The sequence below is a fragment of the Poecile atricapillus genome, chromosome 1 (assembly GCF_030490865.1).
Source record: "Poecile atricapillus isolate bPoeAtr1 chromosome 1, bPoeAtr1.hap1, whole genome shotgun sequence".
Taxonomy (NCBI): domain Eukaryota; kingdom Metazoa; phylum Chordata; class Aves; order Passeriformes; family Paridae; genus Poecile; species Poecile atricapillus.
This window is the reverse complement of record NC_081249.1, coordinates 146,635,868-146,750,843: the sequence shown is the minus strand read 5'-3', so window position 1 is coordinate 146,750,843 and position 114,976 is coordinate 146,635,868. Positions and strand designations below refer to the sequence as shown.

Below are 114,976 nucleotides of genomic sequence, written 5' to 3'. Positions count from 1 at the left end.
TTTCAGAGGATATACCACAGATGTGTTCCTTGTCTGTATCCCCAGATATAGCCATATATGCCACTCTGGAGATGAATCTCACTCCAGTAGCCAGGTTTGATCAATTGCTGATAATTTCTGCTCAAACAACGTAAGCTTTACTGACAAATGGATTCTTTTATCATTAAAAATTGCCTCTCTACATGGCTGTAAAGCTGGACTGGCTTTTTTTCCCCCACTTTAGAACAGTACTGCTTTGACAACATCACTTTAGTGTAGGTTTGTTCTTGATGAGGGGGAGAGGGGTAAGCCACTGGCAACAGAAGCTTTATGAACTGTGCTGTGCTAGCTAGGAGGCAGGCTGCAAATCTGGGTCTTCAGCATCTGAGTCAGTAAAGAGAGAGCTCTACTCTGCTTCATAAAATATATATGCTAATCTCCCAGATGGTTATATGTTCTTTCTCCATAAAACAGATGACCTGGAAAAATAAAAGCCTAAAAACACTGAAGAGTGAGAATTCTGGGCCAAAATCTGGAAGCTTGCAGTAGATTTTAGCAGACAGGCTTGGATTTTAAATTTAGTATGGATCTGGTTTCATAACAAAATATAGCAATGGCTATTATTATAGGTCACAGCATAATTTCACATGCAACATGAATAATTCATACATCTGCATCCCTCTAAGAAAAATATTACAAAGGAACACTTTCAAGTGAGATTTCTGTCTGTACTAAAAGATTACACACCTAACAGAAATAATGGTTAACTTTGGCTTAGTAATGATTAACGTTTGCACACTGTGTATTACCTCAATCCAAGCCACACATACAGCTCTTGTTTGATTAGTCATAGACTGAGTTGCTGCTCCTGTAAGGGAATATCAGAGCTATGCTGCCACACTGGCAACATAGTGCCACAGTTTCGCAAATGTGCGGAACAAATATTTAACTTATTTGCAGAACTGTGATTAGTGCAATGCAAATGCTCTCACCAGGGTTCAGCAAAGACGCTACAGAAAACTTTGCAGGTTTCTGAAATCTTTATAGGTGCTGATAGCCTTGATCTTTGTTTTCATGGTTCCTGTGAAAAATAAAGCAGCAGCAGACTACCCTGCAGTGTCATGGCCAGCATATGGTGCAGCACTCACTCAAAGCACTCTGCACTGCCCCCGGCACCTCGTCTCCCATTCAAGGCCTTCTCTGCCCGTGGAACGACAAAGTCTCCCTTCTTTTTAAGGGCAAATGAGATTTTGTTTGGAAATAGCAAAACCAAGAAGGAAAACAATGTATTTTGTTTAGGTTTTGAGTTTGTCAAACAAAGCCTTTGGGTCAGTTTTCAGATCACCAAAGCCACCCTTGAATATCTTCAGAAAGACAACACAAAAAACTAAGAATCCTGCATCTGAGTTCAAACCATATGGAAGCAAACTCCATTTTTAAACATACAGAGACACAACATGCGTTAGATAACAGCATTCATGTGCAAATCATGGCCTCATACCCAAATCATCGCTCTGCTAAATCTGTCATTATAAAGTTATGGACATAGAATAGATAACCTTTTCATCCGGAGTAGCAAAATCCTTTTGTCAATTGAGGCTGATGTCTTTTTTCCCCTAATTTGTATTTACTGAGTTAAGTTACTATTCAGAATAATAAAATTAATCTAAAATAAGACCAACTAGGTCAGTGCAGTAGTAATTATCATAGAATTATATAATGGCTTGGGTTGGAAGAGACTTTAAAGATCATTTTGTTCCAATTCCCCTGCCTTGTTCCAATGCCCCTGTCCCCTGTCCCCAGGGTAGGGACATCTTTCACTAGACCAGATGACTCAGGGCCCTATCCAACCTGGTGCTGAACACTTCCAGGGAGGGGGCAGCCACAGCTTCCCTGAGCAACCTGTTCCAGTGTCTTACCACCCTTACCACCTTCCTAGTCAATTACTACTAAAGAATTTCTTCCTCATATCTAATTTAGACATACCCTTTGTCAGTTTAAAGCCATTACCCCTTGTCTTATCACTATTTGCCCGTGTCAATTGTCCCTCTACAGCTCTCCTGGAGCCCCCCTTATGGACTAGAAGGCTGCAACAAGGTCCATCCACAGCCTTTTCTTCTCTCTCAGTTTTCATTGTAATTGTATTTTGACACATTGTCTTGAGAGAACAGGTGACATTTCCCTGCTGTTTCCTTTTATTTACAATCCCAGTTTAAAACCTTAGCATAATTAGTTAGAGAAGCCTCTTAAAAAACGGATGAGTGCTGGAAATATTTTTCTTGATTTCCTCTAACAGTGTCTACTCTATGCCTGGTGACTAAGCTCAGATATGATACTGTATCCATTCTACATTTCATAAGAAAACTAGGAGATTTCCTCATACTTACATTGAAGTAGACCTAAGTCTGTTTTGATCTTTTAGTTAAGTGTGGGTAGAGAGACACATCATGTTTTTATTGTGATGCTATCTCTCAGTACTGGCAGCACCAGATCCACAGACAGCCAGAGACATGCACTGAGCAGGGATTTCACATCACAGGGTTGAAGCCTTGTCAAGAACTCTGCCTTTACAATCCCTTTACATTATTTTCTTTCTCAAATTGGTGGGCTTAATTAGTGGGCTTGGTCCTGCCCACAATCAAGGATACAGTTCACTGTACAGCCGAAGTTTTTGTAGGACAAGGGAAATGTGATTCATGGAGTGAACCTAGACAATTAAGTCCCAGGCTACATCTTGGTCAGTGTCATTGGGTCTAATTGGTACGTGAGCAGTTTCCAAAAGGTACCATTAAACATAACTAACTTATGAAGGACACATGACTTCTTCTTTCTCGTGGTGTCGTATTTTTCCTCCGAATTCTGCTGCTAAAAGAGCCGGTAAGAATAAGATTGGTTAGTGTATGAATGACAGAATTTTTGCACGTATATATTTCTTGACCATAACTCTCCCTGCTCCACTGCTGCTAGGACCTAAAATTTGGCCCGGTCCGGCGGCCGTGGAGCCCCTGGAGCCCTGCGGGGGGCGCCGGGAGCCCGCGGTCCCGCCCCGCAGCGGCTCCGGCCGCTCCGCGCTTCAAAACCAAGGGATTCTCGTCCGGGCTATTTTTGTCCCTGCTGGAGCCTTGCGCTGTTTCCTCAGGGCTCAGAGCTCATTGTTTTTGTTCACTTAGATGAACCAATTGTAGTCTACATAGGACGTATTTGTTCTCCAGTTCCTCAAACCATTATTACCTTTTTCCTGTTCCTCTTGAGAAAATAGACTTTTGACACTCTGCCAGGTTGCATTACTGAATTCCTTTGCCTGTTTCAGGGTGAAATCATGATAAAGGCAGGCGCTTTTAGTGAAAGGGAAAAAAAAAAAAAAAAAAAAAAGAGAGAGAGAAAAAAATGTGGAAGAAAACCTTACTGTGGGAAAAAAAGCAAGTTGCGTAATAATGAAGAAATGAGGTAGTGTGAGTCATCCCGCTCATGAGCACTTCATCTGGTGAAGTTAGCACCATCCAGAAGGGAACTTGCCAGGCCCTGCTTACATCCCACAACCAGTAAGCCTAGCCAGAGTTAGAGCACTGAAAATAGAACTGCATCAAGTAATTCCCTATCATAAACGAGAAACTATATCACAGTTGTCTTCAGTAGAAGCATTGACTCTCCTTACCTTCATTTCATTATGAATAACACCACCAGCCTCATCTAGGTCCACCAGGTAGTCTGGAAGGTTTGGGTCCACAGGCTCCCCTAAACACCCATTTTTTCCTTGGAAGACCCCTTTTTTATGGTCTTACCATACTCTTCTCCAGCTTCACCCTCAAACAAGGTCTTTTATGCTCAGAAAATGGGGTTGATTTCAGTTCTTTCCTGTTCTCCAGTTTATCGCTTTTAACCTTCTGTGGATCTTAGGGCTGCCATTACAAATCTCAAGCGTAATGTAAGAGTGAGAGGAAAGAAAGAAACACATGCGTTTTGGATGTAATCTTGTTTCTTTTTCTTAAAAACTCTGCAGGAGGTAAGCCAGGTTAACTAACTTTCACTTGAGCTTTGAATAGTCTTAATTCAATTGTAACTGTACATGCACATCTAGGACTTCCATCTAGACCTTTTCCTCAGCTCTGCTACTGATGGATTCAGAGAATGTGACAGGTGTTCAGGTTTGTACACTCAAAGCCTGACTAACTCTCTGCTCACTTCTACCCATTATATTGTATAGAGAGTGCTAGAAAGAAAGATGGGTCACAAACACAACGGCCATTGCTATCGCATTGGCAGGGGAAAGAAGAGGTGGTACAATAAAGGACAAGATTTCAGTAATGAAATCTCTCCTTTTCCTTAAGACCACACAAGGCCACACATGCAGACTGTGCAGCCACTTCTTACTGAATTTCCTTGAAGGTCACTCTAGCTAATTGAATTTGATGGATTTTCTGGAGACATCAGTCCCCCTCCTTCTAAACATTTCTAGCCTGGAGCTGATATTCATCCATCACTCCATTAAACTCAGTCCCTCATAATTTCTCTGTTGCATTTATGAGCAAATCTGACAATTTAAGCACTTGTCTCAAAGTTTGTGATATGATGAAGGTACACAGAACCAGGAGATTAATTTAGCTAGTGAAAATATTCTGACAGAAGCTCCTACCAGGCCTGCCAGCCATAGAGAAGTCTTTTTGAGGAAGTATATGCTGTTTAGATCAGTTCTAAGAAGTAAGGCAGAAGGGAGGCCAGTGAAAAGCTGGATAATTGTAAGTTCTGAACTGTTTACTTGTAAGATTCAGATCCTAGACACTTTCTGCATTAAAAGAAAAGCAGAGATATGCATAGTGTTCCTCATGTCAGTAGAAGTAATAGTTGTGGATAAAGATGCTTTTCAATCTGGAGTTTTCAAAATTACACCTGAAGCTTTGACTTAAAAATATTCCAAAATGTTTTCCTTGTTTTCCACAATATGTCATTTAAAGATTTACAGGAAAGCATTTAGTTGCATTGCTACAAGCTAACTGTGAAAAAATTCAAAATGCAGTCCAAGAGTCAAATTACTTTAGCTACCTGTACTTAATTCTGTTGTTACCACAGTGAACTGTTTCTCCTATGATTTATGTCTCACTCAATAGTGAATTAAATCTTGGGAACACTTGTTCTATTGCAAAATATCTTTTTGTGGTGAAAGTATTTTTTGCAACAAAACTTCCTCTTTTCATGTCACAGCACATGATGAAACAATGGCAAAAAGATAAATTACTCCCAAACTAATTTTAACTGCTGTAAATTTTGTAACACGATCCCTAATTTCTGTAACATTTAGAACATTGTACATAACAGCTACAGGCATATGGCTTACAGATTTCTGACACAACCTTCACTGGCATTTCTGGGTTCTGTAAGCAGCACAAAACAGAGTATAAGTCTCTCCAAAAGGGTTGCTTACTCCACCCTTCCTTTGTTTCAAAGTGGTTTCTGATTTTTTTTAATTTTTTTTTTTTTTGCCTTTAGGGTTATTTTTAATGTTAGATCATTTCCATTGTTTATCTCCAGAAAAGTGTTTCCAGACCATTTTGCAGTCACCACTGTTCTGGAAAGGCCAATGAAAAACTGGAGGTTATATGTTTGCCTGGCTGATGTGGTCAGAAATATACAACTATCATCAGCATCTTCCACCTACAATTAATTCCTTTGTTTTTTAATAGTTTTCTCCCTGATCATTTTTCATTACTTAATCCATCAAACATTTCCCAAAGGATTGAATATATCTTTCCATGCTGCAGACTAATAAAGAATGCACCAAGACTAGTGCTATTAATATGGACAGCGTTCTGGAGTGAAGAACACAGCAGCTGCACAAGGCACCCATGCAAGCGGTGTTGGGAAATGCTCTCTGGATTGCCTGAGAATTCCTAAGGATGTGCCATGAGGGATTTACAGGCTGTTCCATGATGCGTGAATTCCCTCATTTCTGAGCAAAAGATCGGGAAGAAACACTTCAGAGGCTTGCACCTTCTCAGAGAGTATCCTGTGGGTTTTTCCACAGAAGGGATAGACAAATGAGCAATGTTTGTAGGAAACTGTTTAGACTGGCTGAGATGTGGAATTCATCCACTTGCAATTCTCTGGCCCATGAATTTCAGCACTTCTGTGCTGGTCATTATCTGCTCCCGATATGAGCTAAGAAACACTCTCATGGGATTAATATGTATAGGGGAAAGAATAGCCTTAGTTTCATGCCACTGCCTTGTCTCTGAACAAAGAAAAAACTCACCTTTGACTCTGCAGTCAAAATCTACCATTGACTCTGCAGAAGCTGTGACTGTTTGTGCAGATGATATGTTCATGTAAAACCTGACTCTGTTTAATGGATCAAGACTTGGGAGACTTGGTGCTGGATTTGTCAGTGATTTACATCATGGCCCAGAGCAGATCACTCTCTTTGTAACAGTTCTAACATCTGTACAAAGCAATTAAGGATACCTTCTTTGCAGGTTGCTTTCATCCAGACTAAAAAAATATATCCAACATGTATTAGTATCAGTGCCACTTAACAGATAACTTTGAGTTGCAAAGAGTTAATCTATTTCTAAGTCCACTTTTCTTGGCTACACAAAGTTCTCTAATCAATCTGGTGCTATCGTGACACTGCTCATGATGAGTATCATCAGGCTTTACTTGTGTGGCAAAGAATTCTGATGTCAGACCTCACGGACACAAAGATAAATACAAAAAGCAACACCCAGTCTGATGTGAGAAGAGGCTGAAGACTATCAGGTCATGCAGCTGAAAGAATATTTGCATGAAAAATTATGCTGTCTCAGAACCTGTGGTGTATCTATACATATGCATGAACACACAGGTCCATATATACATGTGCATGTGCTCTTTATTCACAGGGATTGCCTTATTGGGTTACAGCAGAGAGCTGGCTGAAGGCAGAGGCTGCAAGGAGAGACAAGTCGAAGTGTGCAGGTGTTTCTCTATAGCTATGGGTTTCTTTTACACTAAGAGCTTCCTCCCACATCAGTTTAACCTGGAAGGCTGTTTTTTGAGGTAGGCCAAAACCAGTTGCCCCTTGAATGGCTGTAACAAATCTATCCATCCAGCACAAGAAGAAGACTTTCGTTGCTGCTGCTGTTTCCATGATGAATACTTGTGCCATCTCCAGCTGGCTGCCAAAGACCCTGTCTTTAGAGGCCATATGTCCTCCCTAAGAAAGATCTCATCGCACCTCCTTCAGGCTTCCATCATTCTGCTGTACTTATGCTCAATTTCATTTAGTTCATGAAGTGATGCAACTAGAATGATGGCTTTCTTCAGCTTGTGCTTAGAGAAAACATGGCCTAGGGAAGAAGAAACAATTGTCTATGACAGCAAATGTAAATCACTGGGTAGCTCATCTGGGTTTTCTTTCTAAATACCTCTTTAAAGGGTTGCTGGAACACAAGTTATTTTAGATCTGCCATAAAGTGGCAGTGTTTCAGGGCACCCCCCTGATTAATAATTTTCACATTCTGAAATCTGTCAACTATATCTCCAGGCACTGCCAATTCAAGCAAATACAAAAAAGAGTATTCACAACACCTCAGGGTATGATTTCATCTGTTCTACACTAAACAGGTCTGACCTGCTCAGTATTTATCTGGGAGACCTCCAGAGAACAGAAAGAAGAGTACAGGAATGGGCAGATCTTGTGAGGCAGCTGAGATTTCTTGCCAATATAAATCATGCAACATCTCTGGGAATTTAAACTTTGGTTGTTTAAAAAATAGCACTGCTTCTTCTGTGACCGACCTATATTGGCACTGAAGCACTGTATGGCTAGAGATGCTACCTTCCAAAAGGGATTTAAAACTGAGATTCTGCAGTTCTTTTCTCAAATTCAGGTTGTTAACTATGGCCGCATTCCATCTCAAGGCAATGAATTACATACTGTTTCCAATAGTCTTGAATGTCAAAATTATTCTTCACACCTCCTACTAAAGCACACAGTCACTGCCATGTTCCACTTCAGACAAGGCTGTATTCAGTGAGGAGTCTTACATACACAGTTAGGAAAGGAGTTGAAATCAGGCAGAAATATGAAGCTACTTTTCTAATTATTCAGAATAAATTTTAAATCCAAGAAAGTTCTAGGGAAACTGCTAAGACTTGCAGGACCTGTCAACTAATTTTTCCAAGCAAATCCTTGTAAGAAATGCAATTGCATGAAATTGTGACTTATATTCACTTCAACACTCCCACCTTGCACTGCCACTAGTTATTCCACAGATTTCCACAGCTCCCTGTTGATAAGCCAGGTGTCTTAACACTATTATCCAAACTCTTCCCACGTTTCCTCCTCAAAGTTCATATTTTTGCCTCTTTCAGTACCCTGAAATTGATAGGCATTTAATGTATGTTGTAATTCTGCCTCTGGCAATGTACTTTAAATCAGAACTGTTTCCTAGGCAGGGACTGACCAATTTAAAAGGGTGAACTTTCTTAGAAAAATGGCTAAGAAGAGACATAAGAGACATAAAATTCTTCTAAATTGAGAAGATTCTCTTGGGGGCTCATTATCTTACTATGGGAGCTTTGTACTTCAGACAGGAAGTTTAACTGCAAACAAACATCTTAAATGGCAATTTATCCTAATGACATCACAAATCATTGTTTGGTAGAAATCTCTTACAGAGAGGCACCACTGTGCTGTACTTTAAAGAATGTGGTATAAATGCTGCTAAAATACTGTCAGCCAAGTGTTTGGATAGTCTAATTTTAGCCTTGTTTATTGTGTTTCATCTCCATGGCATTTTTAGGCAATTCATGTACCAGAAATGATAGCAAATTCCTCTTTTTCAGAGACCTCATGGTCACTGGGACATTGATGATGCTTCTTGTTGTGATTTCTGTATGGACACATTCACACAATTAGGTGCTTTAATGTAAAAGTGCATAATGCCCTTACAGTTTTCTTGTAAGAAGCACTGACAGAGCTATTTTTAGGAGGAAAATACATGCAAAACTCCACTCCTTCTCCAGCAATGGGACTATTAAGCCATTCTGATTGATTTTTCAACCATGATGAAGCGCCTGCAACAAGTTAGGATAGGGAGACTGTGGCCTACATAGCTGTTAAAAGTGTACAACAGAAAGATGCATAAATACAAATTCTAACATGAAATAAAAGGAATGGAAGATACTACTGTTCATGTGGCAACTTACAGAAAGCTGTTATCAACACATGGGTAAAAATTTGTTTTTATTAGCTGTCACGAGACTTCTTTGTCTATGTGGATCTATTTTAAACAGTTTTCCCCTTTCTGCTCTCCCTGTTAATAAGAAACTTATGTAAGTGCTCTTATTTGGAAAGACTCTCGCTTTGGTCTTCTTATTTTGTCTTGAGAAAACCACAGGGCTCAGACAGTGTATGAATAGAGTTTACATGCTCAAAAGGTGCAGCAGGCAGCTGAGATAAATCCTGCAAGGGCAGGATTAGTGGGACTATGGACTCCACAGTTCAGCTGTTTGCAGATGAGTAATTAGCATCCTCCTCCCAGTGACTTATCTCCTCCTCAGTAGCACTGTAAGGTAGTATGAAGGGATGCATTAGTCAGTGATAGTTGAAAAAGAAATTTTAAAAACCCCAACAAACCAAACCTAAACCTTTTTTCCTCTTTCTTCTATTGTGAGGGTAAGACCAATGGTCTCCCACACTGAGAGGGAATAGTTTGGCTTTCCTACAAGATGCTGGGAAGGGTGTATCCTGAAAGCACAGGTGGATCTGGGAGTGTGATTGGTGGTGTGGCTCTCTGCAATAAAGCAGTGTGTGGAAACTAGCCTGCTATAAAGCTGGGGCTGCTGGATATGACATCTGTGGTCTATGCTAGTACAGCACAGAGAGGATGTCTCCTGTTATGGAACCTTCTTGCTAGTAAATCCCTTTCTGGCCTCTACTAAAACACTAAAGAATAGGCATATTTTTCATGTTGTTTCTAAAGGCTATATTCTGGCTGGGAGTCAGAATAACATACAGATTTTGTGAAGTAATTTCACAGCAATCCCTTAATATGCAAGGCTCAGTCTGGTGTGGCTTCTAGAAATGAAGTGAGGTCTGTGAGAGGATCTGGTTTATGCTTAGAAGTTTGTTTAAAACCTGTGCAAAAAGCAGATAGGCTGCTATCTGCTGCTGATGTCATGGCAATATGTTAAGTAGAGTCCTGTAGTTGCTAAAAACCACTCTACTGTAATTAAAAGTTAACCTAGACCAACTTCCTGACAGGCTTTATAAGAAAATTCGCTATCTTACAGTGAAATTAGGCTAGCAAATATTATTGTAGAATGACTTTCTGCATTCTCCCACCCTTAGAAATAAGTTTCCTTTTTAATTCTCATATAAGATGAGAGAATAAAGCACATCACTGCTCTTCATGACAGTGTTTCAAATTCATATAAAACATTTGCTAATGTGGTTGCAATTATAGGGAACGGTAGGGGAAAAAAAGTCAAGATATAAAATTATACAAAGGTTTAGTTCCTTGGTAACAAGTATACATTTTACTGTTGTTTCTTCAGAAAAGCAAAAAGTAGGTGCACTTTTCTCCTAGACTGATCAGTTATGCACAAAATTGACTTTTGTTTTTTCTTGCATTTTTTTTTTTTTAAGGCAAATGTATTGCTTTGGTTACTGCATGCAATTCACAGAGCAGTCTGCGTCAGCAGGATGCAAAAAGTGGGGTTGAAATGCTGGTGTCTAACTACAAATCCTAAGTCAAGGGATCAATAGGAAGACATATAAAAGTTGGTAGTGAGCAACCAAGGCCTAGTTTGTCAGTCATCATCCGAGTATAGATACTTTATCCAGCACAGAGAGAAGTGCTATCCCTCATAACTGTGAAGTGTGTAAATCAGTGCTTTTCTTGTTTTCTGCTGATTGTTTTATTAGCTACTCACAGATTGGAATCATAGAGTGATGATTTACTGTAACAAACACTTCAAAAGTCATAAGCTTTTTTTCTGGGCATAATAAGTTTTTGTCCAATTTAGGCAAAATATTCTTTTTAACTTTCTGTTTCACCTCTTGTCCTAATTATGAGTTATGTTCTCATAAAACTTAGTAATTCTCTTGATAATTAATTTAAAAATTATAATTTTGACTATTCTGTGAACGATATCTGGAGGGAAAGTGTAGAACCTCATTCCCCTGAACGAGAGGATGAGAGACTAATGTACTTCTAATGGTGCAAAGAATGCCGCAGTATTATTCTTAGAAATAGCAATGTGTTGAAGCATTTTTGTGACAAATTTCAGTGTTTTATTACTGTTTTGATTAACTTCCTCTTCTTGCAATATCACATGTTGGTTGGTCTCAAATCACTTGATTTAATGCTCAGTCTCTTAAATATTTTATCTAATAAATTGCCATGCTGTTTTTTCTAGACCAAACTATTTTTCCTGTACCCGTCCTGAAGAAAAACTGTAAGGCTAAAGTACAGTGCAGATGATAAGCTCCTTATTCCTTTGCATGTACAGATTGAATTTACTGCTGCTGCTTTTTATCGAGGTGTCAATTGTTTTTCCCTCATGAAAGCTAATAATTTCTTTTTTCTTGCCTTGCTAATGATGCCTGCAACTGGACTTTAAATCAGTTTTACTTTTGGGCATGGATGGAGTCCAAAAATATTATTTCTCCCTCTTGTGTCCTAATGTTTTCAATCTTTCTGTATTTAAATAGCTAAACAATGAAATCTTAATTGTCCTCTCAAGCATGTGATAATCTCTTCCTTATTTTACTGGATGCAGACTAGATCCTCCTATGATGATGTGCACTTGGACAGGGCTATCTGTGTGAAGCTAGGTTATGCTGTTTTGGATCAGAGTTGAGTCTGTAATTTTATTTGTATTTTATGTAAATATATATATATATGATATTTTGGTTCCTCTGTTTATTTTTTACTTTTAACTTCCACGCTCCCATCCCTCCCCACCCCCATCCAATACCCCTCTTTGTAACCTGACTGGCCCAGTGGTCCAACAGCTTCTAGGAGTGGGGCTGGGGAAACAGCTGGATGCTTCCACAGCATTCAGCCTCTTACACAGGGGCACTGTTAAATAAGAATCATTACTAGGATGCTGAGGCTAATCTGTCCAAATTTGATCAAGGGCTCCTAAACAGGAGCATAAAGGTTTCTAAAGCATTTACCATAGCCTTCAGACATGTTATTAATGAATGTTATCCCTCTTGCTTCCCTTTGTGAAGGTGAACAGCTTTTATGTAACATTGATACAACAGCTGCTGAAAGAACTAACGCTTCATAATCCTGATCATCACAGAATCAAAGTATATGTATGGATAACACAATCTAACAAATTCATCTTTCAACAACTGTATTATAATTTTAGTTTTTAACGGTATTTTGGCAAATATTGTGGTTGAAACAGTTTTATTTTTTTCTAAGCATAGTATAAGTGGTGAGGCTCATCATGCTTGGCTTTAATGCAAAAGGATAAAAGGACTTCCCCCCTCCTCATCCATGATAATCCTCTGTAGTTTTTCACTGTTGGTTCTTTCCCTTCCCCCCATCTTTATTTCCTTTAATATCTCAATCCTGTTTGACAGAGTGAAAAAATGCTCTTTCATAAAATACTGCTCCCAGATTTGTATTTGAAAATGCACTATCCGAAAAAGGTTTATTTTTTTTATACTGGGGAGAAAGCTAATGTGGATGAGGCTTTGTGTTCATCCCTTCTCCCTACTTTCTCACTGGGAAAACAAAAAATAGATGAAATACATTTGCTTTGAGTCAGTAACTTCTGTCTTCTGGTTTTCCAAGAATAGCCAAATGCTGCCATTGGCTCACTAACTGTCAGGGAGACAGCGGAGACTGAGGAATTAATGCAGCCTCTTGAAAATACCAGCCCAAATGCATGCTCATCATGAGTCATGGCTGAGTGCTTGGGTTATTTCATTCCTGCAGATTTTCTGCAGTGGAGACCCAGAGTCACAGTATGGGTCAGGTTGGAAGAGACCCCCACAGTGAGTCATCTGGTCCAACCTCCCTGCTCAGTCAGGAACCTCCTAGAGCACATGGCAGAAGATTGCATCCAGACATATCTTGAGTGTCAGGGAGACTGCAACCTCTCTGGACAATGTGCTCCAGTGTGTGGTGACCCGCACAGGAAAGAAGCTCTTCCTCATGTTCCACTGGAACTTCCTGTGCATTTCTGCCTGCTGCTTCTTGTTCTACTGTGTGCTACCTCAGATAAAAGCCTGGCTCCTTTCTTTGACACTCTCCCTTCAGGTACTTATGGACAACGATGAAGTCCCCTCTCAGTCATCTCTTCTCGAGGCTGAACAGGCCCAGTTCCCCCAGTCTTTCCTTGTGAGGTGCTCCAGACCCCTCATGATCTTTGGAGCCCATAGTGTTTGTAGGAAAAGGATTCCTCACAACCCTTCTTGAGAGCACTGTCTAAATCCCTTCCCTAATCTGTCCCTTTCTAAATAACACGTGGCTTTTGGGATGTGCATGTCTAAGGGGAAAGCTTGAAAAGCTGGCACTTGATGAGAACTGCTGACCTCTACAGATAGGTGAATGTGGAAGTCAAAATTTAAATCTGTGAGAGACTTGTGGTGCACCCGTGGCCTGTATTGTTTCCTCTCTGTAAACTGTAATGGTTCTGGCTTTTTAGGCGTTGCAACCTACAGCAAATCCTGTGATGGGGATAGACATGCCAGGGTTTTGGTAACACTGTATTGAGAGTAAATGGGGGGATGGTGGGGGGGCTCAAAAAATGGTGATGTTATTATCTTGCTGTAAGTTTGGAGCCTTAAAAGTGTATGCTGGACAAATGTCTTCTTGTCCTCCTGCAAGGCGAGGGTGCAGCACTTTGCTAGGAGTCCAGCCCTGGGAGGGGGAAAGAAAAGGGAGGTGTGAAGGGGAAAGGACTTTAGACCGGGCTCCTCAGAGGTGAGCCTGGTGATGGCATAGCTGAAGTGCATCTGCACCAATGCCTGCATTGGTGCCCATTAGGTTGGGCATCAGGAAGAATTTCTTCACATAAAGGGCGATTGGACACTGGAATGGGGTGCCCAGGGCAGTGGTGGAGTCACCATGTCTGGAGGCCTTCAGAGAAAGGCTGGATGTGATAATGCCATGGTGTGGTTGATACGGTGGTCGTAGCTCGGACTCGATGATCTCGGAGTGTTTTCTAACCGAACTGATCGGGCAACTGTTCCACAGGAGGTCCCTTTTCTGAGGGGTGTGTCTCCACGTTCCCCAGCACCCTCAGCAGGCGGGACCCCCGCGGGCCGCTGGGGGGCGGAGGCGGGACCTACGCTCGGGGCCGTCCCGGGCCGCCAGGGGGCGCTGCGCCGGGCAGGCGGGGGCGGGGCTGCGGGCAGGCCGTGCGCAGGCGCAGCGCTGCCCCCCGGCGGCGGCGGCGCGCGTCCCCTGCCGCAAGGGCCGCCGGTCCGTCGGCGGCGCGGGGGCGGGCGGGCGGCCCGGGCCCGGACATAAGATGGCGGCAGCGTTGCTGGGGCGGCGGCGGCGGCGGTTGCGGCTGTCGCGGAGCGCGGGCGGTGCGCGGCTCTGCCCGGGCTCGCAGGGCGGATAGAGCGGGGCCGGCGCGGCGGAGCGGGGCCGCCATGGGCTCCCAGGTGCTGCAGATCCTGCGCCAGGGCGTGTGGGCGGCGCTGAGCGGCGGCTGGTACCAGGACCCGCACCAGGGCGCGGGGGTCAACGCGCTGCACCTCTACCTGTGGCTCTTCCTGCTCGGCTTCCCCTTCACCCTGTACATGGTGAGCGCAGACCCGGCCTGTGCCGGGGGTCGGCCGGGCCTTGCGGGGCCCGGAGTGGGGGGGAGGGCCGGGAGGGGCCGCCGCGCGCGCGCCCCCTGCCCGCGGCGCGGCCCCGCGAGCGGCCCCGGGCCCTGCGGCCGGGCCCCCGCTCCGCGGCGGGCGGGCCCGGACCCCGCGGTCGGGGCTGCGGCGTTCCGGGAGCGCCCACCCGTTACTGGGAACCTCTGGGTGGGCGCTCTCGGGGCGCGGCGGGGCTCTAGGCGCTGGCACTTTGCCGTCGTTATTCTGTTTACTTTCCTACAAAATTGGAAAATACCTCTGGGAGCTTCCGCTGCCGATCATCTGGTAGGTCAGTAAAAAGCAGTTTCTACAGGAGGTGTCAGATTTAACCAGTGTTTCTGGCTGGTAGCAGTATCAGTTTCTGACTTTTGAGTCTGGTGGAGGGATGTGGTTCCATAACCTAGAAGTTTTATTTGGATGTAGCGTGGTGTGCTGGCTGGCAGTGTATGTGGATAGCGTGTTAGCGACAAGAAGTTAGTCTGGTTTTTTTTGTTTGTGTTCAGATTTCAGTGTACTTGGTTTGCGAGAGTTCCTGTCCTATATATCTTTGTACATTCAATCTGAGCTGTTAAAATACTAACCTTTAAACCTGGAAACTTTCTTGACATTTGGACTTGGGAACACACAGAGGAAGGTGTGATCAGTTACAAGAAAAGGGGGCGGTTTCCTGTTGGCCAGTAGTTTTTTGCCCTGTGTAAGCTGTGTTTAACTTATGAAATGCTAATAGTTTACTTTGTTTTTTTCCGTAGAGAAGTGTGATCATAATAGTGTGTTTTGACCAGTTTTGTGCATGAGGTAGAACATCATTTGCAAGATTGCCAGATGCTGTGACAATGTAAAGTAGAAGCTGCCTTGTGAAAATTTAGTTAGTGATTGAAATGTTGGAGATAAAATCATATGCAAGTGCAGTTGCAGAAGTTGAGAGCTCTGAGGTCAGGCATTTGCTTTGTTTAAAAGCAGTTTGTATAGGGCTGCAGTATAAGCCACTTCATACTAAGAAATAGCTAATGTGGAAAAGGAGGTTACAACTCTATGGTTTTTAATTCATACTACAGTGTCTTGGAAAAGGCAGCTCTAATGCTTTTTATTTGAAAACTTCTGGGCTCCTGGTAGTGAAACTAAAAGCTGAGACAAATTGCTTTTAAAATGAAGTTACATGAGAACAGCTAGATAAAACTTAACTAAGCAGATACTTTGTATGAGAACTATGAATCTATCTATTGGAAGTTCTGCAGAATATGGGAAGAGGAGACACCTTTTGGTTTCAAATACGGCTTTACAATTTTTTTTCAAAAAGTACTGCTTTTCTTTTTTGACTGAACAGTCTATTTAATTAGTACTGCCTTGCTGAGAAGGCTGAATACACCTGTAGGAACAACTGTATCCTGCATGTACAGGAGACTTTTGAAAGGGGATTAATCTATATTGCACATAGTCTACTGACAAATGGTGAATCTGGACCAACATTTGACTCTCATGCTGCTCTTAAAGCAGTAGGTAAGCTTCAGTTACCTGTGCAATGGGGAAAACTTCAGTGTTGCTTAAGCACTTTTTCCCGTGTAAAGGGAAAAGACAGACAGCAGTAAGCTGCTTTGGGTTTTGTTGAGGTCAGGGAAATTCTCTTGCTTCATGGCTCTGGACAAGTTAAAGATGCAACAAGTGCCAACTTCCCTGAGAATAAGTAGGGAGATTAGTCACAAGTTAAAGGAGATTGAATCATATTTGGCTGTTTTCCCTCTTTCCACCCTCTACAGTTTAAGTGTTGTCTAGACATAAACTAAACAGGCAGAACTGTGTTGGTCAGCTTAGCTCTTTAGCATCTCTTAAGCTCTTTTTCAGATAAAAAGCAATAAGAGTTGCATTGCTGTTGGACATACATAAATAAGCAGAACTTGCTTAAAAAGTGTTAGGTAATTGTAATCTGAATTCTGAGCATGGCTCACTGGTGTGTAGGAGGGAGTTTCTAAGCTAGCTTCAAGTGACTTGTTGCTGGCAGACAACCCTGTGTGTTTAAAAAAATCAAAGTATATAGAAAGACAGACTACTGACAGGTTTTATGTTACTTATAAAACTTTCCTATGTAAAGAATTACAAGATCATAGCATTGCTTTTATGCATTGGATGAGCAAGAACTAGTTTTTTCTAAGTTGTTTTATGGCAACAAAGACAGAAGTATCCCCTAAGAACTTTGCTTGCAGCTGACTCTCAAGGCTGAATGCATTTAGCAGTAGGCTAATCACTTTTTCCCCCCAAATGTTATTTAGCATCCAACAGAAATACAATATGGGAATTTAGGTGCACTTACTGCTTTAAGACTTGGTTTAGTGCACCCAACATTACTACTCTTTTTTTCTGTGCATTTGTTTTGTTAATCTGGTATTTTCAGAATGGAATCTGGTAATGGTTGTGGTCAGCAAGTGATGCCATAAATATGTGTGTTCCTTTGTGTGTGTATGCCCGTGCTGTTAGGGTTGATGGATTTAATGTGTGGTACAAACCTACTAAAAAATGACCATTAGAATTCAATGACCAGCCTTTGGTCCTTGGTCCCTCATCTGCCTTCTGAGCTTAAGCACATGCAAGTGAGTGTTGTACCTGTGTGAAGATGACAGATGTATACCTAAATGTACCTATTTTGCCAATCTGGATACTTCTTGTGTATTTATACACTTAAACTGCGCTTGTTGAAAATGGGGCAAAAATAAATGTGTAGATAATGAAGGAACTGGGGTCTGGAGCAAGATATGCCTGCTTTAGGGAAGCTGCTTGAACCTCTGTTCTTGGATTTGTGGCTTGGCAGTACATGTACAAAAATTCTACTTCCTAGACTAGTTAAATCTATCCTGTTTGCGTATTTGTATTCAGTAACAGACTCAACTGTGCTTGTTGATGTGCCTTTCTGTTGCATGAGCTGATCCCTGCTTTTGCTCTAATGCAGAATTGAAATTGGGAGAAGAAAGTGTGCTTTCTCTATGGGGAAGCTGTCCAATCACTTTGTAAAATCTAGTGGTAAGAGTTGAAGAAAATACCCTGAATGCAGAGGCCAGTGTTACACATCAGTGTTGCAGGGGGGAGGGGAAAGAGAGGAGGCTGCCAAAGTGCTTCCCCTAGTCGGAATGCTGTTTCAGCCCCACCACGTGCGCATGAGGGGGTGAAGTCTTGGCTCTGGCACTTGTGGAATTTTGCCAGTGAATGAAGAGGAGCCAAGACTGTACCTTGCTTGGGGTGATGGGCTCATATGTACCTACGGAACTTGACTGTCAAAGTCGAGCTCGTTTAGACAACAGTTCCTTTAATTTCCTGACTTGTATACATAGTTATAGAAGTAGGTCATATAAATGTAGCTTCACGTGGAAGTTTTTTCCACTGAAGTTTCTGAAATGTGTCCTGTTTCTTAAACTAAGATTTTAAATAACTGAAATTCAATCTGTGATAGCAATCCCTGGTATGCCATATTGTTCTAAGATGCTTCTAGTTTCTTGGCTACTCAAGTTTTGGTTGTAGGCTTGGAGATTTCAGTCAAAAGCTAGATAACTTGCAGCTGGACTTTCTTCCAGATAATGGCAGTTCTTAAGGGCTCTGTCCATAAATGAGAGCTGAGGACAAAACTATGTCTGTTGTTTCGTGGTCTTTCCTTTTTCCAGTAAAATTATTTCTATAAAATACTGGGTTCAAAACATATGTACTTCTAAGTCTTTTTACATGATGACATCTTAATGTGTAGTTGATAACACTTTTATGCTGGGGTTTGCAGTCTGGTTTGATTTTTGAAAACTTAGCTGTTAGCTGTTGGAAATACTCATAGCAATGCATTTCTTTTTTGAAAATAATCTGGAATTTTCATTATATCTGCAGGGCCTAGCTAAAGCTAGGTAATCAGGTAATTAGGTAATCAGATTAGGTAGGATCCATATAGTGTTAGTTTCCTCATAAGGGTGTTGTACAGCCTGTGATCAATGAAGTTTACTCTGGTTCCTGGCACATTCCAGTGTACTGGAAACATTTGAGATACAGTGACCTTCTGTAATTTGAATGGAAATATTTTAGTGCTGTAACTGCTGGTAAGAACTTTCTTTTCTATTTTGACCATTGGAATTTAGGAGTGCTTAAACCTTGTTCTACCTACTCCTTTAGAAAAGGTGTGTTGTGATACAAGTGAGCTAATTTAACAGCCAAGGTGTTTCAGAAGAGATAGTCCTCCTTAACTATGCATTCCTGTATCTTACCTTTGTCTGTATATATATCTTGCATTTAATAAGTTGACTTGAAAGGTTTAAATTTGGACAGTAACTTGTGGAAAAGGTGGTAGAAAATCAGTGTCCTTCCTGCTGCCCCCCATATTTGACAGGATTACTTAGTGTTCCTTTAAGACACAGGGAAATAATTTTGGGTAGGAGTTTATCTAATAGTTGGGTTTGTTCAGTCATTAGATAACTGAAGTTTTCAACAGAACATAATTAAAAGTGCACAATTTTTATACTGTTCTGTGTAGCACTTTATAATGTACAAGATTTTCAGTTGTGATGAGTGCTGTGGAGTATGTTTTCTTTTGGTGCTAATGCAAGCGAGTAGAAGTGTGCCAGTGAAAAGGCATGTTCTCTGAAATGCTGTTGAGGCTGTAGCCTTGTGGCCAATTGGTGTGTACTAACAAGCTCTATCCTGAGAGTTTGTGTGCTGGGCTCATTTAAAATGCTTTAGTATTTGAAATTATTTTGATATTGCTAAGATGTAATCTAGTGGTAAATTCATATGACTTAGATTTGTGTTCCAGTCTTGAAGGTCTTAGGTCTTAGGAAGCTGGTGAGAAGCACATCTCTCTAGAATGTGGTAAAATGCTGAGCACAGTTGGATATGGTCATCTCACTTTAACTTGCTTTGTTTTGTGGGGAGAAGACCCCAAATTTATGTTGAGTACTTCGGAGTTTGGCTAAGTAAAACAAAAGTTGCAAATGGTTTATTTTAGGCTGCAGTAAGTTTCCTCTTGAGGTGGTACTGCAGACAAATTGCTGGTACCATGGGTAGCAGTGCTGCACCACAGCATGATACTTGACATCAAGTGTGTTCATATGGCAGACTAAGCTAGCTAAAATACGTTCTAGTTCCAGAATGTATGCCCTATTCAGAGATGAGCAGCTACTACAAATATCAAGAAGGAAAGGTAGTCAGTTACCTTAGCTTTTTAAAAAAAATTCTGCAATCCTGTGAAAACAGGATGTGATGAAAAAGTTTGAATTCCTTGCTAGGTTTGCTGCAAGCTACACGAGGTGTTTTGCCTTTTTTCTCGTGTTTACTCTTAAAGCTTTCCTTTGAAAAACCGGATGTGTAGATTTTGCGAGATAAACTGGATATAATATGACCTCACTGCTGACAGAGTAGAGGGAAAAAATTGATGAGCTCTTTAGACAGAAAAGGTACAGGCATGTTTTCTAAATAGTAACGGTAGCTTTTGTTACCTGGCCTTAGTCTGACTCTTTTGGCAATGACTACTGAACACTGGGTATTGTAAAGGAGAGGAAGGTTCAAGCCATATGTGATTGGTGTAGCAGACTGCCTAGCAGGTACGGGAAGCTCGTGAGTTTTTCCAAAGTTAACAGGATGGCCCTTGCCTGCAGGGAACTGACTGTAAAGTTTTTGGAAGTAGAAGCACCTAATTTCTTGAGGAAGCTATTGTAGCTTGGCTTCAGGGATTGTAGGGATGCCATATCATTGTGGATCCCGTTTGCTTCTTGATGCTGGTTTTAAGTAGCTTGGTTTCTTCCTTAGTTGGTGCCTGGTGAGTGAATCTCTCTTTATCATGATGTTATGGAGATCAGCATGCAAAATGAAACTTAGCAAACTTAAGCGTAGTTTGCCTGGCCTACTTCAAATGTTATAGTCAGTGTTGACTTAATTTGTTTTGGAGGAAAAGGTAGGTGTTGATGGTTGTCACACTTGACTTGTTTTGGAGGAATACCTTGCTAGGTTACGAAGAGTCATCATGGTGATAAAGTTCCAGGGACATCTTGAAAAGTCAGAAGGGGAAAATGAGTAGAGAAAAAGAAAAGGAGGCCTCTCTCTTCAGCACATATGACTAGCTTAAGTCCCTTAAAATTGTTTGGCTGACTACTGTGGTTAGGTTGTGCTACTTAAAATCCTTCTAAGATTCAGGAGAATAATTTTAAATAGGACATTGTTACATTGCATAATGTTACACTATGTTGTCATCCAATCAATTTTAAATGACTCAAAATGTTTCTATGCTCTGGTTAGAGAAGAGGCATCACTGTCTTCTTCTCTGATTATTGTTTTGACTCTGCAAGATATTCCTGGGACTTTTTTATCAATGATGATTCTTCCCATGGTCTCTCTAGGGAGGTATGAAAATGAGCTGGAATTGTCCTTCAGCCATGAGGTCTAAAAAAGACAGTTCAAGCTGGATATCAGTTGTTTAATTCTGATTGTCATATGTCTGTATGTATTTTTGTATTTTGGAGGTATATCTCAAACTATACCATGAGCAGGGTAAAGGATGGTGCAGTGAAATACTTCAGAACCTAAACTTTTGTTGTTTTCATAAAAGAAATTGTCTATTTTTGGATGAATACTGAGACTTAAGATCTCATTTTGTTTAGTCACTGTCTAGGGAAATGGCAAAATTTAAAAACAGAAATAAAGTATGTTTTAGAGGGATGAAAGCATTGAAGTGAAATTTGAAGTTTAATCAGTACTTTGAACACTTCTAAATGGCTGTCAGGCTGGGCTTCATCGATACCTATTGCTGAAATGATTGATCTGTAAAAGCCTTATTTACCTTTGCAGGAGGTAACTCTTGGCAACTCTTAATTTAGACTGGAATTTCAAATGTTGAATTCAGGACTGAGGTTTTTTTATTTTATGTGGCTTATGGCTACTTTTCATGCAGATGAAAAATTTTCTTCAGAAACGTGCATTGGCTACCTTTTCATGGGCATACAATGATCTAGCACAAATCTTTGCTGCCTATGGTCTTGCAGGTTGTGTTCTACTGCGCAGTGTATGAGTCACACATGTAAGCAGCCTCTTTATGTATGCAAGTAGGAAACAGTTTGGCTTGTGTGACTGATCAGTGTCTTTTCATGCAGCAGTAGCTGTTGGAAGCTGACAAGCGAAGTCAAAACACCAGTGTTTGGTATCTAAGAGGTTTTCTCCCATCCAGCCATGCTGTCAAACTTGCATCAAGTTTTTCTGAAATGGACTTGGTGCTGTGTACTAGCCCTGAAATAAAATCTCACCCCATGCTTGGTTGGTTTTTCATGTGCTTAAAATCTTCCCATCTTTTTTTACTCATAACAGTTAATCAAAAATGTTGGGTGTCACATATGCTAATTATAAGTTTCCTAGTCTAGGTCTTGCATTTCAAAAACATGGAAGAAGAGAATGAGAGTTGAACTTGGTTCTCAAGCTTCAGTCCAACAAGTGTATTTAGCACAATGCTGTGGTGATTTAGTATCTTTGGTAGCCCAACTGTTTCTGTTTAGTGTTGCAAGACTTAACATTTTTCACACAAAGACTGTCTGTAGGTGGTGTAGCTTTGATCATCTTTTCTTTATGAAACAAACTGTTAAAATGTAGATAGTGTTCTTATGGATATTCAACCTGATGTTCATTAACTTTTTCTTACTCTTTTTTCTCTTTTTTTGAAAGGCTCTTCCTTCTTCCATGATGATAGTAGCTGTCTACTGCCCAGTGATAGCAGCTCTCTTTATCGTTTTGAAGATGGTGAATTACCGTTTGCACAGGGCACTGGATGAGGGAGAAATTGTGGAGAGGAATGCCAGTGAGCATATGGACAGAGGTGCAAAAGCAGAACAAAGCAATGTTTCAGCCAAGAGGAAAGACAGCAATGGGCCCAGGTAAGTTGTCTGCTGATGTTTGCATACTGCTTCAAATGACTAACAGTCCTGTTTTCTTCAGATGTGTAACTGGAATGGGGATTGAGATTAAACACTGAGGAATATAGATACAGATTTCTGTAGTTCTGAAAGACAATTTTTAGTCTGGTCTTGAAAAGCAGACTTATTTATATATTAGGTTTGAAATGATGGATTCACAATAATTTCCTAGTTCCTCTCCCAAAGGAGTTCAAGAACAATATTGAATATGCTGGAAACAATATAATGGAAAATGTGAGCCTATTAGGTCACTGAATGCTTAATGAACATAATTAGTACAAGTAATCTTATTTCAGTAGTAGATGTAATATTAAAAGTCTAGCTGTCAGAGACCACATACTACATGCTAGTTCTTTAATCACTGGGGGTGTGTCTGATTTGGTTTCAATTTCAGTGTTGCAAAAACAGGAGCCAGATACAATGTTTGACTCCAGTCGTAGTCTTTTTAAGGAGAATGCTGACCTGTGAATTTGGAAATTCTGGAATTGCTCTGCTCAGTAATGAAGATAATGATTCTGAAGTACTGTCAATAGGAGGTAATTCCTTTCCAGAGATCTCCTTTGTAGCCGGCGTATAAAAAACACCAGAGGTTTTCCTCCTCTGACAGACTGTTTGGAGAAAGAAGAGCAAAAGATGACTCATCAGCAAGGCCAGCTTAACCAGTTTGATCAGACTGTGGATGTGTTAGGAGCTGTAGTATCAAAGCCTGTGCCTGCCTTAGATAATTGAGGCCATCTAAAAGTTAAACTGTCTGAAATAAATCAACCTTGAGTTGTTAGCTTTTAGAGATGACCTGTCTCTTGTCTCTGAGTTTCCGGTACTAGTACCCATGAGTAGTTTTCAAAGTGAGGTGATTGGTATGCTGTCCTGACTCTTAAAAGGTTGTGTGTCTTACTGAGGAAATGTACTTGAAAGAAGCCTCTTGAGTCTGTTTATTTTGATGCTTTTAAAGAAAGGAAGTGTTAAACTGCTGCCCTTTAAAATGCTAAGCCTAGAAGTAAAAGGACTTTCCCGTGTATATATGGGGTAGCTTCTCATGTTCTAGGTTCTTGTGTGTCTTCTCTCAGCTCAGGTGTTGGCAAAAACGGTGTCTTAGATTCCTCTGAAGCTGATAGACAGTAACTTCTATCAATCTTTTATAAACCTGACCCTTTTTCCATGATGTGTTTGGCAACTGAGGCTGCTGGTTTTAATTATGACTCTGTTTAGATCACCCTATACTTTACTAAAACGGTACTCTGAGGTATTTTGGCAGATTGCTTCCCTAATTGTATCTTAGTGCTTACTCTGATTAATAAAATTCATGGAAGTAAACTAGTGGTCTGTTCTTTCTCATGCAACCTTGGTAATGCATGTTTTAGGTGTGACCTTTAGGTGTTTTGTCTGAGTGGTTTTTGGTGGGGTTTTTCTTTTTGTAGGGTATTTTTGCCATGTAGCTTTTGCTTCCAAAACAGGGGCCCAAAGTTGGTAAGGGAATTTCTGCTAGTGTTGTGAATTATTTCTGGATGTTTCAGTTCTGTTTTGTCTAGGGAGCAGATGACATGGGACGAGGTACTACATTATAAGTATTGTGAGCTCAGAAGTAGAGGTTAGTTTGATGCTGTGTGTCCTGCTTGCCAACTAAAGTTTCATTAACTTTTATATGATCCTTGTTCCCACTTTCAGGTCTCTTAACTAGAACTGGGAACAAGGTCAATGCAGAAATTACGGAGTTACTTTTTGGTAAGTGGGATGTACAGTATATACTAATCTTTGCCTGGAAGCTTACAAGAACTCTGGGGTAGCATTCAAAACAGTAGATGGGATGTAGAATGAGTGTTTAATATTGAGCTGTAACCTTCTTAGTAAGTTAAATTGGAACACTAATAAAAACCCAAACCTGTCTGGAAAGAGAACGTGTGTGTGTGTGTGTGTAGGGTTTTCTGATTTTTAAACTCTACTTCCCTAATACAAGGTGGATATAGGGGAGATCTGAGCAGAGATACTATCTTAAATATTTTCATAATCAGAATATTGGTTTTGATAGCTTAGCCTACAGCATGTGATACCAAATAAATACGCACATAGTATAGTTTACAAAGCCATCCTAGAGTTTTTACTCTGCCACATATGCACTCACAGAGACCACTTTAGATACAAATCTTAGTATATTTGCAGGATTAAGCTGTGGTTGTGTTCAGGATTCTGTTTAACTTCTAAGAACTGCTGAGGGTTTTTTTCTGAAGATGTTTATCCTCAAAGTGATGCTTCCAGGTATCTAACAAATTATGTGCTGTCATTTGTAAGCTTGCTTTAACTGCTCATTTATCTTCAGTTAACCTTTGCTTGTGGATGGGGGTTACTTTCCATGAAACTTTGGCATGTTTAAGCAAAGAACAATTTACCATTCCTTTAGAAGTGCCTTGGTTATTTTTTTTTGCTGTCCTCTTTCTAAAGCTGAAATTCTGTAGTTAATGTTTTTGAAAGAAAGTCTTAATTCAGAGAAAGGAATGTGTGTTGCTGTTTTCATACTTCAGGTGTTAGTATAGTAATGTTTGTGTGAGGTTTCATGAAAGCAAGTAGAGGGAATGTATGCTTCTGATCTTGTAGAAATACAGAAGAAGCAGTACAAGCATGATCTTTGGGTATTAGTGGACCCACATAAATAACTTAAAATGCTGAAGTCAATCCTCATTTTGGATATATGAATATGGCTTCTTGTCAGTGGCTGTTATGATTCAAAGTATCATAAGGTGTTCACCTGGTGACACTGCTGTTCCTTATCCCCATCAGCATGGGAGACCTGTAATAATGATGCTTCATAAATTTCATGTTTACTTTTACCAAGTAAAGCTAGTAGCTGGAGAATGTTGCCTCTTTGAAGTATTTACAGTCTACTTAAATATGAGCAAGAAAAATAAAATTTTAAAAAGGTGATGTCTAAAACTGTTGCCTTGCCTTTGCAATTTATTCTCCTTGCAGTTTTCTGTGGCTGGCAGTCCTGTTCTTGAGTTTAGAGTTAGTTGGTTTTTATTTTTGGCCATCATTAGTGACTCCAGTTTGGAAGAAAATTTCTCTTAATACTTGAATCTGCTCTGATAGCATTTGCAGTTCCTGCAGTGGTTCTTAGGTATTCTGAGAATGGCCTCCTGACTAGTTACCCTACTCTTTTATTGGACATTAAGGACAGATGATTATTTTCAAAGGAAAATAATAAATTCTTCCTCTGCTTTGTGCAGAAATCAACATAACTTATTCCAGATTACCGCTTGAAGTTCTGGTCTGAATGTCAGATTTCTGTAGTCAATCAGCCTAAGTCAGATTTTCAGCTTGAGTTCATGTAGACTTATGGCCTCTTTATACTTTTGGTTAGTCTTTGACATGCTGATGAGATATACCTGCAGATACTAACTTTAGTTCAGAGTTACTGATAATTAGAAATAATAGTTTTAATTTGCTTTGTGTCATCTTTGGGTGCCTCTTTCACAGAAATCTCCATTGCTGGGTGTAATTTTTTCAGTCTTCTTGATTAGTGTAGTAGCTTCACTGCAGTTATTTTGTTTGCAAACTGAAGAGTGTAACACTTGCTTTAAGGAATGAAGACAGCAAACTGTAAGAAACAGATTATAGAATTTCATATCGGGAAGGCATGGCCATAGCACTGGCATCAAGTAGGTCTCAATGTAAAGAACTCTGGATGTTGCTCAAGTCCAGGTACTTAGGCATAGAATGGTCAGTCCTAGAAATCTGTATTTCCTGCTTCTTCCTGCAGGCCATATTTGCTGATGCTTGTTACTAGCTTTTGTTCATCCATTGGTTTGTGTGTGCTATCACAGAATATAGAAGCTGTGAGTAGAGTGGCAGTGATGGATTTTGTTGTTGCTTATGCTGATATCTGATGGTTCAGTTTTAGACAAAATTGCTGTCTTCTTTGGCTAACTATCTGGTTCTATGCATGAAAGCTTATTTGCAATGAGTTATTTTTCTACTTCATAGCATGTACTTTAATCACGTGCAGTGCTTCTCAATGAATTATTCAAACAGGAAAGGAATTTCATCTTTTTGTGAAAGGCATTCTGTTAGATTTTCAGTTGTCATCATAATGTATGCTGAACTTAAACGTTGCAAGAATTTTTCAGTTTCATCTTTAAATTCATGTTATGTCTTTATATATTCTTAAAATGCTTACAGAAGGAATACTTTGGCTGAAACTGGTGCTGTATATTTTAAAATTAATTTTCCTTACCTGCCTTAGTGTGATGGATAATACTAGACCAGAGAGGGCCCTGTAAACAGCTGTCTCCAAGAGTATGGCTGTTTCATGCCGAGCTGTAACAAGATGGTGGCTTCTCACTTCTTTTTTTCATTTGCTGGAGTTGGACCATAGTTGTTCTGCTAACTAGCACCTGATTGTCTTCTAAGTTAACTTATTTTTGCTAAAATAATGTATTCCTAACTTCAAACTATCTTTTTTTTTTTTTGTCACCATGTAAGAAAAATGATGTGCTTCTTTTCTAGAGTGATTCCTGAGGTTGTGCCTTTACACCTCTCCCAGATGACAACAGCTTGATATGTCATGCTGCAGGATGAATCATGTGTCAAGTCCTTTAGTTTACAGACAATTTGTTTACAATATCCTCAAGTGATGTCCATATATTTCAAAAATTATTAGAATTACAGAATATGCTGAGATGGAAGAGGCCTATCAGGTTCATTGATTCTGATTCCTGGCTCTGTGCAGGCCGCCGTATTAAGTGTTGTTCTTACTGTGTAAGACTTTCCTAAAAGACAAATTATCTGCTAAGTAAGCCCAGCAGTGCTTTTGTCCATTTCTGTCCCCTTCTGAGGGCCTTTGTCTTTAGTGTATTTGGTCTGGCCGGAGGAGTGCTCAGCAAAATGCTGGAATTTGATTGTTGGGAAGCTGTTGTTTGTATTTGGGAAGAAGCAGAGAGGATCAGTGTCAAATTACTCTGCACTTCTGTTCGAAGTCTCCTGGATCAAGGTGCTTGAAGAGAGCTATAATGGAATAGGAAAAAGAGTGCCTCAGCTGCTTCCTCTTTGCAATTAACAATCAATGCTAGGTTGGACCCTTGTGTTCTAGTCCTCAGCTTACTTCAGACCCCACTGTCCTAATGGATGAATCTAACTTGCTTTTGTTTCATATAATATCTGCCTTTGACAAGCTGAATTCTGTTGAATTATGGTTTGATGGTGTTGCTCTAGGAAATACTTTCAAGCCAATAGTTACTGATCCTGAAAGGGTGAAATCACTAGGATGCAATGATATATATGTTGTACCTCAAAATATTTCTTGGTAGGGACTGTAAAATATCTGAAGGGAAGTTCTTTTTGAGTAGAAAGATGTGATTTGCATCCCTGGGAGAGACACCATGGCCCTGTATGTCTCTGCCTGTTCAGATTTTTTTACACATGGCTTTCTTCATTAGCCATCCTAGCTTTTGCTCCCAGATTCAATCTAAGGAAAAGACCAGGAGACCTCTCCATGCTCTGAGTTCTATGTAGTATGTTTTTCTATTGGTGAATGGGTGTTATAGTTGAACGGCTGATCCAAAAGGTACATGTCTGCACATATACACAGGGGTAATTTAATGTGTCAGCATTTTGGAATGCCTTAGAAGTGCCTAAGTTGTCACAGTTTGTGTTGGCTGGTGACAGCAGACTTGTGGCAGCAGTTTCTCTGACCGTGTATAGAGCGCTCCAGCTCAGACTGAGCTTCCTGAGTCAAACAGCCAGTGTTCATCCAATATACTGGGATATATGTGAGCCCTTGATTTTTGAGAAGGGAGAACTTGGAATATGGAATTTGGAATATGCACTCAACATAGACAAACTTTTGTTTAACTTGTGGAATAATGTGTGTTGGGTTTTTTTTAATGTTTCTCTCAGTGACCCTGGTGGAGGGATTGAGATGTCAGAGTTCATACGAGAAGCAACTCCCCCTGTTGGCTGTAGTTCACGCAATTCTTATGCTGGGATAGATCCAAACAACCAGGTAAGAATTAAAGCTACTGCAGTTGCTGCTTTAGTATTGCTAGCTTTGCAGTCTGTAGATAATGTCCTCCTATTCTTTTCCAGGGTGTTTTGGTATTTGTATTTGGTTAAACAATTTTCCTTCCTGTGTGTAACTGCTTTATTAGGAAGGCATTGCATCCTCTCAGCAGCATAGCTCTCATCCCATCTTGTACTTAAATTAGAAATGGCTAGATTTTGAAAAGGAACCTAGTGTCCTATCAGAAAGTATTCCTGTTTGCTCAGCTAGATTTCTTCTGATTTAAAAAATCAAAATGACTCAGAGTATGGTGAGCTAAGTACTAAGAACCACCCACTGTGGTGGGATTCCCTTGTTCCTTCGGGTATCTGTGAGCCATTAGATAGCTCAAGTTGTGTCTTTATCCTTATGTTCTAGCTTTGTCTTCCTCCCTTCTGTTTGTTCTGCCATTTAAAGCTTAACTGGTAAATTTCAATGCTGTATTGGAGGAGGCTTCTGTTAAGTTACCTTAGAATGCATTCACTGCTGATTATCTCTTGTAATTTGCTTTCTGCAGGTTATTATTCCTGATAGTTCAGATTTTGTGGTCAAAAAAGTTAATTTGCTAAAATATAAAGAAACATAAACTTCTAGCAACAGGAAAAGTAAAACTGTTTATTTTTTGTATGTCCTCTGCAAAATCTTCACTTTCTTGATTGTTCAGCAGGGTTGGGAAGAAAGCAATAAACAGGGATTCCTGCCAGATGGAAGTGAAGAACATGGCTTTATTACATTTTAATGTAACTTCATTATGCTCTAGTTGCCTTGAATTTCACTGGCGAAGCTGCTCTGTTTCCATATTATGTCTACTAAGTTTGTGTTCAAATTCCATAGTGTTGGATGTGCTGTTCCTTTTGTTTGGCTTGTGGCATTTAGCTAGTTGTGGCTAGTTTTTATCAATCTTTGATGAGGAAAAGTAGATTAACTGCCCAGGCTATACAGTTATGTTGATAATGAGCAGTGCAGCATCATGGTAAAGACACAGGACCTGTCTTCAAATGCCATGAAAGTCCTTGGCATGGTATTACAATATCAGGTTCTTCTAATTAGCTCTGAGCAAGCAGTAGATGACAAAGTGCAGTAGTATACTAATGTTGGTGTTTTATCTGAATCATGCTCAGTTATGCAGTATAGATACTCTTAAGAGATTTTTCTTCGTTTAAGAAAGAAGGCATTTGCTGATGTTCAAAGGAATAGGAAGCAATGGTCCGTGTAGGAAGATAGAAACATGATGCCTGGACTAGTTCTTTGACTGGTCTTTGGAAAAAATATGTTCCAAACATAAGAGTTACAATATTAAATCATGTGAAGAAGTTCAAGCTACTGTCAAAGATAGTATAGTGTTTAGAATGTATTTGTCCTAATAAAATTAGTATTCACTGGTCCCCTGTGGTTCAATGTGCAGCATCAAAAGGGAACATGAACAGTAAAGCATCTGAGTTCTGTTCAGTTTTTCTCTGTGAAGTAGCTTTTCTGTGATGATGCATTTGTGTTCAGTGACAGCATTTAGGAAAACATATTATTGAAAGGAAAAACGTTGAAGCACGACAAAATGAGTAACTAAAAGTATGTGTGACAATTGTGAAGAAAATGTTTGTTTTAAACAAACTCCTAGCTGCTTTTTTACATTACACATAAAGCCATTGTTCCTCTGTGCTGTGGCTCAATAGGATCTGCACGCATCTTCAGGTTACCTGAAATTGCTGAAAATAATTAGTAGAACTATGCTCTTTCCCCCAGAGCATACTAGGAATTTTAACTAGGAATTTTTGGAAAACATCATCCCAGTAAGTATATATGTATCAGTCAAATGGCCATCGTGTTTATGTGTTATAGATTCAGATTTTGCATTTGAGTGCTCTTCCTCTATCTCATTTTTGAGTTATTTAATTATCTGACACTTACATTGTTGTATGCTATTTATAGTTGAGAGGTTGTATTGAAAATGTTATTGAAGGAAACACCAAATTCTCTTTAGCAAGTCTGCAAAGTAATCTCCATAGGATATATTTGGAAGGGTAGATTGCAAACCTAAATAGTGAAATTTTTTGTATGAGCAGGTACCATGCCTTCTGGTTTGCCATTGAATGTGAAATTAACTGGAATAATATGTATCTTTTCACATGGGAGCAGTTTTTGGATTTAGCTTGGTGTTTACAGACAGCAAGACACTTGTTGAACAGATAAGTTTTATACTAAGATTGTGTTTTCTTTAAGCATTTTAGACAACCAAGATCACTGCATTAAATGTTCAGTTTTACAACAGCAGTTATTAGCGTAGCACTGCACTTGTACTTTCTTGCCACATTAAGTAAGGAGAATTCCTAGGTTAGAAACTTTTTAAAATCAGCATAGTAAAGTCTTCATGAGCTCTGACTTTTGAATGGAATAGTGTTGTGATGTAGTTGGGTGCTTAATTACATGACTTTTCATCTCTTTGCAGTGGAAACAGAATTTTAAGCACTATGCTGCTGGATGCTTTTGTGCCTTTAAAGACCTCTTCTACATGTATAGGCAAATGCATGTGTAGCAGTAATAGGAAATAACAATTGTTTATTTCAGGAAAGTGTACAGCTTTTTACATTATTACCTCTTTCTAGGTTGGATCTGGGTTATCTCGTCTGGGAACAGCAGCAACCATCAAAGGTGAGATTTTTAGCTACCTGAATTACCTTCCAGAAACACTTCAAGTCACTATTGCTTACTGTGTTGTTTCCAAATACTGTCTACCTTAGTCATCTTGATTATTTTTTTTTTTTTTAACCTTTTTTTGAGCAAAATACAGCATTTACTAGTTAGGGGTAGTCTTACTTGGACATGCAAATTATATGACCAGAAAATGAGGAGAGTATATTCTGGGGCTGTATTCTACTTCCCATTTAATGACAGATTTTCCCTTTGCCTACAAAACGCAGAGCCAAAGGGTTGGTTGGGATAGACTTTTTACTGTTTTGAGTTCAGTGCAACCAATTACCCTTCTGGTATTGTATATCAATGACTTTTTTGCTTCTTGTTGCTTGACATCTAGCTAAAGTATTTTTCAGCCCTTGTGAACTCCTCTAAGATGAAGAGATAACAATTTTGCATATTATGAGTATTTTCTTGCAGATTTATCCAGCCAGTGATAAGGCTAAAACAAAAATCTTATGCGAATTTTTGTCACCTTGATTTATTTTTTTTTCCCTTGCTTTCCTGATCATTACAAGTATTTTCTTAGTCTACTTCTCTTTTTTTTTTTTTTTTTAGACAACCATACAAAAAGAGATATTCCAATAGATATGCCTTGAAGTGGAAAAAAAATCTTTATTGCCATTGAGTTCTGTGGAGGATGAAATAAAGTGTAGACAATACTTTTACCTAAAAGAAATCTTGTGTTATTATGATTATGTAATTGTTAATTACCTATAGATGAAGAAATACAAGCAACAGTCTTTCATGACAACTGAGAATGTAGATGTATGTGTTAATACTTTGAGCACTAATACTCTTATTTCTTAAAATTTGCAGGTGATACTGACACGGCCAAGACCTCTGATGATATCAGTTTGAGTCTTGGCCAGAGTTCTAGCCTATGTAAAGAAGGGAGTGAAGAACAAGGTAAAATTTCTTCTCCATATTTAAACATGGTATTTTGTTACCAGAGACCCTTTGCTTAAAATGCTAAATAAATTCATGCAGTTTGTTGATACCCTTTCTTGGAGTCTATCTTGGAGTTGCCTGTTTCCTTTCTTAATTACTCAGGCTTCTGAGAAGTGTAATTTGATTGCTGATAACTTTATTCTTTGTGTGTTCCTTGTTCTGACATCTTCCATCAGGTAATAAATATTTACTGTCACCTTACTGCTGAAAGATAGGGATAGGTAACTTAACATTTCTGTGGACTGTGTCTCTTAGACTACTGGTGGCCTGGAAATAATGGACTTCATTGTAGACTAATTTGCTTTCCTTACAATTACAGACAAATGTAAATGTGGCAGGCTTTTTTAAAAAGTAAATAACACCATACAGAGCTCTATGTTCTTAGAGCTGTAGATTGCTTCCAAGATACAGGTTATCAGCTTGGTGAAATTTTTTTTTTTTTTTAAATTTTAAAAAAAATTTTTTTTTTTAATCTGTGAGGAAACTGTTAGCTTGTGTTCTGAAACAAAACAGGACAATTTTTCGTTTAGCTTCATTGCCAGGAAAAGACCTGCTCAGACTAAAACAGAGCATAAAACCAAAGGGAAATATTTGTTTGCTGATTTTCAAGTACCTGGTGATTAGGAGGAAGTTAACTCTGAGAATACCACCTTTCATTTTGCCAGTCTAATCACTAATGGGTGATTAGAGCCATTAGATGGATGATTCAATCACTACTGTGTGATTCAGTACACAAAGTGTGTTTGAAAAGGAGCATCACAGGTGGCCATGCTGTTGTAATAGGCCACAGGGTTCTGCTACTTTCAGCTGAATGATGTATAAATAAAGCTGAATAAAGCGACCGTGAAGTCTCTTAAGTTGCACGTGTTCAAATATACTCTACAGAAATTTAGCAACTGTAGAAACTTAACTTAACTTGGCCTCCAGATCTTCTATTTTTAGTGACAAAAGCAAACGGAAAAACTGACTTTTAGTACTGCCTGCAGATGGACACTCTCCGGGAGACTGCTTGTGATGGGTAACAGGAATGATTGTTTTAACCAAGTGCTAACAGTAAATCCTCAGGATTTGCTTTAACAACAAAAACCACTTCTTTTGTTTTGTTTTTTTTTTTTTTAGAGGTAGTAAAACACAGTGACTTTATAGGGAGTTTCATTATAGTACAAAAAGACCTGTGACAGTGACTGCATCCTTGCTAACTGTGAGCTTACTTGGGTAGGAAAGGTGATTTTTGTTGGGTTTTTGGTTACTTCAGTGTTAATGGGGTTTACTGTGTTTTCACTAATAGCTTTAAAGTTTGTTTACTACATGCGGGAACCAAAACAAAAGGCAGGGTACTGTTTTATAATAAAGAAACTTCGGGATATGTAAAGATACTAAGTCTGAGACACATAAGCAATAGAAGAGGTTGGGGACTTCTCAGAATTACCGTGTCTTATTATTTGCTAGGGATAAGCTGATATTGATGATTTCTTTTTTTATTTAGAAAAAAGCCTGTCAGGTTTTCCCAGGTGTTATAAAATATTTGATGAATTCATAGTACTTGCAATTGGATTTTTTAGTTCATTTACTTTGTCTGATATAAACTAACAGATTTAAAGCAAGTTGTGTAACTTACTTGAACATTCTACATGAATATTTTTAAATATATACTTATACAGATTTGGCAACTGATCGGAAGCTGTTTCGTCTGGTGTCGAACGACTCGTTTGTCTCCATCCAACCTTCATTGTCCTCTGGACAGGATTTGCCAAGGGACAGCAGTGACAAAGTGTGCCTCTCGAACAACCAGCTTGTGGACCAGTCTAAAAACAGTGCATGTGACACAGAAGTAGCTTCGCTGGTAACTCTGCATTCTCACTCCTATAGGAAGGATCATAGACCACGAGGTGTACCAAGGACTTCTAGCTCTGCTGTTGCTTTTCCAGATGCTTCACTAAATGACTTCCCCCTCTATCAGCAAAAAAGAGGACTAGATCCTGTCAGTGAGTTAGAAGCTTCCAAGCCCCCTTCTGGATCCCGAGAGTCTTTGGGTGAGAACTCTTGCATTTCAGGAGTTTTTCAATTAGATGACATTCTGAAAAGTAGCAGCCCTCAACCATTGACTAAGAGTGGGAAGAGCAAATCCTTGAAAGCAGACAAAAGTATGGACAGTCTGAGAAGCCTGAGTACTAGAAGCAGTGGTTCAACAGAAAGCTACTGCAGCGGGACTGATCGTGACACCAACAGCACCATCAGTAGCTATAAAAGTGAACATACTAGCTCAACACATATAGAAAGTGTATTATCAGAGCACGAGGAGGAGTCTCCTAGAGAAGAGAAAAAGGATGGTAAGAAAAAAGACTGTGGTGTTGACTCAGAGGATGACAGTAGTTCTACTACTGACAAAAGGACTAGTAGTGAAAGGACTGCTGTGGAAGTGAGTCCTCTGGGTGGTGTTCAAGAGGTAAAGGGTTCTAATGCGTCTGATGAGATGCACAGCCAGAAAGGTCTTGGTGCCTCTGCTTCAGAAGAGGCCAATAAGAACCCACATGCCAATGAATTGACTACACAAGCTGACAGGCCGCATGGGAAGGCTGCTGAACAAAGAGATGAGCAGAGTGAGAAAATAGCTGTGTTAGTAGATTCAAGAGCTTCTAAGGAAACTAGTGGAAAACAAAAAGAAGGAGATGTTCGACCAAAATCTTCTAGTTTAATACATCGAACAGCCTCTACACACAAGTCCAGCCGGAGAAGGACAGGAAAAAAGCGGGCTAGTAGTTTTGATTCAAGTCGGCACAGGGAATATGTTTCCTTCCGAGGTGTATCTGGTACTAAACCTCACAGTGCTGTGTTTTGTCACGATGAGGACTCCAGTGATCAAAGTGACTTGAGCAGGACATCAAGCATGCAGTCAGCTCACCAGTTCAGCAGTGATAGCTCTTCCAGCACCACCTCCCATTCATGCCAGTCTCCTGAGGGAAAATACAGTGCTTTAAAGACCAAATACATTTCTAAAGACCGTGGGGGCACGGACTCTGAAAATGCTCACAAAACCCACGTAAGCTCTGAAGGAATTAGCAAAAAAAGATCTACACGACGGACTTCTAGCACAAACAGTGCCAAGAATCGTGCCAGAGTGTTAAGCCTGGACAGTGGTACTGTAGCTTGTTTAAATGACCCAAATAGTTTAATGGCACCAGGTAACATAAAACAGTTAACCACTTCAAAATCTGATTTGGAAGCCAAAGAAGGAGAGGTGCTAGATGAGCTATCTCTGTTGGGAAGGGCTTCACACTTAGAGTCAGTCACTCGTTCTAGGAATAGCTTACCAAGCCAGGCTACATTTCCTGAAGGGGAAGAGCAAGAATCAGCAAGTGGAGGTAAGTAAATGACCTACCAGAAGTACCTTGTTGTATTTTGCTAATGAGTCTAGTATCTATGACTTAAATTAAAACTATACTTAAGCATCCTCCCTGTTTCTTCACTCTTGCCCTGAAAACTGAAAAAGTGTTTCCATCATTATCTCTTGGAAGATCTACTGAAATGGGTGTCGAATCCAAACAGCTTTTACAAAATCTATGAGTAGAGGTTCTAGGGGTTTGTTACCAGTGGTCTTCATTAATTAGAGCTGTATCTTAAAACTATTGTTTGTCATCAAATCAAACCTGCTCCATTGTACTGAGTAATATGAACTACTGCAGCCTCTCTGGCATGGCTTGAGGTGGTAACAAGAAATAAAACCAGTCCAAAACCCTTACCATGCTGTTTTAATTGTGGATTCTTACAATGGTCTTGTTACTAAGCTGAATTCTCCTAGGGAATTGATTTTTGCTGAGCCTTGCCATTGCTGGCTAGACAGTGTTATTTACTTTGGGTTTTTGGGGCTTTTTTGTCTTCATTATGTGAACACAATAACCTTCCAGCACTGGAGAGGAATGTAGTTTCCTTTTATTTTCCCTAACTATTGTTTTGCTTGGTGTAATGTGAACAATAAGCTACCTGGAGTAGCTGTTACTAATACAGATTAATAGTGGCATTTAAAACAAAATTTGGAGCTCTTAATTTTTTTTTTTTTTTTTTTTTTTTTTTGCTTGTTATAATGTTTGTTTCTTTTCTTGGTTAACTATATTGACTGCCTTAACTGGAAGGCTTTTTGTGTCAAGGTAGATAAGTGTCCTTAAAATACATTTTCAGAACAATATGGGATTGCTAATTAACTCAGTCTGACTTCTGGAATATTCAGAGGCCAATACCTGCCAGATAATCTAGATCTTTACATCTAGGTGGACAAACAGTTCATAAAATTGTATTTTAGATCAAGACAGGTATTTTTAACAAACTATAGAAAATTTGACCGTTTATATTATATAGACTGCCTAAACAGAATATAGTGGTTCATCTTGAAAAGAGGTTTCCAGCTCACAGTGAGATAATGTTTGACCAATAGTGGGGTTTTCTTTTGGTTTTCTTTGGTTTTTTTTTTTTGTGGAATTTGTTTGTGGTATGTCCCCCAATATCAACAACAGAACTGCATAAATCAGTACAATTCATTTCTAGGGAGGGAAAGAAAGTGTGCCACACTGAAATTCAGCTGTGTATGGATTATTGATCCAATTTGGCTGGTTTACAGTTAGTTCAGACCTATTTATATGCATTCACTTTACTGATGTATGCAGATTTGTTCTTTTTTTTTTACTTTTTCTATTATTCCTATTTTCAGATTTTTGCAGTAGCTTTAATAAAAGAGTCCAGGTTGCTCTTCTAGTGCTAACTCTACAAGCTAAACACTTAACACACATTCTTCCCAAGGCCCTGTTAAAGTGACAGCTCTTCATGTCTACTGAGAGTAATTTGACTAATAAAAGGTCTCCTTTATGTATTTACCATTTTGAGTCTGTGCTTTCCTTAGCACAAAATTTGATTTAATTTTGTTTTCAGTGTGTTATTACTGCTTAAATCTGTTAAGATTCCCCCTTTATGTGCAAAGGAGGATTAACATACCTTACCTTTCAGAACATGTCAGACTTTATATGTGCTTACTACTTGTCAGTAGTCTGAAAGAATTAATGGAAGACAGATGCTGAATATTATGAAATATTTTGATTGCTCTTTTGAAAAGGTTTGTCTTCCCCACCATTTCACTCAACACATTTCAAAGCAATCTTAAAGGTACGAATCTGTAGCAGCTCTAAGCAGGAAGGAAAGCAGCTTAGCTTGGTGTCATTCTGAAGATGTTAGTATTTTTAATGTGGCAAGTAGCCAAGTTCTTCTCTATGGGTTGCAGGCTGTCTTTAAGAAGCAACCTGGAATCAAGTTCTCCAGATCTCGTGACATGATATGGTGAATAACACTAGCTGTGTATTGTTTCTTCCTACCAAGAGAAAAGGAAGTATTTGCTTTATGATTGTAAGAAATGAATGTCATTCTGCTTTTTTTTTTTTCTTTTTTTAAAGCAGAACAAAATTATGACTTACTTTCCTTTAGCACTACTTAAATATTTATTCAGTCTTGTCTAGCACCAAGGCAGTAATTACATTGCATTTATCTGTTCATGATCAATCTATTCTTTCATAGTATCCTTTAGTGGTTTTTCTCTTTTGTGGGTTTGTTGGGGTTTTTCCTCCAAAATTTATAGCTTATATTACAAGTTTTGTAACATCTGTATCTTTAATTGTGGTAGTAATGAGAGAAAATGTTTTAACTCTTTAGAATCTAAGTGCTTTATGGCCAGTATTTCTTATTATGGAGATGTCTTCACCTTTTGGGCGGTTTTAAAAGACATACATGTGTAATATAAATACATGTTGTGTGTATAGATGTATAGTATTTTTGGAGAAAAATAAGAAATTATTTTATTTACTTGTTGCAGGTGATTTACAGAACAAACTTGGTTTGGATTTTCATAAGACCAGAGGATGTTGGTTGGATGTGATTTTTAGAGGTAGTCTGGTCCAGCCTCCTGCTGAAAGGATTATCTTATAACTTTATACAAATATTTTTAAATGTCTGTGATTGCTTATGATAACTTCCTGAAACAAATAATTAAAAGATGTATACAGGATAACTAAAAACTACAGGATAACTAAAAGACTGATTTTAATACCACCTCTTCTTTTCCAGTCAGAAGCTTTCAGTTCCTGTTTTCACATATGACTTAAATCAGTAATTTTAACTTCATTTTATCCTTCAGTCTGTAGAGACTAAAAGTACATCCTTGTTTGTGTAGCTGCTAAAATATATTTTGTAATGGATATGGCCTTTACTAATCTTCCCCTAAGCAGGATGTTGTACAAACTTGTGCATATTTCACTTCTGCAGATACAGCTTAGTAGTTTCATTTCTATATTATGATGCCAGGAAGTGGTGAATGACTCACTTGCTGTGAGATAGTATGTGCATTTGAATAGAAGTTGCAATTCATTAAAATGCAGAGAAACAGCATCTGAAAATGCAGAAATTAAGTGTATGTGGTCAATGTATAACAAGAAAATGGAAGATGTCTTACAGTAGTTATCCCTGTTTGACTATTCAGACTCCAAAAGTAGCTAGTGAATTGATAAGTCATGGGTTACTTGAAGTTGCTCCTCTGTCTAGTGATATTCTGGAAATACCCCCTTTGCACTGTCTTGTGCCTGGTTTCTGTCAGATGTGTGCTGTTTCTGGTTTGCTGTTTGTAACCATTTAAAGAACCACCATAATGCTGTATATAACACAGTGATGTTTTGGAAAACTTGAGCTGGCCTGAAAAGTCAAGTGTTCTCTCCAGTTCTGTATTTACTGTAAAAGATGTGCCCTTTAAGTTGCTTCTCTGTTTTACAGCTTGCTGCAATTTAAGGTTTATTTACTTTGAGTTTGTGAGATACATACCCTTTTGTAGATAAAACTGCATGTAGTGTGATGCATTTTCCCTTCTGTGCATTGCATATCAATATTGAAGTAACAGCTCATACTGTTTTCTGTGTTTTGAGGTCTGCACTACCTCTCTATAGGCAGGCAAAATAGGGTTTTGTGACTTTGGATTACTCTTGTTTCATATGACACATGGAAACCTGTTCAGCTCTTCAGTCTGTGTGTATTTGTACATAAATGCTTAGTGTGTCTGCCTGCAATTATTACAATTCAGTTCTCTGTTACTCAGCCAATGGTCATGGCAGCTGCTAGCAATACATTACTTTTTTCCTACTGTGCTGATGTTGCACATGGTCTATGTCATGACTTGATTTGCCTGTTTTGCAAAGCTGTTCCATACTTCTGATAGCTTTAGTTTTTGCTACATTTTCCAGCAGATACAATGAATGTTATGACATAAGATGGGGCTTCTGATTTTGTTTTCTGTGTCCGCCAGTTCATGCTCAAACTACTAAACCAAACAGTTTTGCATGAGAAGTTGGAGTTTAGAAATGGTAGAAACTGAAAAATGTGTAAGATTCCTGTGATTGGGTTGCATGTATGTTGGCTGTCTCCATTTATTCAGCAGAACCCCGCTGTAACTGGACCCAGGTAAGCAGATCAGCAGTAGAAAGGGCTCATAAACATCTTATTGTACAGTCACAGCTTTTGTGTGTGAAGGTTGAGTTTTACAGATTTCCCTCTGATGCTGGATATCTTGTCATCTCAGTATAGAAGTCAGATTGCTACCTTTAAACACTTAAAGATGTAGGCAGTGTTAGGAATGATATATGAAGCTGCTTGGGAATTTCTGCAGTTTTGGAACTTACCAATGAAATAACACTTGGAAAAAGTCTAGCATCTATTAATTGTTAACCACTTCCTAGTAAAGTAAGATTTCAGTACATTTTGTGGGGACTCAATCCTGTGTTTTGTCCCCTTTCTGGTATTTATGGATAATACAGAGGCTTTCATTAGATGACTTTTGCTTGATTTGGGAAGAATGGTTCTATTTTGTTGACATGTGTTGTTCATGTATTTGCTAAGTATTCATCTCAAACAGGAGTTGAATAGGAATTTTTGGTATTGGATAAAAATTAAGCTGCATCTTCATGCTGGCTTGTAGATGTACCTGGGTTTATTGGTATGCAAATAAGCAAGGAAGTTCTAAAAACTCTTATCAGCTGTGATGGAATTGCTCACATTGCTGCATAGTGTAGCTGTGAGATAAAATTCATATATTGAAGTTGGCCACTAACTAACGATTGTTGTTTTAGTCAAGGCTGTGTAGTGCAACCATGACTTGCTGTGTATGATACACTAACACAGTATGCCACATATGCTGGAAATGCTTGTTCTGAAGATTTACAGCATCTTTTCCTTAGGGTGAATAAATCTAAACACAAAGTCAGAACTAACTTCATTAATGTCCATTATGAACATTTGTCAGCTACATGAACGTAATACTAGTTATTTGTACCCAAACCCTGGGATATAGGGTCTGTATTGGGCAGGGGATCAGATGGTATTTAGCTTTAGGTCTTTGACCTGAAGTACATCAGTATTATATTCAAGAGGTCTATGTGAGCAGCCTAATGTTTTTAGAAGTGCAATAATTCAAGTAGGAAGTACAATGAAGTAGAATAAGACTTCTAGTTTTACCTTTGGCCTTAGTATAAAAATTTTACTGTCAAGCTGGTCTGTTTGAACCAAAAATGTTTGGTTCAGAATTCAAACCAGATGGTTTTATTGTTCTGCTTTGTTTCCTCCTTGATTGTCTTTTGCTTTTCAGGTTGTTGTAGTGACTGTTTTCACATAATTGTAGATATTTCTTCAGGCTAGTTTCAGACTTACTTTTTTTCTTTTTTATAAATGCAACCACAATGTTGAAGTCCTGGGCTTTACTTTCTTTCCAGAACTGTGTGTTGTTTTCTTCTGCACTATTTTTTAGCAGAAGTTTGTAACTTGGAGATATCGCTCTGTTCTTCATTATTTCTCCTTTGATGCCCACATCTCTTTTCTTCAGAAATAGTCACTAGTGATATTTTTTATTAAATATCCACAGTAAGTTATAATACACTGAGCCAATATTTTGAGGTTTTTTTTTATCAGAGAAGTAGAAGTAATCCCTGCAGCTGTAGGTTTTAGTAAGGTGATTAACAACTGCATACTGAAGGTATGGACTGAACAGACTGCTTCTTTCTACTCGGGTAGCTTTCAAGTATGGTTTTTAATATAGTGTTAGGGCATGTGAAAATAAACTATAAATGTCTCAGCTGTGAGGAGAATGGTACTGCTAACTCATAAATGCATGTGAAGTAGCTCTCAGGTTTCAAACACAAATGAGATATAGATGCTCAATACAGAGGAGCAACATTTCAGCTGTTTGGTTTGGCAAAGTACATTCTGTCTTCGAAGAATTTAATTGCTTATTTACATTTGCAGATTTCATTGCTTATATGAGTACATGAGCTATAAACTATTAATTCCAGCTCTTGCTGAGAATGTGTAGGCTTAGTAATTAGTGATTTAAAATAGATCAGTTTCCCATTTGATAGGGTGAGAAAGGGCATGTCCAAGCATTGCTCAGGGTCCATGTACACCTTTAACCATGCTTAACCTGACTAATTTTCAAAACCATCTAGGCTTTAAAGGATGGGGGGGGGAGTGGTGTTGGGGTTTTTGGCTGTGGTTTTTTTTTCCTTTTTTCCTGGGAAGAATGTGGGAGACTTTCTGCTGTGGTAGGTTTTTCTTGCTTGCTTTCTAGTTAGACTGATTGCAGTTTTTATCCTAAGAACTTTATGGTTTTCCACATGGATACTTCACCTTTGCATTAGTTTCATACTACATCTCTCCAGGAATCTTCTTAGGAAGAATTTTTCTGTGTTTCAGAATTTATCTAAGGCACTGGATTTAGCATTTGTCTGCAGCAAAATGAAACAGTCTTACTGATCCAATAAAATTTTGACAGTTCTGCTTTTTCATGTTGTGCTTCTTAAGCTTCGATCTTCTAAGTTTTGGTTAAAGGAAGTGTTAAATAGGTGCAGGGAGATGTTTTGGCTTATTTTTATATAAACGTTCCTGTTCAGAGGAAAATATTTGCACTTTGTTTCTTAAAACTGTGAAGACTCACAGTTTTACACTACAACAACAGTTATATGGTTGTAGTGTAAAACTGTGAGTTTTCAGTTACGTTTAAAACTAGTAAAACTATAGAGGTGAGCATAAAAAGGTTCAATGTAAAGTATAATTCCAAGTGTCTGATGACAAAATTATATCCTCATGATGTTTTAAGCATCTAACTGCTAATTTGGCTCTTTTTCTAATCAGAAGTGTTAAACAAGTTAATTTTAATGCAACTGTGCATGCAAACACATACTCATTAACAGATACAAGTGTCATTATTTCTTTGAAAATAGTTGTATTGTATTTGGGAATAGGTGTGTGAGGGGTTAAGTGTGCTGCAAGGTTGTCACTAGGTCTCTACTTATTTTATTGGTTTCTGGGGTGTAGGTTCGTATTTGTAATTTGTGCACCTTGAAGTTCAAATAAGATTGTTGTGTTCTTGAGAATAAATAATGCTGGGGACTCACATTAATATGACAACATGCAGAGGAAATACTTGAATTTCTTGATATTAAGTATAGTGATTCAGCATAGGAGTACAGAATAAAAAAAAACAGAGCGCCTTTCAACAAACATTCTATGCGTTGAAAAGCTTGTCTTCCTCTCCTGGTTAAACTGAAGCAAGCAGGAACTGTAGAAGTATTACCTGTGTTATCCTTTCCTGCTACATCTGGATTTTATACATTACTGTAGATGTTGGATCTTATGTTTGTGGAGACTAGGATAAGTTGTTGTAAGCAGCAGTATTGGAGAAGTGTATGCAACATCATAAATATTACAGGAAGCTTATTTATATTGAAACATGATAAAATTGCTTTCAGATCATGGTAGAGGGTAAGTTAGGAACTTTGTCTTACTTCCTACTGGTGAACTCACAAGCAGTTGCACTGTTCGTTCTCATTAAAGGCAAGTAGAAACACAAATAATACAAATTAACATAAAGAGCTTTCCATACTGGTATGTATGTATTTTAAATTGCTTGTCTTCTGTGAAATGATAAAACACAAAAACCCACCAAAAAGCCCTCCCCAATATTGAGCAAACCCAAGGGGCTCAATACAATAAACAAAACCAAACCACAACCCCTCTGGTGTTCCTTCACAACCAAAAACAAACTTTGCCCTGTTTGGATTTCCACACTTTATCATAATCTTCTCTGTTCAGCTATCTTTTTTTTTTTTTTTTTTTAACTACTTTAGTCATGTTTTCTACATGTACTTTCTTGTCAATGTTATGTAATGTTAGCAGACTTGGAACTTGCTGGTCTGAAAAGCCCTGCAGCCTTTTCAAAAGAACTTGTAGATTGGTTTAGTGACCCTGAATGTCACCACCTGCGTTCAGGAGGAATGTGTATAAAATATGTGAATTGAACAAAAGTTTCAAGATGATAAATCAACACTCTTGTGGTAAAACAGGTAGAAAGCTACACCAAAATATGCTTTTAGAAGTTGAAATGAAATAATAAAAGACTAGAAAATGCCAAAGCTGTTTGCCTGTACAGCTTTGAATTGAATCCCCAGGTACATATTATTTTTTTTTAATTTTCTTTGTTATCTTCAAGCATTCTTGTATATCTAGTTTCCTCACAGGACAGGCCTGTTAGTTCTCGAGACTTGCTTTAGTGATAAATTTGAGCTATATAGGGAGGACCCATCATGTTTTCATAGTCTCTGCTTCAATTATTGAAGAAGATGAGGTTTGCTAAAGAAAAGCAGATATCTGTCAGTGTTGAGTATGCTACCTTAAAAAATTGCACTAGAATTCTGCTTTTGTTAAGTAGTTGCAAGTAGTAATTAAGAAGCAGTGTTGATGTTTACCATCTTAATGGTAATTCAGATATTTGCATTTCAGTTAAGACTAGTCACTGTTCCTTATTTCATAGTGTTTAAATATATGGTCTGATTACCAGAATTGCTTTTGCGTCTGAACTCAGTTGAAGCTATGTTGTAAATATGAATTTTTTTATGCTGATGTCTATCCTAGAAAAAAATGAGCTTTAGAAATTGTCATCCAAAATTAATGGGTAGTTTTTACCTCGTGTGTCAGGATTCAGTCTGTCTTGTTTAGTGGTTCACTTGCTTTGTTCTTCAAGTATGAGAGCTGCAAAGAAATGCTTAAAGAAACTAGGCAGTGTATTAAAATAAAGCTGTATATTGAACCACAGGAGAAGCTTACTGAATTCCTGCTGTAATACCCTGAAAAGGTAGTATAATCTATTGATGCTTAGAGTTGTAAAAACACTTGTGGAGGAATGAGGAGAGAACAAGCAAACTCCTGGTTTTCCTGAAAATAGAGGAAAGAACTGAATTAGGGTTGCCCTTCTGTAGTTCTGGTAATGAAATTACCAAGCATGTAGCTTGAGTGTTGGTGTTAAAGTATATCTCTTTATGTAGCTTGTTTTGTTTTAAATCAAGCTATAAATTGAAGCTTCAGATACAGAATTCATTTGATAACCCGTAGTTCATGAGTGAATTAAACTCTTCTTTCAGCCTTTATTGCTTGAGCTATGACAGTAGTACACAACAGTAGTAGGTTGCAATAGGTTGCTGTTCCCTGTAGACCAGCGTTAGAATCTTTGCTGTAAGTGTTGAAAGCTTAATGGCAGCAGTGTTGTAACTTCAAGTGTGCTGAAGTGCATACAGGCTGCTCTGCCTGTAGTATTCCTGCCACTGCTCTCTGTGGGGGGTTTTTTATAGGGGGAGAGAGGAGGTGTTTGTTTTTTGTTTGTTTGACACAGTTCTTGTTTTTTTCACTCTAGTAACAGGCTTCTTGGCCACAAAGCTGTGACTTCCCTGTCAAGATTATGATTCTCCTCTTGCACTGACTTCATGTCTTTTTTTTTTTTTTTTTGTCCTCTACTTGCCTGCTGAAACTATTTTCTCTGTGGCCCATTCATTTGAGCTCTTTAGTGCTCTGCATTCAGATTGGCTAGGAGCTCGCTTGGCCCAGGAGGAAGATTTCTCAGATTATAGACACACCATGAAGCAGTCCAAATCTGAAACTGTTCGGACTGTAGAGTTTAGGGACGCCAGGTGGATTTCGGGGGATAATGTGTAGATGAATATTTTAATCCCTTGAGTACATACAAACTGTTTTTTACAGTGTTGCTTTATAAATGAGCCAAACCTTTTGTTTGGGGAGTTGAAATAACAAAACCATCGGTCCTTAAAAAGAAGTTATTCTCTCACTTATTCTCAATCTCCTACCTCTGTAAATTATATTGTAACTAGTCTAGAAGGAGCAACATGTATCCCTTGATGCTTATGAGAAAAAAAAAAAAAGCTATTCTTATTTGTCCCCTGAAAGAGTTGTGATGAGGTTAACCTCAACCCTACCTATTTGGCAGAAGTTATAAAATTGAGAAGACTATGGTGAGAAGTGATAGACAACTTTGCTAGGTTGTCCTTCAGGCTACTTAATTATTTGTGTAATGAAATAAAGAGTGAGATCAGATGTCTCTTCCTGCCACGTGTAAACGGAAAAGATTTGGGATATCCAACTTCTTTTGCAACCTGGCTGTTTGGATCTGTGGGGTAAAAAAAAGTAAGCTGTATATTCAAGAACACTCCCCCAGCCACAAAGATTTTTGCTAATAATTGTGTGTTGTGATCCTGTGTTGAGGCAGTCTGTTTGAACCGTTAGGGCATAAGCTACTTTTGTTGTTGTGAGTCAAGTTCATTAACTTGGGGAGGGTCAGAGGGAAGAAAGGAGACTTAAGTTACTGTGTACGTAACTAGGATGGGTTCTTATTTGACCTAAAGTCTGTCTTGATGCAGCAGCACAAGCCAGCGAGGAGACTGTCACATTTCGCCGTGAACGCAGCACATTTAGGCGTCAGGCAGTACGACGCCGGCACAATGCAGGGAGTAACCCTACCCCTCCTACATTGCTCATCGGATCACCCCTCAGGTAGGGTATCTAAATGTTCCACCATATTTAGCATGCATGCAGCAGACCACTTCCCCACACCCACCAGTGTTGCCAGAAAAGCACTTTTTACTTCCTTCCCCACCATAACCTTGAGCTGTCACTGCATGTCACTGTGGGCTTGTTGAATTGTGCATGTATATGTGGCACTATTTTAAAAATGGACAGGATAGTCAGTCTCTAACATGTTGCAGATGTTTTCAGATTGATATAAAAATTAACTACTGCTAACAAACTTAGCCTCAGTGGTTTTTATCAAAAATTTTAGAAACTTTTACTTCCAATCAACAAGAGAAACCCAAGAAAATAGTATCAGCACTCCCCATTTTGGTTTTCTTTTCCTGAAGAATGTAAGTATTAGGGACTAGTACTGTGATCACTTCGCATTTGTAGATTGTGGGAGATAAGCAAAATGACAGACATTTATAAAGAGCTAATACATACATAGGCTACAAATCTAAAATGCAGGTAAACCTTTATGAAGATCGTGCAGCTTTTTACAGCAAAAGAGAAATAATGAAGTGAGTAAAATGCCCAGTATTTCTTAGTATTAAATCTAATTGTGTGGCACTTTGCATGCCTTGGCAATGTTTAAAATGTACTGTATATGTCTATCTCAGGAGTCCCCCAGCTAGTTGAAAACTAGCCCCTTTGTTTTCAATGCTGAGCCTAGTGATTTACATGCAGCAGGTCTGTTTGATCTATCAGCCTGAACAGTAGAAACAGCAGCCACAATAAGTTTTTAGACTTGTGTTTTAAGTCCTTCAGTTTCTTGGTTGCTTATGGTATTGGCGAATCTGTGAGGAAAACATGGCCTGTAGAAGAAGGAACAGTCCCGTGTCAGTATTGAAGTAATTCTTCCTTCAGTTACATGATAAATACGTAGGAGTAACTGCATATATTATACATTCTCAATGACCATCCTTTGTATGTTAAACTGTTTTTGTGTTTTGGGAATATTTATGTAATTTTTTGAACTAGGAAAAGCTGTAGAAACTGAACAAATAAAATACTTTACAGTAGAGAATGGCAGAGGAATTGTCATCTTTGTCACACCACTAAAATATTTGAGGACTATGTTTGCAAATTCTCCTCAGGCAGGGGGAGTGCAAGAATGGTACCTAGAAATCTAACAGATGAGGAACTGACATCTGTCATACCAAGGACTGAAACTAGTTAGGTGTGTTTTTAGTGACTAGTACAGTATGAAGTAGTAATTATGTAATTTCAGATTTTTCTTTTTTAAGCTTTTGGTCTTGCTGAACATAGGGTGTTAAACTTGAAGCTAGTGATTTGCTTCATAGTGAAGGATGGTAAAACTTTGCATTCTTTCAGATCACTTTTGCTTTACCTGATTGCCTTCACTTGCCTCTGAGTTTTTGTTTTCCTTTTTTTTTTTATAAAGGAGGGTAGTGCAGCTTTGTGTATTGCAGCATAAGAGGTTGTGCAGACTAATGAAAGCTTATTAACTGTGTATTAGTTAGAAAACAGTGTTTTCTTTCATGTAGGTATAAAGTAAGGAAAGTAAAGGACCCTGTTTTAAACTGGTTGACAGCTGCCGCATTTCCACACGCTAGTGCAGTCATTAAGGTTCCCATGGCTTAAGCTTGACTTCAGTGACAGACTTTGAAGTAACTTCGTGAACTTTGTGCATCATGAATTTCACTTTGTGAAGTGGGAGTAACTCTTTAATCAGGCAAGATGTTCAAGGGTAAAAAAGCAGATTAAATATTCTAGCCTTGGATTTCCCCTAAGCATCTTTGTTATCTAAATTTGTTCTGTTCTAAATTAGAAAAAACAACTAAAATGGCTTGCTTTACTTCTCTAACATAATGATATACATTATCAAAAATACTTTATAATATAAATGTATTCAGAATTGAATACTTAGTGAGGTTAATTTACTCGAAGTACTTTTCATGATGCTAAATGACTGTCCCTTGGAGTGGAGTTATATTGCTGTAGTCCAACCAAACAGCTAAGTGTTTCATATTTGTTTGACACAGATTCAATTTGAGCTATCAACTGTAGAATGTATCTGAAAAAAATATATGTATTAGTATTTTAATTTCTAGGTGAACAGTCTAAAAACCCCCTTTCCTTTATGGGTATCTTAATTTTAATGTAAATTCTGTTTTACTGGAAGAAGGAAACCCTTAAGAAAGATATTAAAGAAATCATGCCTAAGGAGCAAATGTGATGAAATATAGAGACATTTTTAGCCAGTTACCACTAAGAAGTTTTCAAAATATCACTACAATTGTACTGACATCACTCCTGTATGCTGTTGGTAAGCTGCCCCAGTCTAGTTTCTGATATTGCTAATCTATGACTTCAGATATTAAACTTCTAAGAATACTAGATTTACTAATCTTTAGTTGCCCTGATGTTATGCGTTTCTTATTTTTGCCAGCAAAACTTTAATTTCTAATTTTGTAACTCTGTCATAAAACAGGATGTTGGGGGAACATTCCCTAGGACCTGTTGAGTTAAACCTGATATCATTTATAATTTTCTATCCATGATTGCAATTACTTTTCACTTCATCTCTGAAATATTTAGCAAATAGGCAGTGGCATTATGACATTATATATGTGTGTCTTTGGCAGTGGTAGAAAAGTCAAACCTGGTCTAGTAAATTCTGCTGTTTTGATGCTAAATTAGACACAAGATTATTTTGCTTGGTAACCTAAAAAGCAAACCCAAAATGCACCATAAAACACCGTCCACCCCTGCTTTTGTCCTGTCTAAATGTCAGTAGTGTTTTGGGCACTTGAAAAATAAGTGTTCATTGGCATCCCATGTAGTCAATGGTGTATGCATGTGTGTAAGTGAATGTATGAAGTAGAGTTTTATTCTTATAATAATCAGGCAGAGAATAAACATATTTTTTGCATATTTTACAATTGGTTGACATGGATATTTTGGTGGAATTTTTTAGTTGTGACAGATGAGGATAACTATTCAAAGGGCAGCTGTGTAATAACCTCTTGGTTACTGGTAGTTGGTTCGGTGTTGCTTAAGGAAGACAGTGAAAGTTGGCACATCTGTGAACTTCCCTAGGGCTTTTGTTGCTGCATAGCTCACTGAAAACCTTGTATACTGCAGCAAAATACTGAATTTAGATCTCAGATTAAAATGTTAGAACACAATAAATAATGAATTGCAGTTCTTTTCTTCCTGAGCTGTGTGCATGTCTGCATTAGTTTGCATGAGCTTTTCTTAACACCTATTCTTATATCCATATTTTGTTTTCCAGTGATGCTCTAACAAAAGAACTGAAAAGTAGATGATGTAGAAAATACTGTTAAAAGCAAGTACATCAGATATAACCCTTCAACTCTTAGTAAGATCTTGTTTTTTTAGTTGCCTCATTTGCCAACTCTAGCATTATGCTGTAAACAGTGAAATGTTAAAAGCAACAGGTGATACATACTGTTTTTCAAAACAGTGTTTAAGCTGTTTTCCAGTCTTTAAAATACAAAATCTTTTACCTAAGATAATGCCTCAGCTAATGACTGTACAATGTAATTTCTTTAAATACACAAAATGAAGGACTTGCTCTTGCAAAGATGGTATGATATCAGCTGTGAACATCATGTACTCTGACACTGTCATACCTGACGTTAAACAAGCTATTTAAAAAATCTTACCTTTGGTAAATAGCTTTATAAAGTAAGTTTGCATTGGAAGTTTGTGAAGAGGAGAATTAACATTTTTGAAACATTATCTACTCATGCCTATAAATGTACAAATTTCTCTGAAAGCCAGGTTGACTTTTAAAACCTGTGTTTTGGTGAGTAATAAAGTTTTTTCTGTATCTTCAAAGTAGCTTCAGAATCAACTTTTGCCAGTTAATGACTTTCTAAAGAGAGTCTTAATATGTTCAAAGTAATTCTGAATCCAAATGTATTACTTCAGTTATCTACAAGGTCTGTGGTATTATATGGCTATCAACAAAGCCTAAAGATATTTCCTAGTTAGTGTGGATTAATAATAAGAAAGGTGATGTCTGTGACTAACAAAAAAGCCCTAAACAGCTGATCAGGTCATACTTGAATAAGCAAAAAGAATCCCAGCTATTGTGAGAAGACTGGAATAGTCAGTGTAAATATAGGTGATACCTCAGGTTAGTCTGTACTTAAACTAAGCATCAGTAATTTGCTTTTGCACCTACAAATTAAGACTCAGAAGAATATACCTGTTGGGTGAGGTGGGGAGATCTTTGAAAGCAGTACTACTTCTAAGAAGTTGATAGGAACAGTATCTCTAGATTACTGATGTAACTAGGGCCTAAACACTGTTACACAAAATTTAGGGGTTACTTTAACCCTAGGTGTTGGCTGCTTAATGCTACTATACACTTTCTTTTTTTAAAAAAAAATAATTTCCTCTTTAAACTGAAAAATCTTGTTTTACTTCACTTCTGGCTCTTTTTCACTTCTTCCTGGTAATGTCTGCCCAATGCGTGTTTTCTCGTAGCCTTCAAGATGGTCAGCAAGGCCAGCAGTGCTCCTCCCAGGTCAGAGTGCAGTCCCGCCCCCCTTCCCAGGCAGCTGTGCCCGGCGCTAGCGCCTCCTTGCTGGTGAGAAATGGGAGTGTCCACTTAGAAGCATCACATGCCACTGCATCTGCTGTAGGCGGTAGCAGTTTGCACGATGAACTTGGTATGCAGGCCTTATGTAACCTTGGTGACATGGAAGTTTTAATACGGCAGATTTATTGGAAATGCAATATGCAGTGAAAATCAGCTAACCTGAGTTTTTGTTTCTAAATCTTGTAGCTGTGTTTCTAGGAAGGCCATATTGCTCATCCAGTTGTTGCCTTTTTCGATCACATTTCCAGGCACTTTCTGTAACAAATGAGTGATGGGAAATATGGAGGCATAGATGCAAGTAATGATGGTGTGAGAACTTTCTTGATTTGAACAATGTAACACAAGTAATAAATCTTTCCTGTGGTCCTGCAGGCAGTTGAGCAGACTACAGGCATCTTCTGGTTCTTGAAAGAAACCAGAATGTTATGGCTCCTAGGAATTCTTGATCTTACCTTTTTTAGATGAGTTGTTTAGCTGTTGTTCAAAAAAGAAATACTTACATAAATGAATGCTTTGCTTTTAATGTACACCTTAATTTAGGAGCTTGGTATTGGAAGTAAATCTGGACTCTTTGGTATGTCAAACGTCATCATTTTACAGAGCTTTATAGTGCCTTCTTCATTCTTCATGGTCCATTTTATGTAATATTCCCCATTATTAAGTTCTTAATTAACTCCTATGCAGCTAATAAAATTGCTAGGAAGAAGTTAACATAAATGACTGATCTGCCACATGGTGCAGGGGGCAGGTTTGGAAAAATTCCTGTCAGGGATCTTTGCAGCTATCTATACATGGCCCTAATTACTTATGACTTCATTATTAATATATAACTCTTCCTTGAATTATTAAAATGGGCATCTTGAGCGCTGACAATTATTAGTGATGGAATTTTGAGCAGCTGTTGGCTGTAATAACCTGAAAGTACAAGTTTGATCAGAACACTGACAAAACATTTGTTTTCAGACTTTTCTGTAAACCAGTACTAAAAGATAAATGAGTTGTCTTCTTACCTCACTAGAGGGGAAGATTCTGTGAGTTGCCAGTCTGTGGTAACCCTGTAAATGTGAGTTTGACTGAGTCTTCAATCTTCTGCATCGTCTAGCTGCAGTATAAGGAAAAATGGAATATAACCAAAGCTGACAACTACCTTGACCTACTCTGAGATGTTTTATAAAACTTAACTACAAATGTAGATAATACACATGATCTAGTTATCTAATAATTTTTGTTGCAGATTCTGTTGCTTTACTTTTTTCTAGATAGAAGTGTTATTATTTCAATTTCAGTGCCTGTATGTTTCAACTATAAAAGCTTGTCACACAAAACCCATTTTCTTTATTTAATTTGGACTTCTACTTGGAAAAAATATATTTCAAATGTAACTCTGAAACTGTTATACAGGTTATATCTGTCCAAGGTTAATGTTGAGCTATATTCTGCCATTATTTATTTGAAGGATTTGGTTCATCTTACCTGAAATAACACAGCTGAATTCTGTAGAATTTGTCATTTAATATGCAGTCTAGGTCTATGTTATTTAAGAGTTTATGTTATTTGCTCTAGCAGAAATCAAAGTAGATCATATATAAAATTCAGCATGGCATTCAGGCTCTTGAAAAAGGCATATTCATTGCATTTTTTGTACATTAGAGTCTTCAAATATTCATATGAATCAACTTTTCTGTAACTTTGCCTGTACTGTGTTTACAGTTATATGGGACATCATGTTGTCTTTGGGAAGCACAAAACTTCCAGGATTTGCTAGATAGAAACCTGATGTATAATAGGGATTTGTTTCCCATTTTGAAACTCTGAGCATCTAGTTTAGAATCCTTTGAGAGAAAGGAGCTATTACAGGCAGGATCTTCTTGGGTTATTTTAGGAAAATCAAATTTTTCAATTTGTGTAGCAGGTTTTGTGGAACAGGTGGTATTGTTTGTTAAGAGTAAAATAGTTGGCAAAATGGTGCAAGCTTTTGTGTGTGTGATTCCTTAACCAGGCCTGACAAGACAGTATCTTTCAAGTATCTTTCAAGTGGTACATGGTTAGTTTGTTTGGGGTATTTTTGTTGTTTGTTTTGTTTTGTTTTTTTTAAACCCTCAGGGATATGAAGTAACACTATTTTTCTCTTTTCATTGAGTCTAAGGCTCTTGGTTTTGCTAGGTTATCCCAAGATATCTTACTGTGAAATATGACCATGTTACCATGATTGTGGTTTGGGTTGGGAGGAGGTAGTAGTTTGTTTTTTTCTTGATCAGCATCAGAATAAAAATCAAAGCAATGAAGGAGATATGACCATTTTAGCTGTGGAAATCATTGTGACTGCCCAGGGGAAAAAAAAAAAAAAAAAAAAATCTTGAAAATAGTGGCTAGGGAAATATATGGAAACAAAACCTCATTTTCACCAACTCAAAATACCAATGACAAACATAGATGGGGTTGTATATCTCTGTTCAGTGCATATAAGAGTTAATTTCCTTAATTCAGTTCCTCTTGGAAAGGCAGGCAGGGCACGCATTCATTTACTTCAAAAGCCCTCACTTATAGCGCTCATATTTTCCTTTACCAGTGCACTATCTGCTTCTACATTTTTTTCTTTTCATGCTGATATCAAGTTGCAGCACTTAACAAGACGCGCAATTTTTGGTTTTGTTTGCTTTAAAGTTTCTTGTCTGTGAATTTGATTGTGGTGACTTATTTTACGTAGGATGAGGCTCACTGTATTATACCTGTCCCACGCCTGGTCTGGTGATGATACAGTTATGTTTAACTGGGGATTGCCCCAGGAATAAGGCAAGAGATGCTTTGAGGCATTATCTTCAGTCTTCCAGGTTCAAAATAGGAAGATTTTTATCAGTTATACTGTTGGAAGGTTGAAGCGGGGGGGTGAACTTGAAAGGATGGAACAGGAGCTTGATAACGGAGCATTAAACATGAATTAAATCATAGAAGGAATGCAGAACAGAAAGGAAATGTAGCAAACTAAATGCCATGATTATAGGCAGGATTGATATAATACAAATCTCAAAAGCAGCAAAACATGTGCTGTGACTTAAATGAGTGACAGTTTTCAGAGTGGAGTGTGGCAGTATTGATGCTTTTTGTTCTCACTAATATCTGATTCTTTAGACAGGTAAGTGGGGTTTTTCAGCCCTTGCAGTGAAGATTAAATTCAATTAGAATTTGTCAAATAGTTAGGAATCCAAGTACTGAGTTAGTAGAACAGATGCCCAGTGTCTGAAGCTGGGGTAAAATAACAAACTCTTGTCCTTAGCTAGATTATTTTATTTTTTTAATTGCTTTAGTACTTGAAGAGAACTGCTCATCTAGAGCTTTACAAGATAATTATGGTGCTAGGTGGACTTCTGGTTGTAACAAGCAATAATCTTTCAGTTTCAGGTATTTTAATTTATGAAGGCAGCTGAATGGTTTTGAATATCAAAACTTTTATGTAAAGATAAATGTATACCCTGGTTACTTATTTGATTAAAACCAATTTAGAACAGTTACACAGTATCTTTTGATAATTAAATCGTTGTAATTTATTTGGGATGGATGTAGGAGGATGTGCAAAGGTCCATGTAGAAAATAAATATTCACTTCCCATTATTCCTGTGGAAAATATCTATGTTGTAGTCTGGAATTCGGTCTAATAGGTAAGTTGCTCTTGTATTGGAACAAAAAATGAACTACTTTGAAGTGTTCTAACTAAAAACACGTATGTCTTCGTACCATAGCTAATGGTAGAATTTTGAACTTTGGAAATAAAGCTCCTAGCAGTCTACCAAATAGTCAAATTCTGATTACTTTGGTTTTGCTAACGAGGATTTAAAACATATCAACTGAAGCAGAAGATAAATATATATTGGTCTAATGATGATGTAATTTCAACGTATCTGTAAGACTTTGCATGTGAATAGTAGTCAGAGAGGTTTGAAATAAAAAAGTAGTATTTATTAGATGTAAAACTGGGAAGCAAACTGAAAATAACTTAGCTGAGGGAACCATCAGAGCACCATTCTAGTTAGATCCTGAGCCATTTAAGTCTTCCAGGATTTGTCTGTGTAAGCTCATCAGCCTGTTGCTGTTGCCTGTTGATGACCTTAACTGTGGGAATATGAATTTTTACAGTGTGAACTGTTACATGGTTGTGTTTGGATGTGGTGATGAGGAATTTTGGTCTTTTGCTTCAAAGAACACACATTTGTCTTTTTCCTCTCCATGCCAGAATGAAGATGTGTTTTGGATTTGTTTGCTTGAGTATCACAGTGTCTTTGTTCATTATTGTAACCTGGTCCAAATTGAATATTTTTAGGGTGACTTTAATTTGCTAAGAATGTACATGTCTTTTTTATGTCCAGAGAAGTTAGACATTTATGTTGAGTTGGCAAACGTGCTATTGATCATATTTCTTGATTTGCAACATAATCTTTGGTGTCTCCCATTTGCTCACAACTTGATAAAGCTACAGGCTTCAGAGAGAGAAAATACATTCCTAGGCTTATTCAATGTGATGCTGTTCTGAGTATCCCACGGAGAATGCTGTGGGAGACAGGAATAGGAGACAGTCACTAGAGTAAATAAAAATGCTGGGTATATCCATATGTATTGAATCTTGAGTATTGAAATTGTTTGTTAGAATTTGTGTGCTGTGAGGAAGCTGTTCCCATCTCACAGAGTTGAAAAATTAAGGATTTTGTAGCACAGACATATTATCTCCAGTCACACTTTGGAGTTTGTGTCACCAACAGCAATGAACAGTCCAGTCAGCTTTTCTACTGAGATGAGTTGAGGCTTTTCTGAAAAATCTATTTTTAAAAATCAACCAACCAAAAACCCCAACAGAACAACAACGACAAAACCAAACCAAATCAAAAATGGGAAAGGAAAAACAATAAAAGGGGGCAGAAAAAGATTTTGGTTTAATGTGAAGCTGTGGAGCTTGCCAGGGAGCTAACTTTCAGTAGGAGGTGTATTTAAGTAGGTGGGTAAATTGCAAGGCTGACATATCCTGAGTCCATTTTGTAGTTTGTGTATAAACCATGGGAATCTGTTTGTTTGCTACCTATATTAATCAGGTTTGTTATATCTCAGTGCAGTACTTAGAGCAGCTATATAAATGCAGTAAATTTTGATAGATTGAAAGATAAGTTGGGTGACAGGGGACTGTAGATATGAGAGAGTATAATAGTTCAGTAAACTTCTGAAATAAATATTTCATGTGTTTTCTCAGCTCAAGGGAAGGAGAAATTACATGTCCAAGTAGTATATTCTAACTTCTGTGACTAGAATTTCATTAAGTAAAAATTAAAAAGTTTAATTTCCAGTATCTCTATTCAGTAATGCAAAACCAGAAAGAATTTAACCCAAACTTTTTTTTTTTTTTGGTATGGGCTGGTTGCCCAGGAGATTTATCCATAATAATTTATGCACATTTTTGCCCTGAATAGAACCTGAAGTGTATTTGCATTGTCCAGTATCTCCATGTTTGCTCTTGAAACTTCTTCATTGATGCAGTTAAGAAATAAACCTTTGTAACCAAGGTTTTTTATTAATTGTGGGAAGATTCCAATGTTACCTACTAGCTTAAATTGTAAGCTTCAGTGTCAACTGTGTACTACACCCTGCATTGAAAAACCAAAAGATAATCAGCTGAAGGACTTTGTTAAAATCTTATCCACTGAGGACAAAAGCCCTAACAAGTGAGCTTTGTCCTTATGTCTGTGGCAGATGTAATTGAATCGAGGAGAGCTGCTGCTTTACTGAGCTCCGGTGCATGCTCTTTGTGCCTCCTGAGCTCTGAAGGGGACTGTCTTGTCACAATGATGGCTCTGAGCACATCTGTGGTATTTGCCTGGTTCATCTGAAGTGCTCCTTCTGAGGGTAGAAAGCTTTATGAAGATATTTTCAATGTACCCCTATTTTTTGCTTTGTTTCACTGGTTTTAAGCATCTAGTTTGAGGGATTTAACCTGCTAAGATTCAAATGTTTCTGAATCAAACTTAATTGTCTGTGGATCTGAAGAGTAGCTGGAGCAGGATTATATTATGTTAAAAAAATATTCAAAATCCATGGTATTAGAAGCAGGTTGCGTTCTCACAGAAATGGGAAAGATTGGAAGCTCTCATCTTGTTAGGTATTTCTGGGCGGGCTGCTTGGTGTCTTGTATCAGCAGAAGGAGAAGCTGCAAGACGTACAGCTGAGAGGGGTATACAGGTTTTTTTCACATGCTCCAGAGTAGGATTTTTTCTTATGTTTATATAATCTTGATCTTGGGAATATTGCATGTTTTGCATCATGAGATGGAGAAGCTGGCTGATAATTTCACACGAGATCAGTTTCAAAATCGGGTTCCCTGCATTTGGAGCTGAAATGTATTGAACCTGGCCTTCAGGGAAAATTGCAATGCTTATCTCTGATCAGGCCAATGTTGGGAGGAGGGTACTGTGAAAAGATTGAGAGTAAGGTAGTTAAGCATTTAAGCTATTATCTTTGGCCACTTTTTAAAGTTATGTATTTTGGAAGAAAGTCCAAATGGTTTATCTAAGAAGTTAGTTTGCAGTCCTTTGTTACACTGAAGCATTTGTTTCTAGCTTGTAGAATAAATCTCTGTTTTATGTTCCCTTTTTGAGTTTCCTAAGTTAACTTACGAAGCATCTCTAGCCACTTCTTTCAGTCTTTGTGTTTCTTTTCAAGTAGACATGGACTTCTCAAAATAATTTTTTTCAGGATACTTGGGCTATCTCTGTTGTGGTTAATGTCCTTGAATGTTGATAGTGAATCATTTACTGATCGTTCTGTTGGGGGTGGGGAAGAGCTGAAGAAGCTGGTCACTGCAAGTTTTTCATGTGGTTATTCTCCAGGGGGAAAAAAGGGCTTACACTGTCCTGTTATGTTAATGGTGGCATCTTGTAAATACAAACTCTTTAATTTGGTACTGCAATAACAGTGTATATGTTATGTAAAATGGTACGAAAGACAGCTCTGTAGCTAATCTCTGCACTGGTGATACATTCATGTGTAATCACATTTTGTATTTTGACACTGATGTAAATACATATATCTGAATTGATCTCTGTAGTAAGTTGATGAATAGAAGTTGCTACCAATGGGATGAAACATGAGGAAATTTTGACCTGGTTTTGAACTTTTCTTTAATAGGTAAGTTCAGTTCTACGCTCTACGAGACAGGGGGCTGCGACATGTCACTTGTGAACTTTGAGCCAGCTGCAAGAAGAGCATCCAACATCTGGTGTGTGTGAAGGCCAGTCAAGAGTGATGATTCTTGTCTTACTGCAACCCAATATTTTATTTGAATTTTAAAAGGTTATTTAGTATGGACTACTAAAAAAAACCAATACAATACCTTAACCATATACTTTTGTGACCCAAGTGATTTTTACTAGAAGATGACATTAAGTTAACTATTATCTCAGAATATAAAGACTACTGTTAGCTTAAGCAGTACACGTCCAAACTGAGAACTTGAGGAATGCATTTTTTGTTGGCTTATAGAAGTCTTTGTTAAAGAATGTAACCTATTTTTGAGAAAGTAGGTGGCTGTTGACCATAATGGCTATTGAACTTCCAATTGTGAAGCCATTGTAAACTGATAAATTTATTCTCAAGTTCATAGATTACATCAAACAGTACCATGGAAGTGTTAATATGCCTAAAATTAAAATTTGACTTGCAGCTGAAATAGCCAGCTGCATACTGGGGAGTTCATCTACTGTGGGAAAGATGCCCTTCCTTTCTCTGAAGGGATAGGAGGTAGAAGAAAGAAAATCAACCCAAAACCTCCTGTGGCTTCCCACCTGCCCCAAATCTACTTCACTATGTAGAATTGTTCTGCTCAGCTATTGCGCCGTGCTGAATGCTGTAATTCCTACCACATGTATGTGGAATAGCTCTTGGAATTATGGAGTAATGAATATAAAACGTCCCATCTTCAAATCTTTCTTGTGAGAGTATGCAAGTGCCTTTTGTAGAATTGAACTTTGAGAAAAAGTTCTGCATTCCTTCCACAAAGCTGCCGATCCCTGCCTCTGCTGCTTGCATGTTCCAGATGCAATGGCTTTGCTGATGGCTGCTGTTCTGAAGTTGTATGTGCTAATGGAAGGAACAAACTGGCCACTTCAGATAATCAGATCTTGGCTGTAGAGAATACTTGAGTTTCAGTGAAGTAAAATTGATAACAAAGAATGTTTTTATCTTAAGGCAAGGAACTGAAGGAAAGTTGCATAAATTTGATACAAGTCTTACAACCATGTGATTTACATGGAAAGCAAACATCCAAAAGCTATCCAAAATTGGGGGAAAAAGCAATGGTTGGATATGGACTCTCATACAGTAAGAGAAATTTCTCTTCGTCTCTAATGAATGGAAATTGCAAAGTAATTTTGCTCTTCTTACCAGAGGTTTAACTTTAAATAAAAGTTAAGTTTTTCAAAAGCAGTTTAAGTAGCTCACTTTACTTGTATTAAGTATGTAATATTTTTGGCAGTTTTGGGATCTTAATAAAAACACTATAGAGTTAAGAGAAACTGCATGTGGACACCTAGCGGCCTCTGCACTTCTTTGGAGATGTGATGTATGTTTACAAATCAGTATCTAACAGCTTATAAAATATTTTTGTATTTTCAAGTGAAATAATGGCTATCATTGAAGTTCTTTTTCAACAATTTAGGGACTGGGTGTTGAGAAAATGTTATTAAGGGTAAGATTCAAGAGTCTTCTGGCTTACTATAGCCGTGGAATGTACCACAATACATGAGACTACGTGGCTACTTGCATTTATAATAAGTGACTGGAGGGAAAACTTAAGGATATTTACATAAAATTCACAAGGTATCAAAATTAATTTGGGACATTAGAATGTTAGAGCAACCTGTTGAAATAAAATGTAGTTTATAATCTGAAGTATTTTCCCTGTTCTTATAGTGACACGGACTCTCACGTATCGAGTTCTACCTCAGTTCGCTTTTATCCACATGATCTAGTAAGTTTTTCTTACTTATTTTTAAAGCATGCAAGGAATCAGAAGACTATCCAACTTTGTAGCACTGATTAATCATTCTGTGTGATAGTTCTCTGTTCATATGAAAGAATTTTGTCTGGATCAATGAAGAGAAAATATTTAGTATTGTAGTGTCTTCATATATAATACAAATTAATCTTTTTGCATAGCACTTTAAAACCTAATTGGTTTCCTCTGATCTAAAACCTAGCGATTTAAAAACACAGAAATTGAATGTTCTAAGATACCTTGTAAAAGTTTCCAGAGATAATGTGTACAATTGGAGTTTTCCTCTGTGTATTACTGAGGTTAGCAGGCAGCAGAAAGACTAAATACTGTGTTCTGACCTGGTAAAACAGGGCAGCTTACACTGTTTCATACTGCAAATAGCTTTCTAATTCCTTAGTTTTATGATCTCAAAGCTTCTGTATTATTGTCAAGTCCAGTCATACCTGTACTCTTGATTCTGAAGTCATATGTTATGAAAACAGTGCAAATGGTCATTATTCTTAAGATGGAAAATCAAAGATAAGTATGTTGAAGTACCTAATGACCTAATCAAGAGGGGAAAATGAAATACAGCTTCAGGATTTGGCAGAGGAGTAAGAGACCTCCATTTGCCTGACAATGCTTTTGATCAAGAATGTGCTTTTTAAACTTGGTGTTTGTTACAGGAACTTTGCTTTCCACAGTTCCCCTTGAACATGCAGCCTTTAGAAAAGAGGCTGCATTACTTCTGTTCTTTTGGTTTGCCAGTGTAGTCCCATTGGAGGGAATGATTCTGTTTTAAGGCAAATTTGTGACTGTAAAAGCACAGCCCACGCACCTAAATGGAAATTTCCACTGAAATTTATTATTAGTGTCATGCACGTTATGCTGATTGTACCTTTTAAGAAATTAAGTTTTTTTTAAAATGGTCAAAAAAGGACCTGTTTTCTAGCACAGCTTACCTTTAATAGTATGGTTTGTATTTTTTAAATGCCTTTAGAAAGGAAGTGTTCCTGCTTGTTTTTTCATAAGTATTTTTCTAGGAGGGAAAAGCTGCCTAAGCATAGTTAAGTACACTGATGATTTAAGGAGTGATGGAAAACATTATATAAATCAAGAAATTGAATGTTAGAAACTTAGATGATTGTTTGTTGGAACTTAGATGATTGTAGGAGAAAAGCCCCTCGAAACACTAAACCTGTTGTTTTGACACTTGAAGGTGGCATGAATATTGAAATTTTGCTCTTTGCCTTACACATTTGTGAAGCTTTTTCATTAAAGGACATCTTAACAATTACATTGCCTAAGTATAAGGGCCAGTATATCAAGGTGCTTCTTGGCCTGTTAATGAAATTTAGAAACTGGATTAGGCAATGCACATGTACTATAATATCTTATTAGCATTGAGTACTCTTCTTAATTCTTTCATGGTTGTTAGTATTACTGTGATATTCATGAGAACGCTAAACAAACTACAGAATAAGTAATACTTGTATCATAAATATAAGTATAGTCATAAAAAGTACTAGACTGTTTAGGGCAGAGCTTTTCCTTTGGTTCATTTCTGAGTGTGTTCGGGATTCAGTGAGTTTGAATTTGACCACTGGTGCACGAGTATGTTGCTTTGTCATGCAGAAAGAACCATTCAGCATGGATTTGCATGCAGATTAGCTCACTATAAGAAATGTGTTGTAATTTATTTAAATTAATAATGGGATTATTCTTGTAGTGTGCTGTCCATGTATCAGTTTACTTGTCTTCAAATTTGAAGTTTTCAGAGTAAATGGGATAATGTGCTTAGAAGACACATTCATTTGAAGTAAGGTATATGCTGAAATGCCATAGTTGTGTTGTATGCAAACTATGTATGCTAGTCCTATTCATGTGCAGTAAGGACAGAAAAAGTAAGTAGGAGCCTGTGACAGTGCTTAACATGCAATTCCTCAAAAATGAAACTAAAGAGTTCTGGCAATTTTCTTTAAAGTAATTTTCAGTATAATACTGTGATGTGATATAAACAAGCTTTTGTTAATACTAACTTTCTTTTAGCTTTCTCTTCCTCAGATCAGGTTGAACAGGCTGCTAACAATGGATACAGATCTGCTGGAGCAGCAAGATATTGACCTGAGCCCTGACCTTCAGGACCACATGCAACCTCAAGAGGAAGCAGCTCAAAAAGTCAAGCAGTACTATCGCTTTTGGATCCTGCCTAAACTTTGGATTAGCATCAATTTTGATAGATTAACTCTTCTGGCTTTATTTGATAGGTGAGATCCTTGTACATTACCAGATGTCAGAAAGCAAAGATGAAAACATTTACTAAACTATAATAAAGATGATAAAACTATCCTTAGAGAATGGTACTCATTTACTGTACTCTGAAAAATGAAAGAATAATACTGAATGTAGTTTTTCTAAAGTAATGGAGACTCCTTTTTTTCTCTAGCAGTCAAATAACGGAAAAAGGCAGCCAACCTTCACTTTACCTGAGTGGGGCAGTACCATATTTGAATGGTGAAATAGAAAGATTAATGCCAATCTTTAATGCTAGGCATTGGATTGGAAGGAAAATTAATTCGAAGGGTCTGCAAACTGGCATGCACTTAGTGTTTTGGTAAATAGGAAGAATTTGCTTGCTGTTTCAAAACATTTTTTTCAAGAGTCATTTAATACTGTGATTTCTTGTCCCTGCTACATTTACCTAGAGGAATAAAATTAAGGCGATATTCCAGTTACCAGCTTTTGAAATATGTAGAGTATTTAAATTTTGGTAATGAACCTCCTTGAAATAAACAAGATAATCATGATTCTGTCCAGGGAAGAGTACTCATAATTCTGTTCCAAGGCACTGGCAGTATCATAGTGAATTATCTGTATTCCACTTGAATATCTTACTCCAGCGAGAGTATTTTTAGTTTCTTCATTAGAAAATCGTGAATGACAGATTATTTACACAGGTAGCTTATCATGCTTGTGTTTCTCATAGGCTCATAATCATCTTGGATAGGCTTTGAATATAGGTTTATGTTATGGACTGTGCTTCTGATGGAACATTTGAATTATTTCTAAAATTATCTACTGAAGTTATCTTCTACTTTTTAAAGTAAAATGCCATAAGATACTAACTACTTTCAGCTGTCATTGAAATCCCGGTAGCTGCTAGCTTTGCTAAAGGACAGTACGCTGGTAGACTATGCAAGTTCAAATCTGTTCTTAATTACTTTGCTACCAGTAGCATAACCCTTGTTAATTTTTGACCCTAACTGCTCTTTTGCAGCTTTTTCTAGGCTTAGTTAGCTTTAACTATGCCTAGAACTCCTTTAACTCCTTTTTTTCTTTTTTTTTCTCTCCCTTTAAAACAGGAATCGTGAGATCCTTGAAAATGTATTAGCTGTCATCCTAGCTATTCTAGTTGCATTTCTGGGCTCTGTACTTCTTATAGAGGGCTTTTTCAAGGATATTTGGGTCTTCCAGTTCTGCCTGGTAATAGCCAGTTGCCAGTACTCACTGTTGAAGGTATTTTAATTTCTCTTTACTTTCTGCAAACAATAGATAAAAATCCAGTTGGGTGTTGTAGGTTAGAGCTTTAAGGAAAAACGTGCATGCTTATCATTTATAAAGAAATGAGTAAACTTGGCCTCATGGAAAGTTGGATAGATGGTGATGCAAGGTCACTTCACTAGAATGGTTAAGCCTATGCTTGTTAAACAATCCTTTATTTATTGTTCTCATGCATTTTTTTGGTTTCATAAAGAGGAGCACATTCTTACTCGTTGAAAACTGACTACAAGCTAAACTTGAAGTTTTATTGGTTTGGGTTTCAATTTTTTAGTGTCTACACCTCAAAGCATTCATATGAGGCAATTACATCTAAACATATTTTTAATCAGATTATTAATTTTTGTTAGACTAATGTTTTATTGTAATGCAAGACTATTGATTATTTGTTATGATTTGACTATTAGGATGGAAATTAGATTTAAAATTAAAGTTCCTAATACTGTTGAAAAACAGTAAAAGTCCTGAAAATAAGGGGGTTGGGGATGTTTTTGGAATTCTGGTTATAGACATATACTCTTTAAACAGATTTATCTACTCTTTAAATAGATTTCATGGTTTATGCTATTTAAAGCCTGTAATGTGGCTTGACAACTGTAAAATTAATTGTAGATGTTGTTAAAAGGACTTCAACCAAAAAGGTGTGTGTAGGGAGGTAAACACACTTATCTGTAGATTGGGTAACCTCCCTCTTCATTTTGCTTTCAGAGCGTTCAGCCAGATTCTTCTTCCCCTCGACATGTAAGTCATGGGCATGTGCCACTGTATTAACCCTGCAGATGCAGAACTCCCACAGAGAATTAATCATTATGGTTTGATTTTTCTGGCATTTCTCTTACGTTCCTTCTTATAAGGCACAAAAGGCTTGTAGTTGTCCTGGTGTGTGACAAGGGAACTGATACTGTTTCTCCTCTGCCATACTCTTTGTATTTAGCAAATCATGTCCTCCTGTTCTGAGCCTAGCTTTTGCTAGGCAGCCATGCCATGATAAGCTTTTTGATGAATCTTTATTATTCTAGCAGTTACAGTGAGAAGCATTCTTAATGTTGTCATTTGCTTTGCTGGTGTGAACTGACAGAACTTTGATGTTCTGTTTCAGTCTTGCAGATCATTCAGTTGTCCTAGTGTGCACACTGCTTTATTTTTTCACTCTAATAAGTTGAGTTTGCAATGCTCTAGTGAGCTTTAATGTTTGACCATGGAAATGTTAATGTTCTCGTATTGCACAATGTGTTTATATTCTGTTGTGCATCTACTAGATTGCCAAGACAAAATATTACCTTTATGTTCTAGATAAGATGTATAAAAGCATTATTCCTCTGCAGCAAGTCATTAATTTTGTATAAGAAGTTGTGTTTTGATAAACACCAATAGAGATTGTCCCCCCCATCCAGCAGAAGCAGTATCTGAGTAATAAACTTTAATCCCTTTTTCCTTAAAATTGATTTCTCAGTTGCTTACAAAGCCTAGCATTTAGTACTTCAACATAGCATAAAATATAGCTGAAACTAAGGGTATATATAGCTTAGTCTAACTTAATTGAACTGTTGTGTTTTTGTTTTATCAAAGCCACAAAAAGCACAGATTGGTATTACTGCAAGGCAATGTATTAAGGATTTTATGAAGAAAACTTTAGGATATGGTGAGGTGACAGTATATTAGTTGATAACCAGTGATGAATTTTGGTTCTGAAGCTATCTGTAGCAGAAAAGTAAAAGTTACTTTATCCGCTAATAATGAACAAATGTTGGTGTTTTTTTTTGTTTATTTTTAAACAGGGTCACAATCGTATCATAGCCTATAGTAGGCCTGTATATTTCTGTTTGTGTTGTGGTCTGATTTGGCTGTTGGATTATGGCAGCAGAAACATATCTACAACAAGATTCAGGTTGTATGGAATGGCTTTCACCAACCCATTGCTGCTGCTCTCAGCCAGGGACTTAGTTATAGGTGAGTGGCTTTTTTCACGGGTTTGAGCTGATTGCTTTTTAACAGTAGAACTTTATGGTAACATTTTCCCCTTCTGTAGCTTTGCTGTAACAAATGCCAGAGATACCTTCTACTATTAAAATTTTTCATTATCCAATATCTTAGCCCTTATTCCTGAATTTTCTTATTTAACTTGGACCGGCATATGCATTTTGACTTTGACTGTTTCACACTCTCTGAAGGCGTGGCATATTGTGGCGAATGAGTAGGAGTTCTCTCAGGTTGTTTGTATTTAGCAATCTGGCAGAACAGTACAGACACAATTTTAAAGAACATTATACACAGGTGAAATCTTATTTAATGCACCTCTTTTCAGAACAGGCCTATCAGCAAATACCAAAAATACAATTTCTGAGCTGTACTTCGATTTTGAGGTAATCCCATTGTTTTCTGAACAGCACAGTGCATTCATTTAACTCCATTACCCCCCTAAACCTAATGCAAAAAACAAACAACATAAAACCCAAAGTAACAATCCTTTCCCCTGTTATGAAAAGAATAACAGCCCTGTAGTCTCAAACAGAGCCCAGAGAAAAGAGAGAGAGTCATAAACATTTGAGGACTATCTTATCATGGGAGCTTTGTGCATTGCTTTAATGGGGCAAAGTTATTTGGGTGATCTTTTGTCAATCACTGCTTCAGGTGGGGTAAGCAAATCTGTAAGAATTCATCTAGACTGAATGCAGTTGCTCTTCAGTTGTGTCAAATGTGTGCCCCCAGACCATTTTCTGTCCAAGAAAAATGAAAACTTGGTCTGAGTGTGGGTTTTTTAAAATTTTAATTGATTAATAAGAATTACTGACTCAAACATTTTGGGTGTTAGTTTTTATTACTTGAAATTAGGAACATCCTGTATTTTATGCCTCATACTGCTTTCCCCTTCAACTTTTTGCTAATAATTCTGTATTTAAATTTAAATGCCCAGAGGGAAAATGTGTAAGCTGCATATTTATGAACAGAAATTGTCCAGACTTTTTCACAGGTGCTTTATGAACAAATTCTTTGGTTCTCTTTATGTACTAGCATACTTGATTCTGTATCAGTACTAAAAAAAGATAGAAGATACTTTTGACTCACTCATGATACAAAACTAGCTTAATTTCTCTTGATGATGCTCTGTCAGTTTTGGAAGTATTTTCTTCCCTTTTCTACCTTGTGGAGTCACTGCCGTAATGTATACCCATATCCCTATAAGATAATACATAAATGTACATGTAGGTGGTATGTCCTCCTGTGCCTAGTGAGCTACTTTCTAAAAGTACTGAGGAGTGAGTCTTTACCAGTTTTAAAAAGATGTGGTGGCATTTTCACCAGGCCATGTCCATCTTGGGATTAGCTTTTCAAGGTGCTTAGTTCAAGAGTTCTAAGTGGGCTTTGAACTTTATTTTTTACTGTTCTTCTGAGGTATCTTGCAGCAGCATATGTGGTTCATATTTCTTGGCAGTTCTTCCAATAAAAAATCAAGATTACCAGAACAGCTTACCCTATTAAAAAAAAACAAAAACCAAAACAATCCTCCCAACAATGAAAAAAACAAACTGAACCCTAAACAAAACCCCAGAAACCAAAATGATAAAACACAAAACAAAAAAGACCAAAACAAAAACCACCCCAACCAACCTGCGCTGGGCATCCCTCCCCAACCCTTCCACATGATACACTTGCCCTCGGAGTAACTCTTAATGTTGCTGAAGCACTGTTTCAAAATGCGTTGTGTGTACTGCAGACCAGGCTGGCTGCTAGCAAACCTGTTAGGTAAAAATCTCAGCTGCCTTTTTTCCTGTTCCCAGGCAAAAGTACTGGAAGAGCACAGGTGCAGGGCAAGGCAAACTTTGTGTTTAGATAATGTAAATGTTGTCTCCTTGCCAACAGATAAATGAGGATTAGCATAAATGCTTTATGTCCCACCTACTATACTTGATGAATTGCTCTAAATCTACTCCACACTTAGAATAATTACCTTAACTTTTCACCTAGTTGGTCAGTGTTAGAAAACAATGATGTTATGCACTGTAAAAGTATCATAAATAGTGGCTTGTTGCTGGACTACTCTTTAAAAATTGTGTATGCCCCCCCTCACCATCTGTGTAGTAATTTTGTTTCCAATGGGCCCAAGATAGTTTGACTTGCAGACTTTTGGGAAACAAGTTTTTAACTTGTCAGTGAAAGAGCACTGTGTTTGCCTTCCATGTCAGCTTCCTTGAGTAATGATTTGAAATAGAGGTTTGACTTGAGAATTTTGAAAAAGGATTTTCTTCAGGTGTTGAAGAGCTGGTCTGTAGTCCTATGTTTCCTAATTAGTGTCAGTAAAAAATACAGAATTTCATGTTTTTCCCAGGCTTGCAGCCTGCATATTTTTAAATTATATTGTTGTTTAGCATTACTGTGGAGCAGGCAAAAAAAAAATCAGATTCTCCTTATCTATCTCACTGTAGATATTTCTAATGTGATGTCCTTTAGTGTCCAACCACTGTGCATATAAAATTAAAAAAATTAGACTTGTGGTGTTTAAAGATACTTTCAGGTCTGTCTCTTCTTTTGGTCGCTGAAGCTACAAGTCAATAAGATGATAGAAAATCCTCCCTAAACTGCCAGATTTTGTCTGCTAGGGTTATTTTTGTTATTTGATCTTTCTAGCCTTCAGAACTTAGAACTTATAATATGCTGTTGCATGTGAATTAGATCTGAACTTCTGTATCTGAATGTGTGTAGAAGATACTTCTGCATCTTTCATTAAGACAGAAAGTAAATGATACGTACGGGTTGAGACATACCATTTTCTGTATAGAAATTAGGTGGCATTCATTTCTCTTTGCATTCTGAAATCCTGTAATTTGCGGGTGTTTTCATGATTTATACAGTTGTCTGTTCTTTTTTAACAAAATCCTAACCAACCAAACAAAACCCAGTCATTTAGGATTAGAATTTTCAGAAGTGGTGTGGGAAAATGAGTAAAATTGTCAGATGTTATTAGCAGCAAAAAACCTAGAGGTGGAGTGTTTGGCCTCCCTTACGTCAGAGTGGCTGGTGTTGGGTTGCTCCTGGAACTCCAGACAGGCAGTTAGGCTCGGATAAGCCTCACTTACAATGAGTGAAAACTTACAAGTCTAATCTGTAAACACTCCTGGCTGATCTTTGCTAAATAAAAATGGAAAGCCTGAATTGGCCTGTGTCCATGTCTACAGCAATTAAAAGGAAAGTACTATTGATTTGTATGACCTCTGTATTCAGTCAGTTCTGAGTCACTGAGGTAGAACTTTACATAATGTGTGTTTTCCTTAGAAATTTTTAATAGAAATACTTCAGTGATGTTGAGTTAAAATGGGGTGTGTGATACCCTAGAAGTTAACCTGAAAAATATCTTACCATGCTGGTTTTTTCATATTCACCACTTTTTCAACTCTTTTTTTTTTTTTTTTTTTCCTGTAGTGTTTACACTATGTTTCCCTATAGTATTCTTCATTGGTCTCCTGCCTCAGGTGAATACGTTTGTGATGTATCTCTGTGAACAGCTGGACATTCATGTCTTTGGTGGCAATGGTGAGTGATATGTTTTGTGTCAGCAGCAAAAGTATGAGATGTGGAGAGCCAAGATCAGTATGTTAGTTTAAAAAATTAATGGTTACACTGTTTTCATTCCTACCCTCTAAACACATGATGCTTAATTGTATTTTTAAAAAGCCTAAAAGTCTTCTGATTGACTACTGAGAAATAGAATTACTGTCCTAGTAAGTCTGTCACTTTCTTCAACTGGTTTCTATTGTAGTTAACTGTTCCCATGGTAAAGCTGTTCAATAACTAAGGAGATTAAAAAAGCCACATAAAATGCTCTTGATAAAAATCACTTGTAGGGGAAAACAGAAGTAGCTGCTCTGTTTTGAATTGCCTTTTTTTTCCATCAGAGGAAACTGGGGAACTGATACCTTAAACTGAAGTATTTTGTATTCTGACTTACGAAGATAACAATGTTGTTTTTTTTCTTTTCGTCTCTGTGATATTCAGCTACCACAAGCCTGCTTGCAGCACTTTACAGTTTTATCTGTAGTATTGTGGCAGTAGCATTATTGTATGGACTGTGTTACGGTGCCCTGAAGGTGAGAAAAATTTTATGCACAGTAAATATTAATGTCTTGGGGTTTGTTCTCTGCTTCCTTCTGTATTAAGTAACTAAAGTATGCAACTACTGAGTTAGAAATACTAGCTTATGTACTAGGATTTTATACTGGCTCAGCTGTGATGTCAATAGAGGAGATGCAATGCAGGAGCAAAGCAGATTTTTTTGCTTTTGAAAGGTGTGTGATTTATGCCTGCTCTAACAGGCTTTTTTTTGGTTGAAAACACATGGCATTTACCATCAGTTCCGTTCTACATCGATTCTTGAAAATATCATGCAAATGACTTATTTCTAGGAGAGTCAGCATGTATTTGTATGTTAACCTCTTAAAATGGCACATGTGTAAATATTCTTTTCTAGTGCTGCAAAAGTGAAATAGTATTTTCTAATCAATATTTATTTGAGAAGAAACTAAGAAATAGTTTGTAGTGTCAAAAGGAAGATGTGTGCCTATCTGAAGGGCAGAGTTAGAGTTTACTGGCTAAGGGGCACACACAGACACCCCACACATACCCTGTTTTCCTTGCTTGAAATGTTTGAGAACAATATGGAATGTGATGCTGGTTCTGTTTATTCATTTCAGGTGTGTGTCAATAATCAGATATGCTCAGTTTACAATGAATTGTAGCATGTGTGGGTCCAACTCAGAGTTGACTGGCTTTTCCACTTTATCACAGAGAGCAGAAAGTTCCTAGAGTAGTTACTCCCATGATGCTGTCACCTGCAGGACATCATTAGCTTTCTGTGAATTTCTATACTTGTATCATTAGCCTTTTGTAAACACATCCATTTAAGCCAAACAAGCTTTAGCAAAGAATAACTGTTTTAACTTTGCAGATGCAGTACAGGTCAGGAAAACACAAATAAAGTCACTGTTTAATTTGCATTCAGCACATTTGAAAAAATAAATCTTGAGTCAAAATACACATAACATTCAAAATTAAGAAGTGACTAAATACAGCTTTTAAGAGCCTGTGGTCTTAAGGAATGAAGGAAATGCTTCCTAAGGGTTATGAGAAATTATGTCTGTTTAATGATTAAGATGGTGTAGACTTAAGGGATGTACCCTGTGGTAGAGTTTCTGATCTATAGTTAGACATAGGTAAAGATGGAATAATACTTTTGTACAAAATTACCTGGCTTATTTTTGTGGAATTGTATTTAATTTTTCCGGTCTCTGTGATACACATAATTCTTGCATGTCAGGTAAGTGGTGTGCACTTTGTCTCGTTTTTATTAACATTTTGTTTCTGTCTCCAGGATTCCTGGGATGGGCAGCATATTCCAGTTCTCTTCTCCATATTTTGTGGTTTGTTAGTGGCAATATCGTATCATCTCAGCAGACAAAGCAGTGACCCTTCTGTACTTTTGTAAGTGACTCAGTTTGGGTCTCTTCCACAATGAAGAAGCAAGTTGCAAGGAAAAATTACAAATAATGTTACTACTTACTATTGTTTGAACTTGTACTCACCAGCATTAATCAAAAATAGTATTTTCTTGGTTCAACAGTTAGAAATTCTTACATTTTGCATCTGGTTCCTTCTCTAACAATGACTGTTTTTGTGGCTTCTGGTAAATCACTTACATGCCAAAATCTAATTCTGTTGCCTGCTGATGTTCTCCAAAATGTCAGTCAGGTGCCAACTTTCTGCTGGTGGGTTTGTTGGGAGTAACATGTACCCTTTCTGCGCTTAAAGAGGTGCTCGAGGCACTGGTTTAAGCTGAAGCCCACAGGGAGGCTTCTTGAACAACTTCATTTGTTGATGTATTCTTACATTGAATGTGTGCTCCAAGCACTTGTTCAGATAATTATGCTGAATTATGCTAAATCATCTAGCATGGGAAAACAGGTATTCATGTTATTCTGTGTTGGCATAGAGATCTGATGCTGAGGGTGTTTGATACAGTTAATAATGATACATGTAAAACAAAATAGTTCCAATAGAAGAAACTCCTCCGTTAGAATAGCCAATATTAGTTATATTATATAATAGCTCAGCCACATACCTAGGTTTGGCAGAGCTTGAGCTTGGATTTAAATGTAGCCATAATGTTGGATGAATTTGATAACTAGGGGCTCTGGGGTAGATAGTGAAGGACCTCTTCTGTGAACAACAAAATTAATGATTCATGCATGTTTACCTGGGAGGAAATTTCTTATCTTTGGATTGATCACTAGACCTTGTCCAATTACTTAGTTCAGTTGATATGAGGTCCTTTTCCCTAGATACTTGTTCTTTTGTTCTTTCAAAAAACTAAGGTCTGAGTGTTCATGCTTGACCTGCAATTTCACCTGTTTAGCCAGATGTGGCACAGTTAAACATTGTAATACATTGCAATATGTAATTTCCTTTGAAGAGCTGGGGCTCATTCTGTAGTGATCTTGCTGTACATAAAATGAAATAATATTTCTGCACTATATCGGCTGTTGTAAAGAAAAATACACTGAGAGGTTGCTAGGCAACTGGTTATGGCTAGTAACATTGCACATGGGCTTCTAAAAGCTTAAGTGTAAGGTTTTGGGGCTTTACTATCAGCAAGACTTGCTAAGAATTTAGAAGTTGGGTCAGCATGGCTAATTCGTCAATTAATCATGTTACAATAGATTTCTTTAGTTGTTTCTGTTGAATGAAACCAAAGAATTCATGTTTTTTTTAAATGGCGATGACAAATAGACCACTTCTAAATTTTGCACATTTCCGCTCAGTTATTTATGAGTTCAGGTTTTGTTTCATGATGGCTAAATTTCACTTAAAATTCAGTTTTTGTTCAATTACTCCTGTGTTGCTACTAGAGAAACTGTAGTTTGAACATCTGTCTGCTGCTCTTTAATAGTCACCATTCTGTACAACAGAGAACTAATTCTTTTATCAAGTTGAGATCTCTGTAAGTTTGCTCAGCTATGTGAAAGCAATCATGTGCCAAAATTAATTTTTTGTGATCAATATGTAATAGAACTTTCTGACTTTGTTATTATAAAACCACATAGAATAATAGAATAATACATGCTTTTCAGTGGGGTTTTTTTTTTGTCTTTCTTTTAAGCTCTTTAGTGCAATCAAAATTTTTTCCTAATTCTGAAGACAAAAACCCTGAGGATCCTCTGTCTGAAGTAAAAGATCCTTTACCTGAGAAGCTTAGAAATTCTGTGGTAAGTAGGATTTTTATTATGTTTTTTAAAATTCCATTTAAGCATTTGCTTTGTGTTGGTTTATATAGCATCTGTCTGGATCTTGCTTAGCTCACACTTGTCACTTAGCATGATTCTAGTTAGAATGGATATCACTTAGCATTTGCTTTCAATCTGCAGCTGAGCTCATGTGCTACACCTAGGAGTATAATGCTCTTATTGCAATTTAAAGTTATTTAAAAGCAGAGAGAGTTGGAATTCCCTAGTGTGGATTCAGTGAAGTATCACTGAGGATCTTCTTTTAGCTCGTGGATAATAATAGATGATGCTTGCTTTTGTGCAGAAGTTAGTGGGAAAGACTTAATGGTGGCAAAACTATATTAGCTATATATTAACTATAAATACTAATATTAACTAAATAAAACTATATTAACTCAGTGTTTCTGTGAGGAAGAGCTTTGTGCTTGCTGTTCCAGAAGTGGAAAATAAAAATGATGCAAAGTGTTTTGGAGGTTTTTGTGGCTTGTTTGGGTGGTCTAAGTTATTTTGTTCTTTGCTTTCTTTGGAAGCAGATGTAACCTGCTACATTTACTTAAACACTACTTTGAATTTTTAGTACAAATTGATCTAAATATTTATGGAAGTAGTAATATTTAAACATTATTTTTCACACAATGTAGCAAGAAGTAAGAGACTTAAGAATGTTTAGTATGTTTAGTTTGTACAAAAGGTTGAATAATTCATTTAGTTTTGTGTAGGGCTCAACTGTAGGCTGAGCTGTATAGCTGGGTTTTTCATAATGCAGCAGTTACAAGCATGATGAGGTGCAGTGTGTAGAAATTGCAAATAAATATTTAGAGCAGAGAAACTGCAATTCTTTTAACATTTAGCAGGAGGCAGTGATTATGGGAGGTGCAAACTCCTCATTAGCTCTCAAAATGTGGTGTTGGTCTCCAAGGTGGCAGGGGAGCTGGGGAGTTTCATAGTCTTTCTAACAGTGATTTTTAAAATCAGGACAACTGATTTAAAATAAACTAAGTTATAGCCCCGAAGTTAAGGCTTTGCAGCACTAATTGTCATGTGTAATTATATGGCCAATTTTGGAGCAGATAATCCTTTAATGATTTTCTGGGCTGCAAATACTGGTGCTGTTTTTACAGAGTGGGAACAAGCCTGAACTTGAGGCTTCGAGTTGCAATGGCCCTAAGTACGCATTGCCCCCCTGTGGCTGAGTCTGGTATTACTAGTTTGGGGGCGGGGGTGTTGCTTGTAATCAACAGCTTGTTTTCATTTTTTCAGGAGTAATGGAAAGTTCAGACTCGTTCCTTGGGGTCATTCCAAAACTGTCTTTTACCCTTCTGCAAAGAAGGCAGAAAAGGGTCAAAGAGCGTGGTTGTTTCACCGGGCAGCACTCTTCCAGGGCACTCAATTGCCTTGCAGTTTAAACAAATTCTTAGATCATAAAGGGGAAATTTGATTGTCCCTTCATTGATTCTTTAAAGGGATCCTTACACCGCCTCACAGTCAAGGATTAGAGAGTTATTTGGTATAAGTATGTGTCTTTCCCTTTCACTTAGTTGAACTGATGCTCTTTAGCTGTAAGATTTGTCTTGTGAAATTTCTAAAAATTTCAGTGGAAGTAGTTAACACTGGCATAATTTAAAAAATCTTTAATCAGTTTCAGTGTTACTGTATTTTTGTATTAAGGAACGTGTAAAAGTTTGGACTGTACCTTGGCAATATTTTCCAACTTTAATGATTCCAAGAGGTCAACCAAAGCTGGTATTTTCTAAAATTATTTTATTTTGACTCCACAGAGTGAACGATTGCAGTCTGACCTGATTGTGTGTATAGTTATTGGTGTCCTCTATTTTGCAATTCATGTCAGTACAGTATTTACAGTTTTACAGGTAAGGTGTTACTTCATGTCTTCAATTTGCTTTCTGTATGAAAATACTCTGGTGTGATATGAAGTGTGTTCTGGTAGTTCAGAGTCTTCTGGTTAATTTTAGATGGTCTTTAAACATGTAGTGTGACAAGTACATGACTGAGGGTCTTCGCTTTATGTGCTCAGAAGATCCTCTTCCCTAGCTCTTTCCTAATTTCTTCTTATGTTCGAGACTTCTATTTTAGCCTCTGACACAGAATGCCCTCTTTTGAGTTCTCTATCTCAATTAAATAGTGTCAGGATTATTTTGAAATAAGGAAATATGAAACTTTAAAAAAAAGTTTAAAATGTTTAGTGCTTAAAGTTTGAGGGGCTGAGCCTTGATTCAGCAGTTCCGTGCTGGCATGGCTCTTTGTAGACCATACTATAGGGCAGTATCCCTTTACTGGACTTTACAGGACTTCAAAGATCATTTGAATTTCAAGTTTCTGACTTGTCAGTCTAGCTAGTGCTACTGCTTTGGATACTTTTAATGTCTATACGTGACTCTTGATGGTAATGGCATGGGACTAGATCCTGTGCTTTTAAGTAAAAAATTTAAAATTTAAAAAAAAAAAAAAGTAAAGCATTTCCTTCAAGAGCTACAGTTACTGAGTTTCTTATTTTGATATTCTTATTATGGAACCATTGGCTAGCTTATGAATAGCCTTCTGTAAGGCAAATTAAAATTTCTGCCATGTATTTTGGAAGGATTTTACTTTCCTGCTACTGCCGAAAGTTAAAGTAAGAAACTAATTTTAAAAAGCATATGCATTTAGGTAACTTCATGTCTTCAGGTGAAGTGCATTACTTAATCATGTGTACTTGTGTTTTCTGAGGAAAATATCTCTTCTATTATTGTATGGCTGGATTTTGGCACTCCACCTGAATGTTGCTTTCCCCCACCTTTGAGAGACTTGGCTATATGCTCTTCACCAGCTGTATATCTCTATAGGCTCAGGCTTCACAGAATTCACAAAGAGCTTATGGCAAGATAATGCAATCGTAGTTTCACAATTATCTAGACTTATGTAGAAATTTAGAGAAAATTTTAATGTGTGGAAAGCATTGTGAAATCCAGCCATCATCCCATGTTAATTTTGCAGTATTCTGTGACTGCTGTGGAAGGGATTGGTCTTGTGGGAGTCTTCTTACTTTCCCAAGTGAATATGAAATTAATGATTTGTTTTTGCTTATGCTTATACCTCCTTTTATCCAGCAGATGGAATGGTAAATTGGGTTCAGCCTTTAGAGAATAATACCTTTATAAAATGAAATGCATATGGGTCAGAAGCAATGGACTGTGAAAGAAGATTGGTGTACTATTTTTACTTGAAAGTATTTTTCGACTTAGTGAAAATTTGTTAGATATGAATGGATTTTTTCCTCCCAGGGTTTCTTGTTTTATCTTAAAATTGGTAGTTCAGTTTCTCATGAAGAAATGCATTAGTATTGCAGGATCACCTGCTCTTATGCTGGAAAATACAAAGTAATACTTTATTTTGATTGTAAAACACAAATCTTAATTTCTTCAATTCTTCTTCCTAGCCTATTTTAAGTTATGTTCTCTATGCATTGGTGGGTACGGTAGGCTTTGTGACCCATTATGTTCTGCCTCAACTCCGAAAGCAGCTTCCTTGGCATTGCTTTTCTCACCCACTGCTGAAAACCAAGGAATACCATCAGTTTGAAGTCCGGAGTAAGTATTGTTTGTAATGCTTCCTTGAATTTGCTGTGGTTGTTGACCTACTTGTGTTACCTATTGATATACTTAATCTCTTTACTATTCTCACCACTGGAGGATTTAATTATATCTGATCTATAAATGTATTTGCTTCTCAGTTCCTCATGCTTTAATTCATGACATTTTATGTATCTCTTAATTGATGATGGTAATATAAGTGTTAACATTATCTCAGAGCAGTTCCATTAAAACATAGTCTTGAAAATCTTAAGTGGTAAAGTTTGGGCTTATGATTGCCTCAAGAATTTTTCATAATGATCAAGTGTGTTTCACCATGTACTACTTCAACATTGCAAATTTTCAGATGTTTTAGAGGATTAGGTGTGGTAAATGCTGATGGTGACTTCATTCTGGTACTAATTTGACATGTTTAACAACAGAAAATAGTGCAAGTAGTCAACTTCTGGATGAAGACACCAAAGGACCAGTCTTACAACTTGATCTGTATAGATATGTACTTGCAGCTTGTACTTGCAACCTATGTTTTCATGGAATCTTTGCCCAGAGATGCAGAAAAATGAAGTTACACTGTTTTCCAGAATGGGTGAATGGTGTGATAGATTGAGGGGACTTGACTGTTGGAATGTTTTTATTGTTAAGCAGGCTTAAGAAATTCTTGTCTGAACTGCCCTGGAAACAACTGAATCTATTTTGGTTTTTCTTTTCAAATGGTTGTTAAAACAAGAAAACATTCTGCTGCTTTCAGGAGCAGAGGATTATCAGAATTGATTTGCAAACTTTCTGCCTTTGTAGCAGCCAATCAATGTGGTCTTTTCATTGATGTCTAACTTGTGGGATTTTTTTTTCCCCAGTGATTGCATGTAAAGATGGATAAATATGAGCAGCAATTGTAGCACAATGTCAGATGTTATCTGGAAGAAGTGAAAAGTGCAACTGTATGCCTTAAGTCTTTAATCTGTAAAACTAGAAAAACTACAGTTGGTGCCCTTTATATATTCATCAATGTTTACCATAATCTTTGACATTAAATCTTCTAGCCTATATTGTAGAAGTTTTTTTATCTTAATTTATGTTAATTTGAAGCACACCTTACAATTCTTGTAGAAGTTGAAAAGAAGTTGCTCAAGTGACAGACATTTGTGTTGGTAGGTTACATAGGCTCTTCTGTATTGTAGAGTGGTAAACCAGGAGTCCTTCAGATTGAGTATGGTTGAAAAGCATCCTTTTGTGTGAGAAAATGCATCATTTCAAACAGCTTCATCAATAGCAATATTGAAATTATTGAAGAGGTGGAACCCAGTTTGTTTCCTTCTGTCTACAGTAAGCAAGTAGCTTGCAAACTCTTCTGTTGCTATGTGAACAGAGCAAAAACTACTATTACTGAGAGGGGCTACTGACAGGAGCTTCTCTTGATTTTGGTTAAATAAAACTACAAAAGTCCATTGTGAGAAAATGGTTAATCCAAGTTAGTTGGATGAAGAATCTTTGTTTTGTAATGAGAGATTTTTGATTTGACAGTGCCATCTGATTTCTTCTTCTTAATAAATCTTGACAGATGCTGCCCATGTTATGTGGTTTGAGAAACTTCACATTTGGCTCCTTTTTGTAGAGAAGAATGTTATCTATCCACTGATAGTCCTCAATGAGCTTAGTAGCAGCGCTAAGAATATTGCTAGTCCAAAGAAACTGGATACTGAGTAAGTATAAAAGGCTATTAAGTAATCTTGAGAATGTCTGCTCTGGTGGAAAATTAAATAGTGACTCCTGGTGTCAGTGGGAAGACAGAGCACCTTAATGGTATTGTCTTAAGAGTAAGGCAGTGAATAAATAAAGCTTTTCTTCATTTGAAAGCCTGTATAAAGCTGACTTAAACTGATTGGTGTACTACACTGTTGAACTAGACACTCCCATAAAGATACATCATTCAACTCCTAGCATATACTGTGAAGATGACATGTTGCAGAATTACCTAGAAATGTGATGAGTTTGCTTGTTGAGCTACAAAGTCTTAATATGATTTTCCAGATGGCAAGTTCAAGATATTCTTGGTATGTTCTGATATTTTATCAGGTGTAAATTTCAGACTTGTTCCCTGAGTGGGTGTGCCAGTGTGCTGCCCCTCTGTAGCTTTCTTCTCTTGTCAAGGAATTCCCTAGGCTTCCTAGCCCCTAAGTATAATCCATACCCAGACGGAATTGCACACTGCTTCTTAAATTGAGTCTTAGTTATAATCCCTTGAGCAGTGTATCTGACTGTCTGAGCAAATGATTGCTCAATAATAGGCCCTGCATTTTTTGCCTCCAAGAAACAGTAACCAAGTGTGTTTTTTGGATTTGAAGTTCTATTCGTTTAGAACAAAAGAGAGTACAAGTATTGAAATGAAACAGAAAATATTTTAGGGGGCAGGTTGTTAGATTAATTTTGTGGGGTGGTGTCTTTCTTTTTTGGCTTTAATTTTAGTCCCTGCATCTAGTAAATTCTTGCTTTGGGTTCATTATTACAATCACTATGAGACCTTTGAGGGGAATATTGCCATTATGTTACTTTAATTTCATTTTTTAAAAACCCTGTGATATATCAGTTGCTATGTCTGAAAAAAATTGCAGTTCCCTCAACAGAAATTAGAGCACTGTAGTCATGCAGGAAATGATAATCCAGTGTTCCTTAACATCCTCTTGATAATTAATCTAGTGTTTTCACATTTTAATATTCATAGCCTAAATTAAAGACCGAGTTTGTCTTCAGACTACAAGAATATTTCATCTTCTATTTTTTTTTATTTCTTTTTTAGTGACACTTAAAAATAATGCTGGTTCTTGAACATTGGTTTGAGAGTACTGATGAAAAGATTTAGATAGTAACCTTTTTAAAAAGAAATCTGAAGTTGTCTTTAAAAAAAAGAACAAATCATTAACACACACACACACACACACACACCCTCAATGCCCCAAATTCCAGAAGCAAACCCAAATCAAAGTTTGAAGAGATTGGTATTACATGACAGCACAACTTAAACCCCTTTCAGATAACAGGTAGTAACTCTTTTGTGTGGCTTCCTTACACAGGTTGGGTGCTTTAATGATCACAATAGCTGGCTTGAAGTTACTGCGTTCATCATTCAGTAGCCCAACGTGCCAGTATGTCACTGTTATTTTCACAGTGCTCTTCTTTACTTTTGATTACAAAAGTTTTACTGAGACCATGCTGCTAGATCTCTTCTTCATGTCCATACTCTTCAGCAAGGTAACTGTTTTCAGGTGTTTCAGTTTATCCAAAGGGGAAAACGGATAATCCTCTCTGATACGTAGTCTTGCATATTCTCAATCTTTTGTACTGTAATAGATATGCTATAAGACAACTAAGACTTCTCCTTCCCAAAGCATTTGTTGGCTTGAGAAACCATATGTAACTCTCTCAACATCTCCTGAGTTTGTACATAGAACAATGAGGTGTGTCTTACATTACTTGCTTTTACGATTACATCCTTTCTCTAAGTCTCAAAGCTTCTGGTAAATCAGTAAGAACTCTAGGATGACCAGCAAATTCCTCAGGATGCAAAACATCTTGATTGTTAGCCAAAATACTGAATTGTTTTTTTCTTTTTTTTTCCCCTGTAGCTTTGGGAACTCTTTTATAAATTGAGATTTGTATATACCTACATTGCTCCCTGGCAGATCACATGGGGGTCTGCCTTCCATGCTTTTGCCCAGCCCTTTGCTGTGCCACGTATCCTTTGGAAATGCAAACTTTCTCCTGAGGTGGTGTATTTATAACTTCTGAGTACTGCTTTATAGTGGATTCTATGTTATGGGCTAAAAACTGCTGAAAGAACAGGTTTGTCTAGTGAGTATTTACAAAGAAGCTGTGCACACTTTCTGCCTTGTTACAATGCTATGAATTATACAGTAATAGTAGAAATAGCCTCCTGACTTAAAAGAAGCATGGACCAGAAGTAATTCTGAGAATTACACAGCTTTTCTTTTGCTGGTCATTCCCTTTTACAGGAACCACTAATAATAATAATTTTAGTCCTTGAGTTTTGCATTTTAAACTTCTGTAGGCTGTTTTGAATGGAGTATTGAGTTAGTATTTTCAACAGAATTTTTGGGAATGGCTGTTGTGTTTAGTGCTGGATTTCCATCTATTTGTTTTTAAAAACAAAAAGAATCCTCTTATTGCTGGAAGTACTACAAACATCTTTGCTGCATAGGAATTCATAGAGACCTTGTTTTGCCCTTTATTGGTGTTGCTGTCTGTATTGAACACGATCACAGAAGCTAAAAAAAAAAAGTAGTTGTTGCTTTGCTTTCCTTAATTCTCGTATCCTACAGATTCTGCCATGTTGTTTGTCCAAGCAGCTGTGTCAGCTTTCTTCTCTACTCCACTGAATCCTTTTCTGGGAAGTGCAATATTCATCACTTCATATGCCAGGCCTGTCAAATTCTGGGAAAGAGACTACAAGTAGGTGAAATAATAAAGTTGAAAAAAGATTGTTTTTAATAGAATAGATATGTCTGAAGTGTTGGTTTGGGGATTTTGTTCGTTTGGTTTTTTTTAACTTGCAAATTTCTGCTATTTTTTTCCCTCAGAAAACTAGTATAAAGCACTGAAAGTTTTCACTGAACTTATTTCTGAAATACTGTAGCAGCTGTTTTTTACATTAGGATCATTTGCTTCAGCTGCTTAAGTAATTTCTACTTAGAGGTATGGCCACACTGGTGTTTTTAAACATGAAATTTATGGTATTGTGAAGTACAATTTTAATCAAAAAGAGAGTTTATGTATAAAAAGATTTTGGGGAGCATTTCATAGCTGTATTTTACCTGTGTTAGTTACTGTTTTGCTCACAGCAAAACTGGCTAAACTTAATACAAAAATCTTTCAAAGTATGTATTTTGTTGTTCAAGGTGGGATCAGTAGTAGAATCTTCAAGTCAGATTAGTTTCTTTTTGTTTTGTTTGTTTCTTGCTTGTTTTCTTTCTCTGAAACTCCCTATTGCTGGTAGTGTATCAGATCTATAAAATATTGTATAAACAGCATAGGGCAAGTTGAATGGATATATAAAATAAATATATATAAAATACTTTTACATATGAGAAGAGCAGCAAATATGCATCTAAAATTATTTTAAAAAAACTTTTTGAAACTATTTCATTCAGAATATTTAACACTATATTAGTAGTTTCTTTCCTTAGACATTCTTACAGTAATATATTTTGTATTAATTATGCTTTATTTTATTATTTTCAGCACAAAACGTGTGGATCATTCAAATACTAGACTGGCTTCACAGCTGGATCGGAATCCAGGTAGCTCTCCTAGTTGGATTTTGGTAGTTGGTTTGGAGTTTTTTGGGGGTTACTTTGGTGAGGGGGAGGGGGGCATTTGGGATGTGGGTTTCTTTCTTTTTTTTTTCAGGGGTGAAATTTTTTATTGTGCCTTTTTTTTTTCAAATGTGAATGGCTGTCGTTGAATTTTTATAGGATTCATGATCAGTTTGCTCTCTGATCTTGTCCAACCATGCCCAACATCTCTGTTGCTTTGTCTGCTGTTAGTTTTTCTTCCATCATCTCTTGCTTTATTCTTTAGGCTCTCCCATAAGTTTTTTGATTTCACTCTTAGGTTTGTGTTACTGCTTTACTTTTTTTATATAATTGTAGCAGGCATTAAAGTGTTTTGCTTTTTATTCTTGAATAATTTAAAAAGTGCTGAGTATTATTTGAGGGTGTCTCAATATCATGGTAATGACCAGTACAACAGACATCACTGAGATATGTCTGTGCTCATTCACTTTTGCACTTCATTATCTTGAATAGGTTGATGGGAGATGCACGAGTGGAACTGAAGGAATAATATGGAAAATGGAGGAGTGACTAAGAAAAAATTCGGTTCAAAATACAAATGTCACTTGACATTCCTTTGGAGTAGTTGTCCCCTAAAAAAGGGGAAGTGGGGGATAGAGTATGACCTTGAAACAGCATTGTGATCAAGAAAAAGATAGGATTCAATGTGAAGTAATAATTGACATTCGAGCTTGATGTTTTTCTGCAGTTTCAGATAACCTAAATCCAATCTTCCTGCAGGTTCAGATGATAACAACCTGAATTCTATCTTCTATGAGCATTTAACCCGTTCCCTTCAGCACAGCTTATGTGGAGACTTGTTGTTGGGTCGCTGGGGAAACTACAGTACTGGGGACTGCTTCATCCTAGCCTCTGACTACCTCAATGCACTAGTACACCTTATAGAGATAGGAAATGGCTTGGTCACCTTCCAGCTGAGGGGGCTTGAATTCAGAGGTGAGTGTCTTAGATGTCCCTAGCTGCCTGCACTAAAAAGTAGGCTTCTGCTTTGGAAACTGAAATAATTTTCAGTTTTATCCTGTTAATAAATTGCTTTGAAAATGGGCTTCAGGGAGTCTCAAAGCTCCTGTCACTTGATGCTAAGTCCCTCTTTCCATTTTAGTTGCAACATGGCTGCTTGTCAGAGAAACGTAACTAAAATGGGATCCTAGAGTGATAAATTAAGATATCTAAATCTTTGGTGTTTGTTGGCAGATAGTTCACTTAGTGTTAAAATAATTTAATTTGAAATAGGTTGAATTTTAGTCTTCCAAACACAAGTTTACATTAAACCAATCATATAAAGCATTCAACTCTTTCTTCTTTTCTCTGCTTTCTCCTAAGGAACTTACTGTCAGCAACGAGAAGTAGAGGCCATCACTGAAGGTGTAGAGGAAGATGAAGGGTTTTGTTGCTGTGAACCAGGCCACCTTCCTCACATGCTTTCCTTTAATGCTGCCTTTGGGCAGCGTTGGCTGGCTTGGGAAGTGCTTGTAACAAAGTATGTTCTGGAAGGTTACAGCATCACTGACAACAGTGCAGCTTCCATGCTTCAAGTCTTTGATCTCCGGAAAATTCTCACCACTTACTACGTGAAGGTGTGGCTTGGCTCAGTGCAGCCCGTGGGGGGAGGCCAGCTGGGCTGCACCTGGGAACTGCTCAGTGTCTTGAGCTCATACTGTCTCTCACATGAGGATCATAGGATGAGGTGGTAATTACAGATGTACGAAGAGGAGGAAGGAGTTTGTTGTACTGATGGTGACTCAGTGCTCTGGTGCATGAGCAAGACAATGACCCTGCACTCCAGATTACAGAGAGGACACCTCCTAGCTGAAGCTGGAATCAAAACTTTAAAACTGTTACCCAGATACAGTAGCTGTGTTGTAAATGAAAAGTTGGTTAGTGTGTTTCTTTAGAGAAAGCTGAGCTGCTTTGGTGTTCCTAAGCTGTCCAAAACCATCTTTGGTTCTTAAAAAAGAAACAAGCCCTCTCCTCCAGTTTTAAAATGACTGTAGGCCTCAGATCCTTTTGGGTAATCATTGTACTAATTGAGATCTTTCATAAACTATCCTCTTTCTGAGAGCTGAAAATTTTCAGGTTAAAATATTTCCAAGATACTTACTCACACATGCACACAAGTTGTGTTCCCTAGCACAGGTGTCTTAAACTGTTTTGTGTTTTGTTTTCTTTTTAATTTAGAGTTCTTTAGAAATTTGGTATCTAACCCTCCATGTTAACTAAATAAAAAATTTTATGTATTTCTTTTCCGCAAAAATTACAGTGAGGATCCTATCCCATCCTTTTTTTCCTTTCCTTACTCCTTTAGTGTAGGCCTCAGAAATCCTGACAGTCTTTGAAAAATACTCCTATACACCACCTGTATAGTGTTTTCTGTGCAAATCTGTTGGACCTGTGAGCTATATAAAATGATGTATGTAATTTTCATTAATTTTCACAAAAATAATGCAAATAAGTTGAAACAATTGAGATTGCTGACCAGGATTTTTTTAATTACAATGTTGACTCATAGTTTTAACTGCTACTGTTTCAGGGAATCATCTATTATGTCACAACATCCCCCAAGCTAGAGGAATGGCTAGCTAACGAGACAATGCAGGAAGGACTGCGGCTGTGCACAGACCGCAATTATGTGGATGTAGACCCAACATTTAACCCCAATATTGATGAGGATTATGACCACCGTCTGGCAGGGATCTCACGGGAGAGCTTCTGTATGATATATTTGAACTGGATAGAATATTGCTGCTCTCGAAGAGAGAAGGTAAGTATGTGAGGAAAGCCCTTCACTGTTCTAGGATGCTGTCACTTTTTTTTCCTGTTGGTTTAACAGATAGGTTTAATGCTGATTTTTTTTTTTTTTTGAGGTGTAAATTTAATAGATTCTGTAAGTAGTGTATTGTTTAACCAATTCATTAATTAATTTTTTTTGCCAGCTCAAATCAGCCAGTTGAATCTTAGACATTTATCTACATGCAGAAGGGTATGTCTGCAGAACTGATGTTTTGTACGTAGATATCAGTATTCACAAATCAACCCTAACTAAACACCAAAACAAAAATCCTTGAAACCTAAGATACTGTTTCCAGCTTATCAGACTCACTCCTTTCTCAGTCTTCACATTACAGCATTCCTTTGGACCATTGGAATTGTTGGCTTGTGAAAACAATCATACATTATTCAACCTTTTATTCTTTTCACAATCATTCCACCTTTTGAATAGGAGCATTAGTATGTTTGTAGATGAATGCCTTGACATTTTACTGTTTATAACAAATAACTGTGTCAAATTAGTGTTTGAGAATAAGGAGAAAGTGATTGAGATTAAAGGGACACTAAATTGGAATTTATGTGTTTGAGGGATCCAAGACTTAAGGGTTAAGTTTTGCTTTGGAGGTAAAAGATCAGTTAAAGCCCATTTTAACAGGGGTAAGACTTAGGACCAACAAAAGCTAAAGAAAATTATTTCCCTCCAAGAAATGAACATGAAATATTTTGTACATGTATTGAAAATCAGGTTTAATCACTTAATTGAATGATGCCATTTGCTAGGGCATTATATACCCGAGCTATACTACTGGCTTTGAACTGAGGGCTAGTCTCTGTTAGCTAACCCCTTGACTAAAGCCGTAGACCAGGGAAGTTGTCAGGTAAATCAGGCTTACATATTCCTAACCAGTGATAATTCACTGTATTCAATGAAAATACTTTTGTCTAAACGCCATAATTAGCAAATCAGCAGTGTGCCTGCAAGATACACACCATAGGAAACGTAGCATGCATATGTTTAGCTTACAGTTTGTCTTATTGCAAATCATGTGTGTTTACCTTTACAAGTATTTTTAGGTACTTGTAAAACTCTTGCTCAGACGTTGAATAAGAATTGGTTTATTTAGGAGTGACTGCTGTGGTAGGTACATACACACACTTGAAACTGCTGTGTTTGCTCTTTTTACTCCTCCTGGCAGAATCTTCCTTTTCAGTAACCATTTCTTTAATCCATTCACCTATTATTTTTTCTTTTGTTATTACAAGCCACTGGATTCAAGTAAAGACTCACCCCTAGTGACATTGTGTTATGGACTGTGTGTTCTGGGGCGGAGAGCATTGGGAACAGCTTCACATCATATGTCTAGGTAATAAAATGTTGCTGCTGTAAGCTTTCTATCTTCAAAATCCCTCTGAGTTCTTAGATTAGTTTTAGATGAGTATCTTTTCATAGAAGAAATAGATAATTAACATCATCTTTCCTTAAACTGGGCAGATTTGCTGTGTAACTTGTCTTCATTACAACAGCCAGTGAAATGTACCTGAAGAAAAGCAAATGGGGGAGAACTTGCAGCTAAACATATAGTTTTATTGAACTAATTCAAGATGGGAGTTCTGGTATGGGTAAGGACTGGTTTTAACCAGTTTAGAACTGATTGAGTTGTAAAAGTAAGCTCCATTTCCTGCACCAGCTAGATGTCCTATATGGAAATAAGGGGAACAAGAGGAAAATTTCTTAAAATGAAAAACTGATATGTCTTGGTGGATGTTAGATGAGACCATTGTAATAAGTTTCACAGTTTATCAGGCTCTGTGGGAAGCAATTGTATTTTATAAAAATCTTTAGTTCAATTCTGTTGTCATATGGCAACTTTCTTGCAGACTGACAGCCTCAATTTTAGAAAGTGAGTGTAAAATACAGCTATAACATTCAGGAAATCACAAAGTGATGTCTTTAAAAATAAGCATAATTGGGTATGGAAGCTCTTGGTCAGCTGGATGCTGACTATAAAACCTGTTCTACTTCAATTTCAGGGCAACTGTTGAGTAATTCTTCTAAGTACCAGCCAATTGCATCTTGAAGGTCATTTCTAGAGTTGCAAGAGTCATCAGAGCATATTTGGTTTTTCACTCTTAAGTTAGCTTAGTAATTGAAAACAGTGCCTTTTAAGCATGAAAATATGACAAGATTTTTATTTTGTACTAAAGCATGGACAACTGAAGTTTCATACCCTCTTTAACTGGTCAGTTGTGTTACATACCCTGAAAAGTTTTGCCTTCAAAAATCTTCAGAATTAAATCAGGCACTCCTTATGATATTTGTTTGCTTTAGTCCACGTAAATAGTTTGTTGCTTGTATAGTTTGTTCATTACCTGTTCAGTGCGGGTAGACATCTGATGAATCAAATTTTTTTACACACACATCTTTTCCCTGTCTTATCCTGTAGCTTACCTTGATAGAGAGGAATTGTGTGCCTTTCTGTGCAGCTCAGTAGTTTCTTTTCAGTGATAACTGTGGATATGTTTGTACTTCTGTTAATATTTGGGCTGTTTTCATATTTTTCCCCCCTCAACAGTAACCTGGAATCCTTCTTGTATGGTCTGCATGCCCTATTTAAGGGTGACTTCCGTATATCTTCAATTAGAGATGAATGGATCTTTGCTGACATGGAATTACTGAGGAAAGTAGTGGTCCCTGGAATACGGATGTCACTGAAGCTACATCAAGTGAGAGATGACACAGAAGGATGTGTCCAGTTTTTTATTTCTGTACATTTGTTCTTTTAAAAATTAGTGGCTGGGAGAAAGGAAAAAGAGGATGAGAATAAAAGGACTGTGATAGAAATAGACAACTGAAAATAAGGGAGTATCATGTCTTGTCCTTTGATTTATTACAGCTTTTGTGGAAGGTGATACAGAGGAGCAGGGAATGCTGTTTATGCTCAGAGCTTGAAAATTACATTAACTGTAGATCAGAGAACATGTCAAGCCCTATTTCATACCTACTAGAGATTTCCCTTATGAACAGCTTCCCTGATATTTTCCCTCTCTTTTCCCTCCCTACACATATGTAATTGGTTTAAAAGGTTATGCATTCAAAGCTGCATAGTCCTCTCCTCCAGTGGGAGTTGCTTTTCTTGTTCTTTTTACTTTGAAGTATTGTAATCACAGGTTTCAGGTGAGAATGAGAAGGTTGCTTTTCCATAAGCTGAAATTAGAGTTTGTCTTTGTAGTGAAGTGCAGGTGAAGATGAAGGGTCTCAAATCCTGTCCAGCACATGTATTAACTCAGCGAGTACAAGAAAACATGTGCTTAGTGATAAGCACTCTATAAGGGAGGAGAAATGTTGGTGCTCAGGAAAGATATATTGCTTGAAAATCATAATAAGTAAACAAATCCTAGTTGCAGTTTAAAAATTATTATTAAAGTTTCTTTTTTTTTTTTGCCTTCATTGCAGTCTGGAGTCCCCCAAAACTAGCAGTGATTGAATTAACTCACTCATGTAACACAAACTCTCTGAATTTAGGAGAATGTGTGTGTTAGGAGTACATGTAGCAAAGCAGAATAAGTACCAAATCATTGTTGAAACCAGCAGAAGTACCACTTTAACAGCTCTCTGAGTGTTCTCAGAGGGTTATTGTGCAGAATGGGTTTGATTGAAGTCAGAGAATGAAAAGTGAGAAAAAAACAGATCACACTAACTATGAAAAAATGAAAGTTCTGAACATTGTTCTGTTAGTCTATGAAAGCTGATTTTATTCACTTGTAGTGCATGTACATAGGCTTCAGTCAGTGTGGAAATTTAGCTGTTAACCACAATCTTTTTTTAACCTGAAAGTAACGTTACCCAATACTGAATTGAATTTGCAGGTTTTGTGTTTTTATCTGTCCGGCAGTAATGTAAGTTGTCTTGATAGTATCTGATGCTTCAAAAGTTTGTCATCAAGTATTAATGTGAACAATATTCATTTTAATAGTGAATATTGGGGTTTTTCTTATTACTATTTTCATATAGTACAGTCACAGTGAATAATCAGTGCTTTAAGTGTGTTTTATAATTGGAAGCTTATAAGAAGAGAAGGCAAAACTGAAAAGCTTCTGCCAACAGTATAGATATGAATCTAGTGTAAAATTCACCTAGAAATGTACTTGAATCAGTGATAGGCAGGTCCTACTAATAATTTTGGTTTTAAGTTAAAAAAGAAGTAAACGCCAACAAACAGAACCAATCTGTTGTAAAAAGTCATCTTTAACAGTGTTCTAAAGTAGATATTTGATACTTTTGATAGCTAACTTTGTGTAATGCACTGATCATTTCAAAAGTTTGAGGTGTGAAATGTTCTATTTTTATATGTAGTTACATCTGAAATATTAATCATACCTTATTGAACATGTATTACTTGAAACAGGATCACTTCACTTCTCCAGATGAATATGATGATCCTTCTGTCCTTTATGAAGCTATAACAACTCACGAAGAAAATCTAGTTATAGCACACGAAGGGGACCCTGCTTGGCGGAGTGCAGTTCTTTCCAATTCTCCGTCCCTTCTTGCTCTGCGTCACGTGATGGATGATGGCACCAATGAATATAAAATCATTATGCTCAATAAGCGCTATCTCAGTTTCAGGGTCATTAAGGTGAGCTTTGTGTACATTTTACAATGTGACAGCAAGTTGGGGTGTATTTTAATAACTATACCAAACTGCTGCCTCAACTGAAATATTTACTGTTTTGCTATTAATCAGGCTGGTTCATCTCATACAGTGCAAGTATTGTGTCAGAAAATCAATTCCTCCTCACTTAGAATGAGATGAGAAATAACATTTTGAGATTTGTTTATCCCTCACTATTGCAGCCTGTGAAAGTTCCTAAGTTCAGCCTGTAAAAGAACTGCATATGAATGCTGGCAGTTCTGTAGTGCAATAGTGCATGTGCTCACAAAGGCTTTGGTATAACACAAGTCACCACTTGCTCTCGTTGCTTCACTTTCTGACACAGCCTCTCTTCTTGGCTTTTGCAGGTCAATAAGGAGTGTGTACGTGGCCTGTGGGCAGGACAACAGCAGGAGCTTGTCTTCCTGCGTAATCGTAATCCAGAACGTGGAAGTATCCAAAATGCTAAACAAGCTCTGAGGAACATGATCAACTCCTCTTGTGACCAGCCAATTGGATACCCAATTTATGTCTCTCCTTTGACTACTTCCTATTCAGATAGTCATGAACAGCTAAAGGACATTCTTGGGGGAGCCATCAGCTTAGGAAACATCAGAAACTTCATAGTGTCTACATGGCACAGGTGAGCTGAGGAAATGGGTTCTTATTAGTATGTGTTCATGCTCTCATATTCCATTAATTAGTCATGCACAGGCCCAACACAGCATAATTTATAATATTCAGTCACATCAAAATAAATAAATCTTGACTTTTACTTTAGGCACATCAGTAACATATGACAACTGCTTTGGTACAGGGTTTAATCTCCAAGGCTGAGTAATAGACCACAAACTATGTAAATGAGAGCTCAGGGGAAAGAACAAAGTCTAGATGCAGGAACTGCAACATCAGATCTAATGTTAGGTCTGATATTGAGAGACAATGCAATTTCTGTACTGTTTCTCAGTATGATGGCTTCTGCAGTCCATAATGCCATCTTTACAGAATCAGGACTGTCTGGTAGGGTTCCTGTCTGATAGATATTTAGCATGAAAGTGCCTATATTAATGTTTTAGGGCAGGCTCATATGTAGTTATGCAAGCTTTAGCTGTTCAGAATCTCACAGGTGCTTATATATTATATAATGATGTATGTTAGTGCCAGAACAAGTAACTGGAATGATACAATTATTTCTCCACGTGACTCCTGGGTAATCCAGTACAAACTCTTGCTGTGCTGTGTTTTATAGGCTGTGAGAACTTTTACTGCACTTCTGGCCCTCAATGGGGCTCCAAAAGTAACAGTGGCAGCTGTGTGGCATTCAGAAATGTGCATTTCTTAATGTGCAGTTCTTAGTAGTTCCAGGGGTTGGTGCCATGGTGTGAACAGTCCTGTAGCTGTTCTGATAGTTGTGTTTATCTTAGATTTCTATAGCATATCAGAACAGAACATGCTGCTTCACCCAGAGTGCCAAAAATACCACATTTACCACAGTCTGTGGTGTTTGTCTCCTACTGCCATCAGCGTGTCCAACTTAATAGAGTAACAGGTAAAAGCATGACACCCAACAAGTATTTGAATCCAAGGTGCTTATGCTTCAGGATTCTGGTCCTGGGACAAAAAAAAAAAAAAAAATTGGAAAGGAGTGCTCAGTGTACTTGAGTGTGACAGAAAAAAAAAAAAAAAGTAGAAATTTAAGGGAGGAGGAAATGTGCTGTGGTTTTTGTGTCTGTTTGAAGTTTATTAGTGTAAACAATGCGATGAAAAAACTATATGGTTATGTGTACTGGAAAATGGTGGCTAACCTACTGTCTGAATGTTCAGTATGTGCTTCAAACTACTGTGAGGGCATTGCTGAACATAACAGAAAATAAATACATTAAAAATACAACAAACATTCTTTCCTTGCTTGTCTGTGTAGACAAAGCTTTTGCAGCGTAACAGTTACACATGACTACTGTGTTAAGTAGCATGAGTTTTACTAAACTGTTCCAAAATAGCTAGGATGTTCTATAAGCATTTGAGTTGGAATTTTATCACTTCACTGTACTTCAGAGGTGGCATAATTTTAAAAAAGCTAATTTATATGAGCATTTGAGTTGTCATAAATAACTGTTACTGAATGAAGCTGTCATGAAGAAAATTGCAATCTCTTAGAAAGCAGTATTTATATTTGCAAAGCATATTCTGAGCAAATAAAGTCAAGTTTTAACTGATTTTAGAAAGTGCTGTGGATTGTGCTGAGTAAAGCTTGTCATGAAGCACTTCTTAGAATCCTAATGATTAGGAGGTGTGCCTTAATGTATCACTTGCATTATGTTTCCAGACTAAGGAAAGGCTGTGGAGCTGGCTGCAATAGTGGTGGAAATATTGAAGATTCAGATGCTGGAGGTGGAGCTTCTTGCACAAGTAACAATGCAACTATCAATGAGTCACAGAGCAGCATGTCCCAAGGAGGAGGGACTGCAACTACAGGGCAGGGACCTGGAGCAGTACAGCACCCTCCTGTTGCAGCTCATCCCACAACTTTTCCTGCAGCTCATCCACCAACTCATCCCTCCACACTGGGTAAAGTTAAAACAAGGAAACAACTTCATACAAGTTCAGTTCTATAGCCAGAGCAGGCCTTTCAGCTCTTTGGCCTAAGTTAAAGGAAAAAGCAAACAAATGTGACGTGATTTTGTGTTAAGAGCTGTTGGATTCTTCTTAAACTACAGTACAGTTTTATGCAATACAAGGTTCACAAACAGATCTGATAAATAAGGGTGTAGTTGTGCTGACAAAATAGATTAATTAACTTTTTGTAACAGGCTTCTACAAACTGGATCTTTTCATTTCTGTTGTATTGTTTGCAAATGCTAAACTCATCATTTTTTGGGAATGTTTATATTTCTTTTTTGTGCAGTGAAACAAGTTCTTATTTGCACAGTATTCTAGCTGAATCTACCCAAGTGTCCATAGTGATCTGTAGTTAAGGAGGCGAAAAATACTAAAGCTGAGAAAAAGTCTTTCAAACATTGCCTTTACTCACAAAGAAAACACAGATGTGTGTAGCCGAATGAACGTAATTAGATCTATCAGCTGAGGAGAGGTATCTGCAAATATTTAGTATAGGAAAAGGAATTACACCAATGCTCATGAACTGCATTTTCTGTTTTTAACTTTAAGTGTATTAAATTTCAACTTTTTTAAAAGAGCTTTTGTTCTAACAGATTTTTTGACACAAACTTTGAATGTGTAATCAAGCATATTAAGAAAGAATAGTCAGTATCTTGAAACATGGGCATCTGTACCTGTCTTACTGCCTTAAGTATGGTAAACTGAAGTGATAATATTAAGTAAGGAATTGTTAATGCAAAAAGTGCAAGACTGAAGCATTTTTCAAGATACTTGTCTGATAGAGATTGTGAATTGAACAGAATATGAAATTCTGAGATAAAATAAATGTAATGTATTGAAATATTCTGCTATGTGAGATGCAGCAGAGATCTTCTGCAATACATCTGTTTCAGATGATGTTTGTTAGACCAATCACTTTTGTGTATCTGTGCACTAAAACATTTGTGTGTTGGCAGTCTATTGTGTGTGGGAGGCTTTATCGAACTTTCCTGATTCTGTATCTTTTACTTTTAGGCACCAGTCACAGCTCTCACTCTGTGCAGTCCAGCCTTGTCAGACATTCCCCTGCCCGTGCCTCAGTAGCTAGCCATTCATCCTATTGCTACGGCAGCCGTCATTCATCTCTTCGCACATCCACCACAGGCTTTGTGCCTTGCCGGCGCTCTTCCACCAGTCAGATATCCCTTCGTAACCTCCCATCATCCATCCAGTCCCGCCTCTCTATGGTGAACCAAATGGAACCTACTGGCCAGACTGGGGTCAGCGTGCAGCATGGACTGCCCTCTTCTAGCAGCTCCAGCCAAAGCATCCCAGCCTGTAAACAGCATGCCCTTGTGGGCTTTCTAGGGACAGAAGGAGGGAGTAATGCAGCTGAAACTCAGTCAGGTGGCAGTGCAAGCCCTGCAAATCAAATGCAAGCCAAAAAGGATGACGTTATTTACAGAATCCAGGTGAATAGTCTAGAAGAACAACTTATGTTTCCACATGCTTTTATTAGTTGTTCCTTTGTGTGTTGTTGAAATCGCTACTTACAAATACACATTCTGGAATATCTGATGTACAGTTCCTGTGCAGCTGTGTTTGAAGAATTAATGTAAAGGGAAGGTTTTCTGGACAAGTAGCCTTCCTGCATGTTCCTTGTTTATATCGTTTTTATGTTTTGCTGTAGTGCGGCTCTGAGAATGTCAGTGGAACTCAGTTCCACTTCATATTTAGTTTATCTTTTATACATTATAGTAGGTAAAGCTAAACAGCTTCATTTGCAAGGTAGAAAGCTTTTTTTTCTTTGAAGCCGAGTAGATTTTCCACGAAAGTAAGTGTAAAAATACTTGCTTTCACTTTCATATGTATTTATTCTTTGGTTATATCCACTTCAGGGTTTACTGAGCAGCAAATATTTCACTATTGATTGAGTTAATCATGGCAGCCTTACTTGTTCTGTGAAAATCCAGGAATGTGTATTCTTGCTTTCTTAGCTTTTATTAGCCCCACATACATTCTTTGGCATTATACTTGTGGGAGACCTCAGGAAGTGTATTTAAGAGGTTAGATCATAATAAACATGATTTCATTGCTGCTACCACCTCAGTTGAGAGTAATCCTTAGTAAATTGCATCATAGTGGGCAAAATTAAATTAGTTTTTCAGGTCTGTAGCTTTTGTTTTCAGGCAACGACCCTTTTATGAAGCTGTTTACTAATCCTCTGTGTGGGGATGGTAAAATGGATATGTGCCCTTGGATAGTGGACATTATGAAGTTCTCTCTGTCCTTAAATAGGAAGAATTTTTCAGGAGTTTTCTCCTGCTTGCCCTGTGGAAAGGCCAGTTTACTTCAAGACACAGGGTGGGTCTCAACTAACCATGCTAGTAGATAAATACTTCTTCTGCCTAACAATGAATTCCCCAAGTTTCTTAAGATACTCTGTAAGAAGTAATGAGCCGATTTTAACAGCTCATCATCACTTAACTTTTCCCTGCTACTAGACTGTGTGCTACCAGTGCTTTTGTTGTGCCAGCTCCCCAACCCTGCCATGACCTAGTATAACTGAAAGAAGTGGGGAAGGGAACCAGAGCTGTTGCTTCAGTGAACTGGCATATTGTCAGCTGTGTCTGAAACCACAGCATCATTTCCAAATTCAGTGCTGTTTGGGCTTGGAGGGCCTGGACCTCAAGTTTCCAACCTTGAAATTGGTCAGAAATCAATTTCAGTGGGTTGAAGTCAATTACCTGGAATTATGCAAAAGGTTACAGTTTATCTGTTTCTTTTAAATTTTGGCTGAACTAACAGTCAAAACTCAATTCCTGCTTATAGTTAATGGATCCCAGTCAAGTACTGGAAGGGATCAACGTGTCAAAAAGGAAAGAGCTGCAGTGGCCAGATGAGGTGATACGGCTAAAAGCTGGAAGAAACAGCTGGAAAGACTGGAGTCCTCAGGAAGGCATGGAAGGCCATGTAAGTTTTGCTTGGAAATTGACAAGCTAACCTTAAAAAAGGCAGTGTCTTGATTCTGTGGCAGTCTGCTTATGTGTCAATGCAAAGATCGATGTAGGAGATAAGTCAGACCAGCAGCTGTCCTCAAAGTCACTGTTGCTGGAAGAGCAGGTCTAGAATCCTAATTTGAGACAGAGAACTATTTCTGCAACACTGTGCAAAAGATGCAGGATGATGTTTCAAGTATTGTCAGACACCTCTCCTTCCTTGCCTTCTTTCAGCTCGTCATGATCTCTCAGGCATTGCTGTCATTCATCCAACATTCATTTTTCCTTTCTTTAAACTCAATCTCTGAACAAATAAAGATCAATTTACTAACAAGTCCTTAATTGAAAGATTAACAGTATTTGGTTTTAAATTATTCTGATCAAAATAGAGCCAAATAAGATTGTCTTTAGATGTCTTTTTATTATATAATAGATACATGATAGATGTTTCCTTTAAGAAGGGAATCTGTTCTAACCAAAACTTGTGAAAGCCCATGACTTGAAATTCTGTCTCTTCCCTATCTGCAGTTTACAAACATTCACTTCATTGGCTAGAAAACTTATCTCCCAATTTAGGCTCCTTTTAAGAGCAAGAAACCCAGTGTGGTCTTTGAAGCTTTTTGATTTTTACAGAGACGTACCTTTTTTTTTTTAAGATCTTTACGTCTGTAAAGGTGCTCCAGTATTCTTTCAGTGATAGAGGGAAGAGTCACTGACACTGTGTCTGCATTTGTTCATCAATACAACCGTATTTTAATTTGCAATAGATAATTTTTGAAGAAATTTCTTTGCTTACCTCATTTGGAGGCATTATTTATAAATTGCTATTAGGGATAGATTTTGCCATTTGAAACTCCACTTCACTGTGGATATATGTGCAAACTTCAGGTAAGGAGTAGAAATATGCCAGTAACACAGTGTATGCTGTATCTACCTTGCTGTTGCATCTACATGTAGAAAAGGCCCTGTAAACACAATTATTCATGGAAGGAATCTACTAGAGTTGATTAGAACAGTAGGGTTACGTTGTGGGTAACACCTGTGACTAGATACTGTTGTAAGTGTTCCCAGTTATGTTGGGTTTAGACATACTGTTGCAGATCAAGAATGTGGTAAAGATGGTGAATGTAAAGGGTTATGTTGAAACATGTCCTCTTCCCTGGCATTTTTCAGGCTTTAGTGAGTGTTTTCTGAATTGCAGCATGCTGACATGTACAGTGATTGATGCTATAGAAAGATTAAAACAAGAGGATTCAAAGGTCAGAATAAGCTGTTGTTCTGAATGTTTCTCATCTATTTTTGGTACAATATATCGGCAGTTTTTTTTAGAAGAGCATCTTGTAATCTAACAAGAAAGGGGGGAAAGCACCAGATTATCCTGTGTGTGATTAGGAGGAAAGGATTTAACTTGATGACATAGTTTCAACTGCCTGCTTCAGCTGCCTGTGGTTAAACATACTAGTATCAGTAAAGCTCTTAGGACAGTTTTCCCTCTGTGGTCCTGTGCCTGTGGTCCTTTCTGCAAATAGGCAGAAATTATTCTCACCTGCTGAGTTGCTGCTCATTAAGCAGTTTACCTTATGTCTGCTCTCAGTATGAAGTTCAGCACTCAGTAGTTTAAAACTTTGCTGCTACATAGAAAAAAACATTTTTTCTAACTTAGCTTTTTATCTTGCTAAGTATGCAGTGCAATGTGTATAGAAGGCAGAAAGACATTATAAGGTTTCTTCAAGGAAATTACATTTAGTAGTTCTCTTTGGAATGTAACTACTTTTTCCAGGTTTTGAGAGGGTATGCCCAGCATTATCTGTCTATGATGCATGATACTGGGGTGTAGAAGAAGCCTTTTCCTCCAAGAGATTCTTACCACCTCCTGACTACCTAATGACATCATTTTGCATGCACCAAATAAATGCCAGTCATGATAGAAGAGATGGTAAAATGGACTGTGGCAGTATGTCAGTGATGAGTTTTAATCTGTGTACAGCTCTTTGCATATACACAGTTTTCAAGTAGCCATGATATTGACACCTATAGCTATCTCAAAGGCACCAGTGTTAAATTGGACAGCAAGGGTGTTGTACTTGGGACTTCATTGGAGAATGTTTTATTGTGTCTGGGGACAGGATATTCCTGGTCTTATTCCATACAGCAGTGTAAAAATTGTATGGACACAGTTTGAAATCAGATTTGAACAGACACTTATATATCACATCATCGCATCAAAGAGGAACTAAAAATGCTATGCTTCCCTGGCTGAAATGCTTTCCCTGTGTCTATGCAGCATAGATCTCATGCAATGGACAAAACTAAATGTCCTTCACCCCATGTTAAGAGAAATAGCCAGCTGTATATAATGAAGATTAAGTGAATCTTTTGGATTTTATTTTGGAAGATTGTGGCTTTCTAACATTTTTTTTCCCTTTACATCTTTGGGACTCCTGAAAACTTCACTGCTGTGGAATTTGTAAAAATTAGTTTTACTTACTTTGTCTTGAATTAAGGGTTCTTTTACCACAATTGGAAAACTTGAGATAATTTGATTTCTGTGAAACTGATGATACTTATACCCATGTTAATGAGGCATCCTTATGGTTCCTTTGGGGCACCCAGAAGTTAAGGGTGTCTTTTTAAGGGGACAGATGAGTAGAGACATACAAGGTATTAAAAAGGGACCTTCTGGCAGTCAATATCAGGCAGGATCCTTGGAACTAGCAGATCAAACTACTTGAATTCTGTAGATACAAGGGAGTATGGTACAATAATTTGTAGCACTGTTTCTGAATCCCTTCTTCTTTGTAATATTTTTAATTTAAAATTATCTTTGAATAACTTGATTTAGAAGATCAACGTTGAATTCACAGTTCATAGGTAACAAAATCAGGGCAAGAGCTTTAACTTGCAAGAGACAAGTAGTTTACACCTGATTCTTGGTAAACAGTAGTTCTGTGCTGCACATCACTAAGGTATTTTAAGATTATTACAACTAGAGCATCAAAACATCCCAAATCTGTGTGCACTTTTTTCAGTTGCTGCTCACTTTGGATGAACTATTTGATTCTAATTTGGGTAAAGTTGTTTGTTCCTACTCAAATCTAAATCAGACTGGCTGCTCTCATGGTTGTAAAAGACCTAAATGCAATTTTAAGCTGAAGATCTTCAGGAAGACTTCAATGTGCAGCTTATCTGTGGGTATGCTGTCATTGAAAAATGGGCAACTAAGTCAGTATAGCACCTGTATTTTTGCTCCTTTGGCCCTGTAAGGGTCCTGAGTTATCAGCCATAACTTTGATATGACAGCTCTCCCCCTGGAGCTTACCTTTATTATACTTTGTTCTTTTTTTCCCCCCCCAGGTGATTCACCGCTGGGTGCCTTGCAGCAGAGATCCAAGTAGTCGGTCACATATAGATAAAACCATCCTGCTGGTTCAAATTGAAGATAAATATGTTGCTGTTGTTGAAACTGGAGTCCTTGAACTTGGGGCTGAAGTATAAATTTCTTTAGACTGAAACTTCCCCTTCTCCAATGGTTCAGAAGAGAGAAGGGTCCAGAAGAAGCAGCTCCCAGGACACAAAACTTTGGTCCGGTTGTAGGAAAGGACTTGAAACACAGATTTGTCTAAGTCCCTTTCCCGAAATAAACAAGTGTAAGAAATTTTTTTAAGTTGTTAGCTGCTGAAGAAACACTTGCATGAAGGATAGATTTGTTGAGACATATCTTTTGTTTATAAATTTTGTTATGCATTGCGTAATGCTTTAAATCAACAAACTTTTCAGTTCTAAGATCAGAGCACCTCATATTTTTCTAATTGTTTTGCCAAAAATTGCCATGTCTTGTCACAGAGTGCGTGGAATTCATCCACCTTATTTTAATGACATTGACTACAAACCTTCAGTTTGGTGAAACAGTGTAAGGGTTTCAGGTGTGGCAAGAAGAGACTGAACAGATGTATAGATTCTTATTCCTTATGAGCTAAACATTAATGAGAACTGCACTAATTTTTTTACAGCAATGCACTAAAAACAACCCTGAGATTGCTGAGAACATTTATTTATATATATAAATATAAGTATATAAAATACCATTATTTAAATTGCCTTTGGGATTAATCCCCTCCCTCTCCATATACATGTTGATGGTAAGGGCTGTGCCATGGGTTTGGTTCTATGTTCTGTATTTCGTACAAGTGCATTTGCTGCATCCTCTTCACAATAAATGGTAAAATAACAAATGTGTAGAAAAGCACCTGAGTATCCCTGTACTACATCAGACTTTACTGTGGTGGCAGTGGTACCTCAAGCCTGTACAACACGTCTAGCTTTAAAGTGGGCCCCAATATGACTTTCCATCTGTCTTGCCTTCACTAGCCACGCGCTCTTTGCTTCTTTACACCCAGAGCTGGCTGTGTTGTTTCATTGGCTCTTCTCTGGCAAACACGGTGGTTTTAGTGTTGTAGTGGGAGGTGCAGGTCCATGATTACTTCACGGATGCTTGAAGGTTGTTTTTTATTCTATCCAATTTAAAAAGAAAAAACAGCAACAACTCCCCAATCAAAATGAAAAAAGAACCCAACAAAACTTGACTTCTGCTTTTAATGATCTTTTATAGAAGGCACAGCCCTAAACTTGTATCACTTTTACCACCTTGCCTTTTCTTTCCCTTTAGTCTTCATTCTTTTCTATGACTTGAATTTTATTTTCTGTGATTATATATTCTATGTAAGTGTAATTTGAGTATTTATAACTGTGAAGTTGAATTATTCATGTGTTACATATCCTAGGTTTTATTGTATTTTTTTAAAAGTGTGTATTCAGGGAAACAAGTAACTCAGAACTATCATGGGAGTGTGAGAGGGAAACTGGTTTGTTCTTGACTTGCAGTTCCTATGACTCACTTTTCTTAATCCGTAAGAAAGAAATGTACCTGTTGTGATTGTTTCCTGTTTCTGACCTGTAATTATATAGGACTCTGTGGGGAATTTGCCTACAGTTCTAGCTTTTGGGAGCAGCCATCTTCTTCCCAGTCACCTCCACTTTCTTTATATGTGTTGTAACTAGAAGAGACTTCTGATATACCACAGAGGTTATTATAATTAATTCTCTGACATCAGAGAAACATTGTCCATTATGTACCTAATGTGAGAGTGAAATTATATGGGATAAGAAAAAAGGAGGAAACAGCTAGCTAAGAAACACTGGTATTCCAGCTCGTCACTATATGCCATCTAACCATGAAAGGGTAAGTCTGTGTGCCTGGTAGCTACTCCATCCCAGTTACTGCTCCCAGTGAAGGATACTGGGACCTTGCTTGCATCATAGACTATGCAAACTCATCCTTGAAATGCTGTGCATCTAAAAGTTGCATATTACCACTCACTTTATTCGTACACAGTCCCATTTAATCATGGTATAAATGCACAGATCTGCCAGCCTTGAAACTACATGGAGCAGCAAAATTATTTGTCACGTGTATCACACTATGGAGTGGTTGAATTAATCTCCTGTGTATGTGAAAATGTGGTACAGTAGATGAAACTTCTGTAGTGGTCTGGTAACACTGCTGTCAGGAATGAAGAAAATGTGTAAGTCTTGAATTGAAGGCCTTTTAGTTAAGATTTTATTCTATGTCCTTCCCTTCAGGTAAATACCCCTTTAATTAATTAACCTTCCAGGTTTTCTGTATCATTAGGAACATTGCTTCGTTTAAAAGGGAGAAGTTTGTTTGAAAATAAGCCCCTACTTGACATTAATTGCACAGGGTTGTTGCTTTTTACCTTGGACTGAAGCCTTGAGGTAAACAAATGACTGAAAACCAAAATATATAGTTTAGGCTTTTTGCTTTGTTGTTTTTCTTAAGCTGACTGAAACAACTTTCAGTAGGTTAATCTTCATCTCTCGCTGTCTTCGGGGCAAGGTAAGGACAATGTCCATTGCTGGTAAAAGATGTGATAGGAATTAATGGCTTGTTAATGTGGAAATTTTAGTGCGTATGTGTAGCTGCCTGGAATTAGATTGGCAAACAGCAGATAGGGAAATAGAGACTTTTTTTAAGGGCAAAGAGAATTTATTAATATTTCTATTTTTTTATAAAACATAAGGCTTTTGGTGTACTGCTTTCAAGAGATAGATTTTAATGTGGACAGCTAACAGGTTAACACTTGCTTTCAGGTACTCGGCTAACATCTGTCGTGAAGCCGTTCACATAGTGTTCATACCTGTTCCAGATCTGCTCAGCAGAAGCCACCTAGTTGAAATCTCACTCTTCCCTAAGGCTTTGGAATATTAACTCTTTAGTTTTTCCCAAACTCATTAAGATTCATATGATTGTATGTTGGTTTGTACAGAGTTTCTTGTGTTTCCAGTGTGCAAGTTACAAAAATGTGTGTTTTCTTCTAACTCAGAATCACACAGAATTAACTAGGTTGAAGAAGACCCTTCAGATCCTAGAGTCCAACCTGTGGCTGAACAGCACCTTGTCAACTGCGAGACCATGGTACGAAGTGCTACATCCAGTCTTTTCTTAAATACCGCCAGGGGTGGTGACTCCACCACCTCCCTGGGCAGCCCATTCCAATGCCCAATCACTCTTTCTGTGAAGAATTTCTTTGTAATGTCCAGCCTAAATTTCCCTGGCACAGCTTAAGACTGTGTCACTGGTTACCTGGGAGAAGGGACCAATCCCCACCTGGCTACATCCTCCTTTCAGGGAGTTGTGGAGAGTGATAAGGTTTCCCCTGAACCTCCTCTTCTCCAGGCTGCACAACCCCGGCTCCTTCAGCCTCCTCACAGGATTTGTGCTCCAGACCCTTCACCAGCCTCGTTGCCCTTGTCTGGATTCATTTGAGCATCCTGGTGTCCTTCCTAAATTGGAGGGCCCAGAACAGGACACAGCGCTCCAGGTGTGACCTCACCAGTGCTGAGTACAGGGGGACAATCACTGCCCTGGTCCTGCTGGCCACACAGCCCAGGATTCCATTTGCCTTCTTGGCCATGTGGGCACACCTCCCCACAGGGTAGACCTGTCTGTGGAAACCTCTGTTCTAGGTGGAAATTGTTTCAACTTTTGGGTTTTTTTCTTGGCCTTTGTCTTGATCTGTAATATTTTCCAGCTGTTGTAAGGATGGAGAAGATGGGTATTTTCAAGTTAGTCCTGTCAGTCCAAATTGAACCTTACCATAGAGCAGAATTTTTTAGATCTTTCTAGACTTTTATGAAAACCCTTACAGATGTTTGCTTTTCCTCTGTCCCCTTGCATTATGATAGTCTCTTTCCATAAGAACATTCCAGTTAAGCCCTACTGTTGTAGCTTCCAGGTAGATCCCAGTCTATTTTCTTTCTCTCAGATTTCTAAAATATTCTGATTAAAAAAACCAAAAACCTGAAACTGTCTTTGACATCAGTGATGACAGCTAGACTTCTGTGCAACTTGCAGTGGATGATACTAGTGCTGGATTCTGGGGATCTCTCTCATGGTCCAGTATGTGTGAAATAGTTTCAGAGTTTGGGGAAGATGATTGTGATGATTATTTCTTGAGGTAATTCCATGTATGCTGAGTGGTCCTACAGCCACTTTGCCTGGGACATCTGGGCATATTTCTGAGTGATGATGTCAGTTTTCTGGTCAAGAGCACAGTTATCATCAGTCATTCCTCATCCTGTGGCCTCAATGCCTTTGGGAACTGAAGAACTCTCTGAGAAGCCTGGATGACTGGTGAGATGACAGATGAAGACTTGTGGCATAGGTCCATGCCTTTGGCCCTTTGGCAAGAGGCCATAAAGCTTTGTCTGGATTTGGGCAAGAGGGGAGATGCCTTATGATTGATTCAGCTTTCTCTGATAATGCACACACCACCATACGACCTAGGAGAGTGGATAACAAAGACACCACTTTAGAGACCTTTCTCAATTACAGATCTCCATTCACAAAATGGAGCTGGATAGATTGTGTTTCTTACCATTAACAATATTATTCAACTTATATTGGATTTGGGGTTGTACCACCACAGGTTTTATGTACTTAATTTTATTAAGGAATTTTATACCTATTATATAGGCATCTATTCTTTTCTTGTCTGGCTTACTGTTTGACATTCTAATGCAGTACATTCAGTGGCGCTGGACTCTTTCAGAAATTATACTGGTAATTCCTGGTGCCTTAGTAAAAAAGTGGGTACATAACACCTTGGTGGAAGGTAAAGCATGTGACTAGTTTCACCCCAGCATGATATGCATATTTCTAAAAAGGTGATTAAGATGGCTGCCCCAAAAGATTTTGGGAGTATACCTACATCACTTGGTCATGAACATTTGAATATGAGCAATTTTTATGACTTCTGGTATGTACAGTTTGAATAGATAAGCCCAGTACCCTTAGGCCACAACTTTGAAAGATGGCAATCAAATAGCTGGATATGTAACTTCTTACACAGATGCCCCTGAAAGCTTGACAATAGCTGCTGGTTAGGAAATGGAGAGGGGAGTAGAGCATAAATGAGAGGATGGCTTTGGTTTTTAATGGACAATGAAAATATATATTGCCTCTACCAGCAAACAGTTACCTTGCCAGGGATAGGGATATATGTACCTGCGTGTCTGTGAGCGTGTATGTGTCTGCGTGTGTTACTGGAAACAGCCTGTAAATATTGTAGCTGTTTAAAATGGAAAAGGCAGAGAGTTTTTTTGCAACGTGTTGCAGCAAAAGGACAGTATTGACAGTGGAGAAACACTGAGAAATAAAAAAAACTTTTTTCACTTGTTGTCATTTATTGCACGATTACATTCTTAAGATGTCATTCTCACAAATTCCCTGTAAGGGCTGTTTTAAGTTTACTCAAATCATCCTTTAATGAAGGATTCTCTTGTTTAAAAATTGTCTTTTGTAGCTATGCAAAGAATAACCTCAGCTATTCCTGTTTTACTGCCAGCATCATCCCTGTTTCATGCTTTTGCATAAATAAGTGCTACGTGCCCTCATTTAAAATGTTTTGTCTTTGTTAAAGCATTTTCTCTATCAATTATTTCCCTTCTCTTGAATGTTTTTCAAAGCCCTGGACACTCATGTACTGTCTTTGTGCTCAGTAATTTTTCATTTGTCGTACTTTGCTGGGAAATACCTTACCTAGCGTGGTTTAATCAGTCATTTCTAATTTTCTGCCATCCTTGATCTGATAGCCAAGTGCAGCATTGGGTGGTCCTTATGATGACTTTGCTTACATGAAATGCTTTTTGATACAGTGATACTAGTTGAAAAATACTCAGCTGCTGTCTGTCCATTCTCTCAAATATTTCACACTCCTACGGAGGGAACATTATCTTGCCCCTTAGGGTTTGAAAAAAAATCACTTTTAACATAAACAATGGTGATTGGATGTTTCCTTTGCATAAAAAGCATCTGGAAAGTTTCTTCTGCTTGCCTGTTGCACTTGACCCATAGGTGCTTCAGGCCTCAAGAATGAAAGGAGAACACAAATAGAGCACATGTTCCTAAGGAAAAATAACTCCTTTTATTTTTTAATGTGAGCAAGTGCTTCTTAGTGCAAAGATTAAAAGTTCTGTAACTTTTGCGTTTATAAGAAGCAGCTGAGCTTTCAGCTGGCAATATCAAAAAAGGAGGAGCAGCACTTTCAGACTGATTTAGGGGTGGCAAAGAGTAAGATTGTTGCTGTAGTCCACCATTTATTGCTGTCAGTGTCAGCCAAAGGCCTGCAACTGGTAAAAATTGGGGAACTGGAACCCTGGTTAGTGGTTGGAGGCTATTTCTTAGGATAGTTTGCCTTGAGAACAATCCAGTTTGCTTACTCCAAGAGAATGTATCCCTGTGAGCCTTTGTAGGACCTGGGAGCAGTTTCTTTGCTTCCACAACCCACACGTCGTCTGGGTGAATGGAATGCTTCCTTCTACTGCCAGGCATGCTCCTCTATCCTATTTTTAACTGCACTTCCTATGACCCATAATTCTTGTGTAGAAAGATGATATTTGGGTACTAGCACTTTTTAGATCTCCTTGGCTGAATCAGTTTATGTGGATTTTCCTCTGTGCACCAGAAAGTGTTTTGGGTCTCTCTGTGAGCTGCTGCTGCGACAGAACACCGTGTCCTGTAGGGCGCTGCTGCTGCGGGGCCGTGCCGTGTCCCGTGGGGGCCGTGCCGTGTCCCGTGGGGCCGTGCCGTGTCCCGTGGGGGCCGTGCCGTGTCCCGGGATGGCCGTGCCGTGTCCCGGGATGGCCGTGCCGTGTCCCGTGGGGGCCGTGCCGTGTCCCGTGGGGGCCGTGCCGTGTCCCGTGGGGGCCGTGCCGTGTCCCGGGATGGCCGTGCCGTGTCCCGTGGGGGCCGTGCCGTGTCCCGGGATGGCCGTGCCGTGTCCCGTGGGGCCGTGCCGTGTCCCGGGATGGCCGTGCCGTGTCCCGGGATGGCCGTGCCGTGTCCCGTGGGGCCGTGCCGTGTCCCGTGGGGGCCGTGCCGTGTCCCGGGATGGCCGTGCCGTGTCCCGTGGGGGCCGCGCCGTGTCCCGTGGGGGCCGTGCCGTGTCCCGGGATGGCCGTGCCGTGTCCCGGGATGGCCGTGCCGTGTCCCGTGGGGGCCGTGCCGTGTCCCGGGATGGCCGTGCCGTGTCCCGTGGGGGCCGTGTCGCGGGAACCGGCCCGGCCGGGGGTGGCGGAGCCCGGCGAGCCCCGCGGGACCCGCACCTGCCTTTCCGCTCCTCCGCTCCGGCCTTGCCCCCGCGCTTGTGCTCGCGGTGCTGCCGCTTTAATCGCCACCCTCACCGCAGCACCCAGCGGTTCCCGCTAACCCGAGCCGTGAGACCGCGCTGCTGGGCAGCCCCGGGAACCTGCGCGGCCCCGTGTCCTTCCCTCTGCACGGGAGGGAACGACAGATGAATAAATTTGACTTTTTTTCCCCCCATTTTATTTTTTGGCACTATTTCATGATGTCTATTAAGATATCACAAAGAAAGGAAGACACACACCCACCTAATTATTTTCTTTCACGTCAGTGATCCCATGGCCAGGAGAGTAAGAAGAAGGGAACGAATAAGAAAGTAAATAAGAAAAAATAAACAAATAAGTAAAAGGAAGACAAAGATATTGGGGAAAAGATACATGAGGAAAGAGAAAGACCACTTTTGTCTTTCTAGAAGCTGAAGCAGATGGATTAGGCAGCCCCAATATAATGTTTCAGCCTCTTTCTAGTAATCCACCTGTGTCAAAGTGAACCAGAGGTGAATTCCTCAAAAGTGCAAATTAATTTTGAATGTAATTCTGATTTAGCAGGCATCAGTCTTAGAAACTACTAAAAAAGTCATAATGGGCACCTTTATTTTACTCAGTGTATTGTATATAATATGGTGCATTGTAACGCTCAGGCGAAATTGCAAATTAAACCTTGGTTAAAGGGCACAGTGTTCTTGCCCCTTTGTGATGCTGGGAATGACATGGCTGCTGTTTCCATATGTGGTTCTTAGGAATGCATGTCTAACTCCTGCTACCCGAATAAGTATCCATACTGCAACTGCAGTAGAAGTGTCAGCTGATGATCTGAGTAGCCTCTTCTATTTGTTTGGACCTCACATCCTTTCTGCCATGGCAGGTGTTACAGGATGGCTCAGAGCAGTGTGCCATAGTGACCTTGAGAGTCACAGGTACAGGTCACTACAGAGTTCAGTATCTCTTTTTTACTTCAGCTGTGGAAAGAAATGCTTGGGACGTGGGCACTTGTGAAGCTCTCCTGCTAGCCTACCTGTGCTATCTGATGCAGATGCCAGAAAAGGCAGGCAGGAGATTGCTGCCAGGAAGTCAACACTGTCTTTGTAGAAAACAATTTTTACCTTGCTAGTGGAGCAAATTTTACAGGTCCCAGCAGTGGCTGTCAGGGATGGAGAGACCTTAGCGATGTTCCCCAGCAACAGGAACCGTTCCAGCCCTCCTCCTTTTTCACCGTGGGAGTATCAGAGGTTTGGAACAGACTGGCTCCCCCTCCCCTGCACTGTCATTGCTGTGGTACATTAACGTTTTCTCTCTTGTACCGTTTGTGTTTACCAGCACCCGCAGCAGTCAGCCCTCTGTGCTCCCTGACTTCCTCTGAGGGAAAAAGCCAGTGCCCTTTGCATCATCTGTCCTTGCTGGTACATTTGTAAGTTCTGCCCATCACTCTGCAGGCAATAAGACAGCAGCTGTTTCTGGAAGAAGCAGTGCTCAGATATATTCAGGGCAATTATATACCACAGCTTCACACTTCTTGTCATTCTTGTTTGCTACTAATGGAGAGTTTTGGTCCATCAGTGTCGTGTATATCTGCAGTGAGACTGGGCTTGTTTCCTGCCCTAGAGCTGCAAAACCTCCTTCCCAAGCTCCCTTTTCCAGCTGTGGTAGAGCCCGGAGCTTCTATTTCTTACCTCGTCAGGATCTTTCCTATGAATAACAAGATAACCTCCTTGCTGCACCCTGGTTTTAGTGTTCTTCACTTACCTTTGCCTAAAGCTTGGAAACCTCTAGGCAGTAGCTTTCTGCAGCACTCTTGTCTTTTGTAACTGAATCTATGAAAATTACCCCTGAAAATGATTCTTGGCTGTGGTCTGGGTGATCTGCTTTGTTTGTACCTTACATGAGTTAAAAACAAAACAAACAAACAACAAAAAAGTTGTATTTGGAAAATGCCTGGTACTTCAAGGTAAGGTAGTTGTTGTCAGGGAAGTACCTGGCTAAGGTACAGCTCACTGCCATCCAGGGAGCCTGCTGCTGTCCCATCCCATGCCTGCACGTGCTGTATCCACCTCCCCCCAGCCCCCTCTGCTTGTCCTGCCCACCAGCACAGTTGACCACAGTGTCTGCCAGCCCATTTCCCTGCTGCCAGCTCACAGGGGGCCACATCTGAGGTCTGAGACATCCTTTACATTTGGTTTGGTGTGATGCAGAGTGCATTAGGACTAAGGAAGCCAGCACCTATGAGAAGAGACAGCCCTGACATCATATGAAAGTGCCTCTGCTGGTGATACTTGAGTCAAATAGGCACCCTGTGCATGGGTAGGTCTTCCATCTGTTATGTGGACCCTCCAGGCCAGGTAAGGATTAGGTGCCACCTGAGAGCTTCCACCTGGATAACTTGTACCGGTTGGGTACCTGTGTGGGGTAACACCATAGGATGGCTTGGATTGGAAAGGACCTTCAAAGATTATCTCATCCAGCACTGCTTCCACAAAACCAGGTTGCTCAGAGCTCTGTCCAACGTGCCAGAGATGGGGCATCTGCAACTTCTCTAGGCAACCTGTTCCAGTGCCTCACCACCCTCGTAGTCAAGAATTTCTTCCTAATTTCTAATCTAAACCTATCTTCCTTTAGCTTAAAATTGCTGCTCTTCCTCTTTTCACTAGGGACCTTGGTAAAATGGCTCTGTCTTTCTTTTAAGCCCCCTTAATACAATGAAAGATGAGGTACCTGATGGGTGTGAGAAGTCAGGGCTCTAGACATCAGAAACAGCAAAGCTGATCATCAACCGAGACTGATTTCAAACAACCAAGCAGGACCTGCCTGAGGACCGATTGAGTGAAAGCCCTGCACATCTCTGCCTGAACCTCACCACCACTTCAGCCTGGCTATTGTAGCCCCTTGGAGCCCTCGGTGCGTGCTGGGCGATGCCTGTGAGCACCCAGCCACTGCACGGCCTCGCCTGGCGCTTGCAGCCCCTCGTGCGGAATGAGAGCTGCAAGCGACCCGTGTAATGAGGAACTGGCTCGGAGCGCGGCGCTGGCCGCGATTACGAGTTCATCTGTTCGTGATGTTGCACTGCACAGCTCCCTGTTTTCAACACAATTGATTTCCATTATGGAAAATGCATTCCCCGAAGGAGATGGCGGCAGCGATGCGCGGTGGCACAGCAGAGGTGGGCGTCACCTTGGGCACGAAATGCACCATGAAAATACATATCAGTGTCAAGTCTGGGGGAAGTGGTGCTTTTTCCACTGCTGTTCCAAGCCCAAAACCCCATGCTCACCCTTCTCTGTGGCCAAGGAACTGTCAGCACCAGGGGAAAAAGGAGGGAGGGGAACAGTCCCTTGCTTCTCTCACCCCTGGTTCCTACCATTCCTCAGGGGTGGGAGCAGACGGGTCCCCCTGAGCTCATTGTTACCCCTTTCCACGCCTGGTACTCCCACAGCAGGAATGGGGGTGAACACTGTGGTGCTGCCCCTGTGAGCCCTTGGCATGGTCATGTCTGGAAAGCTGCATGGGGATCATTCTCCAGCTGCCATCTCAGGTTTTGGAGGCACACCATGATTTACTGCTAATGTATTCTCTTTTTTATTAACTATTTAGCAGTGGCTGTTCTAGAGATTAGTGGAGAATGACAGGGAAAGAAAACCCAAACCCCACAGATGACTTTTACAGTCAGGTTTGGTGTACCAGTACTCCTACGCCCACGTTTCTCTCCCAACAGGAGCCAAATTACACAGCCTTATGTAACCAGCTATATAAAGAGTGCCTTGAAAGAAGCTGAAAATGCTGCCTAGCCCCCACCCTGGCACCCTCACCCCCATCACCTCCTGCCCTCCTCCAGCTGTGTGGGCCACCCGTGGCCCAGCTGCCCCCCACAAAGGGACCTGCAGCCTGAGTGCTGCTGCTTAAAGATGCCCGAATTCCAACTCCATGCGTGATGTGCCCAAGGCACATCTGTCCCTGTCTGTGCCTTGGGAAACTGCCTCTAGCTCTAGTGTGTCACTGGCTGAGGTGTTTTTGTGGTCAGGGGCAGGGGATGGAGGACAAGGAGAGAGGGTTTACACACACCATGCAAAGTATAAACTGGGCAGTGTGTTTAAGCTGAGAGCCTTTGCTTGCCCAGCTGCATTAGGCATTTGGGGCAGGATGAACAATCATTCAGCCTTGTGGTTTGTCTCTTGGACCTTTCAGAGTAGTGCAGGGACAGCCCCAGGTTTCCTAAAGTGATCCCAGGACTTGCTATTTTGCAGAAGTGTGTGCATATGCATCTATAGAGATACTCCTGAAATGATGTCTGCCTTACAGAGCTGTGACCTGGGATGTCTGCAGCAAACCAGGCATCACACAGAGATTTAGGCACAGAGCATGTGGGTTGCATGAGCAGGAAGCTGGAAGAAAATTGTAGCTCAGTGATCCTGCCTAAACCCAGATTGAGGATTTGCTACAGGGTGCTCACACCTGCGCTGCAACTGCCTTTTCATTTTCATCCTGAAAATGTTTTGCAAACAATGCCTGGGGACAAGCATGGCTTTACCAGGTCTCTCTGTCTTTCATAAACATGCAGATGGCTCACCTTTCCTAAACTGTTCTCTAAATGTTTTCCTCGCAGCTCTAAATGACACTTGGGAGGATGTGAAAGGCAGCAGCAAAGGGAGCTGTGCCTTCATTCTGCAGATAATTCCAAAACAGTCAAGTAAAACACATAATTGCTTGAGCAAGAACTGCTTAAAATATGAGTTCTAACTCAGCTGGCAGCTGCTGTAGCAGGGGCCAAGGATGCTGTGGGAGAAGGTGTCTGTGCAGAGGTTGAAGCTGAGCAGCAAGGCACGGGGTGCAGGATTGCTGTCAAAACTCTGCTGCTATGGTGACTTTTGGTTAATTTTAATTGTTTCCACCTCCCTTTTCATGCCTTCTCATAGATGAAAACAGCTTTATCCACCTCATGAGGGAGAAGTGTTGTGGGAGGCAATTCATATATATATATATATATATATATATATATACACACATCGTGCTAGAAGATTTTTCTAAAACTGATGTAGATGGAGGCTTTGGATTTTTCTTATTTTTGGGGGGAGGCAGGATTTATGAATTGACTCAGTCAACACTTAGCTAGAAGCCAGCCAGGAAAGCAGCCCAGCTCCATGAACACTGCTATGCCCAGGGAAAATCCAGTCTGTACTCATGGCCCCTTTCCCTACAGTAGTAGAGCCACAGCTCTGAGGTGGAGGCCTCTTTGCAGCCCATGCACTTCACAGGGGTCAGGAGAAAAGCTTTTGGAGTGAAATGATCATCCCATGTGCCAGCATAAGTCAGGTTGCCTGTGACAGGGCTGGAGAAAGGAAAAGGGTTTTCTGTGAGAAATACCTGCCCAAGGGAAGGGGAGATGCTTAGGCTGTTTTCACCACAGGAGCATTGCCTCGTGAACTCTTTGCTCTGGACCTCCTTCCCTGCATCACTGCTTCTCATTTTTTCCTTCAACTCCCTTATTATACTTTGCCATAGGCTACATTCAGCACACAAATCTGGTTTTTTATGTTTGTACAGCTCCTTAGACAATATGGCCTTTGAACACTTATGGTAACATGATTATTTTAAGGTATTGACAGCTGTTCAGATTTCCTTTATAGTATTGTTTAGATCCTTTTTCTTCAAATGTGAAGAAATGTGAAAGTATTGCTAATGCAGGCTGTGCTGGTAACGCAGACTCAAGCTGGTTTATTTCAATATGTATGAGATTTCTTCCTATGCAATACGGGAACCTTCCTGAAGTAGGAATGAGTCATTACTCCCTCAAAAGCCCACTGCAGACAGTCCCCTCCGCTGGCAGCAGCTCAGAGCCATCTCCTTGTTGTGCCACTTGCAAAGAAATGGCTCTGTGCGTGTGTCTCTCTCTATTTTCCTTCCTCTGCCCCTGCTGCTCCTGGCTTTCCACAGTAATTGCCATTCTCCTCCATTCCCACAAGTACAGGGAGAGCTACAGGAAATTATATTGCTAATTGAGCTATGGAAGAGAGTACAAAAGCCCTAAACTATAAATACTCCATCTGTGTTAAAAACGAGTGACGTGTGCTGTCCTTGCCGGTTGGAAGCCAGCGCAGCCAAGGAGCCAGGCAGAGATTTAGGGAGCAGGCAGTGCAGGCAGCACGCTCTCAGAGAGCCTCTGGCTGCTGCCCCCAGACTCAGCATCACTGCAGCAAGAGATCAGGCTCACAAGCAAAGCCACGATTCCATGTTACCCGGCTTTTCTAAATCCAAGCTGCGCCAAGGTACAGGTGATGCCTGTCAGGGATTTCGTGCAGCGCCAGGCTTCAGGCAGCAATTTTCCAGCAGCGGTGTAGTCCGTGGTGATGGGATGAAGCTGGAAGGCCCCTCGTAGCCACTGCAGCAGCAAAGGTGTGCACTGGTGCACTGTGCACCCCAGGCCTCCCTGCACCCCTGCACATCTGGAACTGCAGCATCTGCATTGCCCAGGGCACAGCCTGCTGCTGCCTGTAGCAGCTGTCTGGTGCCCAGCTCATCCACACCCAGCGCCTGCAGGTCCTGCCTGGCTGGTGGGGCTGTGGGGCCTTCCAGAAGGACAATTCCTCAGAGCAGAGGTGTGGGACAGGTGCCTTGCTGGGTGCCATTCACTGCCTCTGAGCACCCACTTTTTGCCTGCTGCTGTCATGCCACGATGTGTCTGCATGAATCTGTGCTTCCTGTCATGGGCTGAGTTCCTGCTGCTAAATCCTGGATTTGTGCAGAGGTGTTAAAACCACTTTGTGTTATTTGGTACTGAAGTTACAAGTACAGCAAGTGGCTGAAGAGGGAGAGAGGGTTCTGGGAGTGGTGCCTTCTGCTACTGCACCCACAGCCTGCACCCCAGCTAAGAGATTTTCTTTACAACCAAACCAAGTGAGGCTTGAAAAAATCCACACTTTTTTGGTTTTGATGGAATTTAAGACGTTCCCATCCTTCACAGGCAAGAGATTTAAGAAAAATACCAAACATTCAGAAGAAAAAATGAACCTTGATACTCAATACACTTATGCTGTGTGTGCACAAAACTCATGTTTTCTAGGTCACAGAAATAGGAACAGGAACAGAGATCTGATCCATAAAAGTATTTACATGACACTACTGGTCACTACAAGTGTTTCAGTTCAAAGTTTCAGGCCTCAAGATCTGTGCCAAGATGCTGAGTTGGCACATGTGCAGAAGTTCATACCCATTAACCAGAGCTACAGTGCTGGCAGCACTCCTTGGCCCTAAAGTGGTGCAGGCAGCACAAGACCAATTAGCTAAAACACCTGACTGTTTATCAGACAGAGGGGGCCATGGTGATGCACCCTCATATAAACCTGTGCACAGCTGGGCCTAGGTTTGGTTTTGTAAATCATTCTGTTTGAGGTAGTTTCTCATAGTAAAACCAAACTTACACTAAGAGCTACCTGCAAAAGGATGCATTTCCTGGCAGAAGCGCTCCAAATTCAAGTACTTACAGAAATAAAGTTGTGCTTTCCTCCTTAACTTTGACAGTCAGTGCCTATTTGTTACAATGGTGGTTCATTACCTAATTAGATGTCTCTTTGGCCCATGCTTCCTGCCTAATATGCTTCATGTTGTGCGGTGAACGAAACTGAGTTTTGGACAGCCCATTCTGCCTAGAGAATGAGGCAGGACAACAATGCCATAAACAGCTTTATTGTTATTTGTGTATGCCAAGAAGACAGATCAGTGCATCAAGCAGACTTCATCTCACCTCTGTTTAGTACCAAAAGGAAATTTGCACCTTGGAACCAATGTGATCCAACAGCTCTCTGCTTCCTTCCCTCTGCCGTGGCTCCCAGTCAAGGAGTTCTCTTGCTCCCAGTTTCTGCTCCCCTGGGCCTTAAGGAGGTTTCCTCTGCCAGCTCAGGGAGCAGAGCCAGCTCAGAGGGCTGCCAGGGCTAGCATCAATGCAGGGAGGGAAAAGTAGGACTTCTCTCTTTGGCAGCAAGCTGTTAGATCAATGCAAGCCATAAATAATATCAACTACCCTTTCTAAGGAACAAGCACATTGCCCCAGGAAAAGTGCTCTCAGTTCTTAATTAACTGCCCAAGCTACAACACACAAACTCTCTTCTGCACGAAATGAAGTGCCTGCAGAATGAGCTGTCCTGCTTACTGTGGCCTGTTCTGGGTGAGAGAACTATTTGCACACAGACATTCTCCAGGCATTGATGAAGAGCAGACAAACCTGCTCACCAGGAGGTTGTTTCTCCCTGAATGCCCCCTCCCTCCCCAAGGAAGGGACAGCTACAGAAGGCTTTCAAAACCCAAACCTTCTGGAGAAAATCCTGTGCCTGCATTGAATAGTTCAGGCTCTTCCCCAGTGACATCAGAGTGACCCATCTTCCCAGTGACCCATCTTCCCCCACACACCACAGGCACCAACATGCTTTTTCTGGGTAGCAGTAGCTGGTTATCTGGTTACCTGGTGAAGCTCAAAGCTCAGCATGAGCCACTAGATTGCTGCAGTGAGCAGTGATCTCTAGTTCTGTAGGGTTCCTCTGTTGTCAGAGGGGGGAAACAAGCAGAGCAAAGTCAAAGAGTCACAGAATAGCTTGGATTAGAAAAGACCTTTAAAGGTCATCTAGTCCAGCCTCCCTGCAATAAGCAGGAACATCAACTAGATCAGATTGCTCAGAGACCTGTCCAAGATGACTTCATATTTCCAGGGACAGGACATCTACCATGTATCTGGGCAACCTCTTTCAGTGTCTTACCCTCATTGTAAGAAAACTCCTTTGTTGCATCTAGCCTAAATCTACCCTCCATTGGTTTAAAACCATTAATCTTTTCTATTGGTAAAGGCTTTATACTAAAGTGTGTCCCCATCATTTTCCTAAGCCCTGTTGAAGCACTGAAAGGCCACAATGAGGTCTCCCTAGAGCCATGTCTTCTCCAGTCTTTCCTCACAGGAGAAGTGCTCCATCCCTTTAATCATTTCTGTGACCCTCTACTGAAACTATTCCAGCAGCTCCATGTCCTTCCTGTGCTGGGAACCCCAGAGCTGGAGGCAGCACTGCAGGTGGGGTCTTCACCACGCTGCAGCCCCTCAATATCTTTCCTGTCAGGAGGGGCCCAGAACTGAGCACAGGATCTGAGATGCAGCCTCACCAGTGCTGAGTACAGGAGGATGATCACTGCCCTGGTCCTGCTGGATGCACTATTGTCCATTATGTCCAGCCTTTCTTCCACCAGCACCCCAAAGTCCTCCTCCACAAGGCTGCTCTCAAACCCTTCACCCCCAGCCTGCATCGATACTGGGGGTCACCCCAGTCCAAGTGCAGGACTTCACACTTAACCTTATTATTCAGCCTGAACCTCATGAGGTTGACATGGGCCCACCTTGAGCTTATTCAGATCCCTCCGGATGGCATCCTGCCCCTCAGGCATCATCCTCTTTACCTTTCCACAGATGCAATTTAGTTGAATATGTGTTTGCTGAGCCCTGTGTACTTTGCTGCCATGACCCTTTAGCACTTTTGGAATATAACCAATATTTCCTTAGTATAGTGCTGTAATATACTTTCCCTTTTTTAT

At 38.9% G+C, this 114,976-nt stretch overlaps 1 protein-coding gene across 9 annotated transcripts; it reads left to right on the top strand.

Moving 5' to 3' along the window:
• The first annotated feature begins 14,380 nt into the window (after positions 1-14,380).
• On the top strand, positions 14,381-103,453 carry PCNX1 (pecanex 1). Of its 9 annotated transcripts, none has more exons than XM_058850300.1 (36): positions 14,381-14,734; positions 22,457-22,665; positions 28,591-28,696; positions 31,333-31,378; positions 32,240-32,329; positions 34,033-34,701; positions 46,144-46,276; positions 50,777-50,961; positions 58,053-58,143; positions 59,835-59,892; positions 61,948-62,165; positions 63,261-63,414; positions 64,165-64,197; positions 65,235-65,406; positions 68,875-68,985; positions 69,448-69,539; positions 70,820-70,929; positions 72,605-72,710; positions 74,507-74,599; positions 76,165-76,315; positions 77,877-78,018; positions 79,387-79,564; positions 79,939-80,047; positions 80,653-80,782; positions 81,572-81,630; positions 82,405-82,620; positions 83,008-83,261; positions 84,215-84,445; positions 85,717-85,817; positions 87,027-87,177; positions 88,860-89,090; positions 89,474-89,748; positions 91,432-91,673; positions 92,739-93,175; positions 94,536-94,676; positions 98,057-103,453. In XM_058850300.1, the coding sequence occupies exons 1-36, from the start codon at positions 14,582-14,584 to the stop codon at positions 98,195-98,197; spliced, it is 6,018 nt and encodes a 2,005-aa protein (XP_058706283.1). In that variant the 5' UTR covers positions 14,381-14,581; the 3' UTR covers positions 98,198-103,453. The 9 variants fall into 9 exon arrangements, with proteins under 9 accessions (XP_058706283.1, XP_058705778.1, XP_058705864.1 ...); XM_058849795.1 differs by having other exon boundaries at positions 34,033-35,733; positions 46,147-46,276; XM_058849881.1 differs by having other exon boundaries at positions 34,033-35,733; positions 61,963-62,165.
• The last annotated feature ends 11,523 nt before the right edge of the window (positions 103,454-114,976 follow it).

Coding starts and splice junctions, on each gene's coding strand:
- PCNX1 (XM_058849707.1), top strand. CDS start 14,582: ATGGGCTCCCAGGTGCTGCAGATCCTGCGCCAGGGCGTGTGGGCGGCG. Junction 63,415..64,164: donor GCCAGTACTCACTGTTGAAG/GTATTTTAATTT, acceptor TTTTGCTTTCAG/AGCGTTCAGCCAGATTCTTC. Junction 89,091..89,473: donor TCAGTTTCAGGGTCATTAAG/GTGAGCTTTGTG, acceptor TGGCTTTTGCAG/GTCAATAAGGAGTGTGTACG.